A 113,243-nucleotide genomic window follows, 5' to 3' on the forward strand; every position below is an offset into this window, starting at 1 on the left:
TAACGGCGGCATCAACTTCACGAGGAGAACCTGAGAGCCTCTTGTTACAGCTGTAACAGAAGCCACCTGCTGTCAGCGCCGTGACATTCTAATAGCACCAGGAATTCATTAATCAAGATGAAAAAAACTGTGTTTTCACCAGATTTCCGTATTTCTTTGAAAATACTTGTGAGTTGTCTTCTTGTATTCTCCCTTCCCCACTTAGGGAATTTAAACAAGTTGAAAGAATCTAATAATTCAGAGCTATGTTTATTTCAAATTATAGCATCCACAGCATATTGCATTTGTCATTTGAGCACTCGGTTTGGTCGTTTCCTAAGGTGTTCATCTTTGATACTACTTGAGACCATGGGAGCAGCACTGGCAAGAGCAGCTCAGTGGACGGCTGCTGGTTCTGGAACTGGCACGCTCGAAATCACCCCTTTGAACGAATCTCTTTTAAATCAAATTATCAAGTTTGTGGAGGACTTCAGCACTAGACATCCTCAGGAAGCGGCATTTGTCTTCAGAGAGCCCCTTGAATGGAAAACGCAGTTGGGCTGTTCAGTATTTGGAGAGGATTATGAGATCAAGTAAGTCTGAATTGCGGTATGTTTTGAAATGTTGAAGGTGAACTATGAAGCAAAACTGTGCTCATTTAGCATAAATAAAGCCTCAGAGTGTTTGGGAGGCTGAAATGGGTGTAGTTTGAGACTATTCTATCTTGGTTGTGATACAGACCTGTTTAGTTAATGATTTATACAACTTGCACTGCCTATTCCTAAGACTTTTTACAACATGCATCTAACAGTGATTGACCCTGTGACTTCTCTTAGTGTTAGGAGTGGCTCCCGTGTGGTGGGTTGACCTTGGCTGGCTGCCAGGTGCCCACCAAAGCCACTCTGTCACTCCCCTTCCTCAACTGGACAGGAGGAGAAAAATACAACAAAAGGCTCATGGGTCAAGATAATGACAGGGATATCACTCACCTAGTACCATCACAGGCAAACCAGATTTGACTAACGGAAATTAATTTTATTTATTTCCAATAAAAAGTCAGAGTAGATTAATGAGAAATAAAACAAATCTTAAAACATCCTCCCCCACCCCTCCCTTCTTCCTGAGCTCAACTTCACTCCTGATTTGATCTCCTCCCCCACAGTGGCACAAGGGGACAGGGAATGAGGGTTGCGGTCAGTTCATTACGTGTTGTTTTTGATGCTCCTTCCTCCTCACACTCTCCCCCTGCTCTAGCATGGGATTGCTCCCACAAAAGACAGTCCTCCACAAATTTCTCCAGTGTGGGTCCTTTCCGTAGGATGCAGTCCTTCAGGAACAGACTGCTCCAGTGTGGGTCCTCCCCAGGGTCACCAGTCCTGCCAGTGAACCTACTCCGGCATGGGCTCCTCTCTCCATGGGTTCGCAGGTCTTGCCAGCAGCCTGCTTCAGCGTGGGCTCTCCACAGGGTCACAGCCTCCTTCAGGCACATCCACCTGCTGATCTGCAGTGAATAAATTGGTTTACCTGAGAAGTTTTCTGGCATACAGTTTAAAGAAATTCTATATGCTTTATCATGTAGAACTTGAATAACGTTTAAGATTCTTCTCTAAGATTTGTTGTTTATTGAAGTTCTTATTTTAAAGAGAAATAATTTAATTTTTCTAGTGAAGCAACTGTTCAGTCTGAAGCCAAAGGTAAAGATGGCCAACCATTGCTTCTCTTCACGGCATCAACTATCAGAGTTCGCAGTTTTGACCAGCTATCCCGTTTCCTACAAATTGCTATGGAAAGAAGGTTAAAGGAAGCACAGGCCTGCCTTGAAGGTTTCCTTTCTTCTTTTTTTTTCGTCTTTCCTCTCTCTTAAAAATTATGTCTTCTATACTGAGTAATACCCCAGCAATTGCAACAGACAGTAGGTTAAAATTTCTGAAAATGAATGTCTTATTGGAGGCTAATACCCATATTTTGTATGTTTGTAGTTTAATAGCCAAAGAAGAGCTTATAAGCTTAAGACATTCTTACCTGCACAGAGTTCACAGTGAGCACTTCCAGATCCTTCTCACAATGGCTTTTAGAATATAGGTACGATTACTTTTACTGTGTCATCTTCAAGTCCTAGATTTTCAAACTGACAAGGAAGACCCTTAATGTGCTAAACTGGATATCCTCCTCTCATTGGAGGTAAAAGAGATCAGTAATATGTTTTGGTAATATTGTTGAAATTGCATCTGCAATACTAAAATATAAATGGTCGTACTGGCTCAAAGTTCAGAGCCCTCTAATCCAGGGTCCTGTCACTGATAGGGATCAACCATGAATAATAGGAAAGAATAATATGGACAGAGTATCATGCAGAGACATTCACAGATGCATGGGACTTCATTTTCAGGAACAGGGCAAAATGTTTTTGTAAAACCCATTGACATGCAGTTATGTCATTGTTTACCAAAAAGAACAGCTGGCATAGCAGGGGAAGTAATGGTGCCATTGGGAATGCTGCTAGAAAACTTTAAAGATGTTTAACACTGAATCATATTTCCAAAATGATCAGTTTTCAGTGAGTTAAACCCATTGATTTCCTGTTTTGGTGGTCAGCCAGGCATATTTTCTGGAAAGGGGGCTCTTGATAAAAGGAAGTATTTAATATTCAACTCTTATTGGAATGAATCTTAGTCTTTGTTGTGAAAAGCAATTTTGTTTGTTATGAAAAGTCTGGTTTTGATCTTAATGTTTTCATGTGTTTAAAAGTGCATTTCAAATTGTAAGACGGATATGAAAGAGTACATCATACAGTAATATTTGATTAATAACTGTGCACATTTCCAAAGTTCTTAATGTCAATTAATAGTATCAAAATTATTCAGCAATTGAGATAAAAAGTGTTTGTCTTGCCTAACAATTTTTAACACAGTATTACATTATATGATTCTGTTTCATATTTACAGCTAACAGAGATCCTATAGTGAAAATTCTTGGTCCTGAATATGGGACTGTTGAAGGAGAAGATATGTCCATGTTGCATTTACTTGATAAATTGAAAAAAGTTGATGATCCTGAAACAGAGGTGAAAGTGAAAATCTTTCTTCTTCTTCATCAGCTGGATTTGCAACTGCTTAATAGTTCTTTGAAACAGATTTCACAGTAAGTGCATTTCAAATGGGAGCTGAGCATGTCAGCCAGTGCGTTTTTTTGTTTTATTGTTAAATCGGATTGGTTTCAACCCACAACATGTGCTCTTGGTGTGACATAAAGAAATTTATTGAAATAACTTTCACTGTTCACTAAGTTATTGAAAAAACATTTTTTTTTTCCTGAAGATTTTGCTGTAGGTGTGGCTATGCAAGTGTGTGCCTGCGAGTGTGGTTTTTTATTGCATATGTTTTGCGTTTTGGTAGCAAATTGAAGTCATTTGTACAAACAACAAAGTTAAAGTAAAATATTTTCAAGGAAATGTTTGTTTCTTCATGAAAGCATATTAAGTATTACGTTGAGTCTGTTTCGTAGTTACAAAGACTTCATATTAGCTGTGAAACTGAAATTTCACTAAACTAACAGATAAAATTAAGAAAAACAATGGAAAATATCCCATTTCCAGATTTTTGTTGCTGCTATTAAGACTCAATGTAAAAGAAAAAAAAATCATGTAATATTCTCTTTTAATTTCTCTGAGTACATCCTTCTGATGAATGCATTTTAGATCATTTTCTATTAATTGCAGAGACATAAGACTAAATCCAGCTGCTATAAATAATGAAGTGAATCTTCTCAAGAGTTTCTCTGGGAAAGGAGAAGATACAGTACTGGAATCAGTGGAATATACATCAGGTCCAGATCTGATCATGTATCACATTTATATATACCCTTATTAAAGTACTTCAATTCTGTGTGAAATTTGCTAAATTAATATCAGTAATAAATTTGAAGTGCTTATTTCTAGTTTAAATTTATAGAGTAAAATAAAAAGTATTTTCGGATGTGGAATGCTGTTCTTCAGCCTTTACTTACAGAAATAATCTCTGATTATATGAATGTCTTCAGTGGAAGTAGAGGAAGTGAACTGAGTCCCTGATCCTGAAAAGTGCTAAGCACAGTTGCAGTTCTTAGTTGGATTGGGCCATGGGTTGCAAGAGCTTTGCATGATTAATTCCTAACTCTGTGAATTCTTAAGAGTGAGGTATTGTTTTGGGAATTTGATTTGTATACATGTTATGTTAATCATCAAGCGTAACTATTAGAAAATACTTTTAAACTGGATAAAAATGCTAATGCTTATTGGTTACAGATTACCTGTTCTCTAATGGATGCCGAGCTCCTCCCTGGAGACAAGTACATGGAGAAATTTGCTATTTATTCATCAAACCACATGACACTGATCCTTTGTCTATCACTTGCAGCACAGCAGGAGTGTTTTTAAATGGAGTAAGTAATAATAAAGGATACAATGGAATAATGAATATTTTTATGTGCTAAAATCACAAACCAGTCAGGTTTAGGTTAGTGGTGTTGAGGCTGTAAGACCTGCAGAGCTAGTTTATTAGTACAGAAGGAGAAGACACAGTAATAAATGTATGCTAGTTTTCCCATATGTTTTGAGTGCTTTTTCTATAAGTTTTATGCTAGGAGTGTATTCTGTACTTTTAGCTAGCAGTGTTTGTTTAGTCTTTAAACGTGTCCTAACAGCCCTTCACACTGCTCCTGTTTAAAGGTACTGTGGGACTAGATGCCTTTCTAGGCCCTCATTGCTCTTGATCTGAGGTGTAATATTATTGTGTGTGGCTAATTTAGCTTGCTTTTGTCTTTTTATAAATGATAAGAAGTTTTTTCTCCTTTCAGTGGAAGCTTTTTAGAAATTATTTAACTATTTTCTTCTAATTTTCACTTCATTCTTTCCTTACAGGTAGTTTTTATTTAGGCATAGTAGTCCCTTACATGTGTTAAGCAGTGACCAGAGCTCTTACATTCTTTTTGAAGAGAGACTAATGTCCTCAGGCGTAACTCCGCAAACTCCACAAATCTCCTAAGAGTTAAAAAATGCAGAGAAATTTTGACATCACATTTTTAATGGATGAAGCTCATAGAGCTTAGGCTAGTCAGGTCACGTTATTTTCTGATCCTTTTAGACATCTGCCATACTGCACTGGAAGCTCATATTTACATGGTTGTTTGCCATAAGCCGTAAATTCTTTTTGGTGGAACTACACACAGTACAATTAACTGATAGTAATTACTTGCAGAATTCTACTTAAGATCCTAATCTGTTGGGATCCATGGCCATGATCCATGCATCTTTACAAAGCATGACTGAAGTCTGATGGACTCTGCTGAGCATGAGACTTCTGTACCTAATTCATTACAGTATGACCTCTGTGCTCTTTAGCACTATTTTATGATGCAGATTAAATTACCTGTGTAAGGCCATACTGTGAATAATTTTCAATTTATTCTTTTTTTAAGGGTCAGATAAAGGATAAAGATGACATTGACTATGACAGAAAAAGTGATGTATATAGAGATATTGTCACACTTTTAAGGGAGAGATCACCTAGATTTGTAGAAAATATGGCTAAACAGGTATGTATTTACTGCTATTGGGTGTGTATTCTACTTTGTACAAGCATACATTGTATATCGGTAAGAATTACTTTATAAACCTCATTGAACATTTCTGTTCTTTATCAAAGCTAAGTCTGTGATTAAATGAAGATTTTTTAAGACTCTAAAATGCATTTATTATTTTTCTTTGGATTTGTTTCAGTTTCTACTAAATATATTCCTTTTGTAAATAGCAAATAATACACTGTTTCATGTCTTTTCTATCATATCTTATTATGAGGTTCAATCCAACATATGAGGTTGGCTTCTAATTTTGCATAAACAGTTTTGCTTTTCTGCTGGTGTTATTCTTTATGGAGCACTGGAAAAGCTAAACAGGAAAATATGATATTCTTATGGAAAAGCTCAACTTTTTGTGACAATATTTTTCTGTGATGCAAACCACTTAAATTGTAATCATTCTTTGTAACCCAAATATTAATAATAGCCCAACTGTTTTATGAGAACCGCCTGATTTAAATATCAGAGCTGAGAGTTAAGCATCTGTCTTACACACTATTTGTTGCTTCAGCCACTGTAAAATACAAGTGTTTCAGCTTTTATTTAGAGCCCTATATTAACTAGAATCGCACAATGCCACTACAATTTTAGTTGTTTCATTATTCTTGATAAAACTCTTTTTTTCAGATTTCTAGTGTGGTTATAGCAGATTAATAACTTGGTGGTAAAATTCATTAGAGGCTAAAACCTGTCAAAAGTTTTATTGTGGTTATTTATATCCAATTTTAATTATTGCAAGAAGGAAGTCATTAACAGGGAAATTTTCTTATCCTTTAGATCTGCTTTTCTGGGATGTGGGGCTGATACTTATTTTTTTTAAGATATAAGTTTTTGACGGTTTTGAAAGAATAGAGCATTTCAAGTTGTATGCATGAATATAGTAGCTTATATTAACAGTTATGGAATTAAATTTGTAAGTTGTTCTGTTTGAAGTGCAGTAAGTGCCAAAATGTGTTGTATTTATCCCATAGGCAAGTGTTTTTTTAATGTCATATCTACATATTGGTTTACATTTCAGACATATGACAATACATTAATGTTTTTAGACATAGTTACTGGTTTAACATATTTTCAGAGTGATTTGGCTTCATTTCATGGTGATGAAAGGTAAAATATGGTAATATTTTAATAACTTTTTACAGTTCTATTCCTAAATGTTAATATAGATTAATGTTAATATTGATAATAGAGATAATATACCTTTCTTTACTGATTTTCTGCTCTTCTAAAGATACTGTAGCTGTTCAAGAAATGTGTACACTTAGTAAATAAGACTAAATAAATAGAATGTATCCTATTTTCCTTCAATTGTGATATAAATTCTTAGTATTCTCTAACTGTGTAAATAAGTTTATACTGAAGAGTATAAATCATACCATTTTAATGGTTTAGGAATATCTTATCACATTGCCTTGTTGAAGAGCTGGTTTAGTACATTCTACATTCTAGAACTAAAATTTAAATAAGTTAATATTGTAGAGCTGCAGAGTATTTGTATTTGAGGGAAAATTTTCTCTATTCTTGAACTCTGAAAAGCAGAGAAAAGCTGTATTTTCAAGGTTGCCTCCATGAAGTAAATTATGACTGGAAATAGTTTTGATTTATTTTCTGAGAAGAGGAGAGCTTCAAAAAGCTCATTACATACACATATATTGCAAAACCAATTAATTTTTGTAATGTCTTCTTGGCCTTGTTTAAGCTAACATTTAGAATTGCCTTGTTGGCATGTAGTGCTGTAGGAAACATGGTTTTTAACATGTGCTTAGCTGGTCAAACTGCAGCATCAATTCCCCTGTGATTTGTCTAGTTCGTCATGTGTTAAATTGTCTTGTCTAGAGTACATTTTCAGAATGAGAGAATTAGCATCAGTTAGTTTATGATTAGACAGTTGGATCACCAAGACTGGAACAGCCGATTCACATCAGGGACTAGTCGAAACAAACCCTACTGTGACATATCCTTGAAACTGCCTTGAATCAGATACATGAAGGAATGTCTTCACCTATCTGGTAGTGACAGCTGCAATAATAAGAAAAAGTAATGATCATATGCTGTCCTTCCTGCAAAAATTGAATATGTTCCAATAGAGAGTAAGAGTTGACAAAAGTCCTTTCTCTTCTGGATATTTTTGATCAGCCATGGTGCTAGACGCAGACAGCTGAAGGATTGGTAGGTGCCACTCAGCTCCATTCTTGTATGTCACTTGTTCAACAATGTTTTGTCCTGAGGGACAGAAGATGAAAAAACTGAAATGGAATGTGTTTATATTAATTCTAAACTATATCAAATTAAATTACTTGGAACCGAAGTCTAGCAGTTTATCATAGCCTATTTTCAGGTTTATGTCCATTATTTTTTGTGGGAACTTTTTGTAAATCCTTTATGCAGGGAAATAGTTTTTATATAAATTGTCCATTGAAAGCAGAATGACTTTGCAATTCTAGATCTTAAGACATTTGGAATTAGGTTCTATAAACGTGCTTGTGTCATAAACTGTTAACATATTAGAAATTGAACAACATCCAATATTCAAGTATGTTCAGGAAGTTCCAAATTTAGCTAGTTCATTTATTTCAAAACATTTAATTTGCACACAGTAACAGCTACTTTCCAGATTAATGTTTCATTCTTTTAAAGGCAGTCTGATTTTATGCTCATAATCTAATTCTACATTTAATACATACAATTTTTAAGCATCCAGGAATTGTGCTTACAGCTTATTGTTTTAATTTGCATTATTCGTATAGCAATATGACTGACAAACCATGTCTCCTCCTTTTACTAGGAATATACTTTTTTTAAAGAACCAACATATGAGAAGAATTGTCAGCGTATGGAAGTAGTTGATGCTAAGGTCTCTGGCCAGTCCCAGGACCTTTATGATTTTACAGAAGAGAATGTATGTGAGAAAGTAAAAAGTTCTGCAGCAAGGAGATCCATTGCCGAGAAGAAATTAGAACCATCTATGAAGTGGAAGAAAACTGGGCTCTCTGCTTCGCACAGATAAGTAGTTAACTTCATAATTGAGTTTTCCTGTTGATCTCTCTAAACTGTGCTAATGGTTGGACTACATGTTATAAGTTTGCGTAATGATCTTAAGTTAGGAGCAATAAACCAAAATTTACTCTATATGTTAATTTTTAAGAAGAGAGTACGGACTACCGAAAAGATTTCTGTTTTCTTCTGTCATGCAACAACTTTGATGACGTTACATCATTTCCACAGCAAGGCAGGAAAACATCTTGCAACTATCTGCAGTACTGGTCCTCCAGGATGGTGATAGTTTCTTATTTTTGGTGTAAAATGTCCTTTAAAGCAAGACAGAGTAGACAATTTAATCTAAACCACACTTGAGTGAGGCAAAAGATATGCAGGATAGAGCATAAGGGTGACTCTTATTTATACTACCAATTTTTAGTGATTTTATATTATGTGAGCCACTTTTCTAGTTCTGCTTAGCAACAGTCTTCACTAATGAGATTATCTCAGAGTTTGGACACCCAAAAATAGAGTATACCTATATTGGATATTTTTGGATTTGTCTTCTGAAATCAGAACGGAGTTCTGATTTCATATTTTCTGATTTTGTGTTAATGGAGGAAGAAGACTATCTGAAGGAAAGACTTTGCTTGCCATCCTACAAAAAAGTCAGTATCTTCTCAAGTCTGCCGATTTGACATGTTGCAAGAAAACTTTTAAGACATTTTGGATGGGACCTACCACCATCAGTTAAAGAAATGTGTTTTTCCAGGGACAAGAGCTTATCTTTTTGCACAACCATTGTTAGAGTCTAGATGTAGTGAAACTGACTGTAATCGTGAGTAGTATTCTCTTTTATTGTTGTGACTGTGATAGTATGAATAGCCCAGACTCGAAAGGACATTTTATTTTCACAGCGTTGTAAATTAGGGACAAAAAGCACCAGAGGTTGTGCCCAGTTAGGCCTAGGAGCTTTCTTGGAATATCAGGAAAGCAAGGGATGCCATCCAGAGGGATCTTGACAGGCTGGAGAGGTGGGCCTGTGAGAACCTCATGAAGTTCAACAAGACCAAGTGCAAGGTCCTGCACGTGGATCGGGGCAATCCCAAGCACAGGCTGGGTGGAGAATGGATTGAGAGCAGCCCTAAGGAAAAGGACTTGGGAGTGCTGGTGGATGAGAAGCTCGACATGAGCTGTCAATGTGCACTGGCAGCCCAGAAAGCCAACCGTATCCTGGGCTGTAACAAAAGGAGCGTGGCCAGCAGGTCGAGGGAGGTGATTCTCCCCCTCTACTCTGCTCTCGTGAGACCCCACCTGGAATTCTGTGTTCAGTTCTGGAGTCCCCAGCACAAGAAGGACATGGAGCTGCTGGAGCGGGTCCAGAGGAGGGCCACGAAGATGATCCGAGGGCTGGAGCACCTCTCCTATGAGGACAGGCTGAGAGAGTTGGGGCTGTTCAGCCTGGAGAAGAGAAGGCTCCGGGGTGATCTTATAGCAGCCTTCCAGTACTTAAAGGGGGCCTACAGGAAAGCTGGAGAGGGACTTTTTACAAGGGCGTGTAGTGATAGGACAAGGGGCAATGGATTTAAACTGAAAGAGGGGAGATTTCAATTAGCTAGAAGGAAGAAATTCTTCACTCTGAGGGTGATGAGGCACTGGAACAGGTTGCCCAGAGAAGTTGTAGATGCCCCATCCCTGAAAGTGTTCAAGGCCAGGTTGGATGAGGCTTTGGGCAACCTGGTGTAGTGGAGGGTTTCCCTGCCCATGGCAGGGGGGTTGGAACTAGATGATCTTTGAGGTCCCTCCCAACTCTCACCATTCTATGATTCTATGATATATTGTATTCAGCATGTTCAAAGCTATGGAACAGCTCAGTGTGTGGAAGCACTAGGCAGATTAGAACTCTTCTGCGTGGAAAAAAGATGTCTGGGGGACAATACGACAGATTGAAACAGTCATGACTGGAGACAGTAAATAGGGGACAGATAGTCACTGTCTGCTCTAATGCAAGAATAAAGGGCATAAAATGAAAATGAGCCAGCGACACCAGTTCAGAACAAAGGGAGAGATTTCTTCATGCAACACCTGACTAAGCTCTAAAATTCTTTGCTGCAGGATAGTAGACGCCATTTGTTTATGTGAGTTCAAAAAGCAACTAGTCACATTCATGGAGGAAAAATCCATCCAAAAGTGTTAATGCAAGGATGGTCAGAAGTGCCCTGAATCACAATTTGCTGAAAAATATTCTGGAAAAAAACTTTTTTTGTTCTTCTGTTGTTCTCCTGCTGTTACCTAGATAGCTGCTATTGGTCATGGTTGGAGTTGGTATCCTAGGACAGATGAACCTGTGGTCTAACTGTATATACTCATTGTTATTGTATCACATACAGGCCAGCATAATATAATTTTCTAATATTCTACTGTTTTATTAAAGCAAAATTAATCATGTAAGACACAGCATACTTTCTTCTTCATGTAGTTTATTGGGCAGATTCATAAGCTCATATGTACTGATAGTTGTCCAACCATAGCTTTTTGGTTCTATGTATATATAATAATTTTTTTTTAAAAATAAACCCAGATATTTTAGTGACAAGGCTGCAAAAAAAGATACTGAAGAAGGAAGAAGTAGTACTGTGTCTCTGAAGATCAAAAAGAAAGCCAGTGGCATTTCTTCTGAATCTGTTAAAATGCAGTCAGTTTCAAAATGGTATGGGCTACTTATTTTTCTCCTTCAGTTTTTTATTTTTATTTTCTGTATCTACAGTAATTATCACTATACTTAGTGTTTGATAATGTCAGTTATATTTTTCTAATTCTGTTATTAGGCAGTGTTGTTGTGCCTGTTTAAAATGTGCTTGTTCATATTAGTTTGTAGCTGTTTAAATTGAGCAATGCTGTTTATTTATTTTTAGTAAAACGTCAGGCAGGTTTGAAGAAGTTAGTGAAAGCTCTTCAGAGACTGAGGAAGATGAAGAACAGCCTGTACGTCATCAGGAAGGAAACACTGATTTGCCATCAGAATACTGGGAAATTCAGAAACTTGCAAAATATTTAAAGGTAAATTGGAAGCGTTGCTATATTTTATTTTTTAAAAAAGTGCTATTCTTTACCTTCTACATCTGAGGACACCAGACCAGCTCCTCATCCTTTTCACCTTTCATATATTTTTGAATAGCCCTGCTGTGTAGTATGTTCAAATCCTGGAACTGTGGACTTTCCTATCACACACTCGTTTCTCCTGCATTTTTTAATCTGCTGTTTTTGGCTTCTGTAGACCCTTGATTAAACCATCTGTTCAGTGTTCTTTAAAACTTAAGATGGTATAATTTCTTCATTAATTATTGGGTTTCTGTTTTGCTTTTTGGGTGAAACTTTCCAAGATATTTCTTTATGTGGATAATAACTTTCAAGAGTTTTTATTAAAACTGAATACTTGCCTAAAGTCTTTCATCAGCTATGATTAATGCGTGACTGAAGTAATTCTAACGTAGTCTTGTGTCTGGATAGATGCTGTTAGTGGGCGAAAAAATATATGATAAACAGGCATCTTCTAAAACAACAAAAAAGGTTCTCTACACAGACTTGTTGAAAATCTTTTGGAACTGATGAATATAGATGTTTGAATATGTATGTCTGAACCACGTGAAAAAGACGACAACCCAATACTGTTCTGGAAAACTCTAAACTAATTATGTTTTTCCCTCAGGAGAAATTCCTTTACAAGTTTGTACTGGAATTTATGTACCATAAGTTACTAGTAAAAGCACTGGTTTATTTGTTTGTTTGAGTACAGCTACAGAGTATACACATCCGACTGATAAAATGATGGTGCTGGCATTTGGTACAGCAGAATTACTTGTGAAGAATAAGCAAAGCTTTGGCTCCTTTCAGTCCTTTAACCATCGTATAACAGTAACTCAGTATTTTAAACAGTTTTCAGTACTTGTTCTCATTTCATGTATGTGGGACCTGTGCTAGTGGTTGTAGCCGAAGAGACACAGAAAAAGTGGATAACACAAGTCTTTCTACAATTCTTTACGCATTCTTTTCTGGCTTGGACCTCTGTATTGTTGTAATTTTGGAGATGTTTAAATCACCCTTTGTAAATGTAATCCAGTGTAACGTTCAGCATGTAACTTCCTCAGCTATCCTCTAATGCTAAACACACTATATATATATTTTGCCTGATACAATTGTTTCTATTTGCATGTAATTACAGTTCAAGGTGGTGTTTTCAAATCTTTCAGTCTACTAATAGCTTGCTTCTGTCAGTCCTGTGGACCACCTCTTGGTGCTTTTCTGAGAGCTCAGAGAAATAACTCTGCTACTTTTTTAGTAAAGACCTGAAGTCCTCATGAAGAGGATACTTGAAATTCATTACTGTTGACAAACTTCCAGAAATCTTTTCATTGGCCCATGAAATGGGATAAAGGGGATAAAGGGGACCACCCTCTTTATCAGCAAGGCATGTCTCTCCTGGTTACATAATTCTCAAACTCCCTTTCCTCTCTAGATCTTTTGTATAGTTATGTTTAGATTTTAGTATTGGATTTGATTCAATAGAGACAGATCTACATTTGGATTAAACCATTCTGAGTAAAGATTGAGAATGGCAAATAGGAAAATATATTTTTCCTGCTCCTCTGTTTTAGAAACGACTATATTTTGTTCCAACTGTCAACAAGCAAGATTACTTAATGGCTTAAAACTGGAAAAAGAAAGGGGAGCATTTTTGATTGAATTGTGAGTACCTGTTAAGAAGTGTTTGTAATACAAAATTCCATCATATGAAAAAGTTTTGTTATGAAAATTCAAATATATACTTATTTATGTATTCATGCATACCTGAGTCTCCCAATAGTTCTTTAAATTAGATATAAATTAAACAAAGTACTTGAAGATATACTTAAAATAGTGCTCTGTTGATGCTTACCTATGTAAAGCAAGAAATCCCTCATGTCAGGAAAGCTGAAAAGAGATACCTCAGTGCCATACCACAGACAGTGGTTGAAATTTTTTATTGATGGAGTGCTACTTTAGCTTGCACATGGAATTCATTTTAATTCAAGTATAAATACGGCACTTCTGGCCAGACTTAGGATATTTTTTGGCATTCTTGTTGTTCATGTAGGCAAGTGTTCATGACACATGCAACATAAGAGAAAATAAGTTTATGACTGCAATATTTAAGTATCTACAAGCATATTTATATAGAAGCATAGATTTCAGAGGGCTTGTGTGTCTTCAGACATTGTGTACAATGTTTGCACATCTTAAAAATTTCATAAAATGCCTTAAGTAGTCGACATTTGAGATGCCAACCTAGAAAATACAGTAATTTGTAGGTGCAACCATTTTTTGAATGTCTGCTAAAATAAATGTGAATCACAATTCAGCAAGACTCTATAAAAGATCAATTTGCAAACACAAAGCTTCCATAAAACCTGAAAGATACCTAGTTTTTATACCAATGTTAGATTGTCATTGAAACTTAAAAAGATGGTTGCTGCTTGTATAAAGCAAACTTGCCAGGTCCTGTGAATTGTGGCTGTAGGCTATGGGTTTGTATACCTCTTCATGGAGAGAAAGTTCCAGTGCAGAGGAAATTCCCTTCTGACTTTTTGCCCTTCTCCATTCTCCCTCCTTTCTGGGAAAGAGCAGCCATGTTGGAATTGCTCCACTGGGAAGCAGCTGCTTCTGTGGTCTGGCTCCTTGTCCTACCTTCAAGCTTCCCAGGGTTGTGAAACAGAAGTTAGAGCATGTGTGCGCTTGCCATGTCTCCCCATTGGCTTAAGAACGGGCACAGAAGATAGATCAGTGAGCTTGGTGATGGCGTTGTGTTAGGCATCTTTTAGGGCTAGAGTAGCTAAAACTGGAACTAAGTGCTCTGTTGATGTTTGTAACAGTGAGATTCACTCAGGAGAGCATGCTTCAAATTTCACATTATTTATTAAAGTAGTGCTTCTGAAGTATTAAATTTCTAGAGGAAGGACTACATTTTACATGTGAAAAATTTTAGGAATAGGGTGAGGGGGTCACATTTTACAATGATTTTTTTGCTAGAAATGGGGAACATCAGGTAGAAATGCAGAATCTTCTTTGTGGCAGAGCTGGGGCTGTTCACTGAAAAAAAAAAAGAGAAAAAAACCCACGATTAGAGCTGGGCACAATGCTTTGTGCTGCCTGCTGTTGAGCACTGATGATTGCCAGTTGTAAGATAAAACTGAGATGTTGAGACGTGAATTTGGGCTGGTGACTGCACCAGGAAAAACTCCAATCTCCAGAATAAGCCTTTAATCTTTAAACCTTTATGCTGCTCGGTTTTGGTTCCCCGAAGAGGTGTGATTTATATGGACACCTATGCCAGAGTGAGCTCTGGATAGATTTCTGCAGGACCATGTCAGTTACAGAACTCTTCCTTCAGTTTCTTACCTGGAAAGTCCTTCTACTTTTGGCTATATTTCAAGGGTACACTAGTGAAACCAGTCAGGTCTCACACCTCATGTAAAATATCCACTAATTTCATGTGTTTTGAATTACTGCAGTTCAAATGTCCTCATTCCCAGAACATAATTGTGTTTCTCTTCTAATTTGGAATCATAGGTGAACAAACTTTCTGTCTCTCCCCAGCTATTTGCATCTTCTGCCAGGTCCAGGAGCTGTAAAAAGGCTGCACAGGAGCCAGGGAGGATGTGCGCCAAGTATGGCCTTGAACACCAGCTTCCAGGTGCTTATGTGTGCTGGTGCTGTGTTGCAGTGGATGGCTGGGAAGGGAGGACATCTCCCACATGACTCAGTGAAATTTCATTGACTGGACAAGGAAAAGGTTGAAAGAACTGTAGGATACACTGGGTGTATTCACATCTGCCTCACAGCTGCATTTTGACAGGACCTTTGGAAGACTGTTGTGTTCAAGCAACATTTCTCTAGTTGGCAGGAGGCCACTCTGTATTTGTCTTACGTTACATAAAGATGGCAAACAGACCAGGGAGGCAGGAATGCACGGGAATATTCCTTCTGGTCTTTGCCTCTTCCGTTTTCTTTCTCTCCAGCTCCCTCTAAAAGTCCTCGCTTATTTCTAGGCAATTGGGTCAAGGAAATGAAAGTCTTAAGAGATCAAAGCTGTGGGTCTGGTTCTTACAGTGCATGTATTGCAGTGAGTGTTGGCTGGGCAAGACGTACCGCCCATCGCTTCTGCGCCTCCTTTGCAGTGTGAGGATCGCTGAGCCAGGAGCATGTACTGTGGCTGCTGCACTGCAGGCAGAGTTTATTTCCTCTTCTTGGGAAGCTCAAATTTATCAATTAGGGAAATACAGCTGTGTGTTCGCTTGCAGGTAGGAATAGTGGGTCCCCAGCTGAGCTCTTTGTATATGGAAGGCACTAGCATTCTTGAGGAAGAAAGGTACAGGGTAGGAATGCAGACAAGTCAAATAGACAGTGAAAAGATGCAGTGAGGCTCTGCCAGGAGCTAAGATGCAGGATCTGAAATGAGAGGTTCATGTAGATATTGTTGATAAACAGTATGGGATAGTTTTATTCCCCAGGAAAAGAGAGGGAGACTTCTGGAGGTTGGGATTTAGGGGTTTGGGGCAAACCAGAGTGCAGGAAATGTAGGAATGAGGACAAGGAAGGTCCAAGCTATTACAGAAACAGGGAGCCTGTTTCGGAACATTTGAGGAATGAATCTTAAACGTCAGTTGCGTGTGCCTGTGGAGTTCTTTTGCACTCTATATGCAAGCTTTGCAATGTGACATTTCTCTGCTTGGAGGGGAAGGAGGAGGCAGTCAACAACTGCTTGCACACTTCCCTACTATGCATTGATATAAAGTCATATCTTTGAATATCTGAAAAATAGATATCTTCCTTGTAAAACTTTGTGATAGAAAATACCCAGCGTTTCAAAATAAGTTATTGCTTTCTTGTGCAAATGAAAATTGTGTAGCAGTCTCAGCTCTCCTGTGGTTTAGCAGGTGGTATATACAGCAAGTCTTTTATATGAACCAGTTAGAAATTTGTGGCATTTGTGAAGACATTGATGTGGCTTGTAGATTTTTCTCCAAATTTGTTATAATGATATTGTTACAAATTATAAAGATTACACTAGTACTCATTATAAAAATTTAAATCAGCTTCGTAAACTATGCATGGATTAAGAAATTGATTGTATTTTGGGATTAGCAGAAAAGCTATCCTGTTTTATTCTAAAATGCGGAACCTCAAAAGAGACATGAACATATTAGCCTAAGGAATAAAATGAGTCTTTTAATACTAATTCGTTTAAATTGAAACTACACAAAAAATAATTTTAAATTTTGTAAGAGAAGAAAAAATAGTGTTAGTGTTACAGTATACCCACTAAAGTACCAATTGTTTGTTTACTTATATTACTCATTGTAATACTGCTCAAAAGTTTCGTGGTACTCATAGAAAAAGTCTAAAATCTCTGGTGTTCATGGATGTCCCTGAGAAACAAACTGCACAGAGAACTGCAAATACACATTCTGAGGAACTAACTCTCTGTTTCTTCACTCTGCTTCCATTTTCCCCGGAACAGTTACTGGTGGGTAGAACTTTACAACTATAGTTGGATACTTAGATTATTAACATAGAAGTTATTCATTTGGTCAGATACATAGCTAATTTAGATATTATTTTGTGTGCAAAATTATCAAATTTATCTGTAATCCTGAAATCTGGCCCTAGATATGGAATAGAGGCAAATATTATTATCTAACAGCAGGAGCAAAAATATCTCATCTGTGTAGGGAGCATACTGCATGTTATATTATTTTTCCCACAATCTGTGGATAAGTTAACTGTTTTTTCTTTATAATATCACATTAGCAAGACTTGCATTAGATTATATTTTAGCTATTAAATTCAAAATAAGCATGTATAAGTGGATAGAAAATAATTTCGTATATAAAATAATTTTTGCTGCTGTGTTTTCAGGACTGACCAACTTTTCAGATAATTTAGCTGACCTTATTAGTAGAGTGTCTAACAATAAATCTTTTCCTTTATCAAAGTATGTGATGGGGTAATACGAAGGAGCTTGTTCAACTGAACTGAAAGATCAAGATGAAAAATAAATATTGCTGTAGTTTGGCTAAGTGGTAGACTGTTATTTTTCAGAAAATACCAAATGTATGAGACATAATCATGTGCCACCTGCTAGTGTTTCTAGGCACATGTTTGGCTCACCTATCATAGCTCTCTCCTCAAAATACTGTTCAAACAATCATTCCTCATCAAAAGAGACATATGAAATTCATAACAGCCAGTTGATTTTTGGCCATTAACACCAACTCTGATTAATTTCAATGTGGTGGAGGTTTAATTAATGTTCTTAGAGTCACCCATTCGTAAGAGTTTTGTAGCTGATTAGATGAAAGACAAGATAGAAATAAAGAGAAAAAAAGAAAAAAAATTAGAATTCAACAAAAATGAGAAAGAAGAGATTGCATGTCAAAAATTAAAGGCTGAGGAAAAGAATGTAAAATAATTGATATTTGATTCTCAAATTGATTTGACTTACAGCTTTACAATCATGAAGTAGATAATCAAATGTTGGCTTTCTGAAAGAATTAGAACATGGTTGTGTCTGAAAGCTACCAATAGTTTCAAGAAGTGAGAATGGCATTCTTCACTGGTTTTAAGTGTTCCACATTGGATCTTGGCTCAATTTAATCACAGCTTACTATATACATAGTTATTTCAGAAGCATGCCTGTGCTTCAGGCATGTCTTCCTTAATATTTGTTTTTCCTGTGCTCTCACTAAGCTCAGTTTTAAATTTGTTTTATTTCTCCAGAGAACATTTTTCTCTTAGTTTTTCATAAACTATTGGTAAAATTTTGGTTTTCTTGCAGAATCTTTTTTGGCTGGTTTCAAATCACACTGGCTTTTCTGTCTGCACCATGCTTATGAAACTTCAGCAGTGTGCTAGCTCTCCAGTAGTCTATACAAGCACAGGTCCTTCCTAGTTCAACCTTGTTAATTTTTCTCCACAGATTTACTTCCACTGGCTTCTCAAATGAGTTGGATCCATAAAAATAAAATAGCTGTAATAAAATCAAGGCTTTTTTTCTCTTTGTGAGCCAGGGGCTATGCAAAATCAAAATTGCTTAGGCAGGTCTGACACTGTCACTCAAGGTCGGTAGTACATCTGTGTTATGGGCAGCATATGTCACATCTCCAAATCTGCAGTAAGGATTTACAAGTACCAATGTTAAATTAAAAAACAGTAGTGCTGTTTGTGCAGGTTATTTAAAAAAAAATAATCCTAGACCCTTTTCTCTTTCTCATCCAGTCCTCATTTCCTCTACTTTCTTTTTTTTTCCTGCATATTCTTTTAAAAAATATATATGCTTTATTTTCCTCAGATTAAGTGGCCAAAGGCAGGGAGGGGGCTGTATCCTTGTTCTAGATTGGGATTCATCTCACCTAGCTCTAAATGTAAACGTAGTAGATGTTTGTAGCTGAGCTGGGCATTCAAGGCTACCTCTATGATCAGTGGAAAAATAGGCACTTTTGGGATGTGATTCATCTGATGTTTTAAGCAAAGTGAGATGGATCATGTTTTCAACTTCTTTGCTGACTTATATCTCAATTAACAGGAACGTGGGATGGCTATAGATGACTTGGTTTTAATTATCAGGAATGTAGGATGGCTGTAGATAAGTGAATTTAGACAGATGACTCCCATTCCCACAGTCTTGTGCATTTGAAATCATCAGTGAGTGTAATGTGAAGAAGTCTTTTGAAGGCTTACTCTTGTTCCAGATTCTTTATGTATCTGGAAATAGGGATTTGCGTGCTTGCTGGCCTTTTTTCCTTGGAGTACTTTGTAAAGATCAGCATTTTTGGTATCTGTGTTAGAAACTAATTGGCAGTCTTCAGTTAATGAGAGAATTAATTGATGAGCATCTGCTAGATACCTGTGCTCTAACTTTGGCCTAACCAGCTTGGTGACTATGCTTGAGCTTTGTTTACATAGATGATAGGAGTATGATCAGCATCCTATAGGTTTGCCTTGCTTTGAGTTCTTTGGAAGGGTTTCAGTAGACCAGGCCTACTGGCTTTGCACAGCTATTCACCTTCTTGTCACCATATGTGGCACTGTCTTTGGAGCTTTTTAGGAAGTGGGCTGCAAAGTATCATTACATTTTTAGTATGGTTCTTCTGACACTATGCTGATGAACAGAGAGGTTATCTGGATTCTGGAGAAAGGCAAGAGTAAATAAACATCTGGAAGGAATTTTCAAGAATTAGCTGTCAAAAAAACCCAGCAACATGCAGAGATTTTGTGACAGTTCACTGAGATTGATGTTGTCTGAGCAATCAGAGAAGCAAAGTAAAAAATCCAGTAATTTCTTCACACGTGCAAAGGGCCGGATCTGCCTTCTAGTCACTAAAACATACATACGTTCTTTCTTTGAGGAATCATATGAATCTAAGTTACTCACTTACTGTTCTATGAGAAATAGCATTTTTGTTCTCTTTACCCAAGAATCAGTTTTAAGTTTATATCTTGGCCTTTTGAGTTACTTTGATCTATATTATCCCAGCTAGCTGTTCTCACCTATCTGTACCAGCACATAATACATCTGAGAGCTTGTTTGCTTGTTTGCTTGTTTTTCTTGCAAAACAAATTTGGCCATGTTTAGCAGTTTTCCTGAAAGAATTTTTTGTTCAGTTGGTATCTTTTAGCTAGTTGGTATCTTTTAGCAGGGAGATTGCACAGGCGGCATAAAGGGCATCTTTATGGGATGGGAGAGAATCGGGAGAGAAGCATAGCTCAAGGACACCATGAGTCCTAAATGTTCACTGCTCATGTCAAAGGGACATTTTGAAGGCCATTAAAGGATTACTGTAAGGTAAGTTTGTCTCAAGGGTTTGTGATTCATATGGCATCATGTATGGCTTCAGCCAGAGACTGAAGGCAGAAAGGGAGGAAAGGAAGGCAGATAAAGACTAACATCAAGTGAAAGCCTATATAAAATAAATATAAAAAAAATGTTTGCAGGTGACTGCAGGAGATAGCCCACTTTCAACAGGTCAGTATAGGACTGCAGCAGTTTTAGGTTGAATAAAGTTAGTCCTGAGTGCCATGGCCTGATTCCCTTAAACTTTATAAAAGGGCTCTTTGCTGGCCTTGCAGAGGTTTTCCAGTCTGCAGCCAGCCGTGCTCAGCACACAGAGCATCCATATACTTGTATAATATCAATCATCTCATGAAGAAATGTCTGAACATAACTACCTAGTCAGCATGCAAGGGGCATTGTTTTGTTTGTATAGACTCATGACAGCATAGGGTATTCAGGCTTGCCAACAATACAGGTATCCTACCAGCACTGAGTTCCTCTATGCCTTAAGAAGACACAAATGCTAAAGACTTAAGTGTGGTGCACACACTCATTGTATCCTGTCAGTGTCCATGATGATCCTCCAGGCTCTGGATTATTACAGAGAGGCTAATCTTTTTATACACATAGTTACTATCGCTTTAGAGCAGGCAGCAAGATGGACTATGAATATCTTCTTTAACCTCACAGTTGAAGACATTTTGTCAAGCTGAGTGGTATTAGCCATTAGCTCCTCAGGCAGGCTGAGTATATTTATGATGACGTTGCACACTGCCATTACAGTTACTGTGGCAATGGAGTTCCCACCCCAAAACGATTTGTTATTTGATGGTAGAAGTGACCATTTTTAGAGGGAGTTGTCTGACCTTTTGACCACAGATGTAGGCATGTAGAAAGCTGTGCATTTCAATACCAGAGAGCACTGAATGGAACAACTTTCCTATTGTGTGTGGCTTACAAAGTGTATAAGTCTCTGTTCTTCAGAGCAACCTCTTCTGAAAGCAAGGAGAGGGCAGGACAGTGACCAAGATTCAGTATGTCATGATCCAAACAAATGAGTGAGCAGTCTTCCTTCAGTTGGGGCTGAAGAAATGTGCGGCCTGTGTGGCACTTTCAAAAACACGGCCCCTATCATCAAGGATGCTGAGGTAAATCACCTGTTCAGGGACTCCTTCTGTGTTGGTTATAGTGGCAGCTGAAGGCAGTGTGCTGCTGGAGAGATAAGATGGTACCAAGAAGGGTGGCTTCTCTTATAGAGAATGGTGGAAGGTCATGGTTTATGTATTAAGTAAAGCAATTTGCGTGTGCTAAAAGGGCCTGTCATGGTGGGCAGAGGAAGTCTAGGATGGTTGCTAAAGTGGAGTTCATTCATGCTGGAATGTCATTGGGAGACTATGGTGTGAGTCGGAGAGAATCTAAGATACTCTGTAAATACAGTTACCTAAAGATACTTCACCAGATGAGCTGAAGTCTGGACTCCGTTATGGCTACCAAAGGTACTACAGGTGGCCTGTGGTAACTCAAAACTAAGCCAGAGCTAAAACTCAGAATGACCTCAGTGCTCACACATCCTCTTGAATGGTGACGTTTTGCAGTAACAGTAGTTTCTGATGGATCAATTAGGTTAAATCCCAATTAATATCTGTTGCAGTGATCTGATCTAGAAATCACAGTGGGATTGTGGGTTTGTTGTGCACATTACAATCATTTTATTTTTCTCTCTAAATTTATCTAGGATTGAAGACTGTGGTCCATTGTCTTCACAAAATTGTCCAGATGCAACTGGGGAACAAATACACTCCTAAACTGAAAATTTCACAAATGAAAAAAAGATAAACTTGCACTGTTAAGATATTATATATTACCTTGGCCAGGTTTTCTGTGGTTTTTGGGTCAGCATTTCACTTTTCTCCAAGTTTGAGGTTTGAGAAGTTACTGGGAAAAACATTCTACTACTTCTAGTCCAATGAAGTAGAAGTTCATTTGTTTGCACATGAACTACATTGACTCTTACTTCCTCTATAGTGGAATCCAATTACTCTGAATCAGGAAAGGAAAGCTAACAGAATGGATACATGTCTTGGGAGATTTTTCGAGAAGGAATCAACAGTTGCCTAACAAAACCTTGTGGTTCACTCAGAAAATAATAGCCTTATTCCTTTGTTTTGAAACTAATTTCTTTTCAATTTCATAAAGTGTGGTGACAATTTAAACTCACCGTGCCTGAGTCGTAATGTAGATGTCACTTCTGCCACTGTGAAGGGTCAGGTATTAATCTGCAGCTAAACTCCTGCAGCTTCTGTGCATGGTTTTAGTCCAATGTGAACGTTTTGGATTTGTGATTTTGTGATGCCTGTGATTTTCCACTGGCTTTAGTTATATTAATCTGTATGGTTTACATACTGCCAGCCTGTAGCCAAAGAACGCCAGAAGATTCAGGAAATGGGGCAGGGAATTATTCCATAACTCAGTTATACTTGTCCATAACTCATCTCTTAACAAGTTGCAGCTTGTATGTTTTATAAACTAAAATGAAAAATTGGAACTATTATTTAAACCAAAACAGAACAAATGTTTAGAGGTTCACTAGCACAGAAAAATTGCCTTGCTGAAGCATATTATAGATATTATACTGCAATACTCAGTCTTTCATTAAGTTTTATAAAAATTTGTTTAAATTTTAAAATATTTTCCAGCAGAAAATTACAAAATGGTATGTGATTTGAGAGAGTCAAATTCGCAGAAAGTAAAAAAGTCACAAAGTTGTAAATTAAGAACTCTGTTTTATACTTTACAAACTATTGTAACTTCCTTGTTGTATAAAACAAGGAAGATTGGGCTGAGATTCTACTTAAGCAATGTTTTTGTTCTAGGAATTTTTTCATTCCATTAATGAATTTTAATTAAATAATTTCTAATATAACGACAAAGCTTCCTATAATTTGACCTACTTGCTTTTCAATATCACGTAGTACTATTTTGTTTGTTTGATATTTTCTAAAAATGTATTGCCTTTGTATGTTAGGTCTTAATATTTTCAAGAATATTGTAATTGCCATTCAGATTATATATACTTATAATCAAAACTAGGGTATTATTTTACATAAGAATGACAAAACTGCCAACAAACTGCTGTTTTCTTTCCTGTTATTCAGTCACAGGCATACTGTCACAGGCATGCACATTAAGGTATGTCTCCAGAATTTATTTAATACAGTAAATGAAATGAACTTTTACTATGGCAAAATAATTTTCAGCCATAGGTCTAAACAGAAAAAAAAAAATCCTTGACATTGCCAAGCAAAGTAAAACAATATTTTGTTTTCTGGTTGCATTAAGTCATATTCACTCTAAATCCACATACAAATTAAATAATTTAATTAGAAAACTCTGAATAGATAGTATATTTATAGAGATGTTTGTGACCCAATTTTAATTTTATTTAATCTTACTTTCTCTCAGGAAACTGAAACGCACTGTAACTTTATTGTAATGTTTAGATTTTTCCATGCATATATGTGCATTTTGCTACATATTGGGCAACACATGTGGAATCATCTTCTTTACAGTCTTGTTAGTATTTTTATTGCTTGTACTCCAATAATGCCTTTAGGTTTCAGTTGAAAGTGGGGAATAAAGATACTGGAAAAAGGCGTCTGACCAGTAGCAGGCTGAAATTTTGTCAAAGGACTCAAGGCCCGCTGGTATCCTGAGTCCAGGTGTGGTGCCTTTCTCATAAAACTGTCCTTTCTGTAGTGCCAGTTGCGACAATTCCAAACTCTGATACAGATCCCTGCCGTAGGAAGTTTGGTCAAAGTGGCACAGTTATGCCACATACGATGTTGGAGCGTTCAGGCAAAAGGAACAGGATAATGCATGCCATAAAGTGAACTGTGCCAGGTTAGATATCCCATAAGTCTCCTGTACAGTCGCAGCTATCTGAAAAGATGATGTTTCTTTCTGCTGGCAGATCATCTGCAAAAACTTTAATGGTGTTTACCCTTTCCAGAAATGACTCTAGAGGAAATGTGTATCTTCCTTTCCTAGCCTACTGAACTGAAATCACAGTTTCAAAATTTAAAGCTTTGTATTCACTAGGGAGGGTTTTAATTAGGATGAGACATGTGATGCTGAAATCTTAAGCCTTTACATTTCATTATCTATTGTCTGTACCTATGATATTATTAGCTATTATGGATCAATCATCTTTTTTAAAGATGAGAAGGAAATATCTAATAAAAAACATTTAGTATTTACAAAATTTCTTCGTCATAAAAGTTCACCAAAAAAAAAAAAAAAAGAAAATAGGACTAGAGCAGAATTCCAGAAGTCATTTACTCCATCTGCTTGCCTCCAAAACAGCATCAATTCTTTGTGTGTATTCTGGACAAATATTTCTTTAACTTTTCTTTCCTATGATGGAGATTTCATAATTGCTGTGCACAATATATTCCAAAATATATATAGTATGAAAACATCTAAGTTATCTATGTCCTTAGCATAAGCAGAGTGTTTACTGTGTCATCATTGACATTAAGTATATGTTACTAAAGCATAATAAAGTTTTCTTCCTCTTGATTATTATGGAAGTATCAAACAAAATGATGGTTTCAACTTGTGTGTCCTTTAGTAGTTGCGTTTTGGTTTGTGTCCTTATATGCTTGTGTTATTTTATTTTCCTTCTTAGTTACCTGATCTCATTCTCACTTTGTATGCTTCCTGAATTTCAGTGAACTGTAAAGCTCACAATTTTGCCTGATTAATCTCTTTCTACACTTCCTGTTCTTCACACTCAATGAAATTTTTTTTTAAGGCACTGATGACTCTTCTGAACTTCCTCTTTCCTTCTTTCTTATTACATCATGCCTTCTGGTTTCCTGAATTTACATAACAATAATGGATGAATTTCTGACCTCCTGCTAGCTTTTATTTAATTGCTATTTGATACACTGCCATTTGAAAACATTATTGTACTTGTGCAATGTCCTGGACAACCAGCCTTCAAACTGCCCTGACTTATCTTTGGAATCAAGATGAGTTCAGCTGCTTTAGGAAGTAATGGCTGCAAAATAAGCACGAAGCCATCTTTGCTAGTTCTTTTCACTGTAGAGTTCATTTAACAAACATACAGAGAAATAAGTGAAATGCTTAAGAGTATTAAAATATGTCCCTATAGCTAATTTTGGTTTTCTAGAAATGTCTTGTGTCTTAAGAAGCCCTAGGATGACCTTAAATACTAATTTTAACAAATGTTAGCATCAGCAACTAAGTAGGTAGCTATTTTCTACCATTTCCTATTGTTGAGGAGCCACCATAACTTGAGGTCTTTGAGCAGTGGGGTGGGGGAGAGGCATACTGTATTTGAATGCATTTCTGCCAGAAGGTGTCAGAAGGTACTTGAATATTTCAGAAGCAGCGTCCAGCCTTCTGTGAGATCCTAAGGAAGAATTTCTGAAAGCTCAAGGATTTTTAAATGCAGAAAGATAGGACACTAAACAAGCCAGTGAAAAGAGGGCCTGGATGCAGCCAAAAGTCTGTGTCTTGCATCTTACTTTGCATTCAGAATGGACTAACCAATGCATACAGTCGTATTTGGAGAAACATCACCAAATAAGGATGTTTCTGGCATAGTGGTGACTAAACCTAGCACCATTCAACAGTTTTGTCAGAGTTCTGGATGTGAATATGAAGTCACTCTTGAAAACCAGAAATGGCAAAGTATGTGCAATAACAGGATGGGCTCTCAAAGACAGATCTGAATTGCTTGGCAGGGTGTCTCCGTTCAGATCAAATGTGCTTACAATGCCCAGGTGCAAAATTAAGTAAATGAGAACACAAAATTCAGAACATTCCTGTACAATGGCGGGCTATCTTCTGGAAACAGTTACTCTAAAAACTTTAGAAGTTAGCATCCAAGCAACTGAACAGTTGCTCAGTGCTTCTGTGGCAAAGACAATGAATGCTCTTTGTTGTAATCAGGAGCAGTGAGTAGGTGTAGGGAAGTAAGGTTACCTTGTTATACAGCGCTGGTAAAACTGATTTGGAAGCAGTGAGTCTTGTTCTGGTGTCTGGATTTTCAAAACATATTGAAAAAAATTGAAGTCAGGCAAGCTCATTATTTTAACAGTAAAGATGGTTAGCCTTTAGATTTCCCATTTTTTGACATCTTTTAATCACGATGGAAGTCATGCCCCAGACAGATGCAAAGTATGTGTTAATCAACTGTTATAGTTATTTTGTGGTACATAAAAATAGGTGGTCGAAAACTTAATGACCTATATTATGAATGCAGTCAAACTAACTGGGCTAATATTCCTTTTTACCTTAAATCTTGATTTACATTTTTGAGAATGAAAAAATAATTCAGCAACCTTTTCCTGACACCTCTGTAGCTCTCACCGTTCCTGAAATGCCCTTTTCAGTTGTGGAAAGAATATAAAGGCAAGTTCCACACCCTGCCCTACTGTAATTGAGAAATTTTATGCTGAAGGTCTTATAGAGATCTTTTTCTTTTCTTCCATCACACAAGGTGAGATTGGACTCACAGATACCAAATTTATATGGTCTTACCATTGTCTAAAACAGCTGCCTTTGTATATGTACATTAAAAGTTTTAGCTAGATTAATCTGTGCATTATTGTATTATAAAAGTGGTCTGTTAAACACCTCAAAAATAAAAGCAAAAGAAAGACAAGCTTTGCTACACTTTCTTCTGTAATTCTCAGTTGTGACCCCTGAGTATCGTAATAGAGACATTACACATACGTTGCACAGAAGATGTTTTACTGGTAGTGTTGCAGTGATACTGTTTTATTTTCATCTAATTTGTGGATATAGATCTTATACCACCATATAGGAAGAGAGGTATATTTTAAACTAAATCTGTACTTAATTTCAAGCCTGAAAATTGATTGCTGATCTGCCAGTAGAGTTTATTTTGCATCCAACATATCAGATTTCAAATGGTATAACAACATGATGTAGATTTTATGTCAACTTAATGGAGAAGTAACTATTTCCGTGCATGTTAAAATCTGTGCTGTAAGTACTGCAAGACTTACTGTAATGATAACTTAAAGAAACAAAAAATAATTGTTGAAACCATCAGTAATAGTTCTTGTTTTGTAGAACTAATGCTTCTGCACATATGAAAAATATTTTATTTTGGTTTTACTTTAAAAACAGTTCAAGTATTGTGTGCATTTTCGAAGCTGAAAAAATAGAATGCATATATATATTCTATACAGTTCTATTTTTTATTTAATATAAGAGAATTAAAAGTTGTTTATTTTTTAAAACCTGGTCCATATTAAATGTCATATGCTAACCATTATATGTGTAAGATAAGTGAACTATGAATTACTTCACTGTAGGAGAAGCACTCCTCAAAAGAAGAGACACTGCTTGTCAGGTTAGCAATATACTTCTTACGTTTATGTAAAATAATAAAAAGACAAGTTTTCTCTTTAAACACCTGTTGCAAAATTTTTAGAATACAAAGCAAAGTAAATCTCAAAGTCTAAGCTATATGAAAAGACCACAAACTTCATAAAAGGACGGTTGTTGGTTCTTTAGAGCTACAGAATCTTCTGTGTAGTTTTGGAATCATATCTTATGGATTTTTTAAAAAACTGTTTAGACTTTGATATGTGTGAGTAAACTGATTTCTCTGGGGAAACGTTTGAGAAATTGCTACAATATTTTATTCCTTAGGACATATTTTACAAAAAGAGATCAACATATGTTCTTAAAGCTAGACATGTTTCATTTTCTTCTGAAGTCAGGATGATAACAATGATTAAAAAATCATAGGAGTCTTCCTTTAGGACACTATATGTTACAGATGTTAAAAAGTTACCTTTATATTTAACCAGTTTTCTGTGGGGAAATTCTGTGAATATGTGCTGTTACAAGAAACATAAGTAAAAAGAAGCACCATCCACTTTATTGATTAGCAGAAGTGTTTTGTCCGATGTAAGTTACTGATCTGAAACTTTAACAAGTGTTTTTCTCACACTCCTTTTGAATGTATTTTCTCACTTGTGATTTTTCTACTACATTTGTGGGATTTGTTAAAGGATGTTAGAGCATGTTAAAGACATTTTTACTATATTTGTCTTGCTGTTGCTCTTTATATTTAAGAAATACACTGCAAAAGTTCTGGTTTTGTTGGATCTACTTGTTTTATGTTAGCAAACACTACTCAGTTTTTCAATATTCTGTATTTCAGTATGATGTGTACAGTTAAGCAAAATATTTTCCTCTGGAAAAAGTTGGCTCAAAGTCCCCTACAGTTTCAAAAGTGTCATTTGAATGAGATGGACTTGGGCAGCATAGTTCAGATCTGGATGGGAGCCAAAGCTTCCCTGGAATTCAGAGGCATGTGGGAGGTGGAGACTATAGTTTGATTTACTAGGTGCTCTAAATTTTAACTTCCACATTAGCAACAGTTGGCATTGCCTGTGCACTCCAGCTTCTGTTGCAGCTACATGGTAGCTTAGCCCTCCTAATTTCTGTGCAGCTGGGTTCATACCTGATTTGATTAATAGTAAATCTATATTATAGGTTCAAAAGAATCCATTGTTATCATATGGTTTAACTTTCTGCATACCACAGGGTGTATTCTTTGATCTTTTTCTTGCTTTTAGTCTAGTAGCTGTGACTGAAATAGAGCTTATCTTTTAGAAAAACATTCAATCTTGACTGAAAAATTTCCACTGCTGGAAAACTTATCATCACGCTAAGTAATTTCTTCCAAAGGATAATTAAACACACAATGGAAAACTTACACTTTACTATTCGTCTAAATTTTAGTACCTTTAACTTCAAATCATCAAACCTTTGTGCTAAACTGTAGAGCTCTCTGTGATCATGTTTCTCTTCCTCATAGACTTGTTTATTCACTATGAATAAATCATGCCTTAATTTAATTTTTAATAACTGAATAATGCTTCTCATGTCTGTCTTAATGCAACTGTTTTCCAGGCCTACAGTCATTTTTATTTCTCTTCTCTGAATCATCTCCATATTTTCACTTTCTTTCTAGAACTGTAAAAAGGAAAATTAGACACAGAATTTCAGTAGTAGTTGTACAAGTGCCTAAAAAGAGGTAACACCTATGTTCCTATTCAGTTCTTTCACTTATAAATCCCTAAATTCATCCATTTAATCAAATGTTACACTGTAATCTCAAATTCATATTCAACATCCCAAATCTTTTTATATTCTCTGGATTCCAGGATAGAACTCCTACATTGAGCCATATCCTGTTTTCATTATTTGTAAGTGTGTGACCTTAAATTTAGACATAAAAGAAACTGTATTGGGCAGATCAAAAGATAATGTATCCCAATAACCTGACTGCTACAGCAGAGGAGACATGATAATTTGAATGAAAGTTTTCTGTGGTTAAAGCTCATCTTTTGCACACCAGGTGTCTTGACGTCTGGTTTCCACAAATGTAGGACACTTACAGTAGTGTGAAACTGTTCATATTCTACCAAGGCAGAAGAAACTCAGGACCATGAATGAATGCCCAGGCCAAAGTAAGAACAGGACAGACACACAGCTTTCTGACACTCTCCAGGTCCCTACCTGTTTTTATCTCGGAGTTGAAAATTGAATCAGATATTTATGCTTTTACTGGCCTTCAATGAAATCTTTCAGCTTTCACAGAATCCTTTCACAACTAGTTCCACTAGTTTGTTGCCTCATTTGAAGAACCAACTTCCTTTATTTGTTTTGAACCTGAATCTTATTATACCTCATTGTTAAAAGAGATTCTGTCTGTATTAAAAGAAACATTGGACAGTCAGTCCCTATCTATCCCACTCAATGCTATCCCTAACATTGTTGTCCTCTGTCATATCCCTTCAGGCATCCCTCTTCTAGACTGAAAAAACCTTGGATTCTCTTTGCTGCTCTTCTCTGAAACTTTTCCAGTGCTATAGTAACCTTCCTGAAACTGAGGCTGCAGAACTGCATGAAGTTTTTAAGGTGTATGTGATCCATGGATTTATATAGTGCCATTGTCTGTTCACTATTCTTTTCCAAATAAGTCCTAATATTCCATTTGTTTTTTATTGACATCTACCCTAACACCAAGGTATCATTTCTAATTTTTAGGTCAGCTAAAAACCTGCAATTTCATCTATGGAGTTAGGATTGTTTTTTCTGATGCGCATCACTTCTCATTTTCTTGTTTGCTATTTTATTGCCCTCTTAGTTTTACTAAGTTCTTTAGCAGTTTGTTACAACTGACGCTGAATCACAATATCAACAACAAACTTTGTCACATAACTAGTCCTTCCACTTTTCAGGGTATCTATGAGTGTTGAATTGCACAGCTTCAACACAGATCCATGGAAATCCACTAAATCACATCTTTTTATTGAACTGACTATTCGCTATTATCTCCAGTTTCCTATCCTTTAGTCATTCTTTTCACTCCAAATATAGTGGCTTAGTTTCTTTAAAAGGTATCAGGGAGGGACTTTGTCAAAATCTTTATGGAGTCCAATTAAACGTGTCAACTAGATCACCATTGCTGCAGGCTTGGTACGTTTTGTAAGGTAGGACTTCTCTTAACACATCCATGATGACTCCAAGTATATCATATTGCTGCAAGAATATCTTATGTGGACAGATGTCTGCTAATCCTGTTCTTTATTACAGTCTACCAGTTTGTCCAGCACAGATATTTGGCAAAAAGGCCTTAGATAACCCTGGAACTTAATAATAATCTAACATATTTCTTCTTTAGTAGTAGGTTTACTAGTAGAAGAGATTAAGTTTTATGTTAAATGCACTTTACACATTTGTTAATTATTTGCTTTATTTTAGGGAGGTAATCCAACAGCTACTGTAATCGCATTGTGTTCAATGAGAGATTATCTGACTCAAGAAGCTTGTCAGCTGGCCATCAGAGACCTTGGATGTCTTGAAGTGTTAATTAATTTACTTGATACGGAAGAAATTAAATGTCAGGTAAGTAGCTTTGTCAAATAGAGCAATGAATATGCCTTTCTATTACAATATTTTTTCAATTTTCAAAGTTATATAGGATAAAGAAAATAGATTTCTTTCTTTTCTAATTTCTGTATTTTTTGTATTTCAAGGATTTTTTGAAAAAAAAACAATTTCTTTGACTCAGTTTCCTTATTTTCTTCTGATTCAATTTAAAAGATACAATGTTTTAGATAACTCAGTATTTTAAATAATATTTATGTTTATGTATACTTTATGATGTTTAACTTCTATTATCTTCCATTATTTAGATTGGTTCTTTAAAAATCCTGAAGGAAATTAGTCAAAATACACTGATCAGACATGCAATTGCAGATCTTGAGGGCTTACAAATGATGGTGAACATACTGGACTCTCCAGATAAAGATTTAAAATGTTTGGCAGCTGAAACCATTGCTAACGTTGCTCGGTTTAAACAAGCACGCAGGACAGTACGGCAGCATGGAGGAATCAAGAAATTGGTAAGCAGACAGTAAGATTTGAACCCTTGTCATATGCATATTTTTGTCTAAAGAGTACATCATGTGTTGTATACATGGTTCTTGTGGTGCTGTTTACCATCATTAAAATGCAGTATAATAGCAATCTTCTCTGTAGATAATTTAAAAAATGCTTTTTTTAGGTTGGGCTGTTGGAATGTGTTTCAGTGGGATCAGCCAGTTTAACACTATACCAAGCAAAAGATGCTGAAATAGCACGCTGTGGAGCTTTGGCACTCTGGAGCTGCAGCAAAAGCACCAAAAATAAAGAAGCAATCCGTAAAGCTGGTGGCATTCCATTATTAGCTAGATGGCTCAAATGTTCACAAGCAAACATCTTGACTCCAGTAGTGGGAACGCTACAAGAATGTGCCTCAGAAGTAAGTAAGCACATATAGCCAAGTTATTTCTAATTATGAAAAAAAATGACTAGTAAAAGGAAGCTTGTCTAGAGCTACTAGACTAAAAGTTTGACTGTCACTTAAACCAGGGCAGTTATCCCATCAGGAAGTAGATGCTTTGTGTGGTCAAAGTGTTTTTGAGAACATCACAGCTTGTAACGAAGTAAAGGCCACACATTTTTTATTTAAAGGGCTAGGAATCATTTCTGAAACAAAATATATACAAATGAAATCCTTAGTCGGTTTCATTTTTTTCTCTTTTTTTTTCATCATACTTAACCAATTTGGCAACTTAAGATGCTATATTCTGGGTAATCAGTACATTTAAATTCTACAAAGCTGACCTGCAGGTGTGGCCAAGAAATACCAATGCAGTGCAGGGCAGTGGAGTTTACAATGTCCTTGTGAATTGGGTAAGACGGTGTCTGATTGATTGTAAAAAGAAGAAAGGGATATATGTGATTTTTCTACAGATTTCCTTGGCAGGTTTCACAGCTTTGAGTATATTCAGTTTTTAAATTTGCTTAAAAGTATTCTTTACCATTGCCATATAAGATGAGTTGTTATTTCTCCATTTGTGGAATCATATTTGAAGTTAAGATGCATTGTACTCAAGGTCAAAAATATACATAAGTTCCCTTGGTGAATCTGAGACATGGAAGACAGGATTTTTCAAAAGATTTTACATTATAAAAAACTTTGTATTTTCAAAATTATCTTCCTGAACTACACAGGTTTATGCATATTCCACAAGACAGCAACCTGGCAGATTTTAGCTTCAGTAAGTCTATATTGAGAAGGGGAAGTTTTTGAGGGTTTCTTATCTAGCCAAATTTGGAAATAACACTAAATGCATCTCTTACACAGATGTTTCCCTTCTGTTAAATGGTCCCCTGTTACAATGCCTGTGGGTTAAAATTTGGAAGAAAAGATCACTAAAAAATTTCATTCTAAGAACATGTTTTTCTAACCTTATTCTAGGAATAGATCTGTTGTTTCAGCTGCTGGCTCTTGATGAAAGGAGTGGGTACTTCTTGATCCCATTCTGAAGCATCTTTCTGTTCCTTGGCTCTGAGCAGGGAGTCTGAACACCTTTAAGAATAGTCTGAATTCAGTTTAAGCCATGTGGCTGCAAAATAGGCATTGCAGCACCTGGTTTTACAGGTGATCTGAAGAGAACTGCAGAGAATTTATGTATTTGATTAACCTTGAGAGCATCAATAGTATTTTCAAGGCAATGCAGATGACTTGTGCTTAAAATAAAGGACAAGGCTTCTCAAAATCAAAGACTAGAATTGTTGCACTGTATTGTTATTGTGACTAGTGTTAGTAACTGTTAATATACAGGATCTAAAGGATGCAGTTTTATCTTTTTAGCCAAGTTACAGACTTGCAATAAGGACAGAAGGAATGATTGAGAACCTAGTGAAAAATCTGAGCAGTGAACATGAGGAACTTCAGATGCATAGTGCAAGTGCCATATTTAAGGTAATCGTATTATTATAATCAGTAGATCAGAGCCAGAATTAGTCCTTTGCTTTCATGTTGTTGTCAGTTTTAGTATTTTTTAGTTATATTATTTCTTTAATGTGTAAGAAATTACGTTATTAAAATATTGATGGTCTTTGGATAATTCCCATGGGGCTATTTTAGGTGCATATTTAATATTGTATTTAAGTTCTTACTTGATTTTCTTGTGTGCAAGCCTTAACGTGCCCAGGTAACCAACAGGGAGAGGCGGGGCACTATGCAAAGAACTGCTTTGGGTTTTTATGTTTGTTTGCCCACAAGGTGAACAATGTGGCAGTATAAGCACTGCTGCGGATACAGTAGCAGCTAACTGTCAGGCTTTTCAGTGAGTTTTTAGCATATTCAGATACTTTAACAAAATATTTATGTTTTCTTCTGTATTAATTTTTACTAGTTATAACATAATACACCTAGCTTTTAAAAACATAATTTTATGGATTTTGCATAATATATATTTTTTGTATAGTGTGCAGAAGATAAAGAAACACGTGACCTGGTTAGACAGTATGGAGGTCTACAACCACTATCTGTTCTGCTCGGTAACTCTGAAAACAAACAACTTTTAGCAGCTGTGACAGGAGCAATCTGGAAATGCGCCATCAGTGGAGAAAATGTGTCAAAGTAACTATTTAATTTTACACATATCTGTTACATTATTCTGTTTTGATTTTATGGACCTCTATAGTTTTCAAAGTTGTTATGTCATGATTCTTCAAAACCATATTTTATAATCAGTTAGACTCTCAACTTAGGTTTTATAGTACTGTAAAAATTGCCACCTAAATCATCAGAGCACAGTGAAAACAGTGTTAAGTTCCTAGAACCTTAAGAGTCAATGGGGACAATCAGTACCTCTAAAGAATCGTTACGATACAGGACACTGAGTCAGGAGGTGTACTAGCACATACTAAACATTTGACATGTGAGTATACCTGATAACCCAACTCCTCTCTGTAGCTTACAAACCAGAATCACTGCTGCATGGTAGAGAGAGTAGTTAGCACACTTAGCTTTAACCTTCTAAGTCGAGAGAGACAGAGAGCAAATTATGTCATTCTAGGGTACATATCTAATACGCATTAGGTCCACCTACTGAAATATACTTGAAATAATTAGCTAGATGCCTCTCATTGACTACAGAAAGGCCTCTGTTGCTCACCAGCCTGGGCTGCAGCACCAAAGACGCTGTTGCATCTTCTGCAGCCAGGAGGAAATGGCCTGCCTCTTGTAGGCAGGATCGGTACCTTGAGTTGATTAGTTAATTACTTCATTATATTCAACTCAGTCCAGCTGGCTAATAATGATCAGATGCCATAATTCCCCCCTTCTGTTTTACAATTTTTTGTTGTTTTCATGAAGGCTTTAAGGTGAGCAGAGACCCAATCCATTCATTCAACTCCAGCACGCTTCCCTCCCGCGAATACCACGTCGGGGCTTGCAGCTTTACCTTCTTCACCAAAGGACTCTCGCTTGGGCTCCCGGCTCTGGCTCTTTCAGCTCAGGCTCTCAGCTCCGGCGAGGGAGTCGGGGCTTCTTAGGGTCTCACAGATGTATCACACCTGGGTCACCAGTTGTTGCTCACCAGCCTGGGCTGCAGCACCAAGGACACTGGTGCATCTTCCACAGCCAGGAGGAAATGGCCTGCCTCTTGTAGGCAGGGTCTGTACCTTGAGTTGATTGGTTAATTAGTTCATTATATTCAACTCAGTCCAGCTGGCTAATAATGATCAGATGCCATAGGCCTCAGAAAAGTAGCTTTGTCTGAACACCCAGCTTCTAAATAAGTGGAGTTAACTGATAAGAGTCCTACCATAGGTACCTGTAGCCTCTCAATATCAGAGTCCTGCATGATTATCTGAGAATGTGACAGCAGGAGTTATCACCCTCCACATTTCATGGAACAGCTTAATGATTGAGAATATTCGACCTTCTCATCTGAAATTCATTTTTCTGATTCATGCACCTTACCTCAAATAAAGCCTGTTCCACTGGAGTATGTGCTAGGCTTCTTGCTGAAGTTATGCTGATCTGTACAAAGGAATGTAAGATTCATAGGCTGGAAGGAGTATCAGTAAGAGATAACCTCTTCCTGCAGCCCTAATTTTAATGTACTTTGCTGGACAAGCAGATATGATGGATAACTGCTGGATAGAAATCAGAAAGAATTCCAGTAATAAGGGTTTACAGTATGGCTTTTTGCTGTCCTAAATTAATTCCCAAACTGTTGATATACAGAGCTGTGGTCTTTACATAGTCTACTGCTGTCCTACTGCTTTTTCCATTCTAGGGTATCTGCACAGAGACATCCTTGGTTCTGGATCAGTCAGTGATGAGATAGACTGAACGGCTCGCTCTATACCAGTAAACTAAACAGAGCCTCAGGCACTATGTTATGATTATCCATGCTGTTTAACTGCTAGTGCAGTCCCTTACACAGTTTGGCCTGTGCCAGCAAGTGAGTGCTCTACCAGACAATGCCCAGACACTCCCTGGCAACAGGCAACAGATTGTTTCCATTAGGGAGAATGGGTGAGGCCACCCTGAGTTGTGAGGCTAAGAGATTTTAGCCATATGGATGCTATGTAGTGCTTCTTGTCCTCAGGGCTAGAGAATGAGCCATCGCCTGTTTTATTTATTAGTATAGCTGTAGCCAATAATTCTGTCCAAATGCAAACAGATTTTTGCTGGGCTACTCACATATCTTTGCCAAGTGCCTGATGCTCCTCAAAGGTTACTAGCCAAGCACAGCTCCAGACTTGAGCTGAACTCGTGTATGATGTAGTGCTGAGTTTGAAGCAGTAAACCTGTCCAAACTCATGATGGGAGGATACTACAGAGCGGGAAGGGAGGATACTCTGCAAACACATAACTAGATCTGGACGGATGAGCTTGAGTCTGCCTTGAAGCTAGAACTAACAAACACTGCTGGTCCCTGCAGGGCTACTTAATTATCCTCCAACTACACCACAGTGTTTTCTATACCTGAAGTACATTGTTGGGATGTGCTGACTCAGCAATGAACTGATCTCGGTGCCTGGGCCAGACTAGCTCAGATCTGTTTGCGTGCAAGCAGCCATACTGCTTCTGGACACAAGATGGCTCGAGCCAACAGCTCTGTCAGAGTGTAGCCTGCCCATGGCAGAGCCAGCTCATATCGTTCCATCAGTGAAGTACTTGATATGCAACACAGATAAAGTAGCTAGAGAAAATCAGGGGGGGTTAAAAATTCTTTGCTAGCTTTCTTGCTTTTCTTTTCATGCTGTTGAGGTTTTTTTTCTCTTGAAAAAGAATTATAGAGATACTTCCAAATTATAGTGAATAAAGAGGGGAAGATTGATCCTTAAGCAAAGGCTTGAATCAAGAAAATTGAAAGTTTCTCATTTCTCAGTTACTTTAATTGTTATACTCATAAACCAACTAGGAAAGATTAGCTTTTATTGAAACTGTTCTAGTTCTTCCATCAAAATCTCAAAAATACTTTTTTTTTTATATGAAAGAAAAGCCGTATGTACAACTGATTCCTGGAAAATACAGAGTATTTGCAGCTCAAATAGACATTTCCAGAAGCTAGGAGCCATGGGGGAAGCAAAAATGAGAACTCTGTACCCTCAGAGAACTTCGCTCTTTAAGGAAGGAATGATGTATATTTACACAAAGGTATAAATCAAAGCGTAATTATTATATAATATACTGGTTAGATCCAGCTTGATATACCAAGTGGAATTGTCAAGGCGTATCACAGAAAATGTATGAAAGGTAGAGACACTATTTGTTAAGCATTTTCTGAACAAAATGAACTTAGAAGACAACTCCAGTACAGAGGAGTAAAGCCCTGATCTGAAAGATGAACTTCTGAGGTTTAACATGCATCTGTTCGTAGGATGGTATCTCCAGGATTTTTAAAAACATCTTTTGATTTTCAGTACCAAAAGTGCTATGATTAATGAGGGAAGTATTAATATAGTAGTCAACTCAAATTTCTGTCAATTTATTACTTGATTTCAAAATGGAATTTATCATAGTACAATTGAAATGGACTAGAACTATAGGTCTGACCTTAGGAAAATGCATTTATTAGGCCTGAACTAAGTGTAGAACTGGTCAGAGCAAACTCTAAAGGCTAATATTTAGTGAAAAGTAAGGGTGATCCTTTGGTACAGAGAGGTGGAAGAGAGTCTCATACGCTACTACTCTAGCTATTGTTAGCATGGCAGGAAAAAGTACTGGAAGTTAGGATGCCACAGTACTTGCCAGTCTTCCAGTATGTTTTCAGCTGTTCATAGATGTTGCATTGGGATGTCAAGTTTTAAAAAACTCTCAAACTACTCTGCAGATTCCTAGATAGCCAAAAAGGTAGGTGAGAAATTATGCCATATGTCACACTTTCAAGAACTGATTGAAGTGGTTTACCTGTATTGTGATTTCTTCAACAAGATTCTTTACATACAGAAATTAAACATTGTACTTCAATCATAATTATCCTTTAATTATAAAATTAAACTTATAACAGTAACATACTGAAAATAACAACTCTGATTTTATTTCTATATTTTAGATTTCGGGAATATAAAGTCGTAGAAGCTTTGGTAGGACTGCTTACTGACCAGCCTGAAGAAGTTCTTGTAAATGTTGTCGGAGCACTGGGAGAATGTTGCCAAGAGCCAAGAAATCGATCTATTATCTGTAAATGTGGTGGAATACCACCTCTAGTGAAGTTACTTACTGGAACTGATCAGGCACTACTTGTGAATGTCACCAAAGCAGTAGGAGCTTGTGCAACAGAACCTGAAAATATGATGTAAGCTATTCATATTCATAGCATTTTAAAAATTGAAAAAAAAAATTGGCACAAACATAGTCAATTCTAATCTGACTTAAAAGGATATTTTACTTTTTGTTTTCCACAGGGCTGTGTGAGTTAGTTACATCCTGCTGTAAAATGTGCTATATATTAAAAAAAAAATCATTAAGGAAATATATAGAATGTAAAGCTTTTGCATTTTGGGGAAAATCAGACAAACCTTTAATAAATTGATTTTTATTAAAGTTAAAATTCTAAGTTACAGAACATCATTTTAAATGTACCTGTTTTGCCTTCTCCTTTTACATCTGTTCTCAAATCATAAATGACAGCCTAAATTAGAGAAAGTAATTCTAAAAAGAAATGTGCATATTTACTATCGTGAAAAATAATTTGAAAATTTGTGAAGTAGAGTATTATTTGTATTTTATCTGTTTTGTCCCTCTCCATCATTCCTTTATGAACTCAAGACTTTTTTTGGGCCCTTTTCTCTCCTCTTATGCCTTTGCAAAACCAAAGAGAAAGACTGTCTTTTTGTTGAGAGAGTTGCTGCTCTCTTTGGTTTTGTGATGCAGATTTGTACAGCTTACAAAGATCCTTGAGTTTTATGATTAAGTGTTCCGTTTAAATGTTGAGGTCGGATTTACTGTGCTGACTGTTCCCTTACAGGGATATTTACCTCAAGATTCTTAGCATATTTCCATCTTTATATGTAAGGAAGGTCAGAAAGAGAGTTTTATTAAGCTCCTCCTGTTCTTATTTGCATAATTCACTTGATATTCATATAGCAGTGCAGAGAATTCTTTTCCTGAATAGGACTTTTGTTTTCATGCTTTGGCTGTCACCCAGTGGCAAAAGGCTAGATGGTACACAACTGTAAACATGGGTTGTATGAACAGTTAGCCATGTAGCATGAAAGTACAAATAAATGAAATCACTTTCACGGCTTATCTCACTAAAAATTAGCCTCTACAGTAATGTATTAGCCTAACAGAGTTAACATTGTACATCAAATGAGAATTTTAAATGCCAGTAAATATAAATTGATATTGATAAAAGCTCAGACATACTCCAGTACTCGGGACTGTCACTTGTACTATCCAGTATGGATAGCTTCATCCTGGGATGTGGTCAGTATAAGCACAAAAAATAACACAACTTGTTGCTAAAATTGTGGAAGAATGAAGTCCATTTTGTTTTTAAGAAGGAGAGAGTACAGGGTTTTTGGGACAAAAGAGTTTGCAAAGAGTGGACAAAGGAATCAAATGTTGAATTTGGTTCTTACGAAAAAATTCTCTATTGAAGGTTCTCAAGTTTTAAAAAGTTTTTAAAAATATTTTAAAACTTTAACAAGTAAGCAAGGTCTTAGATCAAAAGTAGAATATACTTTTTACTACTACAAAAGACCTGTTACACAGGAATTATTATTATTCGCAAGAGTGTGATGTGCACCTGATGTATTGTGCTAGTTAGACTTGTAGTACTAGAATAGATAATGCTTCTGTCATTTCCCAAGGCACGAGTCATCCAGGTGTGGATACATTTGATACCAGTCCAGCAAAATATTTAAAAACAATGCATAGTTAAAACGTGGACACCAGTGCAACTACTCACATGTTTAAATCATTTGCTTGATTGAGTGCTCTGCTTCTCACAGGGTTAAGAGTACTTAAGAGCACCACCCTCCAAAAAAAAAAGGGACGTCCATTCCTCTCCCTTCTTCTCCTTTTTGACTAGTCTAATAGGAATTGAAATTTTAACCCCTCATCCAAACTGCTCTCCTCCTTTTTGGGAGGATGAAGACATGAAGGATACATAGTCTGTAGAATAACTTTGTTCCATATACAGAATTTGAGACTAAACCAGTAAGTAGCCTTGTTGGAAACTACTGTTGAGTTCATTCTCTTTCTGTAAACATTTTCTGAAGTTCTTAACCAAAAGGACCCATCTTAACAAGAATGTGAAGATGTGCCAAGATTGTCTTCTAGAAAGCAAAGCCACTTATAGCCTGTAAGTATATACAGGTGATGAGAACTTCCTACTGCAGGTTGATACTTAGCTGTTTCTGGTCTTCCTGGTTCAGCTGGCTGGATTGCTATTACAATTCTTATTTCATAATCCCTTATTCCTCAGAATGGCTTGACAGGTTCTAGGAGATCAGTTGTTCTCTACTATTAGCTTTTCTGCTGACAATTTTGGCTGCTAGGTCTTGAGGCTTGTTTTCTTTGTCATCTAGTACAGACAAGCACTGTTGAAAGAGTTACTTTTTTAGTCTGGCACTAGAGAAGCTTTGAAAACTGTGGTGATTTTCCTAGATTCTGCTATCGTTGACTTTCATATGTACTAGAAACCGAGAATAAAGCAGGAAAATTTAAAGTGAGTATCAAGCCTTCATAAGGATTGGGAATTTTTGGATACATTCTTACATTTCATTAGCTGCATGTGTGTTTACCAAAGTGTGGCTTAGAGACTAAATATTCTGTTGAGCAGTCTTCTATTTTGAATGTGGTTATACTTGCAGCAGTAGATATGTGGAAACTGTACAGATCAAGAGTGGACCTCATGTAGTTTCTGTGAATGATTCAAGGGTATGCAGTAAAGAGGATGGGATCAATATAAGAAATAAAATATAATTATGGATTATAAAAAAAACTGAGAGTGTTCTGTGAAGCAGTGCAGTTAACTTCTGAGGGAAATATTGTATGTTTATCTTATGATCCGTGGAGGAAGCTTACACTGAAAAAGAGAGACTAGTAGATAGGCATAGGTAAATCTACAGCTTCTGTGTCTTTTTAATATATTTTATCTCTGCTGTGTTTTGTAGTCGACACTTTAACTTCTACAACTACTGAGTGGAAGGTACAATAGTGTTACTTTTCTGCACCGAGCCTTTACTTTAAGGCAACTTCAAGCAATTAAGTGACTCTTGCTGACTCTCTTGAGCTATGTAACATAAAGAACAGCAGCCAGCATCTCTCACAGCAAAAAATAAGTTGACTTGTCTTAAAGAAAGCATAACTATGCGACCGAACTTAATATTATGTGGACAGCCTAAAGCTGTTCTCCATATTCTGCTGCACAGCCATTGACAGAGATGCTGCTGCACATCTTTTATGTATATTTGTATTTTTTAGAAAATTTTAACAAGTTATTATTTTTCTCTTACTAAAAGCAGAGGACTAGTGCTTATTCTTTAACTGCCACTAGATTTTCATTTGCCCTTTTAATTTGAAAACCCATTGACTTCATCTCTCGCATTCAAAACTGAGGGTTTAGAATCTTATAAACTAAAATATACAATTATTTTAGCCAAACAGATGGAGTTTGAGTCATTGGTATATAATACTATTTACCAAAGCAGTCTGAAGCAGCTAGTGAAAGTTTTAAGAAACATGCTAAATTGTGGTTTCAAAAAAGATGAGATTACATTCTGTCAGAATTAAACTCTATAATCTTACCAGTGAGCACAACACAGAGTCAGTATAACTTTGTTTATTTACATTTGTATTTGTGGTCTAAATTGGCAGGCAATTAAACTAGAGTTCTCAAAAGTTCTGGCAAATAACAGAGAAAGATGATAAATATGACAAACAGATGTCTAAGCTGTGTGTATGTATATGTGTTTAAGCAATTCATGTTGAAATTTCTACTGGAAGTGTTCAATATTAAGTTTGAATTGGGAAGAGAAATACTATTTCAGATTAACAGCTTTGCTAGTTTCAGATATATATAAAAAAGCAAAGTAAATTTCTGTAATTGTGACCCACGTCTTGCACAGACATCTCATGATGTTCAATGATATAATGATATTAGGAAGAAATTCTTCAGTACGAGAGTGGTAAGACTTTGGAATAAATTGCCCAGAGAAGTTGTGGATGGCCCCTCTCTGGAGGTGTTCAAGGCCAGGTTGGACGGAGCCTTGAGTAGCCTGATCTAGTTGAGAGGCGTCCCTGCCCATGACAGGGAGGTTAGATTAGATGATCTCTGAGGTCCCTTCCAGCCTATGCCATTCTATGATATCAAGATTCTTAAATGAAATAATGTGAAAAGTCTTTATTGAACCACTGTTGACTGTAAACAGCCAACAAAAGTAATTCAAAAAAATTGTCTTGTTAAATTATCTGCACTGGTCAAACAGCAAATACCAGTTCACTGTCACCTAGACATTCCAGTAACCTCTGAATGGGTTTAGTTGCATTAAAATTATTTGCATTAAAATTATTATGGTGTATATACAATAAGACATATTGTATATACACTATACCTCAGCTGTTCTATGTGGAAACCAGGAAGATTTTTGCTCAGACACCTTACAGTTGCCTTTTTTAGGAGTGATGTCGGCTGCATACCCTTTCACCTCTGTTCTAATCATGTCTGGCTGGCACAGGAGTGCATCATAGGAGTGCCTCTTCACTCCAGCTATTTCTAGCTGCCAATACAACTACTTTTGGTTATTTTGAGGAGCAGAATAATCTACACTTTTTTCTAAATTATGTCAGTGATCAAATAAGAACAGTCTATGACAAGGCACAATGCTTTGAATCACAAGAGGCCATCTTGATCCAAATCTAGTGTGAGATGCCTCTGCTATGTTATGATATAAAGCCACACTAGTTCAGAATCTGGCCTTTTGCTTCTAAACTCTGCATATTTATAAATTGTTATGTGCTTATAGTGAAGCACCTGATGGCAATTACCTATAATAAAGTTTACATTTCTACTTTGGGTGACTTTCATGCCTGTTAAGATTTTGACTATTAATAATGTTTTGTACACTAGATACATTACATACGTGCAGTTCAGTGATTCTATAAAACAGTTAAATATTTGATCTTTAAAATATTAAATATTAATATTTTTTATATTAACTAAGTACCATATTATTTCAGCTTTTATGAGATTCTTTCATCTTTCAAAGAAAATGTTCTGCGTCTTTATTAAAAGACTTGTCCTTTAACAGTCCTATGAGTGGTTGCTTAATCCAGATTTAACTGTAGTTTAATTTTATCATCATAATGTCAACAAATTATTATGGAATATATCATTTAAGTGACTGTAACCACAGAGTGACTAATGTACTACATATGGATGAACACAGAATCGAATACCAACCAAAATAAATTTTAAGGTATGTTTGCTTGTATTTACTGTGGTAAGTAGTGTTATTTCGGCATCCTGCTAATAACGTTATAATAAATTTTTGGAAGAAAATTAGATACAAAAGCAAATCAGAATATTGTTTAGCGTTATGCCATCAGAGTTGAAATTTTCAGGATTACGGGTCTATTTTCCGATCTTTGTTTATTTGTAAGGAAACGTAAATGTGCTTTTTTGTCCACTTCAAAAAGGAATTTTCACATAGAAAGGAAACAAATGTCTAAGTACTTTTATAGAGGAAACATTTTTCAGGGCCGTTTATTTTAGTGGTCCCTTTGCTTTTATAGCAGATATACTCATTTAAAACCCAGTTTCTTCCTCTGCTACATTGTTCAGTGAAACCATAGAAAGATAAAAAATTGAACTGTTTAGCAATGCTTTCTTGGCATTTTGCTAATTGGCAAATATATGTTCTCAGCAAGGTGAAAATAAAAGGGTTTATGCTTGTATGGTGATTACACGACCATAATTCTTCCAGTATGAGAATTTAAGAGCATCGTTCTTGTATGTAGGGTTCTTTTCATTTGAGTTAATCTAGTGTAACTGAGAGAAAGCAGTAATCAGTGATGAACAATGTAGTTTGGAAATTTGTTTGTTTAGTCCGTGCTGGTTTTTAGTTTGATTTTCTACATGTTGAATGGACAGAGGACTACACTTTCAGATATTTTGAGCTGTTCTATTGGGTCTAAGACAACTGGTCTTTCTGATCTTCAAGCAAAAGTCAAAACTCTTGTTTAGAAAATGAACCGTAGAGTGAGGCTAGTTTAGCTTGAAAAGAGAAGACAGGAAAACTGAAAAGAGAATGAAAGTAAACTTCAAATTGAAAAGGAAGCTTTCAAAAAATAGAAAGGAAAGATAAATCAGCCTAGAGGTTGTTTTTTTTAAGTGTGGTGGAAAAATCTGAGCTCAGTGTTTGGGTTCTATCTCTTGATTTTTATAAACTGATTGGAGCTGGGTCATTTATATTTAGCCCCTCTTGGGAGGAAGTACCTCATGTTGGTAAATAGTCAGTACTCTGTTTGACTAGAAGAAAGATTCATGGGTTTTTTTTAATTAATTCCAATATAGGAAAAAATTCCTTGTGCTTTCTGAAATGACAGGAAAGTAATGTTAAAATGCCTTAAAAGTGTTAAGAGTTTGGAGGGATTTAAAAGCTTATTTTGAAGCTTCTACTTAACTCATCATTACTATGTGGACATGTATATGTAATTCTGTAGTTCATGATCATGCTGGTTTATTTTGCTGCATTAAGACTTATGAATTTGTCCTTTGAATGATGATTTTCTTACAGTTGATTTGGAGCTGAGTATGTGAAATAAGCTGTATTAAAATTAGCAGATCTTAAAAAACTTGTAGCATCTCAGCCTAACCATAGCTTTGGTCAAGAAGTATTATTTTGTAAAACATAATTGTTTAATGAGTTTTCATAAAAGTGTTATGAATAAAATCCTTGGTTATTTTAGACAGAGTTCATGTCTTTAATTATTTTTTCTGCTTCAAATGATTTTAGGATTACATACAAAGCTGATTTTATAATTAGTTTAAAAATTTCCTGGCAAACCTATGTATAGTGAACACAAATGAGATGTTTTTAAATTTCTCTTGTATTTACTATTAAAGAGGTAGACTGATTTTATACAATTGAATTTTTACTTTTGAGGTTAGACTATGAAGGTGTACTTAGTTTTCTTTATCTTCAGCTCATCTGCTTTGGGTTTAGCATATCTTTTTGAAAAAAGGCATGTTTGTAAAGGCAATTAAGTTTTGTTTGACCTTCCTTCCAGTTTAAGGTATTCACTGGACCCTAATGTGAACTTACAATCCCCAAGCCTGATTGATATGTAAACATAACACAGATGGTGTAGAGATGATTCTGATGATAATTCATTTTTCAGCTAGTCACGAAGATTCTTTGATTACAGCGTGTTTAAGTAATTATAACATAGTGTTCAGTGTTAGTCTTGTTGGTAAGGAACACATGGGAAACAAGTTACACGTTATTCATGCCCAACAAAGGATGCACTGTGGTGTGACCATTTTAATTTCTAATGCTAGATTAGAAACATAGTATTTTAAAATATGTCATAGAGTAAGGTAAATATATTAAGCATAGACTGAATAAAATATTAAGTACATAGTTTTGGGCATAAATATTTGTTTTGGAAAGTATTTGTTACTATATGAAAGAAGCCAGTATGCTTGAATTCAGATTTCACTTTGCATGCAGATCATTAAAAAGTCACATGCTTGTTTTCATGTTTATATGAGTTCAGGTTATAACGTAGTTTACTTTACTTTATCTTCTGTAAGCATTTTGAATGACAGTGCTGAGAAAAAAGTAAATAACATTAGTGAGATGTAGTTAGAAATCATATTCTGTCTTTACACCATTTGTTCACACCCATCTGCTATAGTAAGCAAAGTTTACTGAGTATGTTGTTGGCAATTAACTGACAATAAAGCACAACCACTTACATAAATCAGAACGGTATATTAAAGAAAATCATATCAATATTTTTTTCTAGCAGTGTCCCAAACAAACTGGTATAATTTAAAATTTCACCTTGTCTACTAAATTAATTTTATCTTTTTTTTGGTGTCTTTCTGCAATAGGATAATTGACCATCTAGATGGAGTTCGTTTGTTATGGTCATTGTTGAAAAATCCTAATCCAGATGTTCAAGCAAGTGCAGCTTGGGCTATTTGTCCTTGCGTTGAAAGTGCTAAGGTAAGAAAGTGTTTAAAGTAGTAGTTTTGTTATATATATTACTCACATATAATTTTTATATTTGGTTGATTTCCAGCAATACTTTGCTGTTTGCTTCTTACACTATTCTGATAACTGCTTAAAAAAATTGATGTGAAAATAGTGAATAGTCCTCCATTTGGCGCTCATTATAACGCTCTGTTTTGCCTTTACAGTGCTTACTGTATTTGGAAAATTTATTTTTATAACTTATCAGGACCTAAACTTACCATTCCCAAATAAAGCGTACTGAAAATATCACAATGCTGAAAACAGAAAGCTTCTACTCACAAGCTATGAATAGCACAGGTAGTTGTAGTTGTTCTCCACTATGAAGTACTTCAGCTATGTTCTCAAGAGACCATCATTTGGTTTCAGAGCATATTTCAGACTTGGTGCCAATGTAATCCTTAGATTTTCTGCTCAGACTGCCAATAAGAAGTGGCAGTTGTGAACAGTGGTTGTTGTGCAAGTCAGTTGTGCACAGAAGACTGCGCTGTTCATTTATTTCATGTCAGTTTCCAAATAGAGATAATATGTTGAATATAAGCTCTAAGACATCTTCAGTGAATACTTACCACTGACCTGTGGTAAAATAAATGGGGAAGGTTATGTTTCCCATTAGAAATTTCCTAGAATACTAAGTAGACTTTTAGCTTTTAATCCTTGTACAGTAATATCTTCCTTTTCTGATTTACCTCCATATTTAATGCAACTTTTGCATCTTTTCTCTATGTCGTGGTTTTAGGCTGATCCAGCAACTAAAACTCACACAGTCTCTCCTTCTCCAGTAAAGTAGAGAGGAGAAAAAAAAAAATAAAGGGACTGAGGGTTGAGACAAGAACAGAGGGATCACCCACCAACCATGGTCCCAGGCAAAACAGACTGGGCTTTCTTAAAGCAAAACAGTTTATTAATGGTTACTTAGAAGGACAAAGGGAAACAAAACCAGTTACTCGAGAGGACAGAAAGAAACAAAACCAGATCTTAAAACTGACACCTTCCCCCTCCCCTTTCCTTTTCCTCCCGGCTCTACCTCCTCCCCCCAGCAGCACAAGAGGCAGGGACTGGGGGAGTGCAGGTCAGTTCATTCCGTGCTGTTACTGCTGCTTCTTTCTTAAAGGAGGAGGAGTCCTTACACCCTTTTCCCCTGCTCCAGTGGATCCCCTACCCACGAGGAAAAATCCACAAACTTCTCCAGCGTGAGTCCAGCCCACTGGAAACAATCCTTCCCCACAGATTGCTCCAGTGTGGGCTTTACCACAGTCTCGGATACTTAGGGAGTTGTAGCCACTCGCTCCGGCGTGGGTCGTCACGCAGACTCCAGATGCCTCTCTGCCTTGTCGTGTGTCCCAACATGACCATCCTCAGGCTCAGGCATCTTCCTTCCACGGGCCGCGAGTGGGTCTCTGCTCCACCGAGGCCGTCCTGGTTGCAGGGGGGCCGCCTGCTATCTCACCACCAGCCGCAGGGGAAACTCGGCTCCGGCACACCTCCTCCCGCTCCCTCCTCACTGACCTGGTGTCGATGCAGCTGTTTCTCTCAGATCTCAGTCCTCTCCAGGTGAACTCAGCCCAGTGGGCACCCCGAGAGCGGGGTGCCCCTGGAGTTCCCCACCTGGCTCCGCCGCCGCCATTCTCCGTGGGCAGCGCCGGCCCAACGCAGGCAGCCGCCCAGCCGGGAGCCAGGGAGCGGGGGCAGTGCCCTCCTCCCTTCTCTTCCCACTCCTGGGCAAAGCACCTCTTTCGGTTCCTTTGTCCCGACTTAAATAGGGCAATTCGCAGAGGCGCCCTATTGGCTCAACCCCGAGGGGGATGGGAGTCTGATCTGGTGGCCCAAACCAAGCCTAACCCAGTTCCAAAACCAGGGAGGTGACAGGGACCAAAACCCCTCTCCTGCCACCAGAACCCCCACCCCCTCCACATCAAACCATGACACTCTACTACACCACAAATATATATCCTTCTACATATCATTTGAGATCCTGACTATGTAAAGAATGGAAATTCCTTCAGAGTTCTAGAAGATATCCTTAGCATCCTTTGCAGGCAGTGTTTTCTGTTTGAAATTGAGCACTGTATGGTTGCTATTGATTTATACAGATGGATGGATGTAGATACATACATATGGGTGGAAGCATTGTAAGAACAGTTGGTCTTGATTTTTATGACTTAAGCAGTTTCTATTTCTTCACAATTATTTCTACAATGATGGTTTATGCTGGTTATTCTGAATTATCTTTCCATCTTTTTTTTAAATGTACACTCTAGTGTAATAAAATTTTTTGTTATCTAATGGTGGGTGTATACGTCTCCTCTGTCAAGATATGACTATACCTGCGCTCTCTTGAACAATATTGCTATAACTGAATATTTAAATATTACTGAGATAATATTTATTATGTGTGAGAGTCTGTGACATGTAATGCCAGAGTAGAACTGCACATTACTAGAGCTTCCACTAAAAGCACTTTTTTTGGAAACTAAGGGAACAGAGAACAGCTACTGAAATCATAGACTACATGATTTTTTTTTCTTGTTTTTTTTTATCCCGGAGTATTTGATGAGCATGAGCTATGTACATCCTTAGTGTAGCTATCCTCCTTTCATCTCTCTTGGCTGCCTGCCCAAACGCTAATCTGTGACCCCACAAAGAGTTCTTTGTGTAAGACTGAGGCAGAGTGGCACACTGAAACAAACCTACCAAGAATACCCTTTCCTCTGGCACTGAATGGAAAGAAATATATATAAAGCAGCGATTATAGCCACACTGTGGAAGTGCAGTAATTATTTCTATCTAAACAATATGCCAAGAAGCACACTTTGGTTTATGCAGTGCTTAATTCAAAAGCAATAATAAGTATATGACTTTAAAAGGATTATGTGCATTCTGGCTTTTCCAAGCCTGCATATGGGACTGCAAACTGTGTTTCAAATTGCTGTGACCTTGGAATCTGGATTTTTTTTCTTTTTGCATTCTTTCGTGGAAGCTGTAGTGGTTCTTTTCTGTAGTGGGGGGGTTCATGATGAAATAGAACTTGTTAAGAGTATCAGAAACAAATTTTTCTAACGATGTAGTGCAGCATCCATTTTCTGCACAGACATTTTCTGTACATCCAACTTAAAGGTCATTTTCTAAGATATTTATAAAATGTTAGAAGCTAGTCTATCATACTTCTCTCTCATGCACTCACTCTTACCTTTATCTGCTTAAGATTGGAAAATCTACTATTTCTGTTTTACCGTTAGGGGTATAAGAGTCACAAATGGACAAGACCTGAATTCTCAAGCTGTTTAGGTGCTAGCCACATTTGAACTTTTGGATCTAACTAGTTTGCTTGCTGTTAGACAGGAATTTAATTGCGAAAGGTGTAGAATCCACGTTCCTGTAGCCCTAGATTATATATGTTGACAGTTACATTATGATAGCCGGTTCAGAGTACTTCCCATAGAATAGAATTGTATCGGTATGATATAAGCTAAGTGATACTGTTTGTTACAGCAGTATGATATAAGTCAGTGATATTTGGTCTGTGACAGACCCAAGACTTTTTAAATAGAGGATATATATTGTACACTGTGGTACACAAACTGTTTCAGCTCTGACAGCCATAATATTGGTTCGGTATCAGTCATCACTTTTGTACGCCAGCATTAGTTCTAAATTTTTTTAGCTTTAAGAATTTCTTGTAGAGGAAGATCTTAAAGGCAGGCTGGCATTGATATAATTTGGGTGGTAGAACTCTCCTGAGAAAATTTGCACAACACCTGTGAGTGCTACTTGTGTGTCTTAGACAAATATCTTGTGATTTTTGATAAATTATTTCATACATTTCTTTAAAATATACAACTTAAAGAGACAAGAATGTAATTTATTCAAAGGAATTATCTTAATAGAAGCAGATTCTTATTAATTAGTTCCTTACTTCCAAAAGGAAAAGTTACTATGGCAGGCACGTTGGTAATGACAAAGTATAAGTGCATTGTCCAAGAAACACAAATGATTATGAAAAATGGCTAAGAAAAGTCTACTCAACTCTGTTGATGTTGGAACGGCAATATTTGGTTATGATGCTTCTTTGCAAAACAGTATTTATAGTGTTCTCCCAATGTACATGAGCCCAAGCAGAAAAATTTAGACAAGCTCTACAAAGATATTATATATTATAATATATATAATATTTGGGAGATTATAAAATTCATCCAAAGGCACTGTGCCAATAAGAGGAACACTGCCAGCTTGAGTTTGTGTGAAAATACCTGTTTCCTCACAGAGTAACCTTTAAATAGTATGTCTTGAAATTAAAAAAAAAGTTGTAGAGGTTATTTTCCATCCTCATATTTGGTAGAGTTTTAGGTGCAAACATTAGAATAGGAATGGTAATGTCAGGCCTCATCCTTTCCTCTGTCCTTTATCTGTGCTTGTGTATCAGCTTTCAACTTTCAAAGTTTCGGTTTTAGCCTTTGTTATAGCTACAAATATAAAGGCTTTCCTAAAGAATTTCAGGAAGCCAGCTATGTACAAAGTCTGTCAAAATAATTAAAAGAGTCTGAAACTGGGGATTTGAGGGAAGGGAGAGGGTTATAATAACAGAAGTTATTCTGTTTTCTTAAAGCGTCCTTGTAAAGTGACATCTCACACTTTTCTGATAAAGTGTGAATTTTTTTTTCCCCCAAAGTTATTGCATCTCTTTCAGCTCTGCAGTGGAATATCATGAGTGTTGATGAAGGATGATCAGCCATCTAAAGTTGTCTGTGTGTTTCCTGCATATGGGGAAAGAAAATGTCCATGCTGACACCAAAAAAAAATCCCGAAGTCAGAACTAAACCAGGTTTATGAGGGAAGGGTCATGAGATGGGTATGTGTGAAGGTCAAGTAGCCTTGACTCTTGTGAAAGTATTATATACTGAGGAAGTGACTTCTACTGGAGCCAGCAGTCTGGAGTTAACCTGTGGGTGGAAAATATGCTGCTGATGACCCGTGCTGTTTAGGATTCTTATACAGATTTTGCTTGTTATGGAAATTTTAACGTAACCATATGTATAAAACCACAAAGAACATTTCTTTACTAAAAGTAACAAAGGTAGGTAGTTGAACTTGGAAATTCTTCTGATATTTAACAAATAAAATTATTTGGTGCTTTAAAGGAATTAAGATGCTTTGTTTACACATATTAATAATTTAAATCTGTAGTGTATAAAGATCAATCATGCCCCATAATGCACAGTGTTCTTTGTTTGTTTTATATTTTTAAAATTTTATTTAAGTAATACCAATACATTTTTGTTCAGTTACCATTCTTTGGTTGAGCCTATAATATCAAAATTCCCTGCTTGAGCATGTACAGCATTTTCCAGTTTCTTTGTTTTCCTTCCTGTGCTTCTTGCAATTCTATACAGAAATCTTGGCAGTTTAGTCTTAGTACTCTTACTGCTCTCTTTCCATTTTCCTATTTTCTTTCTCTAGACATTATCATTTTTAACATAAATCATACCTACTTCTCTGTTTGAATCCCATTTTAATGCAGTTTTTAGTCCCTGGTATTTGGATGTAGACTTTCCAACTTGTAAGCATTTCTATGAACTAAACTGCAAAAGAGTACTATAAGAGAGACAAAGAGGAATTTTTGGCTTGCCCCTCAGGGCTTCCAGAGCACTAGGGTCCTTGGAGATTTAGGAAGCCCAGCAAGTTAGACCTGACTTGATGAATCCATAGCTGGCTGCCCTGCTTGCCAGGGTACGTGCAGAACCAGCCTATCCAATGATTCTTGACACAGGCTGCCTAGTTTAGTGAATCAACTACCATGAGGAGTTTGGGCCTCCTATAGATATATTACTCCAGAGATCCTGAATGGACTGCCATAAATTACCCTGAGGTCTTTTATGTCTACAAATATAGGAGTCCAGTTCCTGTAAAACACGTGACTCGAAAGCTAGGAAACAAAGGAAAACCAAGAGCATAATCCGTATCTCCCTCATTGGGGAGCCTCAGATCCTAAGTTCCGTGCAAAGCAGCTGCCTGAGAGCTTGGAGACCATAAGAAGCCAAAAAGCTTAGGAGCTCCTGGAGACTTGACTTTCCAGCTGTTTGGCAGCCCATCAGGCAAGAAGTCAGGGATTCTGTGAAAACCAGAAGCCAAGCAGCCGGGCAGGCTATTCACCAGCCATCTGGCTGAGAAGAGAAAAGATGAAGAGACACGTTGGTAATTTAGCCTGCCTTTCTGCCTGGTTTCTGTCAAAACTTTTCAAGAAGTTGTCGTGTTCATATAGAAGGCTTTGGTTCCATTTCATTAGCATTTTCTGATGGAATACTGTTCCACTGGAAAATATTTGACCAGCTTTCCTTGTAACTTAGTTTATAATAGCTACGCATGTTAGTCAACATCTTGTCATGTAGCTTCTGTATTTTCAAAGTAGACTTGCTGATTTGATTTTAGAATCTATAAAAAGTTCAAACCCCATCCTTCTCATATTTCTTCTTTTTCATCTCTTCTTTGTTTTTCCTTCTTATCCATCTCACTTTTTTCTTTTCTTTACCCTCTCACTTGCCACATGGAACTTCCGTAGATTTCAAGGCAACAAAAGAGCACGGAGATCGTTGCGTCTGATTTGCTGCATAATATAAACAAGAAAATTTCAAGCAATCATTTTATCTAGTGCAGAAGCTTTTGATTGAATTATAACATATTTTATACTTCATGCTTGTTGTTCAGATTCTCAGTGGTCTATAATGATAAGCGGTACAATGTAATATGATTGCCTTCTCATATACCGCTCTAATTTATGCAACTATGCCAGAGTTGCAAAGACACAAATTATAATAATTATTATAATAATTTATTAGTTTGTGTTGTCACTGCATTGATTGTTTACCTAGACTATCCTCAGATATTGCTGTCTTGCATCTCTACAACATTAAACTATATATTAGTGATGACTATCATAAATATATGATAATTACAAGAAGTTTACTTAGATGCTTATTTGGATTCAATTCAATCTAAAACCAATTGTAACAATGTTTAATTTTTCCAGTTGTTCAATGTTGTCTGCTTCTCATTCTTCCATTATTAAAAGGCTTTTCAAAATAATCTAAAGCAAATCATGATGTTTTTTCTACTGTGGCCTCAAAGAACTTTGCTATTAGTAGATTCCCTGCTTCTGTGAAAAAAATTAGGATTTTGGCATTTACCCAGGACTGAACTTCAGGGAGAGTTGTGAGGAGGGGAAAGAAGAGTAGGTGTAGTCCACCAGGCTGAAAAGTAAGGAGAACAATAGACAAAAGGACTACTTGAAGTTGCATGAGTGGCTCTGTAGACTTTTTTCCCCACCACTATCTTTTAGAGAATATACATTGCATGCTTTCTTGGGCTGTATGATTGGCTAATAGACTTTGCTTTGGTTTCTTGAAACTGACAATAGCAATATACTTGCCAAGTATTTAACTGTGTGATGATCAAATCCCTGAAAAGCCAAGAGTAAGCAATTGGGCTCTTCCAGGCTACAGAGTAGTATTGGAGACATGTTAAAACTGCTCTGGCTTTAGCTGCTTCAGTGAGGTAAAGAGGACAGGAAAATCTATGTTGACTGTCTGCTGTTGTTTTCCGAACACATCGCATTTTTGCAACACAGAAGACTTGTGAGATGTAGAGAAGTAGTCTCATTTTACAAGGTGTTTCTTCATCAGATGTGCTACAGTGGAAGCCTCCACAACTGTATAGACAGGAATAAAGTTAGCCTTTAAATATAAAATAATTTGATTAATAATACCATTGAGATATTTAATCAGAAAAATTAATAGAAACTTCATTATATAAATTTTATGTCCCTTTTTCACCGAACAGCTATAATACAGAAACGTATCTGTTGCATTTGTTTATTTTGAATATTAAATTGGGTTGTGCATTAGGGTAATAGGTTACTCAGCTGGCAACAGGCAACGGAAACGAACAGCTTCCTTCATTAAAGAAAAGGTAGTTCAAAGATGATTCTTGATAACTAAAGTTTATTTACACAGCCATACCATCATTTTTTTGGCAAAAGCAATTCAATTTGACAAATTAACGTTGACACCTTAAGCTTTGTAAGATGTTCTGAGAGTGAAATACTACTTGTTTTTAGTGGAGAAACTTTTATCTTTCAAGTGGAGTATTTTTAAAGATAAACACAATGTGTCTTTGTAATACGGTGTTTAGCTTTAAATCTTTCAAATAAAGAAACCAGTATTCACTTTGGAAGAAATAAGAAAGGAATTCAGTTACAAAAGAATTCAGTAGTTCTTTTACAAGAACTGTATGTCTCAACTTAAGGCTGATGAACTTTATTTACTTAATGAAAATAACCACAAAACCCCATAAAATATGATGACAAGAGAACTCAAAAATCCCAAATGTTCTCCTTGTATAAATACTGCACAGATCAAGTGATTTTTCTAAATCTGTCTTTCTGCAAATATCATAATGCTTTCTGCTCCTAGTTAAAATTAAAAGAAATATGTATAAAGCTGGTTTGTCTGACAGTATTTCTGCTTATGGCAAAAACCAATGTAGAAATAAGTGAAAAGGGAATGTTAACTAAATTTTGTCAATAGTCATGCAGTTCAACAAGATGAAAATACGTGAGTAAAGAGTAGCAAGATCACGCTTTTATTAGTACAGCAGGTTACTTTTCTGGCCTCAGCATCTACACCAGATAGGTTATTTTTATGGCTTGAGATCGCAAACTCCTCCCTTTTAATCTAGTTTTGAAATAATATTTATCATACTTTCTGAGGATAAAAACATTGCTGCCCACCAGTTAGAAGATGTGGTCATGTGAAGTCATGAAAAATCCTATTATCTCTTCCCATCTTCTTCAGCCACTTAAAATGTAGTTCAACAATCTATATTTCTTCGTATCTGTCATCTCAGGTTAAATATTACATTAAAAGTTTTAATAATGATGAAGATGTAAAATGAAGATATTTCGTGGTAATACTACTGTAATACCACGAAACGTGGTATTACGAAATTATTATTTCGTGGTACCACGTGGTATTATTATTATTTCATGGTACCACGAAAACTACTGTATTACCACAACATGTTTGCTCCCCTCCCCTCAATTTTTAAAATATTTTTAGTGCTTCTTTAAATGTTTTTGTGTTTGTCCTTTTACTTTGTTCAGCTCAGGAAATATTGTTGTTAAAACAGAAGCATTTGACCTATCGTGAACACATACATACACTCAGATGTATACAATAAAACTATCAATTTTATTGCTTATCAGTGGGAGTGATTTTATCAATATTTTTATCTATAAAGCTGTTTCTTAGGCTTTATTCTTACCATACAATTTTTTTCCCTGTCTGACTCAAACTAAGTAGCCTTGTTAGGCCAACTGATAAGTAAGGTTTTGTCATAATAGGTAAGGAAGAGAGTAAATTACTTAAATTCACTTAATTACATTCTTTTCTTTCAAATTGCTTTTTACATAGCTGTATCCTAAGATGTTCTCTAAGCTTTTCAAAATACTTGAAGTTTGTTGAATAACTTCGTATGTAACATTAAAGAAAGTAAATGCAGTTTAATGGCTGTATTAATAGATTAGAGTTTGCAGGATGTAGATACTGAAGTATAAATGTAGTCTTGGGCTGGAAATGGAACACTTTGCACTTCAAGTTCAGTATCAAAATAGTGTTATTACCCAATAGTAAATTACCCAGACTTTGAAACAATGACCTTTACATTTCTACAGGGAAGTTTAAGGACTACGGGTAAATGTGAAAGCTTATTACACACTAATAGCTGGAAATGGCAAACCCTTTGAGTTAAGTATCATGAAAAAAGTTGTGTGTTGATTAATTTAGAAGGTGGAAGTTAAAGATTGCATTTTTTTATATGTTAAACAAAAAGTGCAAAGAAGATTTCCAAAGACATGTTATGTATGATTTTTCTTCTCTTCTGTTACAAAAATAAGTATAGACAACAATGCCCGAGAGTATTTGGAAGCTAAAATCACAGAAATTACTTTAGACTTTATAGTATGAACAGTTATTTGATCATTAAAACAATTATACTCAAAGAATGTAGATTCAAAAGAATTAAATCCAGACCTCCGTAATCACAGGCACAACTTCATATAATTTCTTCTTTAAATCTTTAAATTATGGCAATAGTATATAATAAATATACATCTTTCAGTAAAAAGAAAGTAGAAATTGGCTGTGCAGAGCAAATATGTGATTTTGCTAAATGATACCAAAAAGATTGCATTTCTTGTTTAAATTTCTTTGGAAAAAAAAAAAAGATCTCGTAAGCAACATAAGATTTTAAAGCACTCATTTCTGTCCTTTCTACTCATTGTTCTTCAGATTTCTTGCTGCTTTACTTTTCTCTTTGTCTTCCACAGACCACCAGACTACACCCACAATCACATTTGGGAAACTTTCCTGACATGTGGTTTCTACAGTTTTCCTCTGCTTTTCATCACTGGTAGGAGGTTCTGTCCTTGTGTTTAGCTGGTTTCACAAGCGGTTATTGAAACTCTCTTCTTTTACTTATTGCTAGATTGTTTATATATTATTCAATCAGTTTAATTGGACCATACTTCTTTACAAAATGTGGAAAGTGTAAGCTTGTCAGAAGAGAAATTTAACAAGTAGGGTTACAATCTCCTGGAAAGAAAATATGTACAGATAGGAAAATATAAAATGTACATATGAGTTCATTAAGAGGGGATGTCACGGACTGCCTGTGTCTTCTTCCAATGGGTCGCAACCAACCGACTGTTGCGACCACAAGGTATCTCACAATCAGAAGGCTCTTCTAAACTCACTGCTATCTTAGTCCAATAGAGAGCTCCAACTCTCACTCTCTAGGGGCTCCTGCCACTCCAAACTCCAGGAGGGAAATGCCCCACTCCCTCTTGGGAGTGTCCCACCTTTATCCATCCATGAGTCACGTGGTTTCCGGTTGACCAACGTGACTCACAGCACCTGTCCTAACAAGGCACAGGTGCTTTCTATTGTAGCAGCCGGGAAACTTCCCCGACAAGGGGATACAGATTATCTTACCTCTTCATGAAACATCTTTCAAGAGCATGGATAATAATACACAGTTATCTGAACCATGCAGAAAAGCAGAATAATTGTCATGTATAGCTGGGTTCCTTTCAAATCTTAGACGCTTTACTGTAGAGTTTACCTGTTGAACAGAAGCCTTTCTCATTTGTTGAGCCAATATTGAGACAGAAGGTAATGCACACTTCTGTAGTAAGTTTCGAGCAATTGAAGTAAATGTAAAGTATCTCATTTTCCTTCCTTCTCCTGTGTCTGCTTGTTTAGCTGTCTAGCCCTCTAATACATACAGGTAAGACTTTTCTGTGTAGAAATCTTTCTCTGTAACCCATTACCTACCGCCTTTGGTCAAATTTTAAAATTTCAAGACAGACTTGAAAACTGATACCAGGAAATATTACTTTTATTCAGGTGATTGTCTGTAGATACATTTACATTGTGGTATGTATACACTAGCAATGATAGAGAAATGTTTATGCTAGCGTATCCATGGGAAACACCCTGTAACCCACCTCCCTGTCCACGTAGCTCACAGGGTAATAGAAGTGGCAGAGCACTGCCCTTCCTTCTCTGTTTCTCTCAGCTGCTTTTCTGAGTCACAAATGTTTGTTGTACTTCTGCAAAACATTTAGATCCTTTTTTTAATTTCTGTAAGGACCCTGGTTATTTGTTTATTCTGTTTTTTTTAAGACTTCAGCATGCATTTTGTTCTTGGATTCCACATGCTGTGCCCTCTGATTTTGACCCTCACGCTATATGGCTTTAACCTCTCTCATCCAGTCTCAAGAATTGCACTGCCTGTGGTGGAAAATGTTTCATTTCTGATGGGCTTACCCACTCCTTTTGCTTTCTGTGAGAAGGAAACATCACAGCTAAGAGTTCTGTTTGGCATTTGAACCCAGAACTAAAAGGATTAACTGCAGCATCTTCTGGAATTTTTTATTTAGCAAGTCCATGAGCAATTTGATGGATTTGCTCAGCAAAGCTAACACAATGCAATTGTACCCTACTCTCTTCATAAATCAGCCCCCAAAAAGAAACAAATATAATCAAAACCATTCTTGATCTCAAGGTCACTCCCTAGCCCTAGGAAAGTTCATACTATCCATGCTTGCACTTTCATGAAGTTCTAAGACCTTTCAGTCCAAAGGGGTTTCAGGAGAGCGTCTGGTAGTTTTTATTCAAAATTCTCCTATAGAACCTGTTGAAGGAAGCAAATGAAAGAAATTCCACTTGGAGACCCTTCTTTCTATCTCTGTACATTTACCATCACTGAGGTGCATAGGCTAAAATTTTTTCTACAAAGTTACTGCTGACCATTTGGCCAACCACTTTTGCTCTCTTTCCAGTGTAATGACAGTTTGACACCAGGCCATCCAATGCCATTGGCTGATGTGCCACCATGATGTCACCGGGAATCTCAACTGACTTATTTTCAGTACCCTTTGTGAACGGTACAGTTTAGGCACTAATGGCATACTTTTAGTAAATAGTTCCATAAAAATTAGTTGACCATCAAAAAACATCTGAAGTTCTTGTCCACAATGGTTTCTGACCTGTATCTCTTCTGCAATCAATAGTTCATGTGCTTTGCTTACGTCTTATGTTTCTACAGAAATCCTTAGTTTAGCTGTTAATTAAGTCATTCACTAGTTTCTGTATTCATCGGACAAAGAACTTTACGGGATCTACTGGTCTTTCCAGATCCACGTCTGAAAGACTGAAAATCTAAAAAAAATGTCAGGCTGGATTATAGATTGTAAACAGAAGTCCTGATAAAACACAAATATCTGTGCTTAGTATAGAGGTCCACTCAACTAAAGTAACTGATGGGCCCATTCAAATTGTAATGGTGGTTTCTCCAGATTACATTGCAATACTTGATATCCTTAGGTCAGGTACTTGAAGTTCCATCCACCTCTTCGCTAATTATTGTGTTTACAATGAAGTTTCTGAAAATGCTGCTGCATTTTGCAGTGTTGTCTTTCAGACTCTGTATAACTTGGCATCCTGAGAACCCCTTCCAGATGGTTGTTGGCGAAATGTTGCTTAGAGTTATCCACAGATTGAATAAATATGTAAAAAATCATACAAAGAAGTATTTTTCTATTCTGACATTGTTTCTGTCCATGAGGAAACTGAAAAAGATTGTCTAAAATAATGTAATCTTACATGGTGGAGCATCTTACCAAAGAAAGAGATGTATTTCTTTTCAAGCATCTCAGTTGAATAGAGTGCAGCGAATCTTGGTGTACAGCATTGGTCAGCGACTGTGCATCTTAATCTTTTAAGAATTTGTGCTTAAACAAAACAGGTTTATACCCTGCGTGCTTTTAAGGGTACATGAAGTACTATATGCTGCATGTTGCTTTATCAGATGCTGCCAGTTCCTCTTTGCTGGAGGCAGCCAAATTAATTCCATACCTGTTAGTTCAGTCTCACAGTGCCAAAACAGCTGGTTTTCTTTGTTTTACATATTGACACGTAAACATGTGCTGATAATTTGAGTTGACTAATAAACACAAGAGTGTGAGAACAGCCAATACTGTGTCAGACCAAATGTTCACTAACATAGTATTCTGTTTCTCATACTACCCATGAGGGATGCCTGAGGAAAGGTCGAAGAACAGGGCAAACTTGCAGGCATGGTTCCCCTCTCCAGAATGCTCTCCCACCTTCAACAAACCTGTGGATCAGGAACTTTCTGAATCAGAGGGAATATTTTTATACTGAATAACCCTTAATGGATTTTTTTCTGTGAATTTGTGTAGTTAATTTCTAACATGTGAACTTCTAACAGCCACTGCAATCCTGCTCCAAGGACTTCAACGTCTTAATTATGCTTTGTTTGAAAATAACTCTGTTTTATTCTGAACATGCCACCTGCTAATTTCATCTGATGCTCCATGGTCGTCTTCTAGAAGACAGGTCCCTATGTGCCCCTTCCATTCTACTTGAGATTCTATACACCTCTATCATACCACTCCTCATTTTTCTCTTTTATGCCTGAGTGTCCTAGTTGGTTAGTCATTCCTTCCACAGAGCAGTTCCATGCCTTGATTATTCCTGTTGTCTTTCTCTGAATCTTTTCTAATTTTACCATAACCTTATTGAAATTGAAAAGGTGGACTAGATCTGCATACTGTATTCAAGATCAAGGCACACTGTTTAGTTTTCTATTTCTTTTCTAAGAGCATACTTAGACATTTATCCAGAGTTGTGTTTGTGTCCTTTAATCACATTTTACATTGATTGTTGATAGTCTGAGATGCACCATGGTTCTCCCACAGTTGGTGTCATGACTTGTTTAACCTCTGCTCTTAAATATTCCTGAATACTTATTTGCATTGATAGAAGAAAATAATATTACCACTCCTTTGTCTTAGCTGTCAGACTTAATGTAAGAAATAGAAGACACTATGAGAGCCATAGTGTCTAAAATAAACAGGGGTGTTTATTTTAGGTGCCTTAAGGTATGCAAGACACCAACCTGGCAAATATGATACAGTAGATAAGGGAGACTTGCACCCTTCTGGAGTGACAGCTTGAGGCTGTGAAGAATACCCTGGGGCATCTAAAATGACAGTAGATACCTTTATTTAGACGTTGAATTTCTGCCCAGATAGTGATATGTAAAACAGTCTAACTCTCACATGTCAATCAAGAGAGCTCTGAGTTCTGAATTAGCCATATTTCTTGGTGAAGGCAACACAGCAATAGCTGCAGTTTTGAATAATGATGTCATACCAATCTCTTTTGTAACATTTGCGTATAAATACAGATTGAATATTTAACAATAACGTTCGTTTGATTCTCATTTAGGATGCTGGCGAGATGGTTCGATCCTTTGTTGGTGGCTTGGAACTGATAGTCAATTTGCTAAAATCAAAGAATAAAGAAGTTTTAGCAAGTGTATGTGCTGCCATTACAAATATAGCTAAAGATGAAGAAAATTTAGCTGTCATAACAGATCATGGAGTCGTCCCTCTGTTGTCCAAACTAGCAAACACAGTAAGTAGCATCTAAACATATTATACTAAGTATCTAAATTTCTTAGGTCAGACTGTATTATACCTGACTAAAAGGTTATGAAAAGAGTGGTAGGTTTTGCAGCAGCTACAAGGAAGAGCTGTAGAATCCTTCCTCTATGAGATGTATATTGGACATGAAACACTGTGGCTGGTACTAAAATTGCTTTGGAAGATGAGCTTCATTTTAATAGTCACTGTTGCTGAATCTTGCTTTTGAGAGATGCATCTGCCATAGGAAAAAACCACAAATGGTCCAGAGAGCAATAAATCTGAACCAAGCAGAGAATCTCAGTGATGGAGCTATATGTTACATTTTAATGCTAATCTTACTAATTTCCAGTCTGTCTAAAAGCATCTTTGAAGTAATGTAAAAATTCACAGCACTTCCTACAAAGAAAATAATAAGGGACTACTATCTCCATGCCTTACAGCTCTCTCCAGTTTTTAATCGTACTGCATAAATTGGGATGCCTTAAAAATGTTTGAGAATACAATTCTGCTTTCCTATGAATTTTTTATTGTATTATGTTGCCTTTAATTTATTACGTTTTTATCTTCTTCAGAACAATAACAAATTAAGACGTCACTTAGCAGAGGCCATTTCCCGCTGTTGCATGTGGGGGAGGAATAGAGTTACCTTTGGAGAGACCAAGGCTGTAGCTCCTTTAGTACGTTACTTGAAGTCAAATGATCCATTGGTTCATAGAGCTACAGCTCAGGCTTTATATCAACTTTCAGAGGATCCCAACAACTGTATCACCATGCATGAAAATGGAGTGGTGAAGGTGAGGTGGAAGGTTTTTGTTATTTGAAGTTCAGATTACCAAAGGGGTTTGGCGTGGTCAAAGGAAGAGATCTTTCATTTGAAACAGTTCTTGAATGCTGCTGCGTACCTCAAATTTTCTGAACTTTATCCTAAAAATGTTTGGTTAAGTAGTGAATTGGGGAACAGTGTTTCAGTGCTAAAGATATTACAGCTAGGTGGTTGTTGAGAATGGAAGTATGATGTGGACATTCATCTCTAGAGTGCTTGACTTGACTCTGATCTAGGCTGGTACATCAGCATTTTGTCATTCTCAAGTGACTTTTGTAAAAGAAGTTGGGTTATCTTAACGGGTAGCTGCCTAGTATGGCAGAAAGTCACCTAGGAACTGAGTCTAACTGGATTTGGAGACAAATTAAGATAGAACAGTACCAAGTTTTAGTTACCTGGAGCTGTTTCAATGAATTCTGCATTCACTTATAAAAATTCTCATTTTAGGAGTTAAGTATGAGCACATTCTGCAAAAACTTTACTCTAGAAAGACTATTTCTCTCAAAAATATTTTTTTTCGCAAAGTTTTATCTCACTAGTTGAAGCCAGAAGAGTTATTCCTTTGGCATAGGAGAGATAAGGATTATGGCCTTAGAGATGGAGATAGTAGGAGTTTTCAATTCACATAAATCTCCTGAAAGATTCACTGTTTGCAGACTTTTCGTTTTACTTCATGTTCAGGTAAATGTATTGAAAGCAAGAGTTGACTTGTGATGTTATTATTAATGCTTGAATTTATGCCTGCACTAATGATAGTGTACTTCATTGTGAGCAGGTTTGATTCTGGCAGGGTCTAATGGTCCTGCATTATGATACATTTGTCTGTAGTTGGCTATTTCTGTAGTCAGGCTAAAAAGATCCACTGATCAAAAATGTTTAAAGACTCAGTTTAAATGCCAGTACTTGAACTGACTCAAATCTAAGCTGCCCGTTTAGTGCTGGAAGGTAACATCTTCCCATCACAGTTGCATTATACTGACTATACAGCACAGAGAAATATATACTGTACTACAACTCAATTTGAAACTAGTGTCTGATGACTTTTTAATGCTGCTTATCTTTCTATTCAACTCACATAACCAATTTTCTGCCCTCTTGTTATCTATTGTTTTCATTTATTATGCAGGTTTTAGGTTTTATAAGTTGTAGCACACTGAACGTACTGTATAAAGTCAATTCTGAGGATAAACTTTTGTAATAATTCCGTCTCAATCTAGATTCATCTTTATTTTTCAGTCCTAGTTAAAATATTTAGACTAATTAAAAACATTTATTTGCACTTGCAGATAAGTAGGGATGTACAAAAAAATATCACAGGTGTTTGATTTTTTAATTATTCACAACATTCTGAAACGACTATGATATGTTAAGGGAGAGAGAAAAGAACTGATAAAAGGAAGAGCAAAATTACAAAATAAAAGAACTTGGGTTATGTTTGTTGCATCTATACTTTTCGTCCAGAGTGCACTTCTCCTGTACAAAAAGCTTGTATTTTTGTAATGCAGTGGACAAGTGTTTAAACGTGGGTTTGTATGTAGGTCCATCACAGAACTGAAGTGGAAGTCCCTCTTGTCTCCTAACTGATGGATGGCCTCGACATATGAGAGGATATATGGGCAATTCTCATCACACGTGCCAGTGCACACATGTATTTGTATCATATAAGCAGATGTGTATTAGTAATATGACAGGAAGCAGCCACATTTGGTCCATGTTGAGACTAACAGCCAGGGTAGCAGTTCTACTGAAAAGGACCTGGAGATTAGGTTCAGCAAGCTGAACATGAGCCAACAGGATGCCCTGGGAGTGATGAAGGCTAACAGGATCCTGGGCTGTGTTAGCGAGACCATAGCCAGTAGGTCAGGGATGCTGACTTAGCACTTAATGATATTATCACATCAGGAGTACTATGTTCAGTTCTGGCTCCAAAACCAGTGGAGGGCTGCAAAGATGGTTGGGGACTGAAGCACATGACTTGTTAGGGAACTGAGCTTTTCTAGCTTTGAGAAAGAAGCTCTTTGGGCAGCAGTGCCTAGTAGCAGCTTGCCAGTATCTAAGAGAAATTTATTGAGGCGACAAAGGCAGGCTCTTTTCTGAAGTGTGTGGTAGGAGAACAAGAGACAATGGTCATAAATCGAATCCAATGGGTTCTGTCTGGATATAAGGGGAAAAAAATCTACCATGCAGGTAGCGAAGCACTGGAACAGTTTCTCAGAGAGGTGGTGGAATCTCCATTCAAGGGAATTTAGACCTGACTTGACAAAGACGTCAGCAACTTGGTCTGAATTTAGTGTTGACCCAGCTTTGACTGGGAGGTTGGGCTAGATAACCTCCTGAGATACCTTCCAACTCAAATGATTCTGTGATTCAGAGCATCTGATTTCTATCAGATGGAAAATAATTAAAATAATAGGAGATATGGAAAATAACGATTGATCTTTGCAAACCACTTCTTCACTATCTTTTGATAATTAAGCAGTGTTCTCTAGCTTCTTAATGGACTTTATTGAGCCATACCTGTGGCATATTCAATTAGGGAAAACAGCCATAGTTGTGATAATGAGCTTTCCCATTCAGTATCCAGAAACAGCCACCCTGTATAATGTGGAAGAAACCCTCTTCACTATACCTAGTCAGATGTGTATCTCAAAAGAAATACTGTCAGAGGAACAGATTTGATCCCTCTGTTGTTTAGATACTTAGGGAAATGTGTAAGATAAAGTGTCTGAATTCCACTCCGAATCATTCAGAAATGAAACACTCATTCCATGAACATAAAATTCACTTGAATTTTAGGTCAGGGCTACAAATGCATGTGACTAAGAGATGCAGTGCTATCCCGCATACCTTGAAGTATTGCAAAATTCCGTGAGGTTTCGCTAGTCCTCCTATGTAGTTCACGAGATGTCAGTTTTTTGGGGGAAAGCAGTCTGACTGCAAACAAAACTGGTTCTGTGATGAACCTTTAAAATGCAGCCAAACCTGATCAAGAACTAAGAGGTAAAGAGCATTAAGATAAAACAGCTGTGACCTCACATTGCTGTGAAGGACTTGGAATAATTCTTCATACCTGCTAAGTATCACAGTATGCAAAAGTCTTGGGAAGGATTTTTGTAAGTGATTCAGAATAGCAGTGAAATAACCTCTAATCCTCAAAGGCTGCACTGTTGATTCATGCCATAAGCTGCTGAGTTTGGTATACTGGAATCTCTTCATAGCCAGGAGGTGACTGTGAACCAAATACATATCCAGGAAAAGAAACATTATGATTCCTTACTGCTCATTTTTCTTACTGGCAGTGAAAAATGAAATATCCTTGGAAGACACTAATTTTCCTGAAGGAGTAGTCCGTGCTAGTCCCCCAAAAAACAAAAATAATGAAAGTTTGACAGAGTGTGTTTTCAGATAAACTAAATCAAACTAGTCAGATAGTTGATGTGATGCATACTAAAGACTTGTCAGCCAATGCACAGTCAAATGTACTAAGTGTGAATCTTTAAGAAGAGATCTGTCCAGCTCTTCAAGTAAACTGTCTTCAGTTCAGTGTCCTACTGCAGTCAGCGTGTATAGTGTAGAATCTGAAGTCCTGGGGTCACTCAGCAAATGTGTAATGATGAGGTGTAATGATTTACAATTGTAAATTGAGCCTTGAAAACAAGTCTGATATTATTAAGATTAGAAGATACTAATTATTTTGATGAATCCATCCAGCCGAAGAAATTCTTTAAACATATCCCATAATTAGTGCTAAAAGCTACAAATAAGTAGGTAAACTACATAGAATTATCTTGTTCAACACCTGCACATATTTTGTTTTTCTGTATGTTTGTTTTCGATTACATTCAAATGAACATTCATGGAAGTGCTTAACGACAAATGTTGCAGACATTTAATCTGGAGAATATGAAATTAATTATATCTAAACAAGCAAAACATTCTTAAAAAATAGTATTTCTGAATTTTAATTATCCAGATATTTTAAAATAGAATTTTTATCTAACATAATAAGTATAAATGGAGCTATTATTAAAGTTTTTTTCCTTTAAGTCTTTAAGAAATCCTTAACACAAGGCAAATTGATAAAAACAGTAGGACACTGGAGCAAGTCCCAGCTCTTATGTCCAAGTGCATAACCTGGCTACATACTGATTGCGCATTAGGACTAAACCTGGATAACCATAACTAAAATTCTGGTCTGTGTGAAAGAGAAACTCAAGTGCAGGACTGGAGCCACAATATGTATGAACAATTGGGAATCGGGACTGCAGAGAATATTGGAAAATGCGTTTGCCTTTCAACTAGAATATAGCCAGAGATAATACAATACCAGTTTATGTATTGAAGTTAACATGACTCAGGGATCCATGTTAATAAACTGTGAAAAACCTGTTCTCCCAAGGCCGTAAATTAACCAAAGTGCAGTGAGAGGTTGTCAGAGCTAGCTCTCTCAAACTATCTTGAGCTTCCTTACATGTCTAGGTTTGGTAGCATGGAGCTCAGTGTCAGATGATTTGCCTTACTCTAGTATTATGACTGCAGTATAGGCACAGCCATTTTTTAAAAAGTATGTCGTTTGATTTTGCCCCTATTTTTGAGGGAATGGAACTCTCCCACCCACAAGAGGACAATACCTATGATAATCTAGAATTTCTAACCCTAAAAAAAGACTAGTTTAATTAGCAATTATTGTACTGTGATGTTTCCAACCACTTTCTAATGCTTAGATGTTATGTTATACCTAGAATGGCAAAGCAGCAAAGCAAAACAACAAATAGGCTTTTTTGGACAATATATCAGACTACTGAGACATAATGGTTCCTATCCAGTGAGGATGCCCATATAATAAGTGAGGCGTGGTGGGCAGTCTGAGAAAATATGTTCTGTTGGACCTATGATAGTTTGTCCAAATGTGCTTGTCTAAGTGCTTTTGTTCTGTGTTGCCAGAGCTGAGCAGATCATGAAGCAAATCAAGACATGCACCATGACAGCTCAGGGCACAGCTGGCTACTTCACCAACACTTACGAGTTTGTGCCAGCTTCTGTGCTGGCACTGTTGGATTTGCCATCAAGAATCAATTACTGGAGTTTCAGAAAGGCTACAGAGGCATTCTCAGGTGGCAAGGAGAGTGAGTGGAGGAGATTTAATTGCTCAAATGCGAGAGTTAGTACAGAGCTGAATCTTGCCTGGTCTATTCAATTGATCTGCCTGGTACAGGTGAGACAGTAGTTGCAGCACTGTGTCTGTGCTATTGAGGATCTTTGCACCATATTTCTCAGTGAGAACACAATGTACGAGTGTTTTAATTCTTCTATCCTCTCCAGTGAAGAGTTGACTGAAGGCATATTTTGTATTTATGTGGGGGCTGTTATATACAGATTTTTCCAAGACAATCATATTTTTGCTTCTGGAAAATTTGCCTGGGTTTCATTGATATTTTTCATCCTTTTACCAGGTATCTGGTGTTTCAGTAATCATGCCCAGTTGGATTAATGTCACAGCTGCTGTAGTTCTGACTAGGTTGCAATACATGCATAATCCCAGGTGTTCTCCAGCCCATGTTCATCTGCTGTGTTCACATGCACAGAAAGTCTGATGCTTCAGGGAATCATTTACTCTGCATAAATGACACAGTTCCTGAGTGCTTGAACAGTTGGTCAGAGACTTTCTTAAAGCATCAAACTTTCTGACCATTCACTACACAATGTGTATATACGTGTTTCTGTCCAGGAAATGAGGAATAAAAATATATAGGGAAAGTAATTTCAGCCAGATTCTCCTATTTCACATTTTGCCACTGCTGCAAAGAGTATTTGCTAATAACAAAACAACAGGTATATGCACACAGTTGTGAGAGAAAACCAGTGATCCAAGTTTTGACCTATTTGTAACTGCACCCAAAATATATTCAGTTTTCTCAAGCAAGGCTATGGGACAAAAAGATTGGGAAATACTGGTGTATGTCAGCTGCCATGTGAAATTCTGAGTAGACAGGCAGGGTGATTTTGGAGGAAGTTTAGAAAGGCAGTTTATGAAGTTTTTCTTTTATGTTCAGTTCCATACTCAGTATTCTTATGACTGGGAATGGAACAATGGTTATGACCTGTGACAGATGAATCAATGCTTTCTTTCTACCAAACACCAGAAAATATTTCCTCTTTCTGAAGTAAAAATTCATGGCTGTGCTGGAAAAGAGATTTGTATTTTCAAAGACCTGGTAATGACATGTGAGGCACTACAAAGCAGAAGTTTTTAAACATCAGACTAAGGAACAGGCATCAACCTGAATTCAAGGTTGGAGATAGCTGTCCACAAACCAAGGGAGAAGAGAAATCCGGGGGGGGTTGGCAGTTTATAGACAAGATAAGCAGGAGTACCAGGCAGCGTTCTTCACACTTGGGGTCTGTCACAATTAGAGGGAAGAGAAGTAAGGAAAGTCACAGACAACTGGAATTATCCATCCATCACCACATTCTTCATGGAAACAGCAGAACATCTCCCTTAAAATGTAGCTGTTGCAAAGGAACAGAGATGTCTACCTATAGTTGACTGCTGCTGAAAACTTAGAACATTTAAGCTTGTTCATGAAAAGATCTCCAACTTTCCACTAAAGAGTACCTGTTTTTTTATAGGAATGCTCTTTTAAGAGGAATTGTAGAAAGACTGTTCTGCAAAGCACAGGTAGATGAGGAAGTGCAGCTACTTTAGTAGCGAAAAGTTGAGTTTAAACATGTTTTAAAGAAAGAATTCAAGTCATCTGAAGATCCTGAAAGAATAATAAATCATTGTCCTAGAGACCATGGCGTCGTGCCTAATACAATGCTTCTCTGTGTTACAGTCACACTTTTTCTTGGTTATGTTGGCAAGCTGTAGATTGGACTATGCTTCTGAAATGAGTGAGTGAGCATGGTGGTGTGTATAAGCCCTTATTAAACTGCTCGTAATATGCTTGCTGAAAGACTTCAGATATTTTGAAAGATTCAAAGTATATACAAGTGAAAAACATGTAACTGATTACTCCTGGTCATTCTTCACTTTGCAAGTGAAGAAAGATAAAATGTAATCTATTGTGAAAGTTAATTTCTACTATTGTGGAAGTTAATTTTTGGCTTTTTAAGTGAGACTTATTTTTGTGGAGTATCATTATTGTAACACACTAGGGCGTAAGCAATCCAGAAGGTTCCTGGACTGTGTTGATGATAACTTCCTTCTCCAAGTGATAGAGGAACCAACGAGGAGAGGTGCTATGCTGGACCTTGTTCTCACCAACAAGGAGGAGCTGGTGGGGAATGTGAAGCTTAACGGCAGCCTTGGCTGTGGTGACCATGAAATGGTGGAGCTCAAGATCCCTAGGGTAGCGAGAAAGGTGCACGGCGAGCTAACTGCCTTGGATTTCAGAAGAGCAGATTTTGACCTCTTCAGGGATCTGCTTGGTAGAGTACCATGGTATGAAGCCCTGGAGGGAAGAGGGGCCCAAGAAAGCTGGTTAATATTCATGATCACCTCCTCCAAGCTCAGGAGCAGTGCATCCCAACAAAGAGGAGGTCAGGCAGAAGCACCAAGAGGCCTGCTTGGATGAATAAGGAGCTCATGGACAAAATCAAACACAAAAAGGAAGACTACAGAGAGTGGAAGCAGGGACAGGTAGCCTGGGAGGAATACAGAGAAATTGCCTGAGCAGCCAGGAATCAAGTTAGGAAAGCTAAAGCCCTGATAGAATTGAATCTGACCAGGGACATCAAGGGTAACGCAAAAAGCTTCTATAAGTACATCAGTGATAAAATGAGGACTAGGAAAATATGGGATCTCTCTGGAAGGAAGCAAGAGACCTGGTTACCTGAGATATCAAGAAGGCTGAGGTACTCAATGACTTTTTTGCCTCAGTCTTCCCTGGCAAGTCGCAGGAGGCAACTATGCTAAGACACATGGAAAAAAAGGTGATTAGTGACAGCCAGCATGGCACCTGACAGATTTGGTGGCCTTCTACAACAGGGTTACAGCGTTGGTGGATAAGGGAAGAGCAACTGACATCATCTACCTGGACTTCTGCAAAGCATTTCACACTGTCCCACACAACATCCTTGTCTCTAAATTGGAGAGACATGGATTTGATGGATGGACCACTCAGTGGATAAGGAATTGGCTGGATGGTCACACTCAAAGAGTTGCGATCAATGGCTCAGTGTCCAAGTGGAAACCAGTGACGAGTGGCGTTCCTCAGGGGTCGGTATTGGGACCCACACTGTTTAACATCTTTGTTGGCAACATGGACAGTGGGATCGAGTGCACTCTTAGAAAGTTTGCTGACGACATCAAGCTGTGTGGTGTGGTCAGCACGCTGGAGGGAAGGGATGCCATCCAGAAGGACCTTGATGGGCTTGGGAGGTGAGCCCATGCAAAGCTCGTGATGTTCAACAAGGCCAAGTGCAAGGTCCTGCACATGGGTTGGGGCAATCTTAAGCACAAATAAAGGCTGGGTGAAGAACGGATTGAGAGCAGCCCTGAGGAAAAGGACTTGGGGGTGTTGGTTGATGAGAAGCCCGACATGACCTGGCAATGTGCATTTACAGCCCAGAAAGCCAACCTTATCATGGGCTGCATCAAAAGAAGCGTGGCCAGCAGGTCGAGGGAGGTGATACTGCCCCTCTACTCTGCTCTTGTGAGACCCCACCTGGAGTACTGCGTTCAGCTCTGGCGTCCCCAACACAAGAAGGACATGGAGCTGTTGGAACGAGTCCAAAGGAGGGCCATGAAGATGGTCCGAGGGCTGGAGCACCTCTCGTATGGACACAGGCTGAGAGAGTTGGGGTTGTTCAGCTTGAGTGATTCAGTCCAGGAGGACTTTAGAGCAGCGTTCCAGTACCTAAAGGGCACCTACGAGAAGGCTGGAGAGGGACATTTTACAAGGACAAGGGGCAATAGCTTTAAATTGAAAGAGAGTAGATTTAGATTAGATATAAGGAAGAAATTCTTCACTCTGAGGGTGGTGAGGCACCGGAACAGGCTGCCCAGAGAAGCTGTGGCTGCCCCATCCCTGGAAATTTTCAAGGCCAGGCTGGATGAGGCTTTGAGCAACCTGGTGTAGTGGAAGATGTCCCTGTCTGTGGCGGGGGAGTTGAAACTAGATGATCTTTAAGGTCCCTTCCAACCCAAACCATTCTATGACTCTATTATTTCTGTAAAATAAGGCCTAGGAATTTGAATGGCTTCATTACCTACAGAGTTGAGGCCAGTTTTTTATGCTGAGGCTGATGACACCTCTGAAGAGATTATTAAAGTAATGAAAAAAGTAAGAACAAGGGAAAATAAGCACCCAAAATCAGGCTGTGGAAGAACAAAATTCATCAAAGTCATAATTCATCTTAACTTTAAATGTTTACATTCTGGACATGCCCATCTGAAATAGTCACCCAAATTCTTATAATAGTCAGGGAAGAGGAATAGATTCTTTATTGTGTTTCATCTCTCCTAATTTAGACATTTATGCAAAGATAAGATACCTCAGTCTATACTGGCAATATTTTCTGGTCTCCTGTGGCTTTAATGGGAGTGCAGGTTCAAAGTTCAGATCTGCACATCTACACTGTAAGTATCTATGTTTAATGGGGTGAATGCCATCCCAAGGCAGCAGAGAACTTGTATAAATGCCTATGCAGTCCAATTCATTATTAAATAGGAATGACAGTATTCTGAATAATAATGCAATAAGAAAGAGCTATTAAAAAAATTATTTATTCTCTTCCTAGAAAAATACAAATGAGTTGCATTTATATGCTATGATTGTGATGAAACTCTATCTGCACAGCAGTAACTGAAGCACACTTTGAACATAATCTAATGAAGCCAGATGTTTTAGATTAGTGGATCTAACTAACTTGAATCCAAGGATTTTGGAAAAGATCTTTGGAGTATTATGGATGGATTCCTTTCATCTAACTTTGGCCGCTTTTAGGTATGAAGTTCAAAGTAGTATAAACTAAGACACCTTCTTTAGTCAATGGAAAGAGAGAGAGGCACCTGCAGGCTTGTGCTAGCTGAAAATAGGTGCCCAAGATATCTGGAAGGAAGAGACTCATGAAGGTGCCTAGTTTTCTCTACTGAGTATAGAAAGGACCTAGGTTACTAGCTCAGACTAAACAGCTAGCTTTCAGACAGCTGAATTTGAATTCATATCCTCTCGAATGTTGATTTTCAACAAGCCTTGCGGTACAGGGGAAGTTGCAGGTCTGGAAGAAAGGTAATGTGCCAATATTTAAAAAGCCTAAATAAGATTATAGCCCTGTAAACTGGGCACTATTCTCATGTTCAGTAATCATAGGTACATACATTATAATATTAAAAGGGATTGTTTTAATGATCTAGTCTGAGTAGCCTTCCTCATACAAACCAGAGACATTTCTTCAATTTATTTCTGTTTGGAATAGAGTATATGTTTTAGAAAAACACTGACTCTTTACTTAAAAAATTCCAGCGATGGAAAATCCACTAGAGCCATCATAACTTGTTCCAATAGTTAAATACCTTCTCCATAAAAACATTTGCACTTTATTTGTACCTTAAGGTTTGTTTAGCTTTATCTTATGGAATTACATGTATGATACTGTTGCTTGGTAAATTGAAAAGCCCTACATAACTTCTCATATTCATTCTTTCTGAGCAAGATCAAATTACTTGTCACTTCATGTTTTCAGTTAGCTAAGCCAGTGTAATTTCTGATGGAATTTCTGTCTTTTTAATTTTTTAATTGTATGTGTGTCAGTTCTGATTTTTTTTTTTATTTTTTGACTTCTCTTTTGGACTGAATTTCAACATACTTCAGAACAGAATTCAGTATTTCAATAATATCTGTATGAATACTTAAAACAGGTAAAATAACTTCCCTATTTCTATGTAAGCTCTGTTTTAACATCAGAGATTTTCATTGTTCTATTTGGCCACAGTATTGCCCTCAAAGTTCATATTCGGCCAATTTTCTACTTTGATTTCCATGTCTTTTTGGAAACTGTTCCCCAGATTAGACCTTTGCATGCTATAATGTTGGCCTTCATTCAAAATTAATTAAAAATTAAGTAATCCTGTTAATGGAAATCACCAGTGAATTTAGACCTTGTAATATAAGTTGATTTTTTTTTTTCAGGAGATAATAACAGATTTGAATTGTTGTCAGTACATTTTAAAAATGTCAGATGAGTTAGCTCTCATTTTTGTAAGAATAATTCACAAAAGCAGCCACAAAATGTATTCAAGCATTGTATTGTTTTAGAGAGGAAAATTTTAAGAGACCAACACACTGACTCTTCTTATAATGCCTTTAAAACACAATATTGCCTTGCCACAATTGAAGATTCTAGAACTGGCAGAGATACCATTCGTTAGAAAACTGAAGGAGTTCACTGGCTGAGAAGGTGGTAAATACTTTTGAATTATGTAGACACAAATGGATTAAGATCTGTGAAAAGAATGCCATAGACTTTGGTTGTAAATTATGAAGCTACAAAATGCCTGTTCAGCTTGCCCATGAAATTCTGTATTTGCAAGTACCTGATCAGATGGTACATAAATATTCTAAAACATTTAGGGAAATCTTCCCAGTGAGGTAATTTCCAGTACCTCATATAAGAGTCTCTTGATGTTTTGACTTAAAGTGCTTGAATTTCAAATTAATTAAATAATAAATAGTAAAGGTATTATTCGTTTATTTGTGTGTACTGTGATGATGCTTAAAGCCATTGATCACAGATAAGTAGTTCACTTTGCTAGGCAGTGGTGTGTACCTACATAAGAAGGAGAAGACCCCAGAAAACTTTCAGTTTAGATGTAGCACACAGCAGGGTAACTTGTTCACTGAACAAGCAGATAGGAGTGGAGTGGTAGAAAAAATATATTAAAATATGTGTATTGATCATATTTGATAGTTCAGGCAAACCAAGATGCAATTATCACTAATTCGTAGCTGCAACTCAAATCATCATAAGTAAAGCATAAATACCAAGTACTGACTGTAAGCTTTTTGTGAAAACCAAGGAAGCAGGACCACTGGATAGCAGCCAGTCACCCAGACTTTAAGGCACTTACCATATGAGAACCATAACTGGTGCTGTTGGCAGTGTTTTGCATGTGTGTGTCTGTGCTGAAGGCTACACAAAGCTAGAATAAATTAGCCTCTGTTGAGCTCTGCATTGTTCTGAGCTGCTTTTATTATCCAAACAAGTTTATTTAAAGATAGTATTGCTGTGCTGCAGTATGAACAGTCCATATTCTCCTGTTCTTATTCCATTGCACATACACAACTAATTATTTTGGGGTTAGAGGAACCATTAACTTAATGATTACAGTACATATCTGAAATGCAGAAGGTCAGACTTTCCATTCATGTTCTGACATTTTTTGTATTGAAAGTGTCTATCCAGCCTACCAATGCATAGAGCTGATCCGTGGTCTGGTTTATTGAATTGTTTGCACAACATGGAGCTACTCCATTTTCTTCATATTACAAAATATTAATAGATGCCATATAGAATATCAGTTATTATAGCTTATATGAACTTCACTAGAGATGCTGAAAACCTAATTTCAAGTGCTTGGTACAATAAGGCAAGCAAAGCACAGGCTTATGTTCCTAAGAGTGGGATTTTGTTTGTGTATTCATACATTTGAATATATATTTTTTAATTAATCCGTCAGATTTTTTCCTGTCTTCTTGTCAGGCTATAGCCTCAAGAGATGCATGGGGGTTTTCTCAGTTCGTTAACTTTTTTTTTTTTGGGGCAAAGAAAGTGTAACAGTGATAGTGTATTTTCTGCATTCTGTGATGAGTTAATACATAAAAGGTATTTATGCTTTTTGAGTTCTATTCTTAATGGTAGAAAGGTTAATCACATGTTTTTTTATACTTTGTTATAATAACTGTATTAAAAAATACATTTAGTGTATTTTATTGTGCAGAGCTTCCATAATATTAGTCATTGTTTGCTAAAGTCCTAAGTCCCTACAAGAAGTTTTGGCTAACCATTTTGTGTGAAAAGACTTTCCTAAGACCATCTTTGTCAAATAAATAGATGTGAATTACAAGATATGGAAGACAATTGCTAGTAATTTCTGCTGAAAACATTCTAAAACCAACTTTTTGCCATAAACCGTGTATATCTGAGGTTTAGAAAATGAAATGCAGAAGCTCTGGCACCTGTTTCCTTAGGAGTATTTGGCTATGGGGTTGGTTGCTTTTTGGGGGAGGCCTTTGGTAAGAACACTGAATACACAATATAGAGTTTTACATTATTAAGCAAGGGTTAAGATAAGATCTTTATAAATCGATCAAAAATATTTCCAATAACACCTATGCAATAATATTATCAGGGTACAATAGTATGTATTTGCATATTTACATATTTATTTTTTTATTTGAAGTTTAGAAGGATCCACTTTTTAACTGATAGTTGGCTTTATTCAGGCTCCACATTTCAGGCTGGAGATACACTATGTTTGGCACATAGTCCAAGCTGATGCCTGTTGCCTTTTATAAATTAGTTGTTACAGTTCTTGGACATCAAGAAAGAGGGCAGTAGATGGCAAAATTCCTACATGTGTTTTGTCTACAGAAAGTATGCCCAATCTCTTCACCCACAAATGCATTGATCACATCACACTTTAAAATTTCAGGTATGAGAGGTTCCATAAACTAAGTCAAATTCTGGCATGTTTTGTTTTGTTTCAGAAGGATTAATGAAAATTGACAATGCTACACCACTGCAATTTCTATTGTGTTAGCAATTGCCAGGTGTGAACATTTTCCTTAGTTTTAGTTCCAGGAAACAGAAACCAGTAAGCCTTTACCTTCATAATAAGCAAAATTTCAACATTCATAAAGTAGGGATACTTACATGTAAAAGATTTTGCTTTTGCACCATTGCCAAAGGTAATGGAGTTTGGCTTCAATGTAGATTAAGCCCCAGACTTCAGGTGTTTTTTCAAAATTTCGCATTACTAAAGTTTATGATACGTAGCAAGTGTTCTGTTAAAATCTGGCTGATCTCGGGAAAAAACAGCAGCCCCAGGGAGATCAGCTTATCTTTGCCCAAACTCTGTGCTTCAGGAGACCTCTAATTTAGTAACATTTGGATAGCAAACCTAGAGGCTGGCATAAAGCTCCTCTTGGCACATTTTAAACATCTTAGTCTTATAAAAAGAAGCTTGTCCCACTAAGCTGTAGGTTTGTTGGAGCTGTTAAACAGTAGCTGTACCCTGCAGCTCTTTTAGTGATAAATGAGCCGCTTCAAATAAGTGCAATTGCAGCCAACTGTGCAGAAGGAATCATTAAAAAAAAACTTTAAATAGACGTTTTTGAAGCTTAAAAATGCACAAACAAAGTATGTTAAACCAAAATATATGCTGCTCCTTTTAATGGAAAAGATTGCTACTGGCTAAGTCTGCCAGCTTCAATAGGTGTGCCAAAAAGCCAAGGAATCTGGCAGAGTCCATAGATAGCAGTTCCATCTTTCATCTATATTTCTCTTCTGTATTTATCTTGCTTTAGAGAATGCAGAGAATGTCTTTTCCTTCCGACTTGGCACTATTTCCAAACCACAGAAATACACAGAGCAGCTTCTTGCAATTGTTTAGCTCCCTGCACCAGTCTTATCCTTGTGACTACGTGAAATGTTTCTTTCTAATTTGGCAAAAATGAGAAAGGAGAATATTGAAAGATTTTTATAGTTATGGAATAATATCTTATCTAAATTGTCAGGTATTAAAATTAATTTTCTTAATTGGAAGATACTGGGCTTAATGTACAAGGGCAGAAGGCCAGGTAATTATTTTTGGCATTCAGCTGATCAAAAATAGTTTCCTTGTATGTAAGGAGCTATTCAAAGAAGCTGCAGATAAGAAATACAAAGAACAATATGCATATATATATACACACACATACATATACACATGTAAATAGAGGCTGAATTGTCACTCAGGAGTCCTTAATGTACTGAATTATGCATTCATCATTGTTCTCTATGAAAACTCCTTTTTTTTCCTTCTTCCTGTACAATCAATCACTCAGTTCAAATTGGCTTCAAGCTCCACTCATTCTAATCTCTTTTATGTTACCATTTCAAAGAGCACTCTGCAGTATCTTTTAAGAAATATGACACATCTTGTTGCTATCACTTTCAAGGTACAGATGCTAAGGAAAAGTCCTTTTGCAATGTGTAGATTATGGGATGGGCTGTAGTGTTAATGTTCCTTGTCAGTGTTTTGTACTTTGCCATATAGTCTAAAGGCCTGACGAAGCTGCCAGGGGACAGGACGCTGATGAGAATTCTGTCAGTGACTTCAGTAAGAGCTAAATCAGGTTATGATGCAGTGGGGATTATATAACAATTAATTGTACATAAAAGCTAAAATGTATCTTCTCCTAGTCTATAAGTGAAGGTCCATACAATTTCAGTTTATTGGAAATTTTATTTTATTTAATTTTCCATTTATCTCCAAGATAATAATTGGCTGTATTTATCAGCTGCTAGTCAATACAGGATTTCTTGCAATAGTTTATGATAATTTTTAATCTCTGGAAGCTTTGAAGAAAAAAATAATGTTAAAGAATATTGGTCAGTATTGCTAGTTAATTACCAAAGGAGTCTGGTACACTGCAAATTATACATTATCTTCGGATCTGGGGAAACTGGAAAGCTTTCACTACAAAAAAGACATTGAGGTGCTGGAGTGTGCCCAAAGAAGAGCAACAAAGCTGGTGAAGGGTCCAGAGCACAAGTCTTATGAAGAGCGGCTGAAGGAAGTGGGGTTCTTTAGCCTGGAGAAAAGGAGGCTGAGGGGAGACCTTTTCACTTTCTACAACTACCTGAAAGGAGGTTGTAGTGAGGTGGGTGTCAGTCTCTTCTCCCAAGGAACAAGCGATAGGAGAAGAGGAAATGGCCTCAAGTTGTGCCAGGGGAGGTTTAGATTGGATATTAGGAAAAATTTATTCACTGAAAGGTTTGTCAAGCACTGGAACAGGCTGCCCAGGGAAGTGGTTGAGTCACCATCCCTGAAGGTATTTAAAAGCCATGTAGGTGTGGCGCTTAGGGACATGGTTTAGTGGTGGAGTTGGCAGTGTTAAGTTTACGGTTGGACTTGATGATCTTAAAGATCTTTTCCAACCTAATCAATTCTATTCTAGATAGAAAGGGAATTTAAGTTGTATCTTGTCTACTTATTGCATTTGTGTTGACAATAAATATAAAAATTAAAAAAAACTCTCCATGACATAGGATTGAGAAGGCAGGCACTCATAAAAGTGCTTCCAAACTGCCATATAGATATGACAGTTCCAAATACTAGATTGGGGCTAAGATACATAAATTAGGGTTCTGTGGCAATATAGAAAGATTAAAAATTTCCAGAAAGTATTTAGAACACCTAAATTCAGAATCGTCCTCTGCAGGTCCTGTCCATCAGTTCTTGCTTATTGCTTACCTTGTCCACAGGTTGTGGGATGAATCCAGGTTTATTTGCTCTTTTTATCTCTGCATGTTGTATGTGTGCAATCTGCACAAATCCAGCAGTCATCAGACTGGATTAGCTCCTTCACAGAATTCCAAAGAGAGGTAATTGCTAGACTCTAAGGGCATTATAGGCTAATGGAGTGTGTATATATCTAAAGAAGGTCTGTCATACTTTTGTACTGGATTTGCTGGACTTTCACTATATAGAGAATATTTTATTAGTCTTTTGCTTCTCAGAGCATTTTATCTTCTCATCTGTTATATAGTCTATTCGTCTACAGTAGTCTTGTTGCTATTTGGAAGTGTTGAATTGACCACACTTGGATTTTAAGAGAGCATTCAACAGCACTCTTCACCACAAACTCTTAACAAAGTTAAACTGCTATGCAATGAGAAGAGAAAGTCCTAGAAAGCATAAATAATTGGTTAAAAATGAGGAATCAAAGTGTACAAATTAGGATCAAGTTTTGCAGCCAAGGGATCTTGCCATTCAGTATTTTATAAATGATAATGGGAAATTATAATGGTGATGTTGCAAACTGACAGTACTAAGTTCTTCATGGTAGTAGAGATGAGAGCCAATTGCAAACTGTGATTCACAGTGCTGAGCCATGGAGGTCACATCTCCTGTGCAAGTACATCGCAGCTTAGTGCAAAGTTTTTACCTTCCATGAAAACACTGGATTTGCTACACTGAACAGTATGGCACACTTCGCATGCAGCAGATGCAAAAGGACTGCCAGTAACTATCTCTTAGAATTTAAAAAATGTCCGTATATTTGGGCAAGGCAATAAAGTCCTCACAAACAGTTTGGACAGAAAAATTTTCAATGTAACATACAGCTAGGGACACCCTGAAGCCCTGACTTGGATCTTGGGTTTGCTCCTGATTGATCAGGCTGGTTTTGTTAATATTTCTGCTCTTCTTCTCATAATCCAAGAATTCTCATAAAATTTGCAGTTAAATGTAAGAGTTATTTATCTTTAAATTTCTGTTGACTTCCTGGGGAGTGGGGGGGAAAATTGGTATTCTGTTTAATCCTGCAGTATCACAAATGCATATGAGGAAATTGCACTTTGAGAAGCCACTCTGACAAATGCCAGTATTCCATGTAAATATGCTCCTGTTCAGGGAAGGATGTTAATGTTCCTTAATTTCATCATAATTCAAGCATGTGATACAATGTTTTCATGAAACAGTAGCCTCTTTGAGGCTGATGAAAAAGACAGTAGGAGTACTGCTTCATCTTACACCAGCATTGTGCCCCATATTGTTATAATTAGGTGGCAATGTGCCCCAAGTATACTCACCCAAGAACGTCCAACGTGCTGTTAATAAATGTTCTTATGCTAGCGTTAGTATTGTGAAATAAGATTTTGGGTAGCTCATTAGCTCACCTTTCCAATAATTTCATTCTACCTGAGATACAAAGCAACCACCATACTGAGTTTAGATCATTAAATCTAAACTCACCACATTTTGCAGTGGTAGCATTCGGCTAGAAGACACACATGATTTTTTTCGTTCTATATTAAAACAGAGTGGCATGAGTTTAGGAAATTAATTTTCACATCTTCCCCCACATGCTTTAACCAAGCTTTAGCAGAGCTTTTATACGTATGCTACAACCTCCACTTGCCCAAGCATAACTATGTTTCTTATAAAAATAAAAAAGCCCCAGCAAACAAATAAGCCAAAAACATCCCAAAAACTTAAAACTTGGAATTGAGGTTGAAGAATTACTCAATAAAAAAAGTTGAGGAATAGTCTTTTGCTCTAATCAGAGGAAAGTTTTAGATTTAGCTTCTATTAGTGAATTTTTCATTCCCTACTTCATAGTTATGTCTTTAGAGAGGGAAGAAGCAGATCATAGAATCATAGAATGGTTAGGGTTGGAAGGGACCTCAAAGATCATCTAGTTCCAACCCCCCTGCAAGGGATCAAGACCTCTAGTATTTCCTGGCTGACATAGACAAGTCAGGCAGGCAGGTATTATTGCTTGCTTGCAGACTACATAGTGTCTTTAAAAATCTCTCATCTCACAAAGCTTCCAAAATCCAGCAGCCACTCAAGCAGTTTGTGGCCAGAGTCAGTCCGTGAGTGGTTTTGGGGAGGTGTTTTGCTTCTTTTTAAAAAAACATCGGTCTAACTTCACTCTAGACAACTATATGCGAATCACAAATATCTTGTTTGAATATGACCTGAATAGAGTGCTAATTCAAGCCACCCAATCCATTTTAATCACAAAAAAACCCAAAGCATTTATCTGTCACAATAAGTGTGCATGGTAATGTTTTCCACAGCACAGACTTCAGGAAAACATGTAAATTTCCAGCACTAGTAAATATATTTTATGATCACTATTATCACACTCTGTTCATAAAGCAATGCTCAAGTGACTCAGAAATTGGGCTGATTATAGGAAGTTGACTCCTCAGTATAAAATAATTCCTTCCTTATGTTTTTCTTTAATAACAAAAAAGAAGCAGTTTGACAATCTTGAAAAGTAACTTCCACTCTATGTTCATAGTTACTTTCATGTTTTCTGATATCATACTCTTAAACCTAGAGATATGAATGCAAATGTGGACTATACATGGATCTTGGCCCATGAAAAGCCCCAGCTCATTTCTTGCTTCATCACATTCAGTTTCATATTTGTATGAGAAAAGCTGAGCTGTGTTCAAACCATCTATACATTCATTTATGCTATGTTCTAATTGAACATTTTCTAGTACATTTACTAGTCTAAAACCAAACTATACCACTCATCTTCCAGGTTACGTAAATGTGTGCACTGTTGCCACCCACATATCTAAAAACATGAGATTATAGATCAGTCTTCTTGCATGCCACAAAAAAAAACAGCTTTAAAATACCCTGGCTTGTTACTTGAAATAAATGCTGTTGTATGGATCTACAGTGAGAACATCCTGCCTTTATCCCCAGACTTTGATATGTAAGGTTTACTAGCAAAAGCACCCCACTGGTTTTGATTATAATGATCATATATAGGCAGAGAGACAGACACTTAGGCTATTGGACCTAAAGCTATATTAACTTTAGAGATCAAAATCAGTACTTGGAATTAAATCCAGAAGAGAATCTAAAGTCATTCACACATACCAGTAGATCTAACACACTTTTAAAATACTAGTATAGTCAGATTTTGTACCCTGTTCTCAAGATAAGATGCAACTTGAGATAAACACTGCATAATTTGTCACTAGACTGAAAACCGATGTCTCTTTGCTGCAGTTCAATGTTGTCTTCAAAGACAGACTAGAGTTATGGCGCACTTCAGGAATAACAGACAAACTAGAGAAACAAAACGCACCATATTTTCAGGGCATCACTGAGAAGTCAGGCAGAGCCCTTCAGTATATGAGGGTTAATGAACAGCTTAAACCTCCTTTTTTTTTCCCTCTGAATTGCTGCTGATAGTTTATTTGCAACTGCCCCCTCTTAGTTTTCATATAATCTTCATATAACTCCTAGAGATAGACAAAATGACAGTATTCATATTGATAGTAACAGTAACAAATTTCGAAAACCAAAACTGAATTAGCAATTCTTCCTGTTTCCTATATTACCTCCTCAGTGATACTTGGGTAGGAAAGACAAGGTAAAAGTCAAGCTCCTGTAAAATGGAAAAGAAAGCAAAGTGTGAAAAAGCAGGTGAGTATGGAAAAGGAGCAAGAGATACAAAGCAAGATTGATCAGGCTGGCAGCAATATACAGAAGGATAGTCCCCAACATGTTGCTGAGCCAAAGTAAATTATGAAAGGAAAGGAACATCCATGACATAAGTTTGCTGTTTTGAATGTCCATTACATGTAGTAAGTAAGCAGGCTCCTGTTTTAATCTTAATAAAATGAATTTCCAGTGAATTGAAAAAAAGTTTTTAAAAAATGTCCCTTTATTGAGATTATGAAAAAGTTCTTTATTCTCTCTATCCTACCAAGAGCCTTTTATATGTTAATCTTCTCTTGAAAACTACAATGAAATAAAAATAAAATAGAGAAAGTGGTTCAAATAAAAATATTCTGTAAGTCCCTGGGCTTCATCACTTCTGGATTATCAGATCTGCCTATTGCTTTTTGTGGGATGAATTTCATATGCCATAAAACTCTTCGTACATTGGAATGTTTGTGATGATTGAATTCTTTCTTAATACTGCACCAAACTTCTTACAGCTGAATATAGATTCAAACTGCCTGCCTTTAAGGACTCCAATTGGTTACATATAATCATACCTTTTACACAGAGATTAGAAATCATTTTTATTACTAGTTTTATTTATCTACATTACCTTTGCATAGTATGTTTATATTTAGACTTACATCCGAAATTGTTGAAAATATCCCTCTGAAGTCCTGTAAGTAACAACTTGAGATGGGAAGACCTTTAAACCTCGTGTATTTTAAAGTGGCCTGCAAGTTTACAGTTTTAAAACTATTTTATATTTCGCTGTTTAGCATTTTGTTCACTTTCTCCTTGACATGGTTATTCAGAGTTCTCTGCCTGTTTATTATGTCTTTGCACAGAAGTGAGGCATCCTTCTCTAAATAATTTTGTAAGAAATAGGCAATACAGATGAGGTGGAGAGGGAGCTGTAAAGTTTATACATACTTTGTAGATATATAAAAATTTTCAAGTATGTATGTGTACTTAAAGCGTGTACGGTATTACAATTCCCTTTAGGCATTGAGGTTGTCTCCAGAGTGATGCAATGCAACATTTAACCTTACTGGAGAGTGTGAGAACTATATTCTTTGTATTTCATTAGTGTGTGCTCTAGAGGATTTATTTTCAAGGGTACTATCCCCATTGTAGTAGGCACCACTCAGATATGTTGGAGAAATATGATCCTTCTCTCAGATACTTTACAGTTTATTTGTAATACAGGAGGTGGCTAAATAAAATAAATAGACAAAAAGGGACAGACAGCAGGTAGGAAAAGGAAAAAAAAAAAAAAAAAGAAGCTGTGCCCAGAAGAATTTTAAACTTAAAATCTATCACAGTGTAAAATCAGCTCAAGTTCACTGAAGCTGTGTATTCTAAAGAAATAGTAAACATCTCATGACAGGGTGCCAGTAATCAGATGTTCCGAATACTTCACTGAATCTATCGAGTTCTACTTTTCTTTCTCCCTTGTTTCCCAGAATTTTCTGAGATTCAGCTTACCTAAAGCTGTTTTGTCACAGGCAGTCCCATAGGAAAAAGTAACAGCTTGCATGAGGACAAGTCACCTCTCCTAAGTCCTGAGATAGGCGAAATGGTTTAATATCTGGAAGTGCAGACAAGTTTATTCTCATCCTAACATGTTTCTGCATTTGTTTGCAGAAAGTGCACAGTTTTGCCTGTTTCTGTACTCTCTTTGGTTTTCTGAGGAAGGAAGGGAAAGATGGGAAAGAAGAGACAGCTCCTGGCCGTTCTGGTGACCACCGTCAGGTTCAGGTGTACCTTAGCCCAGGCTGCATCCTTTGGGCCTCCTTATCCCCCCAGCCATGCTTGAGTGACTCCCAAAGTTTGTTATCCTTTTTCCATGGCTGCCAGAATGGAGATGTGTTTCATGAGAGACAAATGAGGAAAGACAGGAATAAGAGAAAGGGAAAAGAAGCCAGGTGCAATCTTCCTAGGATTTCTCCTACCTCAGTCAGAGAGCTTCAGATCCCACCTCTTTACATTCAAAGTGAGTGAACTAAGCCATACCAGGGGCTTCTCTGACTTTAGTCCTAGAGAGGAGAGTCCTTATAAGAGAGGGAATCAGCACAGTAGGTGTCTGCCACGACCATCTTTTGCCTTTACTGAGTTTTCTTGGTACTGTATTTTGTATGTCTGCTAGCTTGGGGTGTTCCCTGGCACACAGGACTTTACGTCTGAAATCAATTCTCTTTGTGCCACCTGAGAAAAACAAAATTAACAGAAAACACTGCAGAACTTAAACAATCATCTTCTTAGGAAGCCATACATGGTACATGTTATCTTACCCTTTCACTCAGCTGAAAGAGGAAATCAGGAAATCGGCCTGAATTTTAGTTTAGAAACAGTGACTTAGCTTGACCTTCATTATGCTTTGATGGTGGGGTGTGTTTTATTATTTATAATTTAATTTTATGAGAACTATTTTCATAGGAATACGTATAACATAACATTCAAACTAGGTGCTTTAATATTTTCCAGTGTGCAATATGGTGTTGAAAGTTAGCAAAATGCTGGCTGGATCTAGACTGATACTTTCTTGGATAAGCCTCTACCATATGCTTTTATTTAAAGTTGGGGTTTTTTAGGTTAGATTTATAAAAAGCATGTGAGAAATGTCATTTTTGGAAAAGAAGTGTTACTCAATTAGAAAATCACAGTGCTAGAAATTTAGCATCCTTTAGGAAATGTTGCATGTAAAAGAAGTCAGATACTAAATCTAAATGTAAAAAAAAATGGCAAGTCCTACCATCAACTAGAAATGCCATGTCAATCTACAAAATGTCATCACCAGCACAGCAGCAGTTGTATTGGAGTAAATGTCTTTAGCTCCAGGAATGTTAAGCTCTATGAGAACTCTGACTAGCTTCCCAGTATAGATATGAATCTTGTTGAAGGAGTTTATCCGTATTTCCTTCTGATTAGAAAAAAATCAAATAAAATTTGTTTTACAGGGCAGAAAACCTAAAGAAGCCAGAAAAAGAGGGCATTAAATATTTTTTTTATAGTTACTCTTTTTTCATTATTTGCATTCATGTTCACAGGACTCCGGAGTATTGAATAGGCTGATCTTTTATCTGTTTTATATGAGCAATGGAACCTCTTTCCAGCAGTATTGTTCTACATTTTCCACTGTTTTGGAAAACTTATTGTGGAAACATCACATGACTAACCCGTTATTTAAAGACTAATATATGCAAAACTGTATTCTTTCTGAAATCACCACTTCTTATGTTTCCTGCTTCCCACCTCTGAGCCTGGAAGCTGCAATGACTGTCACCAAAGGAAACGGAGTACTTATCAATTATTGTACATGAGGCATCAATAACATCTGAGATTTTGTCACATTCTGGATTTATTGTTGCTAAACTTGTCTACGCTTTTTCTGCTTTAAAATCCCCTTAAGCTACTTCTTTTGTAGAAGTGAAAAATTCTAGAAATACATCTTCATAGAAAAGAGAGTTACTAGCCCTTTTTTATTACTATCTTACTCATCCAGAGATCCATACCCATTTTGAAATGACACTGTTACAACTTCTATGTTGGTGCTTATGTTATCTTGTTGGAAATAATTATTTTCCAATTGGTTATTTTGTGATTGTAGAGATAGTATTTTAAGGAAGCTGTGCTACCAGACAGTGGAAAGTGGCATCATTCGTGATGCATGAATATCCAAGCAAATATCGTGGCTTACTCCCTTACCTCTTACTATTGCCCTGAGGAACAGAAAACTTGACTATTTTGTTATGCCTTTGGCATGCCAGAAAGCAAAAGACCTAACAAAGAGTCTGCAAAGCATGTCTTCAGAGCAACAATTCCTTCTCCCAGTCTTGGGCATTGTGGATGGTCAACCTCACATTGATCTCTGGGAAAATTATGGAGGGAGTCCTCTCGGAACACAGTTCTGGGCACAAGAAGGAGAAGATAATTTGGAATAGTCAGCACAGATTTACCAAAAGTAAACCTGATTGCCCTCTGTGTGTCTAAGTTTGTAGATCAGAGGAGAACAGTGGATGTCATTTACCTTGGCTTTAGCAAAGTTTTTAACGCTGTTTCCCGCAGCATACTTCTGTCCAAGTTCTGGTAGGTGAGCAACCAAATGGGTTAAAAATTGTTGGATGATCCAGCTCAGAGGGCAGTAGTTATTGGGGTGGACTCTACCTGGAGGCTGGTGACAAGGGGAGTGCCAAAGGGCTCTCTCTCTTGGGACCTGTCCCATTTGACATGTTTGTCATTGACCTGGGGAAGGCAGTGGACTGCTTACTCATAAAGCTTGCAGTGACACCAATTCACCAGTTGGGGCAAGGGGAATGGTTTCCATACAGTCAAGGGAAGAGCTGCCATTCAGGTATACCTAGGCAGGGCTGGACTGGGCCCACAGGAACATTATGAAATTCAGCAAGGACAAATGCAAAGTCCTGAACCAGAGAAGGACTTGCACTTGCACTTGCCCTTGCAGTGATACAGGCTAGGGACTGACTGACTGACTGAGGAGCAGTTTTACTGAGAAGGGCATGGAGATTTTGGCAGACAGTAAGGAGAATGTTAGTCCGCATTGTGTCCTGACAGCAAAGATGACACGATACTGGGCTGTATGAGCAGGAGTACAGACAGGAGATTGAGGGAAGTGATTGTTCCCCTCAGTACTCATTAGACCACACCTAGAATACTGCACCCAGCTTTGAGAGAAAGACATGGATAAACCATAATAGGTTCAGCAGAGGACCACCAGGATGGTCAAGAGCTGGAGCACTTGCCCTGTGAGGAAAAACTAAGGAAACTGGGCTTTTTCAGCCTGGAGAAGAGAAAGCTTCAAGCAGACTTTATGACAGTCTTCCAGTACCTATGAGGAGGTAAGTCATCAAAAAGATGGAGCTAGGTTTTTCACAGTAGTGCATGGCAAGAGGCTGAGAGACAATAGGCAAAACTGAAAAAAGAGTAACTGCATGCCGGGAAAACCTTTTTCTCTACGAGGACAGTCACACACTGCAATAGGTTGCCCAAAGAGGTTGTGCCATCTCCATCCTTGAAGGTTTTCAAGATCAAGCTGGATAAAACTCTGAGCAGCCTGGTCTAACCTCATAGCTGACTCTGCTTTGGGCATGACATTGGACTAGAGACCTCCTGAGATCCCTTCCATTCTGAATTATTCTATGATTGTGCAATCCCAATATAGTATCTCAATTCTGTGCTATTTTAAAGCTGGGATAGTAATAGCAAAATCTTAATTGTTCTGAATATTTAAATTATTTGGCTGTGCATTGCTCTTTCTTTTGGAACCCAGAAATGCTACATATGCTCTGTACGTTCTCCAAACAGCTTGTATTTGTGCTTATTGCTGGTATGACATGCTAACTGTGCAAAAAATTTTGGACTCTCGCCTTATAATATAGATACCTGCCAACAGAAAATGAAGGCTACATAGTGCTGCAAATGCTTTCTCTGTCTATGGAAAGTGCCTCTTCTCTGCCAGAAAGAAGCATTTATACCACATGCTTTTTTACTGCTTCTCACATCTGTTAACATTTACATATGTCAGAAAACAATACCTGAACAGTAAAGGGAAGGGATACATGAAGTTCAAGGGCATTCCATCAAGAAAAGAGACATGTTATATTGCACTGGTGCATTGGAATAAAAAAAAGATTTCTTGGACTTGACAAATATATCTAATATATGGGTATGGTCTGTGTATACTATCTATGAATACATTTCCATACCTGACTTGGACAACCCAAATTGCCAGTAAATTGAACTGAACCCATGAAAGGGTCGAGGAGTGGCAACCAGGAGTGAAAGAATTATAACTATCTTGGTATGTAAAAAAAAATAAAATATATTTCATTTAAGGCAGGATTTATATCAAAATCTTCAACGTTAGAATTGTAAATATGGAATTACCTACTTATATTGAAATATTTTGCATTTTCGATAATCTTCTCTTCAGCTGCCTTTTTGTTAGCACAAAAGAAGTAGGTTAACTGACAAATGTTGCTGTATATCCTCAGTCCTCAGAGGCAGCTACTGTATTAGGCTGTGTTTCCAAGAATATTTCTTTGAAATCGTATTGTGAAAATCCTGAGACACAGTGTAGTACAGGATTTTGTATAACGTGGCAGTTCTTACGGATGTTACCACTGGCAAGTGATTTAGAAGAACAATGAATTAGAGAGGAACTGATCCTTGATCCTCTGAACTCAGAAGGAAAAATAATGGTATTTGATACCTGTATGAAGATTGCTGTTTGCCTTGGTTGTATTCATACCACTGATTCTTTAGAAATCTATTTGGGTACTTTTAAACAGTGTCATGTGTAGTAGGCTGTTATTTGATACCTAACCCTGATTTTCCAAAATGCATCTGCAATAAAGAACACGGTACCACCCATATTACTATTGTCATTGCTTAATATTGAGCTCTGCATGCGAAGTGACAGAAGAATGTCTATTTTCCTAAGTTTTCTGAGCCTAGAAAGAACTGTTGGCTAAAAGAAATAAATGACCTTGAATTGAGTCCTACCTAAAACGTAGTCATAATAAAGGCAAAGGTCTATTTTTGCTTTTTGCTGTATTTCTACTAGATAATGTATCTCTAAAACATTATTTTTGTGATGACATTCTGCTCTTACAAACTGATAACAAGTCTTATGCTGAAATTTTTATGAAGGTTTGAGTTCCACGTTCACTACACTGTAAAAGCCTTCCACTAGGTCTATGCAGATGCAGTGAAATAATCACATAAGGCATATAGTTTCCTTGCCCCCAGATCTGAAACTTATGGCTTTACCAAAACCACCGTATGAACGGTACGTGCATACATATTTTTGGGTTTGAGTCAGGGATATGAAGGGTCTGTACCAGTTTTCCTCTGTGAGTTACACAAGAAAGTCGTGAGGCACTAAGAAAAAACACTTTAAGTTGGTGAGAAATCAGCTGGTGGAAGTTAGCAAGGAAGAAAGGTCTTCTTCCAGTAATATTTCTTAGGAAAAAAAAAGAAGTTAAGTGTCTCTTAAGACTTGCATTCTGGCGCTTGTGCTTTGTAGAGCAGCTTTATCGCTACACAGATACGTGCTGCTTGGTCTTGCCACCAGTTGAAGTCGGTGGTGAAACTTCCACTGACTTCTTTGGTTGCGCCCCTTACCCAGCTTTTGCATGCAGATGAAGTATGAGAATATAAAGCTTTCTCTTATCATTTCTTCCCACATCATTTTAACTCTAGCATATCCCTTAGGAGTCTAAGAATTCTTATCTAGTTATTTGTACAACAACATCCGATCACATTAATGGAAATTATAGGAAGAATTGCTAGAAAAAAATTATCACTGATGCTTAATTTACATAGTACTCTTTTTGACATAATTCAGGCCCATCACAGAAACTCTTACAAGTTACATGTAGTGGTCAAAGGGTGAAAGGTGACTGGCAAGATGCTTGTTTTGTACATTTGGCTAACACAAATACTTCCTCAAGTATAAAATGCTTTGATCTCTCTAAGTAAATGCCATATGTGTGCAGCTGTGGCCCATGCCTCACGATTGCTGGAACGTTAGAAAAAGGTAGCATACGAATTTGATGTCTGCATTCAATTTATGCTTTTATATTTAGCAGTTCATAATTTTGTGTAATATTTTAGCTGTATGAAAAATATGCACCGGAGTTGAGTGATAACAGATTTCTCTGTGGTTTGACTGAACATTGTTTGGGTGAACACAGAATCCTCAGTATTGCAGACTGAAAATATAGGTTTTAATTAGAGCTGTCTGAGCTTCAAAATACCTGAACGCACATTAAGCTTGGCAGATTTTCAGAAATCTGAGCACTGTGTGGAGCTGATTTAAGCTAAGCAAGAGTCTTCTGTTTTCCAGAGTATATTGCACTTGCGTCGCTGACTTGCAACACACTGAGGAAGTGAGATCCAAAACCATTATTAATGGTTTTCTGATATGTAAAAATGTTTTATCACGAAGGCCTGTCTTATATCATGCTTGTGTTGAACAGTACCTTTCTCCAAGGGAATTTCCACTGAAAAAATGGAATGACTTCCAAAGTAAAGGATGTACTCCACATGACTGAAAAGCTGAATCAGCTCCAAAAGTTTGGTGCCTTTTTTGAGCTTTTTACTTTTTTTTACTTGGGCTTTTTTACTTTTACTTGAGTTTTTTACTTTTACATGCAAATGCTTAAGAATGATATACCCAGCTCTGTAGCGCTCCAGCAGTTTAATGTGAGTGGTTTGCTGTGACAATGAAGAAACTTGCTGCAGTCAATGGGACACGAGGGTCCATTCACATGGATACAGTTTTGTGATCAAGGCCAAAAAAAAAAAAAAGTATGGCTTTGTTTATTAAAAATCTTGAGCATGTACAAATATACTAGTGTACCTGGAGGGAAACCATGATTTAAATTAAAGCATATGCAGTTTCTACTTACAAGAAAAAATCCAAGTCACAGCCAATAGGCAGGCATGATGCAATAAACAGAAAATCAGAAGTGAAAATATCAAATTACGGGTACAAATATGATAAAAAATGAAGCATTATGCTCTATGGGTGTGTTCATACATACAGGTATACAAAAGTATACATACATAGGTATATATACATACATCTATAATAGTGTTGTTACTATGATTTTTAGTATTATGTGTGTGAGTAAATTCATACAAGTGTTCTAGATATGATTTGAATATTATTTAAATAATAGCATACTTGTTTGTTTTTCTTATGCTGTTTCTCTTTTGTGTTTTTGCTAGCTCCTACTGGTTATGGTAGGCTCTACAGATGAAACTCTGCAGGAGGCGGCAGCTGGTTGCATATCAAACATTCGCAGATTGGCTCTAGCAACAGAGAAAGCAAAGTATGGCTGATGCTTTAACAGCTTTTACCAACACACTTGTTTTGCAATACAGCTACATTTAAATACGTGACTACTCCTTCTAACATCTGTATTTCCTAGCAGAGCTCATTTATGTGAGGATAATGTAATAACAAAAATAAATCTGTAGAAAATTATGTTTGTTTTTACATTGTTGGTTTGTCACTTCTAGGTTTTACAAAACACACATCTAATTTGTGTGTCTTTTAGTTTTACATCTTTCAAAGGACTAGAAGTTAAGATATGTCAAAGACTTTTTCTACAATTAATGTGCTTGTATTTGGAATTCATTGTAGATGTAAATGGGTTTACATATCTGTGACATTACAATAAATTTTCCTTCACTGCGTGTGTGTTGAACAGTGATATATGAATGTCTTGAACAATTCCCTTCGTGCTAAACCTGTCCAATCATCCTGTCGTTATGCTTTTGCCTGTTTGATCACTTGCAATTCACAGGAGAGGACAAAATACAGATACACCAATCTCACATCTGGTGTTACATAAGGACTGCAAACAGCTGTAGCAGTAGACATCACTCCAAATTTCCTGTTTCTACCAACATCAAACAACGTAGTGCTTAATTTTATAAGTAGCTGGTGAAATGTGTTTTAATTAACATGTGTTTAACTCAAATTTAAATTTACCAGCTGTAAATAAAAAGTGGAGAATTACTTTTACATTTACACATTATCTTAGTACGTTTTTTTGTTTTTAGAGGACAACGTTGTATTGATGTAGTTACTTTATTTTTCTGAAAAAAATTATATTCAGAATTAGATTCACTTGCAATAACTACATAAACAGTGATTGATATTAGAGACTACAGACCCAACTACATAAACAGTGATTGATATTAGAGACTACAGACCCACTGTATGTACCATGCTCAACATACAATACTAAAGAATTTCCTTGAGAGTAGTAATATCTTAATTACAAGCACAGACTGCTGACAAAACTGAAAAAAACTCAAATGTTTAAATAACTTGTGTTTGTCAAGTACTCACTTCTGAATGATATTTTTACTGCCTTTAATAATTAACAATTATTACAATTAATAACAGTAATTAACAATTGGAGCAGATTCTCCTGGGAACCATGCTAAGGCACATGGAGAGCAAGGAGGTGGTGGGTGACAGCCAACATGGCTTCACCAAAGGCAGATCGTGCCTGACCAACTTGGTGGCCTTTTACGATGGGGTGACAGCATCGGTGGACAAGGGTCGACCAATGGATGTCATCTACCTGGACTTGTGCAAAGCTTTTGACACTGTCCCGCACGACATTCTTCTCTCTAAATTAGAGAGTCATGGGTTTGATGGATGGACCACTCGGTGGATAAGGAATTGGCTCAATGGCCGCATTCAGAGAGTAGTGGTCAACGGCTCAATGTCCAAGTGGAGACCGGTCACAAGTGGCGTCCCTCAGGGGTCCGTGTTGGGCCCGGCCCTCTTCAACATCTTTGTCGGTGACGTGGACAGTGGCATGGAGTGCACCCTCAGCAAGTTCGCCGATGACACCAAGCTGTGTGGTGCCGTCGACACGCTGGAAGGGAGGGATGCCATCCAGAGGGACCTTGACAGGCTGGAGAGGTGGGCCCGTACCAACCTCATGAAGTTTAACCAGGCCAAATGCAAGGTCCTACATCTGGGTCGTGGCAATCCCAGGCATAAATACAGACTGGGTGGTGATTGGATCGAGAGCAGCCCTGAGGAGAAGGACTTGGGAGTGCTGGTGGACGAGAAGCTCAATATGAGCCGGCAATGTGCTCTTGCGGCCCAGAAGGCCAACCCCGTCCTGGGCTGCATCAAGAGGAGCGTGGCCAGCAGGTCGAGAGAGGTGATTCTCCCCCTCTACTCTGCCCTCGTGAGACCTCACTTGGAGTACTGCGTCCAGTTCTGGAGTCCCCAACATAAGAAGGACATGGACCAGTTGGAGAGGGTCCAGAAGAGGGCCACGAAGATGATAAGAGGGCTGGAGCACCTTTCCTATGAGGACAGGCTGAAAGAGTTGGGGCTGTTCAGCCTGGAGAAGAGGAGGCTCCGGGGTGACCTTATAGCGGTCTTCCAGTACCTCAAGGGGGCCTACAGGAAAGATGGGGAGAGGCTGTTCAGGAGGGCCAGTTATGATAGGACAAGGGGTAATGGTTTTAAAATAGAGGGAGGTAGGTTCAGGTTGGATATTAGGAAAAAATTTTTTACCATGAGAGTGGTAGAACACTGGAACAGGTTGCCCAGAGAGGTGGTGGATGCTCCATCCCTGGAGACGTTCAAGGCCAGGTTGGACAAGGCCCTGAGCAACCTGATCTAGTTGGAGATATCCCTGTTCCTTGCAGGGGGGTTGGACTAGATGACCTTTGAAGGTCCCTTCCAGCCCTAACCATTCTATGATTCTATGATTCTATGAACAATTTGCTTGGTTTAGAAGCAGTTTGTAATTTGATTATTATTCTTCTAACTAGCATGGCTACTCAAGGCAACTGATTTTATTGCTAAAAGAAGCTTCTAAGGAAGACATAATGTAAATCCAACTTTTAGTTGTGTTTTCCCTGAAGCAACCATGAAGGCTCATTTAAAATTCCATTTCAGAAGACCGATGTAATTCTGAAAAAGGGAGATTGCATTGGGCCCTTAAGGAAGCTGTAGAGAGTATTTTAAAGGAAACCAACTATGGACAGGTGCTGACAGTGTGGAGATCAAAACGTTAATCCAAGTAGTACTTTTTGATCAATGCAAACGCCAGCAGGGTCATAGGGTTGTCACAAGTTCCATCAGCAACCAGTGACCAAGTAAATACTATTTTAGGAATTTTCCAGCCTGCCCCATAGGCTTAGTATGTTATTTTGAATAAATATATCCATATTATTATACTGATGTCACAGCTGTAGTAGTATCATATGCTTCATTGCTATACCCAAAAATACTTTCAAAATACATGGTAATTGCAAAATTCATTGGGAAGAGGAGAGGCTGGATTTATTTTTGTCTTTCTGTGAGAGAAGCTGTGGATACAAGTAGTTTATCACAGTCCTTGCTTAGGAAACGTACGTAAAATGGTGGCTTACTTTTCTAACTGTTGAGGGGAAGAAAACTCCTTGACAATAACTGTTGTCCTTAACATGACCTCCCAAGGCACTCTTGACTGTTTAGCATGGATTTCAGATGGAATAAGTTCTAAAGTAAACTTAATTTTACGATACAGGTGTCAGGGCAATAAATGTCATGTTCCTGACAATGAAATGGCCTCGGCTTGCCGCTCTCACTCACACCGGTAGCCCTTATGCCTCGGAGTCTTTATTTTAAGAGCTCAGACAGTTAATGGCAGACTTAAACTGACTTATTTGTGCTGTTTTCTTTTCCTTTACCATGCCTGCAGTTTTTAAGTTCTCTACAAGGAGAAGAAATGTTGAAATCGATACAGATCTCCGCACAGGCAAAGGATCAGTATTTAAAAAAATTACATCTTTTTTGGCCAAAACTGGTAGGTTCTATGTAATTAATATAAAGCTATTTAGTTGTTGGAAAAGGAATAAATGAATGTGATCCCTGGCTTCTCTGAGCGGTGCAGTACAGCGTGTACATTTGAAAAGCTTCCACTTTCTCCGCAGGGCTGTGTTGAGTTTCACAGCAGTGCAGCCCTCTGAAAAGGGATCCTCACAAAGCTGGGTCCCACTTGCTGCCCACACACCCCTCCTGGCAGCGCCCACCAGGCTATTCAAGCCCTGGCACCAACTCGAGCAGCCGCAGCCATCCGGGCCCGGCATTCCCACTGTGTATAACCTTGCACCAGCCAGCTCCCGCTCCCCAGCTCCTGTGCCTGGAAGGAAAATACCTTCACTCCTTTCTCTTTCCACCAACTGCCACTTGTTTACGTAAACATGTAGCCTCTTAGCAAATAGGGTTAATACCTAGCATGGGAGCTCAGAATTATATTCAGCGCAGAGCAATTTAATGTACAAATTCAATATAGTCTTATTTCGGTTGGAAAAAATGAAGTGACTTAAAAAGGGGGATCAGCCTCTGTCCTGTTCGTTTGCCATCACCTGCTCAGTCTGCTCTCTCCTTGTTCTCTCTGTGCCATTCCTGTATTTTCACAGTCTTGTAACAGGTGGGTTTTTTTCCAGCTTATTTACATTGATGTTACCATCAGCAGAGAGTATCCGTCACTTTTCACAATTCTGGGAGCCGGCACTCTGCTTGCATGGAACGCTGAGCTCTAACTTACAGCCATAAAGCCAGGGCTGCTCTTCACCTGCTGCTCATTTTCAACTTCGTTCCTCATTTTCATTAAAATGTCAGAAAACGTAGTGGCCAAGTAAGAAAAGTTGTCACAAAAAAGTGGGGGTTTTGAGTATGGAAATACTGTAGTTGATGAGAAAAAAGCAAGAGAATAAATCTTTCACCTTTATGCAATTATTTCTGGAACCTTAAAGGCCCACCACATCTTTCAGTCTACACGTCTGTCAGCAGCAAGATAGCTTTTCTGCTACCACTCTGTGACATTATGATTTATTGCTTGGTGACAGATAACCATTATCAATAATTTAATTGTCCCAGGATGTTCAAACTACACATTTGAATCTGGGATTTATGTTCATTTCCTCTTAATGTTCATGCTAATGACAAGTGCATGTGTTCTGACACACAGTATTGTCTCCAAGTTGTTAGGGAAATATAAGCTTCGCGGCCTGTGTGCAATGGATCTGTGATATATTAGGGGCTTTGTTATTCTGCGCCATCACTGAAACTTTTCTTTGGCGAGTAAATGAGCTTCAGATTCACAGGGCTGTCTTGAGAATTGACTCACTAATTTGCTTTGGGCTAACTGATCGCTTTGTGCTAAAGCACGGAACCTCTTTCATTCCACGTCTCCTAAAATGAGTCGAATGAGCTGCTGACGCCGGGGGTCAGATGTGTATCAGCCCAGGAGGCTGAACTAGATAAAATGTTAGTTTAAGAATTTCATCTCATAATAAATTAAATGGTTGTTCCTTGCACATTTCCACCAAAATAGTCTTTGTTTTACACATGACAGCAGGATGGCTGTGATGGAAACATGTAGCGTGTTTCTTCAGCAGTGGTATTCAAGTTTCCATGCGGGCTGTTTGCAGAGCTTATTTCCACAGTCAGAAGCTAACTGCTCCCCCACTGTAAAGCGTGGTTTGTCTCTGCTTTAGCCACTTAAGCTTTGCCACACGCTGCTCAGGATCCAGAGCAACAGAAGGAAGCAATGCTGCATCTTGGCCGCTTCTCAATTCAGACAATCTAATCTTCTGCTGTTTGGTGACCTGGCCTGTGCCAGGACCAGCGTGTCTGCAGCCTTTGCGGTGGGAAGTTACATTGCACCATTTCTGAAGGAATCAACTTTGCCAATTATTGCTCCCTCCCCTGCTTAAACGGAGATGTTCCTCAATGCTCAATATTTTGCTGCTTTGGCTGTTGAAGCCAGCCAAAAGTCATCCGTTTTCATGAATCTTTTCCTTGAGAGCAATTTTACATTGTAATAATGTGCTTTTCATCCTATTGCCTAGCTATGGGTTCAGTAATACTCACGACGTGCTGAGAAGGATTTCCATGGGCAGCATCACCATGGCTTGTGTTCATCCTCTTGACTTGTTTCTGTGCTATCTGCCAGACACCTTTCAGCTGGCAAGTTCCTCTCTCTTTTCCAGTTGTTGCCACTGGCAAGTTATGTGGTTTATCCTAGTCTACATGGAGCATGGTACCCTTCAGCACCTTGATCTTTCTTCTACAATGACTGTAATCAATACTACTTTGAACACAAATGTTTTCTTTCTGAAAGGTTCACAAGCCCACATCAGGAAGCATTGACTTTGGCTACCAAGTTGCATGATATTGCCTAATCCTGGCACCTTTGCAGTTCCCCAGTGGCACAAAACCATCTTCACTAATTTCATGTGTTTTCTTCCATCATTTGAGAATCCTGATGTGGTGACAAGAGAGTAGCTGACCAGTCAAAACCTTTGTTGTCATTTTGAGTATGTATTGGAGAAAGGCTGGAAGAATGACATTATACTAGTGCTGAACCATGTAACAATAGGTCATAAACCAGCAGTTTTCGGTCAGCTCCCCACTGCGCCAGGATCCTGGGGTGCCTTTAAAGCTTCTCCACCCTTCATTAAGGGAGACTCTGCCTAAGAAGCTTTCAGGGGGCAAAACTGTTCATTACAATCTTGGTGATAAAGTTTTGTCCAGCCATGCTGTGAGACTCCACTTCTCCAAGGGGCTTGATGGACACAGGAGAGCAACACAGAGCACTTGTGATTCAGCGGGTGTGTCTGGCAGCAGAATTTTGCTCCAATGGCCGAGCCTTGAACTGCACCTTCTAATACCCAGATTAAATAACTAGGGATTTGTGTACTGCTTCTGAAAAAAAAAGGCTTTAATAAAAACAGTAATTAAAAAGTTACAGATGCTGATAGAATTAAAAACATATGATATGGAATTGAAATGATTTAGTGTTGAAAAATGTTGGTTGATTCAGTAGTAGTTAAATTTCCAAATAACTTGTCTTGAACAAGCAAATAGTTTTAAGCATTTGGCTACGTGTCACCTTTTAAAAAAATATGAACACAGATCATGTTGCTGGTTCCCTCTACCACAGACTGGTAAAGGCTGCACTATAAAATTAGTGCAGTAAACCAGTCATCTTTCCAGTTGCTGCATTCTCTTCTCCAGTCGACAGCCTTTTGGGGCCTCCTTGGCTCTTCAGCAAAAAGCACCAAGTGCAGTTCTGTTGCTCTAATGAAAAAATAACAACAACGTCTGGGAAGCCATAGAATGATGCAATAACCGTGCTGCTCTGCTTCCTTTAATGAGATGAAGCTTGCATATTTGCCTGGCCCCAGTGTTTTACTCCTGCCAGTATTGTACTGTAAAGAGACTTGGCAGAACACGTTCAAAGGCTGTTCGTGGTTTTTCACTCAGCATTAAACCTTCCAATGACGGAAGGGTGGGGGAACCCATATTGGGACAAACACAGACTCAAAAAGTAAAAAAAAAAGAGAAGGAGGAGGCTGGTGGTAGATGGTCAGCAGTTTAGTAAACCTTGGTTATGGGACTGGAGTTGATTAGAATGAAGCTGAGACCCACTGGAGGACGATACCATGTATTAAACCAGTGGGTCTTCGCTGCCCACTTTCCAGGGGCAACCAGCTGAAAGGTAAAACAGCTCCTTATGTGTTGAGAGAAGAGATGAGTGTTGCTTCAGGCTGATAACCAAAGTCACACCGTCCTTGATAACTGCACGCAGTCACAAGGGATGCGGTAGTGCAGAGGCTCTAGGATTGCCGCTTTTTGTGCTGTGTTTGCCCAGTATATGGAAAATTCTTGTCCCTGTCTCCACCAGTCTTGCTCTGCAGACCTTCATTGAACTCACTTATGGCTGACTTTCTTTTTTAATTACACCATTTGGGAAGCAAACTACCAAGTCCTTACCCCTGCGTGAGGTTAGGCAGGAAAATATTCGAAGCGAAGCTAGAGCAACTCTCGAAGAGAAATATTCCAGTGCACTTGCAGATGAGGGGCAAAATATGTTCAGAAGCAGAAGTTATGGTCAGATTGATGCCTCCTTCCAACCCGTTCCACAACTGTTTGTGGTGGGGTGTCATGTAAAAGGAAAAATATTTGGAAAAGCGGACATCTGTGGGCCAGCCTTGGTATGCTTCCCAGAATGTAATGACTAGGTGAATGTTTTTCAGCGCAGCAGCTAAGGAATATAGGTGACTGCCAAGCACAGGATCTGATGTGGCGCGAAGAGGTACAAAACAAAGAAGAGTGATTTCTCTGAAGAAACTCAGGCCTAATTCTTTCCAAATTCAGCAAAAGAAAACAAAGCCCAAACCAAAACAGAACTCTCTCAGTTCCCTCGTTTTGTTTTTCAGATTTTTGCATATCTTTAAGACATTTCCATTGCGTGGATGTGCTCTTTTTCACCAGTCTTAGGGCTCTACAAGTACCAGCATAGACTCATTATTGTCGACATTTCTAAATCAACACAGTTACTGAGATCTATGTTATGATTTTAGTTCCACTGGCAATTACTGATATCTAATTACCACTTAATCTGTTCTGAACTTTGTAGGAATGTGTAAGAGAAACCACTTTAACTTTTGCTAGAACTGAATTTGAATCATGTGTCTCCTCTCCTACATGACTGCCACATCCACACCCACCATCCCAAAGAACTGAAATATATTTCAGCTTTAAGAGGATAATAATCTGTACTCTACCATGTATGTCCTTGCTCTGAGAGATGGGAAATGCAGGCTCAAGTGCCCCACAGCACCCACAGACACTCTGCAAGTCTCAGAGAGTCTCCATCAGAGAAAGCCAATGTGAGAGAGGACCCTTGTGGCTTCAGAACAGTCACTCCATGTCATGGACAACCATTACAACAAGGACAAAACACAGCTGTGACACTGAGGCCTCAGAGAGTGCTGGCCAAAATGCTCAACTCCAGAAGCAGCTTTAGGGCTGTGAAGCATCTCTTTGCAACCTAAAGTAAGTGTCTATGTCCCTGAGAGGGCTGAGATTGAGCACAGAGCTTCTCCACAGGGTTTCCCAGTGTCACAGGCCCCACTGGAGATCTGTAAGCATCCCTCAGTGCCGGACAGGGGCTTGATAAGCAGCCTGGGCTCAGGGCTTCTACTGTGTCTCTGGCGGGGTGTCCACTGGACGCACATTGGCATATATTTTCATAGCAAGTCTAAGTGGCAGTTTAGAAAGGCTGACTCAGCCAAAGAAAACCCTGGAAAACCCCACAGAATGAAACAATAAAACTGTCTAAGAATTTAATCCAATGAGAAAGTTAGCAATTGTTAGAAGTCCACCAGATTTACATTTCTAAAATGAAACAGGCCAACGAAGTAACAAGCTTGTGCTTCTGTAATCAACTAGTATCAGTTTTACAAAGTAATAAGAATGTGGAGGGACTTCAGTTACAAAAAGTGGCTGCTGCCTGCAGGTACCCCTTCAAGGTTTTAATCAATAAGCTTTGTGGAAAAATAGGAGAAATCTCACTTTGCTGGGGCAGGTCATGTTTTGAGTTGGCCAGTAGCAAGTGTGATTTGGGCAAACATATCTTGAATGAAAACAAAACAATGGCAAAACAGCTGAGTGAGAGCCAATGAGGGCTGGGGGCTGCCTCTGGAGAGCTCCCGGCAGCTGAGGATGGGCTGCAAACCCAGCCTGCTGTGACCACCAACAGTTCCCTTGGGCAGCTCTGGGCAATAGGTAGCAACACAAAAATCCATCAACAAATTGCAGGATATCACTCCTGCCCAAGGAATATCTAAAGCAAGGGATGCAGGAGTCACTCCCAGTGATTCCCACATCTGCCACTGATGTGCGGGTACCTGATGTGCTCCAGCCCTGGGAGCACCGGGGCGGCACGACTGCACTTGCGCATTCTGCTTCTCACCTGCTCTTTGCTGCAGCGCCCACACGAGTGCCGCTGCATCCCCAGCTGCAGGGAGAGGTGCTGGTCAGTCACATCGCCCTGTGAAGGCAGCGAGGTGGAAAGAAAGATTGTAATAAATCTTTAAATAAATAAGTCCTTCCTTAACAGGAAGGACTTTGATACCAAGCAAAGGAAGATGATTTAGTTTCTTACCTTCAGAAGTGCAGGTTCTAGGATGCTGCATGGTGGGATAGCAACCCAGACTTGTCAGGATCCAAAGGCAACCCCTCTTTTGGGAAATCCTTCCAGCCAAACAGACATATGAAACAGTGCTGCTTCTACTTAGGAAAAGGACGCGTACCCTATACACCATATACTACCCTCATGCTGCTCCCCCTTCCATAAAGACTTGAAAGTATATGGCGATACAGATTACCCTCCTCGCTCTGCTATGAGAAGGGACCTCCAAACAACCTGACAGAAATTTTTCTTGCAGTGGAGGGTCCCAAAACGATCTGTGAGTGAAATCATAGAATCATAGAATGGTTAGGGTTGGAAGGGACCTCAAAGATCATGTAGTTCCAACGCCCCTGCCATGGGCAGGGACACCCTCCACTATACCAGGTTGCCCAAAGCCTCATCCAACCTGGCCTTGAACACTGCCAGGGATGAGGCATCCACAACTTCTCTGGGCAACCTGTTCCAGTACCTCATCACCCTCAATGTAAAGAATTTCTTTCTTATATCTAACCTAAATCTCCCCTCTTTCAGTTTAAATCCGTTGCCCCTTGTCCTATCACTACACACCCTTGTAAAAAGTCCCTCTCCAGCTTTCCTGTAGGCCCCCTTTAGGTACTGGAAAGCTGCTATAAGATCACCCCGGAGCCTTCTCTTCTCCAGGCTGAAAACCCCAACTCTCTCAGCCTATCTTGATAGCAGAGGTGCTCCAGCCCTCTGATCATCTTCATGGCCCTCCTCTCGACTCGTTCCAGTAGCTCCATGTCCTTCTTGTGTTGGGGACTCCAGAGCTGAAATGCGCTTGTGTCATGGCATTCACTGAAGTCCATGGGCATGCAGCCTCGGGAGGGCATCCCTCTAGCCTGTCCAGAGCCCGCTGCAGTGAGGCCTTGAGTTTGCCAGCCCTGACAAGCAGCTGAGCCTCAGGGGAAGCAAGAGGACTTGCAGAACGAAAATGTGCATTTAGCTCCATGGGCTGCCTTGCCTCCAGCTCAGACGATTTCCTTCTGTCTCAGACTGATAACTGCAGTCTCTCAAAACCTTCTCAGATGGCTGCTGTCCTGCAGGTCCCAACAGAAGCAGGGTGAAAGAAAGCTTAGGAAAAGCTTGATATCTCTCCGAGCAGTCTCAGTGTCTGATAGATTAGCAATGCAAACAAACGAAGGCTTCTTGGAACTAGCCAGAGACTTTTGGCAAACCCATGTGTTTGTGACTACTACCTTCATTGGAGACGATTGACACGACTGCGTCCTTTCCAGGCATTTTCAGCATTTCTGTATTATCAGCCACCTGGTCCAGGGCTGCAGAGTCCATCCAAGGGAGAGCGGAGGCATGAGGACTGCTTGAAGCAGCTCCATGGGTAAGCTGGATCTTTTGTGTAAGAAATCATATTCCTTGGCAGGTTTGTAAATGTTCATTGCAAACTATCTAGAGCTGCTGCCAGACAGAATTACCTTAACTGGGACCTTATGGCTCAATCCGTGGAGAGTCTCCCACATAAACACAGGCATGAATCAAAGTGCCTTTTTTTTTTGGAGAGAGTGCTCCAAGTGGGTGCAAGCACCTCAGTCACAGCCTTTTACCAGACAGTGGCTATGACAACATCAAAAAAGGTCTCACAATTGAGTTCACTGAACTACAGGAGGCCCACCACCTATTGAGGGTCTCTTTCTCAAGGGCTTCCTCAATAAAACCAGCAGTGTGTCACCTGTGCACTGCAAAAGGCCATCTGCTCCTCCCCACATACCTGCATCCCAGCCCCCAGAGTCGGATATTACAGGCCCCTGAAGGAACGTCAAGAAATGTCAAGAAGGAGGTTGATTTTCAACTTCTGTAGTTTGTAGCGAGGTGGTTTTAGCCCTCTTATTGTCTGGAGAAAGGTGAAAAGCAAAACCCTCTACAAGGATTCAACTGTTCCTGCAGTCTCCTCTCAATCTGAGGTCCTGGGATTGATAATCCCGGGGCTGTATCCACAAACCATGAACTGCCTGGCAGTTTGTGGCTTGCCAGGCAGTTATTTTCACGCTCTGATTCACCCATCTGGAGTAAGACACTGATACCTCAGCTGTCCTCAGGGAGAGTCTCAGCACAAAAGTAGAGGTCTTCTCTCCATGTGACCCACTGCACTCAGGAACTGGCGGGGTGACAATTTTCCTAAGAAGGCCAAGTGCTTGAGGCAACACCTGGTTATATGTGGTGATCTGAGGTTAGCAGGTAGTGAACAGATCGGTTGAGGAACTCTGGGCTTTCACTGCTGTCCTGGGCAGTTCAAAGTGCTGTTCACTTTCCCTCTGGTTGGAAAACTTAGTTTATGGGTGAGGTGCCTGGCTCCTCATCAGGAAAAGCCTGCCAGTGGCAGCAAGGTACCCCAGCAGGTGCTGTGTGGACAAGCTGCTCACCACGTCCTCATGTTCCTTTCCTTACTGAACTGGGGAAGAGGAAGCATAGGCAGGCAAGGGTTGCCCTGGTTTAGTAGAACAGTCTGCCTCGCTTCAACCTGATTGAGAAGGTAAAGTCCAATAAGGCTTTGCTGACCTCCACTGCTCCGTGGGAGGCACCCATATTTAGAGATGTGGAAAGCCTCGCTCTGCAGAGAGGACCATAACCCTGGCTGATGCCACCACAACTCCAGTGCAGGCAGAGAGCCTCTCTCCAGGAGGGGCCAAGCCACTGTCTGGGCAGAGCATGTTTAGACTATTGCTCGGAAAAGAGGCAGGAGCCCTTCACAACAGTGCCGTCAGTACCGTCACAGGCACTGCCAGGACAGGGCAGGCACAGCACCAAAATCTGCCCCAGCCCTGCCAGGACTGCCTGCCCCGGGCACATCCCACGCTGGAGGAGCACACAGGAGCAGGCTGCCACCCTGCTTAGTGCTTGTACTCATTCCCAGTATTTACCCTGGCAGCTGAAGCAGGTAACTTTATACCGTTCTGCTACTTTGTGGAGATGCTGTGAGGCGACGGGCACCTGAATTTGTTGACAGCTTTGAAGGAAACAATTTAATTATGCAAACCTGAAACCGATTTTGCCCTGATGCCCTGGGGCAGGTCCCTGCTGATGGTAGCTGCAATCCTCCCCTAGGCATTGGAGGGCAGCTTTTGTCCCGGTCCAGCAAACACTTACTGGATGCTTAATATTACGCAAATGAGGAATGCTTGCAAAGCCAACAGGGTAGCCAGTGGGATAGCCAACATTTATGCGTACAATCAAATGTGCAATTTGGCTCTGAGCACTTTGTCATATTCTTGGCCTGTGTTTAAAAAAAAAAAAGAAAAAAGATGAAAACCCACAAATCACATTTAAGCTAGCAGAATGATTTATTAAGAAAAAACACTGACGGATTTTTGAAGTACTGAAAGGGTTGAAATAGTCTGAATAGAATAAAAATTGACACAAATTTTTACCACAATGCAAAAGGAACTTGAACTATTCTAATAAGAGTTTGCTTTAATGTTCATGCACGTCTTCACATCCTGCTTTTGGCGATGGCCAGAAAAGAACTACCGAAATACTGTGAGAAAAGCTGTTCTCATGTTATTTCTGGCCCTACTGTAATGCATGAAATCAGGACATCTCATGAGAGAGACTGATATTCAAGATTTTCAGTCTATTTTTCAGACAAGAAAGTCTGAATATATATCTAAACTTCTGGTTTCAGTCATGGCTAGATCTCAAAGCAACAAGAAAAGTATCCCTGAGGTCACAAGTCAAATAGTCACAATATAGAAGAAAAGATAATAGTTATATTCAAATAACTTGGAGAAAAAAAAAACACAACACTACAAAGCCAATACTCACTTGACATGCTAAAGTGGATGGCTCCTTCCTCATTCTCAAAATAACCCTTAATGCCATTGGAGAATTTTTGAAGCTTATTCATAGGGTGGATGGGGGTTATGATTAAACCTAAAGTGCTTGAAAATACCAGCAAGCATCGCAAGACTGGTACCATGTATGTGTGTGGCTCTAATCTATCTAAAAATCATTTTTGATAAACACCTTCAGGATCCAAAGAAATGAGGACTCTATGAACTATATGGTTTCTGGTGCCCCTGCCAACTCCGAATAAATGCGCTGTGTGTGTAGCCAAGGTCTTGGAGAATTATTTCCTGAAAACTACTTTAGAACCAGAAGGAATTAATGAAGATGTGCCAGCTATTTCCTTCACTGGCTTGCATGCCTTAGCCTCACCAATAATAAATACTAACGGTTTGTACATGAGTTATGCTGCTACACCTCATGTTTTGCACCCTGCAGAACCCAGCTCTTCTGTACACAAGGAGGAAAACACAGACAGAGCATGAGTTTGTTGCTTCTCCTTGGATATTGACATTCGAGGTTGGCAATAGCTGTGAAAGCCAAACTGCATTTTGAGTCTCTAGCTTTAGCCTCTGCTAGAGTAGCATTTGTGTATTTTGAAACTATTTACAGAACTTTTAACTTCAGTTCTACTAAAAAGGAGATAATACAGCTATCAGCTGCTGTTAAACAGATTAATATGATCTGCCTGACTTTTTAATCTGCTTGAATAAACATTTATATTTATTATTATTATTGGAAAATTTTAAGAAATCTTCTAAGTCATTAGAGATTCATAAATTATCAATTATGTAGAAGCTAGAGCAACTAGGGAGATTTTTTTTATGGCTGCAAGCAATAAAGAAGGAGATTTTCAAACTCAGGCCAAAAACATTAATCACAAGTCATCTCTAGAAAATCGTTCTGCAACCTTATTTTATCCTCAGACTTTCTCAGGCTTCCTCTACAGGAAACCAACCAGCTACTGGGTGGCTCCCGAGCAGAGCTGGAGAGAGCAGGATGCCATATCCCGGAGGAAGATCTCTCCAGGCAGCTCCAGGTGCCTGACCCCGTACAAATTTTACAGAAACTGGCATTAACTTTGGGGTTTTCCTTCAAGACGCGAAATCCCCTCAATTACATCCGCATTGCCGAGGCAACGTGCTCCCACTCTGCCTGTCCTCTCCAGGACCTGACATCTACCAGGGGAGCTTCTAGACAGAAAATCGTTGAAACTCTGACTCAACAGCACAAGGTTTTACACCGTGCAAGCAGCCAAGAGGCTGAGGATATTTCGGAGGGATTTTATGCAATAACTGGAGGGCCATCAAACTGAAGCATGTTATGACTACTTCTCCCTGTTTAAAATCCTAAAAGTCAGTCTGAATCTTGTATCCTCTCTGTCTTGTCTCCGGAAAACGCCTTAGATTTGGGGTTGAAAATGAATATGCTCTGGGCTGACGTGTTGGGAGCCGCTACCCCGCGCAGAGCTTTGTCAGTGCAAAGGAAAGAGGAAACGTTTCTGCTGGTATTATTAACATGTCAGTAGCACTGATAGATTCCAACTGAGATCAAGCCCTCTTGTGTTAGCCGTGTGCCAAAAGCAGAGTAGGAAGCAGAGAAAGGGGAGGAAGCGTTATTATTGCCGTGTTACAGCTGCAGAAGAGAGGCACGGGGATTGTGAAATCCTCAAGGTCACACAAAACCGCGTGCAGCTCAACTGGGAAACAGCGTCAGCCTCACGCAGCTGCCCCCTCTGCCCCCTCAGCCCCCCTCAGCACCTCTCCACTGTGCCAAGTCGGTTCGTGTTTTCCTCTGTTTGAGGATGCGCAAGAGTTGGGGGCTGGTGGTGTAAGTCCCAGGGGACAGGTCCCAGGCAGATGCCGCGTGAATCACGATGTCCCTGCGTGTCCCTGAGCGTCGTCTTCACTCGCATGCGTCCTCCTCTCTCCCTGCCCAGAAAAGACAAATGGAGCAAATGTTCCTCCAGGTTTGAACCAGTCTGCAGATAATCGTTTAAAATGATGGATTGACATCTACATCTGTAATACTGAAGAATATTGGTGGTAAAAATACCTGACTCTATGCTTTCCAGTGGTGCTAGATGGAAAAACAGGAATAAATAGTAGGGAATTCAATAACACAGTGCATGGTGTTAATTTTTGCACAGGTGGATGAAGAAAAATTAGAATTATCATTATTATTGTTATCAACTGTTCAACATTTATCCTTAATTTTTCAAAGCTATGATTTCTGCAGCCTGTAGACCTGTAGCCATTAAGGTTAAATCCAAACAAATACACATTCGTTTTGGAAACATAGAGCAGACATCAGCCATCTGAGATACTACATGAAATGGAACTGAATCATTCCCTGGCCAGCAAAGGCACAGAAGGTGTGAATTTACTGAGATAATATTAAATACAGATTTAATTCTTTGTATTCCTTGGGGTTAAGCAAAAGTGAGCAGCAGAGGAGAGATGGTGCAGACTGGAGCAACCCACACAGTTTGTCTCGAAGGAGGGCAGAGAACTGGAGAAACCAAGTGGGCTATAACAGCCATGAGTGAAGTCTTCAGTGAAGCACACACAGGAAATCCCACCTGGGTCCTAAGAGCATGAAATGGAGAACAACTCACGCACACGGATGAAGCTGAATAACTAAAACACCTGGTCTTGAGCCACCAACTCTGTCCCAGACCAAACTGCACAGCTTTTCCTGCTAACCACGTTTCCCCCTAATTAACACCATGGCCCTCCTCCTCCTCCCCATGTCCAGTGCAAACAGCAGCTGAAGTGCAGCAGAAGCCCTGTGGAAGGTGCTTTGTTTTACGTGGCCCAGGGGATGGGAATCTAAAAAAATGCAATAAAAAATGGATATGGAACAGAGTGGTGAGAAAAAATAAAGCCCCTGAGCACCAGTCAGGAGCTTGGTTTTCCACCTCTTTGGAGGTGTTCATGTGGAAGTAGAAAGAACCGGGATCTAGTCCTTCTTTGGAGATCGTGTTACATTTCTGTTTATTAATTCTTAGGATAAAGCACATAAAAAAAATGCAGAACAGAACTAGGTCCTTCAGTTGCTTCCTAGATGAAGCAACAGCTATGGGTTGGGTTAGGGGTTTTTTTGGTCTGTGGTTTGTCTGGGGCTTTTGCTGCCACTAACCCCACTGTTTTTTCCAGAGTTTGAGGGTGTCACTAGGGATGCCACCTCACAGGGCCCCCTGCTTCTCAGCAGAAACAGAGGACAGCACTGCCTGCTGCAGCTCCCAAAGAGACGCCTGTCCCCTCCCCATATTTGCTAGCCCAGCTCCCTGTCTCTGGAGGGGCCTCAGTCCCCCCCACTCCTGACAGCCGTGTGTAAGGCCAGGTTCAAGGCACAGCTGCATGGTTAACCTCTCGCTGTGCCATGCCACAACCCAGGCTCTGGGTTTCATTGCTGAGCTGAGCTAGAAGCAGGATGACAAAATGCTCTGTGTCGTGGCACATGAGTCTGCTCTACAACCCAGCCTGTGCCCTCAGCCCACTCTTTTCTAAACCGCACACAGCCTCTCCTGTAGTTTTGTGGATGACAAGAACTGAACCTTCACACAAAGTCCTCTCCCGCATCTGTGCAGAGTCTGGGGCAGTTCTTGGTTTTGTTTTTCTCACCAAACAAAGTCTGTTCCACCTTTCTGCAGCATTCAGTGGCCTGCAGACAGCAGACCAGCTCCATAATGAACACCTTTCCTGGATGCAAATGATAAGGAAATACCTGCGTTACGCCGAGCACAGCACTGGAGTTACAGTCTGTAATTTTGTCTCAGTCCAGCCTTGCTGGACCTGGAAGTGAAACCAGGGTTTGGTTAATGGTTGCATCTGCCAGGCTTCAGGAGGTCCTCTTGACAACCTCCCCATTCACCCTCCTGCGGTCGTTGCCCTCCTCGCTCCCCACAGCCTTTGGCCCTGCGGTGTGACGGTGTTACCTGTCGCGGCACCACCAGCACCACCAGCAAAGCTGCTTTAGGGATGGTCACAGATGATGTTGCTGCGGTTTCTTCCTGCATATGTTTCCAGCACACACTCTTATCAATTCGTCCAAACCAAATACTTGGAAAGAGGAGAAATAAGCACACATTTTATTTTTCAAGTGCTCCTTCCAAAACCTGCCAAAGCTCATTTTTCCACAGCATTTTGCATGCAAAAAGACCTGTAATCAGGTAGCAACTTCAAAGCCTATCTTTGCTTTTTAGTAGACCAACCTAATTATCTCTCCCCTTAGATGTCCTACGCCCAGTATGAAGTCCCTGCTATTCCCAAGGATGGAGCACCGAGCCCCCCTTGCTCTAAGCCAGGGGCTGTTCTAGGCATTGGTCCCACAAAACGTTCAAAGGGGACAGCTCTTCTTCCCTCCTTAGGATTATATTTAACAAAACTCCATGTTACAAGATTTAACTTCACCCCTACTTTATTTCACCCCAGTGCTTTGGGGGTTGCCAGGCTGGGCAGGAAGAGCCCCTGCTGAGCCTGCGGCTCTGCCAGCTCTGGCTGCCCACAGAAGCAGAGCAAACCCCTTGAGGCACCCTTTCAACCAATTTGGTTAAGCAGGTTCATCCTTGTCTATGTGTGCCTCGGGACTTTGCTCAGCACTGACTCAGCTGCTGCCGTGGATGGCAACAGGTCTCTGCAGCTGCTCTCCCTTCGTGCATGGCTGTTTTGCAGTGTAGATAACACCTCATTTTGCATAATCCTAAGCAATTTCTCGCCTACCTGACTTCTCTGGCCCTTCGACATACATGGCCATAGTTATTTAGCCACCCAACATTCCATAGTGCAGAGTGTACCAGGGACGTGAGGAAATTCTTTGAATTTCAAACATACATGTTTACTGTGAAGGAATCCACAGCTGGAGGGGGGAGCTGTGAAAATGCAATGGCAAGGAAATGTTTGCTGAAAGCACTTAAAAAATAACCAGAGCATGAAGTAAGAGACAAAAGCAACGTTTTGCTGGGAGTGCAAACCAGAAGCGAGGACTGTATTTAGGAGCATAGATGGGTCTCTACCAAACTGGTTTTGGATTGCCAGGGAAGGGGGAGAGGACAGAGCAGCCCATCAGCCTGCCTTGGCCGTGCCAGCCAGGCTCTGCAGGACAGCTGCCCACAATGGGCACCTGGGCTAGGGCTGCAACCCCTCCACTGGCTAGAGCAGGGCTGGCACTGGGAAGCTCCATCACTTGCAGCCTTGGGAGCAAATTCTCCTCCCCACCTGACAGCACAGTTGATTTTTTCCTGGCTCCTCCAGTGAGACAGATTAGGCCCCAGAGCACCACTTTTAGGCTCTTTCTGCATGATATCCCTTGGAAAGGTGCCTTGCTGCCACTTTCTGGCATGCCAGCCAGGCCTGCCAGGTGTCTGAGGCTGGGCATGCAGGCATGGGCTGGGAGAAGGGTGTTTGCAAGGACCAGCAAGGAGCTTCTTGCAGCTCTAGCCCGGCAGGTGCCCCAACTCCCCCTGCACCCCAGGCTCCTGCCCTGCTGCAGGATGCATGGGAGCCCTGGTGCTCCTGTCAACCGGCGCTGCACCATCCTCACAGGAGCCGGCTGTGGGCCATGGTATGCAGCCAGCAACTATTGACTTACTTTTCCGTGCATGGCCGGGTAAATAACCTTAATTAAAAACATGAAGCCCACAGTTTGTATCACATTCGCGTTGTTAAACAAGCTCTGGAAATAGAAACCCTGTTTTCATTTAAGCTTTTCAACTGTGATCTAAGTAATAAAATATGGAGGGGGCGGGTGCGTGTGAGATTTACATGTGATGATTTGGGAGATCTCGCTGCTTTAGAAGCTTGTAAGGCGCCGCGATGCCAACTGCTCCTGCCGCTGCCTCGCTGCACTTGGCAGCGCCTGCCCCACACAGACTTTTGTTTTTTTCCAGAGCTGCTTTCCAAATGCTGATTTCTGCCCTCAGCTCTTGTTGCTGTGATTTATTCTGGGTGTGGGTGTGGGAGCTGCCAGGCCCTCAGCAACCTGTTGCCCTGGCGGCCCGTGCCCTGCCCGGCTCCGGTCAGGCAGGCAGCATGCACTCCCACTGCTTCTGGGGACCATGGATTGTCCTTGAGGACAGCCACATACCCTGCAAGTGCAGACAATGATCCCTCAAGCCCATGCTTAAGTGGCACCGTCATCAGAACACACCGGGGAGCATTATCTTTGCCTTCCTGATTCCTCCTGAGCCACCATGCAGGGCATGAGCATCCATCCCACCACAACGAGCAGGCAGGAGGGGAGGCGCTTCTGAGGGCGCCTGCTCTGTACCCTGCCAGTGCATGGGCTGACCCTGGTCCAGAGGCTGCCTTAGCCTGCAGGGCCCACAGAAACCTGCCGTGCCCCATCCAGGCCTCCCCTCGGGAGCAGAGGCCAGAGCCTGCACCTGCCCTGCCAGGAGGGATCACCCCTGCCGTGCCAGAGGGGCTGGGAGGGGAATGGGAAGACAACAGGGCAAATAATTGTATGAGGCTGCAGATGGGTGAGACCACCTTCCCATTTGGCTGGAGCGAGCTGGAGCCCCCAGGAGCTTGTTTTTGATCAAGCCTGTCGCTTTCTCAGTCTCCTTTTGCGGTAATATAATTATAACAATACTTCCCAGGTCATAAACGGTTCAGCTGGGCACGGCAATAATTGGAGCTGTGTGTTTTGCAGCAAGCCCCTAATAAGCACATTAGCACAGGCTAACGGGAGGCACCTGTCCCACGGTGTCCCCCGTGCGCCCCTCTGCCCCCGAGCTGTTTCTGAGTGCTCTGGCCAGGGCACGTACTGGAGGGGAGCCTCGAAGAGGGCTGTGCCCAAAGGCCCGTGGGAGCGTGGGATGCGTGGGCTGCACACAAGCACTCCTGCGGTCATTCGCGCCTGGTTCTGTCCTTTGTTTTCTCGGCCGGGGACTGGCAGCAAGTTGTCTGTGGGGTTTTTTCCCACCCTGAGGACAGCGATTTTTCTCTCTGAATGATGAGGCGTCTTCAGTGCATTGTCCTTCCCCAGCCTCCCTCCTGGTTCCCTTCAGGAACCGGAGAAATTACACCCGGCTCGGTGATCCCTGACGCCAGGGTGCCGCTCTTCCAGAGAGCCCCTTCCCCAACGCGTTTGGCTGTGTGAAGTCGCAGAGAGTGGCCGTGACGTCACGCCCGTGACAGAGAGTGCAGGGAGGGGGGTGGGTTGCAGAAAGCGCCCCACGGCGGGGCGGAAAGGGTGCGGCAGGGTCCGGGAGGGAGAACGCGGCGGGCGGGCGGGGGTGCCGAGGGACAGGGGCCGCCGCTGCCGCTGTGCCCCGCTGCGGACGAAGCGGTCGCTCCCGCAGTCGGTACCTGCCCCAGCGGCGGCTCCGGGGCTGGGAAGGCGGCGGCCCCCAGCCCGCCTGTCCCTTTCAGCGGGAGCCGGAGAACCGTGTCCCCACTCCGCAGTGGCCTCTCCGACCTAGGAGGACGGGATGGGACGAGTCCAGGGTGATGGAGAGGAGAAGGGATAAAGCCGGTACCGGCTGTGCAGACTCCGATCCTTTGGGATCAGACTTGCGGGGACAAGGACAGGGACGGGGACAGGGAGCCCACGGGAAAGCGAGGTGCCGTGGAGGGTGCGGGGGGTGCGCGCACGGGGGTCCGCACCGCGCACGTCCCGCCGGGCCCGCGGGCGCAGACGGCTGCTCTCCGTTCACCCGCGGCGGTCGAATAACGTCTGAATTACATCCTTGTAAATATTGACTGTGGCCATCTTCTTCGTTTCTGCGCACAGTAACCGAAATGTTAAGCCCGGCGGAGCCGGGGCCGGGCTGGCTGCGCCGCAGGGCGGCGGGGGCTGCGGGGGTCAAGAGCGGAGGGGCCGGGGGAGCCGGGGCACGTAACATCCGTGGGAGCGATAGGACATCTCCTCTCCGCGGGACCGCCACGGCCGCGCCGAGGATGCTAAAGGGAGCGGGCTGTCTCCCGGCTTGGACTGCGGTCTAATTTATAAGACTTTGGGGGGAAGGCGCGGGGGGGGGAGGGGGGCAACAAGAGGAGAAAGGGAAAGGGGAGGAGGTATGTTTCCTAGTCCGGCTTCATTAAACGCCGGCGTTAATGAGCGGCGCACGGCTGCGGCTGCCAGCACGGCCGCCGCCGCGCCGGCTGTGCCCCGCGCCCCCGACGGGGGTCCCTCCCGCGGGTACCCCAGCCGATATCCTCAGCCGCCTTCCCCGGAGGACCCCCACTGCGCACACCGGGGACTGCCCAGCC

The 113,243-nt window shown here is 39.0% G+C and overlaps 2 protein-coding genes across 2 annotated transcripts; both read left to right on the plus strand.

Moving 5' to 3' along the window:
• Positions 1-348: 348 nt before the first annotated feature.
• Positions 349-16,028, plus strand: LOC147528427 (outer dynein arm-docking complex subunit 2-like). The gene is made up of 9 exons (XM_086614853.1): positions 349-572; positions 1,645-1,802; positions 2,925-3,120; positions 3,698-3,804; positions 4,262-4,398; positions 5,434-5,550; positions 6,611-6,699; positions 11,487-11,631; positions 15,909-16,028. Exons 1-9 carry the CDS (start codon positions 349-351, stop codon positions 16,026-16,028), a joined length of 1,293 nt encoding a protein of 430 aa, XP_086470979.1.
• Positions 11,494-91,540, plus strand: ODAD2 (outer dynein arm docking complex subunit 2). Its single transcript, XM_086615037.1, has 11 exons — positions 11,494-11,631; positions 31,283-31,426; positions 31,717-31,926; positions 32,088-32,324; positions 33,723-33,833; positions 34,342-34,496; positions 38,431-38,673; positions 46,447-46,561; positions 61,456-61,644; positions 62,228-62,449; positions 91,427-91,540. The coding sequence occupies exons 2-11, from the start codon at positions 31,322-31,324 to the stop codon at positions 91,538-91,540; spliced, it is 1,701 nt and encodes a 566-aa protein (XP_086471163.1). The 5' UTR covers positions 11,494-11,631; positions 31,283-31,321.
• The last annotated feature ends 21,703 nt before the right edge of the window (positions 91,541-113,243 follow it).

This window comes from Tauraco erythrolophus, chromosome 7, assembly GCF_009769465.1.
Source record: "Tauraco erythrolophus isolate bTauEry1 chromosome 7, bTauEry1.pri, whole genome shotgun sequence".
NCBI lineage: Eukaryota > Metazoa > Chordata > Aves > Musophagiformes > Musophagidae > Tauraco > Tauraco erythrolophus.

Coding starts and splice junctions, on each gene's coding strand:
- LOC147528427 (XM_086614853.1), top strand. CDS start 349: ATGGGAGCAGCACTGGCAAGAGCAGCTCAGTGGACGGCTGCTGGTTCT. Junction 573..1,644: donor GGAGAGGATTATGAGATCAA/GTAAGTCTGAAT, acceptor TAATTTTTCTAG/TGAAGCAACTGTTCAGTCTG. Junction 11,632..15,908: donor AACTTGCAAAATATTTAAAG/GTAAATTGGAAG, acceptor GTTCGCTTGCAG/GTAGGAATAGTGGGTCCCCA.
- ODAD2 (XM_086615037.1), top strand. CDS start 31,322: ATGAGAGATTATCTGACTCAAGAAGCTTGTCAGCTGGCCATCAGAGAC. Junction 34,497..38,430: donor AGTGGAGAAAATGTGTCAAA/GTAACTATTTAA, acceptor TCTATATTTTAG/ATTTCGGGAATATAAAGTCG. Junction 46,562..61,455: donor CTTGCGTTGAAAGTGCTAAG/GTAAGAAAGTGT, acceptor ATTCTCATTTAG/GATGCTGGCGAGATGGTTCG.